Source organism: Equus asinus, chromosome 14 (genome assembly GCF_041296235.1).
Source record: "Equus asinus isolate D_3611 breed Donkey chromosome 14, EquAss-T2T_v2, whole genome shotgun sequence".
NCBI classification, from domain to species: Eukaryota; Metazoa; Chordata; class Mammalia; order Perissodactyla; family Equidae; genus Equus; species Equus asinus.
In genome coordinates this window covers 34,266,019-34,408,547 of record NC_091803.1, presented here as the reverse complement: position 1 = coordinate 34,408,547, position 142,529 = coordinate 34,266,019, and the positions used below count along the sequence as shown (strand labels likewise).

General features: G+C 46.1%; 4 protein-coding genes across 12 annotated transcripts; 1 reads left to right on the top strand and 3 right to left on the bottom strand.

The window, feature by feature from the left end:
- Positions 1-31,172: 31,172 nt before the first annotated feature.
- On the bottom strand, positions 31,173-47,364 carry GP2 (glycoprotein 2). Of its 2 annotated transcripts, XM_014853440.3 has the most exons (12): positions 47,215-47,260; positions 46,788-46,903; positions 45,998-46,127; positions 43,640-44,071; positions 42,684-42,785; positions 40,357-40,568; positions 39,716-39,864; positions 38,298-38,543; positions 37,231-37,393; positions 36,232-36,316; positions 34,963-35,007; positions 31,173-31,692 (listed from the first exon to the last, which is right to left on the bottom strand). In XM_014853440.3, exons 3-12 carry the CDS (start codon positions 46,068-46,070, stop codon positions 31,634-31,636), a joined length of 1,566 nt encoding a protein of 521 aa, XP_014708926.3. In that variant the 5' UTR covers positions 46,071-46,127; positions 46,788-46,903; positions 47,215-47,260; the 3' UTR covers positions 31,173-31,633. The 2 variants fall into 2 exon arrangements, with proteins under 2 accessions (XP_014708926.3, XP_014708925.3); XM_014853439.3 differs by lacking the exon at positions 46,788-46,903 and having other exon boundaries at positions 47,215-47,364.
- A 4,770-nt stretch (positions 47,365-52,134) lies between these two features.
- On the bottom strand, positions 52,135-66,853 carry UMOD (uromodulin). 6 transcript variants are annotated; one of them, XM_014853437.3, is made up of 11 exons: positions 66,608-66,853; positions 64,952-65,142; positions 63,012-63,788; positions 62,804-62,911; positions 61,505-61,713; positions 60,381-60,529; positions 58,273-58,518; positions 55,404-55,566; positions 54,742-54,823; positions 53,607-53,651; positions 52,135-52,465 (listed from the first exon to the last, which is right to left on the bottom strand). In XM_014853437.3, the coding sequence occupies exons 2-11, from the start codon at positions 65,043-65,045 to the stop codon at positions 52,404-52,406; spliced, it is 1,935 nt and encodes a 644-aa protein (XP_014708923.1). In that variant the 5' UTR covers positions 65,046-65,142; positions 66,608-66,853; the 3' UTR covers positions 52,135-52,403. The 6 variants fall into 6 exon arrangements, with proteins under 6 accessions (XP_014708923.1, XP_014708924.1, XP_070340920.1 ...); XM_014853438.3 differs by having other exon boundaries at positions 53,607-53,648; positions 66,608-66,812; XM_070484819.1 differs by having other exon boundaries at positions 66,439-66,615.
- Positions 66,854-72,603: 5,750 nt separating this feature from the next.
- PDILT (protein disulfide isomerase like, testis expressed) lies at positions 72,604-101,052 on the bottom strand. The gene is given in 13 exon segments (XM_044747483.2): positions 72,604-72,900; positions 73,907-73,996; positions 74,412-74,590; positions 76,823-76,943; positions 80,048-80,245; positions 82,803-82,928; positions 83,011-83,121; positions 86,060-86,088; positions 86,091-86,196; positions 87,074-87,213; positions 93,284-93,490; positions 98,676-98,873; positions 101,025-101,052. Coding segments are annotated over 13 exon segments (1,767 nt in total). The 3' UTR covers positions 72,604-72,666.
- Positions 101,053-104,096: 3,044 nt separating this feature from the next.
- On the top strand, positions 104,097-140,061 carry LOC139040209 (acyl-coenzyme A synthetase ACSM5, mitochondrial). 3 transcript variants are annotated; one of them, XM_070484816.1, is made up of 15 exons: positions 104,097-104,160; positions 104,762-105,091; positions 106,664-106,882; positions 110,526-110,736; positions 113,311-113,518; positions 115,460-115,603; positions 117,836-117,989; positions 118,161-118,240; positions 119,684-119,807; positions 120,489-120,569; positions 120,713-120,814; positions 136,394-136,521; positions 136,607-136,706; positions 138,557-138,676; positions 139,078-140,061. In XM_070484816.1, the coding sequence occupies exons 3-15, from the start codon at positions 106,679-106,681 to the stop codon at positions 139,159-139,161; spliced, it is 1,740 nt and encodes a 579-aa protein (XP_070340917.1). In that variant the 5' UTR covers positions 104,097-104,160; positions 104,762-105,091; positions 106,664-106,678; the 3' UTR covers positions 139,162-140,061. The 3 variants fall into 3 exon arrangements, 2 of the variants coding, with proteins under 2 accessions (XP_070340917.1, XP_070340918.1); XM_070484817.1 differs by lacking the exons at positions 104,097-104,160; positions 106,664-106,882 and having other exon boundaries at positions 104,943-105,091; XR_011494272.1 differs by lacking the exons at positions 136,607-136,706; positions 138,557-138,676; positions 139,078-140,061 and adding an exon at positions 121,121-121,266 and having other exon boundaries at positions 120,489-120,814.
- The last annotated feature ends 2,468 nt before the right edge of the window (positions 140,062-142,529 follow it).

Here is a 142,529-nt window from a genome sequence, read left to right as displayed (position 1 = left end):
AAGTGGGAGCACACGTGGCATGTTTGAGAAACTTCAAGAAGGCCAGTGATGGGAAGCCTGTAGTGGAAGCAGAGGGCAGAGGGGTGTGTAGGAACTAGAGAGTGTAGAACCTTATAGGCTATGGTAAGACACACAGTGGGCGCTCCATAGGTGTTTGTTGAATGACTGACTAACCAACGGACTGAAGTGACTGAATGCAGTGATTTACCTGGGGTTGTACACATATTTGATGGTTATGAGGAAACTTGAACTTGAGATGCAGTCTCGGGCCTTTCAGTAAAATCACAGTAATCCCTAGTGGATTGGAAGTAGTAGATTTTGGTACGATAAACATAAGATTTTACATTTGTTGAGTCCTATATTCCCACACGTTTGGCTTTCCCATATCTCTGTAGATAACTATTATCCTTTTTTTTTATAGATGAGAAAACTGAGGCTCAGAGAGTTTGAGCCACTGACCTAAGTGATCACCAGCAGAGAATGGTTAATGGATTGGTGATCTCCTGATAGACAATACTTATTTTACTCATTGCTGTATTCCCAGCTCTCGGCACAGGACCCGATAAATAGCAACCACTCACATTTTGTTAAATGAACAAATAAATCTGTATTTTAATGGAAATGAAATCATATTATACAATTTGCTTCTGAACATACTTTTTCTCACTGTAATTATTTTTCACCATGAGTCAAAGTCTGCATTGTCATTTTTAACGACTGCATTGTATATCCTTGTCTAGATGTATCTCTATTTATTTTACCAATCCCCTATTATTGGATATTTGGTTGTTTACATATTTTTACTGTTGCAAACATTTCTGCCAGCAAAAAAAATCCTTGATCTGACATCTTTACACATCTGTCTGATTTTGTTCTCGAGGTAGACCCCCTGAAGTGGAAATGCAGGATGAAACAGACGCCTATTTTAGAAGCTTTGGAGATGCAAACGCGAATGCCCTTTGGAAAGGCTGGGTCCATTTCAGCATGTTCTGTTTGGGATGCTACCCTTGAGGGGCGTGGAAAAACTGCTGTGTGTTCAGAAGGCAGGACTGGAAAGCAGCTTGGTTATGTGAGTAAAGAGAAAGAGAGAGAAATCCCATTTAGGCTGGGAGAGAAGCAGTTTGGGGCAGGGGGAGCCCCAAAAGCCGTCTTCAAAGATCTGGAAGCCTGAGAGTCTGACTGCAGAAGCCGAAGCACACAAAGCTTCATGAGCAGTGGTCAGTGTCAAGCTTAAACAGCAGTGGCTCTCGGAGAGTGGCCTGGGAGCACTCAGGCAAGGAGGCATTCATGCAGAAGAAAAGTCCTCCTGGAAGCAGCCGTCAGCTGGAAACACTTGTCACTCGAGTAGTTTCAGTGAATTGACTTTGTGGGTTTTTTTTCCCACTTCCCTTTGTTTCTCTGGGAAGCAAACTGGGTGTGTAGGATGAGAGTGGTCTTTGGGCCTGACCTGGGTTTGAATCCAGACTCTGTTTACTCGCTGTGTGGCCTTGGGTGATTTCCAAACATTTCTGAACCTCAGTTTTCACATCTGTTCATTGGAGATAAAAACACCTGCCCCACAGGATGTCTAGAGAATTAGATGAGATTGTTTCCATGTGTATAATCCAGATGGTGAGAACATGAGGGCCCACCACGTTAAGCCCCTTACATCCCAATGTGTCTCTTCAATTATTTCTGGGAGCTTCTTTGGGGACCCTTCTGAACCGGCAGTGTTTCTATCCCCGTCTCCTCCTCAGGCCGCCACAGTTCTGCCTCCTTGGCAAAGTCTTTTGGGGGTCAACACTCTGGTGACCAGAGCTGTCTTCTGCTGATGGCCCCATGTGAGTCTGGCCTCAGGGGTGGGACATTGTTCTCATTCATTCATTCAACACACAGCTATTGAGCACCTATGTGCCAGGTACTGTACTAGGTGCTGGATATTGAGGAGCCAGAAAAACTGGACGTGGTTCCTGCCCTTGTAGTACTTACAGTCTAGTGGGGGAGAAGATACTGATCTAACAATCCCATGAATAAATATATAATTACAAACCGTGACTATGATAATTAGGGGAGTTATGAGAGAGCATCAGGAAGAACCTACTGAGTCTGGGGGGTGAGGGTCAGGAGAGTCTGGGAGGGTTATCTTGAGGAAGTGACATTCTAGATGATAGCTCCAGGTAAGGAGTGTACAGGTGGGGTGGTGGGGGCAGTCATTCCAGGCAGAGAGACAGTGTGTGCAAAGGCCCTGAGGCAGGAAGGAATGTGGCTATTTGAGGAATTGAAGGAAGGCTAGAGTGGCAGGTGTACTTCATCCTAACTGTGGGGCAGGCGCTTTGCCTTCATTCCTGACATTAGAACAGAGACCAAGATGTAACTGTTAACAAGCTTTTATGGACAATTTGGGACTAGTTAAAAAGAAGCAAGATAAAGAATACTTTACAATGACCAAACAGGTCCAGATGTGTCCTCAGCTTCCCTTAACTGCCTGGTTTTGTGTCTCTCTCTCAGCCTGCTTCTCTGTAGCTGGGCCCGAGTTTCTTTTTTCCCTCACCAGAAATCCTCAGGCATCGCTATGCTGTGGCGTCCAGGCCCAGCGGGCCCCCAGATCAGAGAGAGGAGATGCTTTTCCATCCCTCTCCTATAAGGTCTATTTTCAGAATCCTTACTTCCTGCTCCAGGATTGACTGCCCTCTGGGAGGCTTGACTGTGGGAACATCCCTTCTCTTCAGGAGAAACCCCACCCCCACCCACAGGGGTGTGATCTGTCCCTGTCACATGGATAGCCTAATCCCACATCCCGTCTTTTGGGTTATTTCATATTAAGTAAAGTTGGACATGAGGCATGGACATCCCAGTCCAGGTGAGGCTGTACCTCTCTGAGAACATTTCACTTTCAGCCTCTTCTTATCACAGGTTCAAAACTCTTGGGCCCAGCCTCATTTCGGATCACCTTGTATGGCACATATTGCTGGTGGTGCCCCTCTATCCATTACCCTCTTCTTCTATAGTAATAGAACCTCTGATTTCTAACTGGGTCCATGCCACCTGGACTAAAAACTACAATTCCCAGCCTCCCTTGCAGGGGGCATAGTTATTGACTAAGTTCTGGCTAATGGGAAATGAGTAAGCTGTGCCATCTATAAGTTCATGTCTTTAAAAGAAAGGGGCATTCTTCTTCTCCATTCCTCTTCTTAGCTGGCTGGAATGTAGCAATGCGCCATCTTGGACAAGGCAAATGAGGGCAACACCTAAAGATGGCAGAGAAACAAGATAGAAGGAACCTGGGATTTCTGACATCCTGGAGCCCTCATACCAACCCTGGACAGCTTACTCCTAGACTGTTAAATGAGAGAAAAATAAAATTTAATGTCATTTAACCATTGAAATTTGGGGGCCTCTGCTTTAGTAATCAAACTTATATCCTGAATACTATAATTTATCATTGTGTAAGATCCATGGCACACAGTAGGTGCTTACTAAATTGTAGCTATCACTTATTTCTAGAGTTCTCCAGCTGACAGTGGTGATTGAAACTGCAGGCACTTAGGGATTGTTCTTATAAGGATAACCTTTAAAGGAGGTGCCTTAATGGAGATGGAGCAATACTGGATTAAGATAAATCTTTATGGAAAAAAAATAAATGCAAAAGACAATAATACATTTGGTAAATCTGTGCAGATGCACAAGACGTATTTTCTGACGTTATGGGGATTTAAATGTGAATTTCAGCTCAAGTAAAATGAAAGCATTGATTCTCTTCAAGGAGAATGGGGCTGGGAGGGAGGAAATTGTGGAGACTGGAGGCTGTTTAACTTGAAGGTGACCAGCATCCTTTGTGCTGCATCTGATGTCATAGCCCAGAGCACGTCCTACTTTCCCCCAACAATAAGTCTTGAAGCTACGAAGCCATGTTTCTGTTTGACCTCTTTATCAGTCTGGCAAACAGGCATGGCAAGAGCTAAGATTTGTCTTATAGGCTCATTGTCCCTCAGAGAAGGAGAGAGGGAGGGAATTGGGGCAGCCTTTGAGATTTTCATTGGTTTCCCAAGGAGCCAAGCACATCAAGATGGCACTGAACCTCTAGAATGGCTGAGCCATCACCCCACATTGTAGCCCTCTGTCCTGGAGGCCTTCCTGTGGGGGAGGAACCCCAAACTTCCAACAGGACCACTGCATCGCAGACAAAGCTGCTTAACTCCACTCTCAGCAGATAAGTGCGTGGGTTTTGGATTTAGAAAGACCTGAGCTTGCATTTGCACTCTGCAACTTCCCTAACAGGTGTGTGAATTTGGACATGTAAATTCACATTTTTGAGGCTAAGTTTCTTCGTTTGTAATATAGGACCGATATCTTCTTTGGATCACTGGCGTTGGTGCTTATTATTAACCTCCAGCTTGGCTTGGAAAAATCGAGTCCCGAGATGAATTGATCAGCTCATTGAAAATAAATATGCAAGCTTCATAGAAGATATGAAATTCAAGTACACAGCAAAATCCATCATTGATCTGCCCCGTGGGAAATCAGGAGGGAACGGGCGCTCGACCTCGCAGAGGGAACGGTTTCCAGCACTGATGCTATTGCTGACTTGATGTTTGATATTGACTGTGTCCTTCCTATCCTGAGGACCTCTGTTTCCTCATCTCTTAAACCCCTTCCATAATCTCCGTGGTCCAGCAAAAGCTGGGGGTCAATGGCATGACTTGGTCATGGTCCCAGAGAGAATCTGAAAAGGCCAAGCCCAGAATCCTGGTCTGGAGCTTTTTCCAGTACGTGTAACAACATCTCACAAACACCAACTTAGCACTCACTCCATGCTGGGTGTGGTGGCAGGTGTTACGGGTACAAAGATGGAAGAGCAAGGTCCCTGCCCTCAAAGGGCCGACAATTAGCTGGTGTGACACAGACACAAATGAGGTCATTTGCCAATGCCCCAGAAATTCTTCTCCTACTCATCCTCACTCCACTTGTAAGGAGAAGCCCTGTGATCCCAGGACAGGCCTGTGGTTCCCAGAGCAGCTGCAATCTCATGCCTTGCCTCCTGCTGATCCCTGCAGCTCTGCTCTCTCTCCACCTCTGGGCCTTTGCACGTGCTGTTCTGGCACATGGGACCCTCTTCTTCCTTACCTGCTCCCTTGGCTCACTAATATTTATTGGGTACTGTACTACGTTAGGTGCTTTATTTTAACCATCTCTTTAAAGCCTAACAAATACCTTATGAAATATGGACTGTTATTTTTATTCCCATGGGGCAGTTGAGGAAACTGAGGCACAGAGAAATTTCATTAACTCACTCAAAATACAGTTAGGAAGTGGCAGATCTGGGATTTGAACCCAGCGAGTGTGGATGGCTGTGCTCTCAGCTGCTGAACTATTCAGCAGCTATTTCCTCTGTCTGTGTTTCCATCAGCCTCCTCTTGGGTAACTTGGACACGCCCAGGCCCCCCAACCTGAGTCTAACGAGGTCATTGCTAACAGTGGTAATACCTGTTTCACTGGCTGACACCCCATCTGTGCGATAAAGGCCTTCGGGTTCTCCCCATTCTAGCAAAGTCTCACCCAGGTTTTGTTGCGAGGTCCAAGGGGGTTTCACATGAGCTCTCAAATGATTCTTTCAGGATGTGTCTGCTCCAGGCCCCTTAACAGGGGTCACCTCTCACCAGCTTCTGCCGGAACCACCTTGATGATGTTGATATATATGTCAGAGTGGAGTCACCCAGCAGTTGCTCGAAGCTGGAAATCCATAACAATGACAACATCAAAACACAGCCAACATTTAGCAAACACTTTCTATATACCCAGATAAGCACTCTCCATGTAGCAGCTCATTTACTCCTCACAGCAAACTTAGGAGGTAGGCATTATTCATATACCCATTTTACAAAGAGAAAACCGAGGCCAGACAGGGGGAGCGACTTGCCCAAAGTCAGCTGGAAAGAAGCAGAGACGGGATTTGAACCCAGGTGGTCTGGCCCAGAGCCTGCAGCCTGCCCCACTGGGTAGTGCTGCATTCCCACCACCTTTCCTGAGTGGAGGCCGCACTGTGTGCTATGGTGAGATGAGTCAAATGCTGCCCTCCTCCTGCACGTGCCCCACGTTGTCCTCTGGCCTCCAAAGCTGTATTCTCAGGGCCCCTTGAGTCTCACGGACGCTCTTCCAGTGTCTCTCTCCTCAGGGCTCAGACCCCCGCCTTTTTCTCCTACCTGCACCCGTGTCAGTCAACTCTTACGTTTGGATCACCTTGATGCTGCTGGCCTCTGCACCCATCAGACCCGCAAGATAGCCCGAATTTTCTTTCTCTGATAGAACCCCTGTTACATCAAGCCAACAGACAGACAAACAACAACAAAAACTCTTACAGGATCTGCCCTCTTGACTGATCATTTTCCCAGTGTCCTCTCTCTTTGCATGGAGGCTGGAGCCCGCCGGAGAGACTATTTATTTACCCAAAGCTCTGAGAACCTTGCCTTCAGTCTGCTTTTTTTCCTCTTTCAAACGGGCATTGTTCAACCAGATAAATCAGAGATTGACTTTCGAAGCTAAAATTATATCCTAGGACCAACTCTGATTTTATGCTACAAAAGATCTCCAAGGAGAGCGGTGGCGAGCATTTCATTTTCTCCTGGGGTACGAGGGGGACAGGGGCCGAGAGGGTCTAGCCCTGAGGTTTTCACTTGAAGGTCAACTCTGTCACTCGGGAAAGTCTTTGAAACGAAAGCAAAGCTGAGCAAAGTGCGGCGTCGTGGCAAGGCAGGAGATGAAGTCCTGGAAGCTTTCTGTAAATGCTCCTGACCTGCAGCCCAAGCAAACGTCGACTCACCATGATCCTCAACACCGTGATAACGAAATTTAGAACCCGAAACGAGGGTTTGTCAGGAGACACCTGGCAGGATCTAGATGCTGGGCTCTGGAGCTCAGGTTTCGAGGCCCCGGCAGCTGGGAATGGTGGTAGGGTTCCAGGACACTTGGCGGGGGCCGCAGTTTCACAGGGGGCCAGGGACGCTTCTGCACGATTGCGCTCACTTCACCTTTCTCCTGCACTTCCAGTGGTAAAGAATGTGTTACTTCTTCCCACACCATTTTGCCACAATCAATTTCATCAACTGTTCCCCGCTCAAACCTCTGCCAAGAAGAAACTACTTTAGAATCATTGGGTGAAAAATTAAGCTCAGTTGTTAGTCTGAAGGCTGGCAAATTTCACCGTCTCCCCGCAGACAATACATCAAACACAGCTACAAATGGGCTTCAAACACAGGCATAATGAATCAGCCACGCACTGAGGACTTGGAGCCGAGACTGCAGCTCAAACTGAGTTTTACACGCATTTTCCTCTGCCCTGTTTGGGGCATTTTCTAACAAGCCTTGCTGGAGACTCTAGAAGTGAGCTGTGTCTTAGGGCATCAAAATCTTCTGGACTCTCAAATGTTTATCGTATGACCAAGCAATTCCACTCCTGGTTAATTACCCCAGACATTTGGAGACGTATGTCCATGCCCAAACCTGTGTGTGAAAATCATGGCAACATTCTTCATAATAGCCTAAAACTGGAAACACTACAAACATCCACCAGCTGGCAAATGGTTACACAGAACTTACTGAACCGTACACTTGCAATGGGCAAATTTTATAGTATTTGCGTTATACCTCGCTAAAGAGACAGGGCAATTTAAAAAAATCCTCTGGCCCTCCTTCTCTCTTCCTTCATTCATTCTGTGCTTTCTTCTTTTCTCTCTCTCCCTCTCTCTGTTCCTCTCCAAACATTTGCTAACCCTCAGAAGTGCCCCTGGCCCTATGCTGGGCTCTGCAGTCATTCATGTGTCCATTCATTCAGCACGTATTTATTGGGCATCTACTATGTGCCAGGCACTGGCTTGGGGGTTGGGGAGATAGTAGTGAATAAAATCAAGCCCTTGTCTGTAGGGAGCATACATTGCAGCGTGACGGACAGACAGACAGACAAATATAAACGTCAGGTTAGGAAGCCATGAGTGCTTTGAACAGAGAAGGACTGGAGAGGGATGGTGAGGCTTATTTTGGATAGGGGCCGGCCAGGGAAGGCCCAAGGAGAGCACTTGAGCAGCAGCCTGAATGAAGCCAGGGAGCGAGTGCATGGCTCTCTGGGGGAAGGGCAGACGGAGGGAATGTCAAATAAAGAGACTAGGAGCTAAAACGAGCTAATACTATAGTGGAGGAAACAGAGCTGTAAAGGTAATAGCTATAAGGAACATTTATTGAACATTTACTCTGCTAAACACATTTTTTAATCCTCACTGTAACCACGAGGTAGATGTATGATCGTCACCATTTTACAGATGGGAAAATTGAGGCCCCCCCAAGAGAGATTAAGCCACTTGCCCAAGGTCAAGCGGCATATGATTGTACAAGGCTGGAGCATGGGATCTGGGACACGAGTTTGGAGAGGGAGGTCAAGGTCAGATCCTGGAGGGCTTTGTGTGCCTGGCCAGGGGTTTGGAACATACTAGAAGCCAGTGTTTCCCTAAACCGTGGATGCATGGCGCAGGGGCTGAGCATAATCATTATAGATGAAACACAGGCAAGCACTTTTAGTTAAATGGTTATGGATTTCTTATCTATTTATATTAATGTGTATTAGAAAAATATATGATTAGGCCGTCAAATCTGTGATTTCACAGATATTGCTTAGGCTGGGAGAAAAGTTTTTAAAAACAGTTGATTGAAAGAAAGATGTTATATCATTAATACTATAATTGGAAGATTGTTCATGCTGTATTGTTGGCAATATCAAAAGATTAAGAACCACGTAACATCCATCAACTGCTGGAAGAATGGGGTAACACAGCCTTGAAAAATGGGGAAGCTTTTTATCTTCTGCTATAGAACAAGTTTGAGGGTGTATTGTTAAGCCATAAAAGCAATGGGCAGAACATTAGGTCTGATGTGCTTTCATTTGTGTTTAAAAAGGATGTGTGTGTGTGTGTGTGTGTGTGTGTGTGTGTATTGCTTGTATATGAGTACATTTTGTCTGGAAGGACATACCAGAAACTGCTAGCGGTGGTTGTCTCTGGGAAGGGGAGCTGGGTGACAGGGTGGGTGGAGGAGTTTTTGCTATATACCCTTTCATAGCTTTGCATTTTGAACGACATAAAATGCATTCAAAGTAAAGTTCAATTATTCAATATTAATGAGTGTAGGTCACATAGTGACGATCATCATGGCGGGACATGCAAGTCTGGTGTCTGAGACCCATGTGGTGGGCAACGGGGAGTCGGAAGAGCTGAGCAGGCGAGGGGAGTTTCATGATGGGTTTTACTGAGTTGATCAGTTGTCTGCGGTACTTGGCATCATTTCTTTCCTTCCACCCTCTTTCACATCTGTGTTCTCATTTTATTTTCATAAGAATCCTATGGGATGGGACCCCTCGGCAAAAGTGAGACTGTTAATCAGAATGTGTACCTGTGATTCAGGCCTGAGCCACCCCCGCTGTGTGAGAATGGTCTGAGCTGGCTGGCTGCAGTGACCATGACACTGCAGTGCCAGACCTGGGCCGCCTCTTACTTCCTGGACAAGCCTAGTCAAGAGATTTGCTTCCCTCTCTTGACCCTCAGTTTCTTCATCTGTAGAATTGAGATGACAGCACTACCTCTGTCCCAGGGTTATCGTGTGAATGAAATGAAGCAACACACGTAAAGCTCTCAGCAGAGTTCACGGAAGAGATTAAGGACGCGACAGATCTCAGCCATGGGGTCACGGCAAGCCACAAAAATTTCCTCTGAATCAAGAAACATTCGAAGACTTACTGGAGGTGCAATGGGGGGGACAGAAAAGAGGCTTTATCCTTGAGGGTTTTGCAGTTTGGTTAGAAATTCCTAACATCCTCCTGAAAACAAAACGTGAAACATACAAACCAAAAAATATGCAGTGCTGTGTACCATTAGCCAGACAGGAGGTTAATTGGGAGCCTGTGGACAACTGGTGAATCACAGAGGAGTGCCCACGTGTCCCCTCCCATGTCTTCTTTGGTCTTTCTGATGTGTCAAGGAGGAAGTCTCGGTGAGTGCTCATATGGCTTCAGTGCCCTTCCAACATCAGCCCATCTCCCTTTACAACAAAGGGAGAGACATAGTAGTTATTTTTTATTTACCTTTTATTTATGGCAGGTACCTTTTCTCTAGGGCACATTTAAAGCATTATGTATTTATGGTTTTCTTATAATGGTATTAGATAAAAGTGTCCTTTTAAAATACACTTATAGAAATAAAAATGGAAGAAGGTGATGAAGTCAACTCAAGTGTTGGTCTTCCCCGGCTATGGAAAACATCACAGAGGTGGGCCACAAAGGACAGAAAGTGAGAGGGATCAGTGGTTCCAGCAGGTGCAGGCAGAACGAGACGCAGAAGTTCAGAGGATGGCCAGAGTGGTCAGACTTGGCCAGGAAATGTTTCCTGGAGGGGGCTGGGCTTGATCCAGGGGTTAAATAGAGGCCTGAGACAGAGTTCCAGGCAGGGAAGCCAGAGTGAGCACAGACGTGGCATGCTGTCTCCAGATGTCCCGGGAACACCCTCCTCACCCTTGTCCCCAGGTCTGGGTTCCAATGTCACTTCCTTGGAGAAGCCTTTCCTGACCTCACTCTCTGGCTGTCATATCCTCTTAGACCTCCTTTTGCTTCTTTTTGCTCATATGCATCCCAGTTTGTAATTCTGTATCTCTTTGTGTGATAATTGGATTAATGTTGGAGACTGCCAACCATCCCCATCACACTATGGGGCTGCCGTCTAAACGTCCCGAATGCAAGGAGAACACGTCTCTGAGCCTTTTCTTTTCTCTGAGCAGGTGGTATTCTGTGCCATAACCTATCTGTTTACTTGTTCTAATAGCTATGCTTTCAATTAGTCATTGATGAAATAATTTAATGTTTCTCCCCCTAAAACACCTTCGGGTATACTGACCTTCCAGGAAGACACACCATCCTCACTCTGTGCCCCCCGCCCCGCCCCCACCGTGTGCCCCTCTTGAGCAGCATGTCGCTGGAAGCTTTCACATTTCTTAGCAGATTTCGCAGCTGTGATGCCAATGCACCCAGGGACAAGGGCGAGGCTGCCTCTTGATTCTTTGTGTCTTTTCTCCGATTTCTCTTTGTTTTCCCAATTTCACTCATACCTTCTTCTGCTCTCAGTTCTTTCATCCACCTAAAAGCTGTAGGATCTGAGGGCTGAATCCTGTCGCCCAGGGGCCCTCAAACTTGAACCACATCAGAATCACCTGGAGAGGATGGGGCTTATAAACTCAGATTGCTGGCCCCCCCCCCCCTCGGAAGTTTCTGATTCAGTAGGTCCCTGGGGGCCCGAGATTCTGCAGTTCTAACGAGTGCCCAGGTGACGCCGACGTTCTCGGCTCAGGGACTACATTTCAGAACCAGTGTCGTCATCTGAACCCTGGTTGCACATTCAAACACCTGGGGGCTGGAAGAAGCTGGATGTGCAGGCCTCCAGACCGAGTGAATTGGAATCTCTAAATCAGAGGCTGAGTCACTCGTGTGTCTAAAGTTCCCTTGGAAATTCTAATGCTCTAAAGATCTTTAATTCTAATGCCCAGAGAGACTGTGATTTGCTCAAGGTCACACAGCAAGGTGAGGCAGAGGCAAGAGTAGAGCCCAGGGCTCCTGGCTCTTAGAACAGTGTCTTCCCAGTATTCCATTGTGTACCTGCAACTGCTAGGCTCTCTTACACATTAATGTATCTGACCCTCACTTCACGGGTGAGGAAACAGAGGCTCAGAGAGGTGAAGTCCCTTGCATGAGGTGGCAGAGGTGGCACTGGCACCCAGGGCTGCCCGCCTTCTGGTGCTGCCTTCTCTGGGGACAGTATAGGACAGGCCTGGCCTTTGAAAGAAGAAACACTTGGACTTGCATTCTGGTTCCACCACTTGGTGGAACTTGGTGACCAGTGATCTTGGCTAAGTATCAACCCACCTGTAACCCTCAGCTCCTCGCCTGTAAAATGGGGCTAACGGTATGTCACCCTGGGGAAAGGAAACGCTCTGCTCCTACAGGACCCCGTGCCATCCCCATCACCTCACACCCTCGCTTCCTCACAACCCCAGTGATGTGTCCTCCGTAGGTCCCTCAGAGCCCATTCCAGCCCCCGGCCCTGGACCCTGAGATCATAGGAGAAATCCCACGTAGCCCCCTTATGCATCAGAAGTTAGCAGACAGAAGTCGTTTTAAGCTCCCATTCATACATCATCTCATTTAATCCCCACAGCCACACGCCAGGGAAGACATCCCCTCTCCTCATTTTCGGAGGGACACATTGACACTTGGGGGTCGTACAGCTAACAAGGGGCTGGACCAGAGGCAGAACCCGGGATCGCCTGACTGCGGAGCCCACGCTCTCAACAGGCCAAGTGACCCGCGGTCGCAGGCAGATCTGCTCACTTTCAAAGAGCAAAACTTATCCATTTTAAAAGGCATATTCATTTTCCAAACCAAAGCAGACAGCAGAAGGCTGGCACCCCCAGCGCTGCTAGGGAGCAGAGCTCGCTGCCTTCTCCTCGTGCCAGCACCTCCCCAGGCCCCTTCTCCTTCTCTGTGGGGCCAGCTCGCACCCACAGCCTCTCAGACACTGACGGCGCCAGTCTGGATACAGGGAGCCTCGCCAGGCATTTGGCGCTTGGAGTTTCTCGAAATCCCCTGGCTGCGCATGCGCGGGGCACCTGTGTGGTTCATGCTGCCCTCCCCTCCCCCTCCCTCCTGGAAAGTCCCACTCCCTGTGTCAACTTCTTGCTTTGCTCTGAAATGCTTCGCCCCCGCCCTACCTCTGCACTCGGAGGGGTCAGAATTTGAGAGAAGGTGGAGGTGACTGGGTGGGGACCTCTCGATTGCACAGGTGGGACCTTTGGTGAAATCCGGTGGCTTCTGGACTAAAGAAAGAAGTTCATTACTTTGGAGCCGGGATTTTTTGCTTGCCATTCCTTTCTTCCCTCCTCCCTCCCTGTCTCCCCCTTCCCCTCCCCCTCCTTCCTTCCTGAACTGAAATCCTGACAGACTGCTCACCCTGATGCATCCCCTTCAACTTGGACTTACTGGGAAGTTCTGCTGGGACCCCCACAGGGGAGGTGGGTAAAATCAAACTCCAGGCGCTCACTGACCTGCTCCTCATTGCCTTTCTTGCCAAAACCTCTTATGTCTTTATGCTGAGATGGCCACAAGCCTGGCCCTCCCTGAACAGGAGACTCAGCTCAATAATCACACTTCCGCTGAGGATTCTGGAGTGAGAGAGACCTGAGTTCGAATCCCAGACTGGTCCCTGCCCTTTGGTGTGACCTTGGCAATACACTTAATCTCTCTGAGACTCAGTTTCTTCAACAGAAAAATGGGAATAATATGCCTACCAGAGTTGTTGAGGGGACCAAACGGGATAGTACCTGGCACCCAGTAGGTGCTCAAGGTTCGTTCCTCTGTCACCATGCTCACGAAAACCTCCTCTCCATCTGGGCTGATGGCCATACTCACTCAGTTGTGACTGATGACACTTTAAAATATTTACATAATGATTTCTACTTTTAAATATATTTTTATTTCTATTATCTTATTTAACGCCCACAATAACCCCCTGTATTAATATCCCTCCAAAGTCTGTTTTTCAGAGGAGGAAATTAAGTCTCAGAGAAGTTGCGTAACTTGCCAAGATCAAAAAGCTGGTCAGTGGAGGGCTCAGCATCCCACCCGATGTCTGAGAGCTCCAGAGCCTCTGGCCTGTCCTTTGGTAATGTGCTAACGCATTGTCCTGCCCTGGGGTACTTGCATTTTACAACAAGCTCAAAGAAGTGGTCCTTCTAATGGCAGTTCATACCCTCGTAACCTGTATGGAGGCGGGAAGGGATTCCCTGGGGGTCCTGCAGTCCTAACAGAAGGGAGACCCCGCCTCGGAAAGCTAACAGGAAAAACAGAGTCATGCTTTCAGGTCTGGAAGGAACCTCAGAGAAAATCTATTCCCTGCTACCATCTTCTAGGTGATGAAGCGGGGCCCTAGAAAGGAACTTGAACCCAGGCCTTGTGATCCTTTCTGTGGGTCTCTCTGCATGACTGAGGGGAGAAGGTGACGCTTGGCTTCTGTACCTTGAGCCCAAGTGACAGCAGCCAGGAGGTTCCCTCCGCTCTCGGGGGAACCCCATCCTCCTTCCTTCCCTCATCGTCGAAGGAGCTGGGAGGAAGGCAGAAGGATCCCCTCCTGTCCGCCAGCGGACCCACTCCCTGGGCAGGATGTTCGGGGCTCAGTCAGGGGCTCCGGGGAGTGAGGAATGGTCCCACCCTCCCCCCACACTCACTCACACGCTCCTCACTTCAGGGGAGAGAGATGGGGAGGGAGTTGGCAGCGACTGGGAGCTCCATCTAAAGCCAAGCATCGATCAGGCTCTCTGTGTCGTCATGGTAACAGCTCTTCTGGTGGGGAGAGATCAGCTCACCACCACGAGGAGCCCTTCTTCGGCCCCCTCCCCTTCCCAGGCCGCCCCTCCCTCTCCGCAGCCCCCTGGCTCCCGTCCCCCACAGTCCTGGTCACCTTTCCATCTGCTCTGGACCATTGTCCTGTGCTGTCCCTGCCCCTCTCCCCTCCATCAGGCTCCCTCACCCTTCCCCCTCTCCTCTTGTCCTCCCCATCTCTCCTCTCCCTGCACTTGGCTCAACCCTCATTGGCCAGTCTCTGTACTCTGCCCAGCAGCCATCACCCCTGCAGGTCTTGGGGCCACCTGTCTCCTGGGCACACACAGGCATGCAGAGAATGGGAGAAGATGGAATCTTTCTCTGAACTGGGGCGACTGAGGCAGCCTCTTCCTTCCAGGAGGCTGTTTTCCCCCCTGCTCTCCAGTCTGCAGCCTCCTCCAGGGGAGCACTCAGGGTCACTGGACCACACCGTCTGCCTGAGAGAACCTGGAGGGAAATGAGCTCAGACTTTCTGTCTGACGGACGTGGGTTCACTTCTAGTCCTTGCTCTGCCACTTACTAGCTTTGTCACTTCTGGCAAGTGGCAACTTCTCTGAGACTCATTTTTCTCAGCTAAAAAAGCCAATAAAAGTATAGTAACGTCATCCACCTCAATAGATGGTTGTGAGGATAAAATGAGACGCCAGTGGCAGTTCACGTTTATGGAGCCCTGCTGTGTGCCAGGCACTGTGCTAGGCCCTTCCTGTGTAACTCAGTTCTTTGAGGTAGCACATTCACAGATGAGGAGCTAATGCTTACAGAGATGTCGTGACCCGGCCAAGGTCACCAGCATGGAGTGCTGTAGGCAGTCTGTGATCCCAGGGAGATGGCGGCCATGGTTCTTGGGTTCCAACTCTGTCCTTTCTTGTCCCCAGTGTTGGGAAAGTGGCAAGCAGATGGCTTGGCACACAGTAGGTGGTGGATATATATCATGGCCTACCTGGACAGTTAACTAATTAAATCATTTGTTATGTATCTAACGTGTCCCAGGTGTTAGAAATACAATGGTAAATTGCACATAATCTTTGTCCTTGAAAGGCTTAGAGGCTGGAGCAGGAGACAGATGTGCAGACAGGTCTGGGCAGTGCAGTGTGGGGGCCGAGCCAAGTTCTGGGCAGCTGGGCTTGAGTGAAAAGGTCACCTCCTCAAGGTCCCGGCTGTGCGACCTCAGGCACATCACTGCACCTTTCTGGATCCTTGGCTCCTCATCTATACAATGGGGCTTTCAGTGGAACCTACCTTACAGTGTTGTTGTGAGAAATGAAGAAGAAAATGTACTCACGACCCAGCACAGTGCCCAGGATGGATTAAATACGAGAATTTTTAGTATCAGCCCAGTTACGCTGGAACCTGGGGGAGGAAGTGGGCAGTACTCTTAGGAGGAATCAGGAAAGGCTTCCTGAAGGTGGTGAGGCTCTTGGAGGAATGGCCGTTTGCCAGGTAGTCTGGGAGGGGCTGGTCATTGAAGGCAAAGGATTCAGCTGTGACAGGCAAGTGCGTGAGGAAGAGCACAGTGTGGACAGCATTCATGGGGTGTTTACTGTGTGCCTGGCGCTGCCTGGGGTCAGTGGTTCTCCTCCTGGCTGCGCATTAGACCAACCTGTGGAAGTTTCTGTTATGAATCCTGGGCCCTATCCCCGGAGATTCATATTTAATTGGTCTGGGGTGGCCCAGCCATCAGCAAATTTTAAAAGCTCCTCAGGTGATGCAAATATGGATCCACGATTGCGATGGTCTGGTCTAGGTGTTTTGGAAGTATTAACTCATTCAATCTTTATGACAACTCTATGAAGTCAGTACCAAGGCTTAGGAAGATTAAATAACCTATCAAAGATCACACAGCTCAAAGTCCTAAAGTTGAATCAAGGCAGATCTGACTCCAGGACTCTCTCTCTTAACCTCTAGGCTGTGGACAGAGAGGAGGGTGTTAAGTGGGAAAGTGAAGCCAGCGAGATGGAGAGGGTGGGGGGGGGATGGGTAGGCAATCGGAGCCATGTGGGCAGCTACTCTGATTGCCAGCTTTGTGTCCCAGCTTTGGTGCCAGGTATGGGTGCCATCTTCCCACAAACATTTCCTGTGTGTGCTTCTCAGGATCGGGACTTAGGCCACCTCATCCCTCGCTCCACTCTTCACTGATTCGGGCACTCAGATATCAATATATGTATGAGGCACGGGGGGATCTTATTAAAATGCAGATTCTGATTCAGTAGGTCTGGGGTGGGGCCTGAGATTCTGCCTTTCCGACAAACTCTCAGGTGAAGCCCGTGCTGCCGATCTGCAGACCACACTCTGAGCAGCCAGTGGACACAAAGGCAGGTATAACGTGCCTCCTCTGTCTGCGGGAGCCCATGTATTCTCGAACCTGGTGAGAGCTCCCTTCTTTCTGCCCTACGGGTGACTTCTGCCCCTCTGCATCCCATACAAGCCTTCGCGGGCTGCAAAAATGACCAGCTTTATTCGTGCCTAAGTGGCACTACAGTATTATCTCAGTAATGGTTCTCAAACCTTAGCGTGCATTAGAATCATCTGGAAGGCTTCTGAAAATGCAGATTGCTGGGCCTCATCCCAGAGTTTCTGGTTCAGTAGGTCTGAGGGGGGCGTGAGAACTTACATTTCTAACAAGTTCCCAGTTGACGTTGACGCTGCTAGTCTGGGGACCACAGTCTGAGAATGGCTGTATTACAGTAATATCTCCAGGACAGTATTTCCTCAACCATACCCATCATGGTTAGATACTCTGGCTTACTTGTTATCCCAATAAAAGAAGCATTCGGTACAGAGTCAGGATCCCTGGTCTCAAGTCCTGCCTGTGCCACCAGCTCCATTAGTGACAATATACATTATGGATTGGCTGCATATAATGCAATACAAAAGACAGATTTATTTTTGGATCATGTGACATAAAATGCAGAAGGAGATGATCCAAGGCTGATGTGGTAGGTCCTGGATGTCATCAATATTCCAGAATCCTAACTTTCTGCCCTACTCTCTTTAACATGTAGCTTCTATCATTAAGGTGGCACAAAATGCCACCTCAGCTCTGGTCTTCATGATTGTGTTCCAGAAGAAGAAAAAGGAAAAAGGCAAAAGGTATGCCTGCTAAGTCAGACCCTCTTTTGAGAAGATTTTCTAGAAGCTGCACCTAACAACTTCCTCCTACATCTCATTGGCCAGACATAGACACATGACCATCCCTCTCTGAGAAGGAGGCTGGGAAATGTAGTTTTTTTTAACCTGGGCATATCACCCCCAACAACAAAATCTGGGTTCTGCTTGTAAGGACAAAGAAGAGAGTGGCTATTGCTCAGTTAACCATCAGTCCCTGGGACAGTGACCCTGGGCGAGTGACTTCCACTCTTGGGCTCTATCTCTCCAACAATAAAATGAAGTTGGACTTAATGATCAAAGGGATCCCATTCAGCTCCAAGGTTATCAGATTCCATGATTCTGTACCTAAATTTGCTTATCAGTGATGCTCAGGGAAAAGGAAAGAGGCCTGGTTATTACTCTCATGCAGGACTCCAAGCGTCCTCAGTCTGATGAAATGTCAGAACATATCCTGTACCTATCTATCCATTCATCCAGATACCTACAGAAAATATTTTCGAGCACCTACTATCTGCTAAAGTACTAAGGATACAGCAGTGAAGAAGACAGATGTGGTCCCCATGCTCCTTGCCCTCTTAGAGCTCACCATTTAGCTTAAGAAGCAGACATTAACAAATACTGCTGCAAATGCTCAACCGAGAGCTCTAATGAAAGTGCATGTACTCCATGAGTGCTATGAAGTGCTATAAAGAAAATGTGGGGATGTGATTTAGATGGGGAGGCAGAGAAAAATCTCCCTAAGAATTTATTCTGAAGCTGAGACCTGAAGGGGAAGGAGCCAGCTATGCACAACATCAGAGGACATGCATTCCGGACACAGAGAACAGCAAGTTCAGACACATGCCCTGAGGCGGGAAAGAGCTGGGCTCATTCTAGGAGATGAAAGATGGCTGTGGTGTCCAAATGTCATTGGTGAGGATGAGGCTGACTTGGAATGAAGATGGAGCCAGAGCAGATAACATACCCACGTAGACCCTGGGTATGAATTTGGATTTTATTCTAAGGGCAGTGAGAAGTCATCAGTGTGTTTTAGGCAGAGGTGGGGCAAGGCTGACATGATCAGATCTTCATCTTTACAGCATTCTTCTGGGTGCATTATGAAAAACAGATTTTAGGGGGTGGAGTAGAGGTGAAGAGCCCTTTAGGAGGCTATTATATCTGTCTGAATAGTAGCTGAACAGGGCTTGGACGGGGTGGTGATGAAAAGAGGTCTCATTGAGAGTTATGTGGTACATTCAGCTATCCATCCACTCATCCATCCGTTCATTCATCCATCCATCCATCCATCCACCTATCTCCCCTTCAACAAACATTTATAAATGTCATTAAATACCAGGTTCTACACTAGATGTCTTGGGTGAATAAGATGGTGCATTCCCTCTAGAGCTCACAAGTTAGAAGGGTAGAGAGAGACACACACACAAATCACCACAGTTCAGCACAGGCCATAACAGCAGTGAATTCCAAGAGGTGTGAGAAGAGACTCTCACCAGTGGTGACCTGTTTGCCTAGTGCCGATGGGAGGTGAAAAGGCACAGTGTGATTCATCACTCTGGCTGCGAGGGTGAGGACTTTTTTGGGCCACAGTGAAATGAACACATTTGAGGGCAACAGCTACGCAAGGGGAAGTTGACAGCCTTGCAAATTAGCTTCGGGATAGACAAAAATCCCAGGGGGTGCTAGGAAATAGACACGTCCAGAACGGATGGAGCTGTGCCATGAACCTATCCTATAGGATCTTTCTGCATGAGTTTGAAGCTTCCTTGTTGAAAGCCCATTGGTAACTTACTGGCTGGACTCTGGTGGCTATCAGTGAGAGCAGGACTGGCCATCTCTGCTCCAGGCACAAAACAAACCCTTCAAACCAGATACCAAGGCACTGGGAGCAGAGAAGTCATGGGACCGGAAGCAGATGGGCTCACACAGGCAGGACACCATGACAGTCAGGGATGCAGATTCCTCAGTCCAACTGGCTGCATTCAAATCTTGCCTCTGCTGCCTGCTAGCTGTGTGACTCAGTTTCCCCTTTTACAGGAGAATACAATTGTACCTTCCTTGGGAGGGCTGAAAGACTTAACATTGCTATGGTGCTCAGAGCAGTGCCTGCAACATGAGAAACACTATATGTGTGTTTGCTAACAAGGTCTGCCCTGTTTAGCTCTTTTGTTCCGATCTATGGACAGACTTTCAGGGGTAGACCATGTGCTCTCTGGCTCCCGGAGGACGGAGACCTGGGAATTGCGTCCCAGGGGTAACCGTAGAATGTGCTGATATCAGAGGTTGTACAGTGTCTGTGGGAAATGTGTCATCTTTCTTCATTAAAGCAAAGTTCCTCGAAATGGTTGCCCCTGTGACCTTACTTCTTGTTCCTAGTAGCTTGTCACTCATTCCTGAGACTGTCCTGCCTGCCCTGTGCTCCAGTAGGTGCAAAGTATACCGTAGCAGAACAAGCTTGGGTTCTGGAGTCAGACTGGTTTCAAACTGCTCGGCTGTGTGCAAGTAATTTAACCTCTCGGAGCCTCAGTTGGTTTAACTTTAAAATGGTAAATAGTGCTGAGCTGGAAAACCCTGGAATAAGGTCACTGAAGCTTAAGTTCATCGTTAGTGGAGCAGACAAACTGAGGGCCAGAAGCAATAAGGATCAGAAAAACACATGATGTAATAGTTGACAGTGTGGGCTCTGGAACCTGACCTCCTGGGCTCAGATCTTCCAATTTTCTCTTCATTTCGGTTCCATTTGGGTCTGGAAAACCGTAAGCCCAAAGTGGTGGCCCCGCAGCTGGGGCAATGCCAATGTGTTCTCCTTTGACCATTGCTCCTGGACCTTCAGGGCATCTTATCAGCTCTGCTCTCCCACAGATGAAGGGTTATCATCCTCCCTTAGATTTCGTAACTGGGGCCCAAAGGACTTAAGAGCTTGGGCCCAGGAGGTCCAGCCAGTGCCATCTGCTGCAACGCCTACTCAACAAAGAGGCCACTCTTCGGAAAGTGTGGAAGTGGATGAATGCTTGTATGTTGAGGTTCACATCCCTTTGTCTGGTTGTTGGTTTTTATTTTGGTGAAGAAGATTGGCCCTGAGCTAACATGTATGCCCATCTTCCTCTACCTTACATGTGGGACACCTCTATAGCACGGCTTGATGAGTGATGTGTGGGTCTGTGCCTGGGATCCGAACCCTTAAACCCTGGGCCAGCGAACTCAACCCTATACCACTGGGCCAGCCCCTGGTTTTTCTTAAATACAAGGTACATATTACAAAGAGAACTAACTCAGAATTTGAGGATCACTGTGAGCCAGAAAGAGGGATGACAGTTGGCCCATTCAAAGTTTATAACCTTAATTTCCACCAGTTTCCTTGATGTTCTGCGCCCTAAGTAACCCTGGGTTCCAATCTCTACTCTGCCTCTTTCTAGCTGTGTTCTCTTGGACAAATTTCTTAACCTTGTCTGTATTTTCTCTTGTCTGTAAATGAGCTTAATTAATAATAAGACCTACCTCCTAGGATTGTGGTGAGGAGCCTTTATCAAAATGCCCAGGCCAGTGCCTCAAACTCAGCAGAAATGCAATAAATGCTGTGTCCTTTCAAACAGCCACAGGTACAACCTCCAGACTTATCTGTTGACAGTGGCAGATGATGAAAATCTTTGTTTAATTCAGTCTCAGATTCTCCTCCTCGCCCCAGGCACATAAGCACATCATATTAATATGACCTCTAGCAGTTTTTAAGCTTTTGCTTGGCTGGGCTGGGGCTGGGGTTGTGGAAAAGCCAAATCACCCTCGGTTATGAGAATCTTATTCAGACAGACCTGCACAGTAAAACATTTCCAAATTCAATTACCAGCCGAGTAGTGAGGGCGTTCCTGGCAGCTGTGTTTAGACCAGTCTGAGTTTGAACACACTTCCTGCCTTCCACTCTGTTCTCGTCTCAACTGCTTCCCCGACGACCTGACTCTTCTCTCCAGAAATGAGTCGTATAAAACGAGCTTTGGGAGTCAGGCAAATCTGAATCTGAATATTGTCCCTGGCACCTACCATCACATCTCACTGAATTTAAGATGACTTTGATTATAAAATACATCGTGATTTTATGTATCACCAAGAATAAAACTCCAAACTATGACATGCCATCAATTATTAAACATGTAACAACTTCAGATATCGTAAAATGTGAAGAAATGTGCTTCTTAGAGTCTTTTTCCCTTTCTAAGGAACAAGGTGAGGAAAGTAACATGTAGTAAGCACTGACCAGATGCCAACCCCTTAAGTCCTGTGCAGTCTCATTTCATCTTCATAGCAGCCCTGCGGGATGTGTATTATCATCACCATGCCCACTTCACAGAATAAGAAACTGAGGCTCAGAAAATTTTCTGAGTTTTCCAAAGTCACATAACTTGTGACTGACCGACCTGGGAATGCCCAGATTTGCTGCCTCTTCTGGGCTGCCTTGTAGTGAGGTCCCCATCACGGAGAGTACTCAAATAAATATGGGAGGATGACTACATGGTGGTGATGTTGGAGAGGAAATCTGATCAACGGTCATCTATAAACTTGTAAAATACAAGGACGAATCTCTATTTTACAAAGGGAGAAACGGCCCCAGAGTTTAAGCGACGAATACAAGGTCTTAACGGTAGTAAGTGGACCAGCTGGGACTTGAACCCAGGTCTGCTCAGCTCCGGAATCCTTCTTTCACTGAGTTCAGAGTCTACCAGGAGGCGGGGAGGAGTTGAAGCAGACAGTAAGTAGACACGTACGTAAATAAGCAAAATGATTATAAACGTAATGACAAGAGCTGTGAAGGAAGTTAACTGGACGCTGTGACAGAGAGGAAATGGGTGGACAGAGATCTCTCTCAGCGTGGTGATCAGGGAGGGACTCTCAGAAGAGAGGGCAAAGCTGAACGCTCAAACCGTTCCTGGTGTGAGGATTAAATCCGGTCATGCGTGCAATGCGCGCAGCGTAATATCTGGCACTTACGAAGTTCCCACTAACTGGAAGCTATTAAGAAAAGTAAAATGCGTTCTTGAATATAGTGTGGAATCAAAGGGGCAGCGTGTGCTTTGCTCTACCTCCAAAGTCTGGATCCTTTCTCTCATGGAACAGCAGGGCGGGAGGGGAAGGTTGGGGGCAGCCGGGGGCCGGGTACAGAGGCGCCCCGGCGGGCGCGGGGCTGCAGCAGCGCGGGCGGCCGCCTCCTTCCGTGCGTGGCAGCTCCCCGGCAGAGCGGAGAACGCCAGAGGGCTCCGAGTCATCGCCGCCCCCACGCGGGAGCTGTGTGACCTTGGGCAAGTCACGTCTACCGTCTGGGCATCTGTTTGCTCATCTGTAAAATGAAGCTTTGAGTCTTCAAAATGAAGATCCCCTCCGGCTCTAACACTCTCTTCCTAATTCTGACCAACGCCTCCTTTCTTCTCCGGCATGTGCCCACAGTGCCCTCTTCTGGCCATCCCGTGGGGACAGGGGCTGCACAATCTCGGGAAGATAGGCGCTTGTTTTTGGGGGCCTGGGGAGACGGGGCCTGCTAACCGCCCCTCTCCTGTGGGGAATTGAGAACACTTGGGGGCAATACGGACCAGCACACCAGGATAAGAGTCAGGAAATCTGACTTGCCAGAATCACAGAATTTTGGACAGGGAAACTTAAAGACTATTTATTGCGACAACAGCAATATTAGCCAGCGTTGGTTTAGTGCTAACCATTTACCAGGCTTGGGCTAGATGCTATGTGTCCAGCGGTGAGTATATCAGGCATAGGGCCTGCTTGAAAGAGGCAGCATCTGCATTGAGGCTGAAAGGGTGAGCACTCGCCCATCCTTCAGTTGGAAAGATTACCATAGGCAAAGAGCATAACGTGTGCAAAGGCCCTGAGGGAGGAAAAGACTTTGGTGTGCTCAGGGGACCAAGGAAGCAGAGTCAAGTGGAGTTACTAGATAGTAGAGACTAAAGAATCCTGGAATATTAAGACCATATGTCTGGTGTAAGTACAGCCATCTTGGAAAACTGCTTTGCAGTATCTCCTGAAGCTGAATATACACACTTCACCAGAAATGGGTACCTGTACTCACCAAAAGGCATGTCTGAGAAAGCAGCTTCACAATAGCCAAAAACTGGAATCAACATACAAGCCCATCAATAATAGAAAGGATCAATAAATTAGGTTGTATTCTTCTAATAGAATAATGTCAACAAGTAGAATGATCAAACTATAATTAAAACAACAACATGGATCAAGTTCATGAAGATAACATTTAACGTAAGAAGCGGGGCTCAAAAGATCGGTATTGTATGATTACTCTTATATAAAGTTAAAAAACTGACAGAACTGCTTTGTGGTGCTAGAAGCTGGGATGGTGGTTGCCTTTGGGAGGTGTAGTAACTGGAGGGGCAAGAAGGAGGTTTCTGGGGAGTGGGTTCTATTCTATTTCTTGAACTGGGTACTGGTTGCATGGAAAGGTTCATTTTGTTAAAATTCATCAAGTTGTATTCATGAGATATGTGCATGATATGTGTATTATACACCAACAAAATATAGTAAAAGCCTTATGTGGCTACAAAGTGACGTCAGCTTTTTCGTCACAGTCGCATTACCGTCATCACCAGCAGGAGCAACTCAGCCATGACTATTTTGAGGACAAGGCCTTAAGTGATCCTTTCTGCCTGAGAGGTTCCAACTGGCGGGGAACATTTGACAAAGTAAACCAGTTTCACTGAGTCTCTTAAGAGCAAAGAATGACTGACAAGGAGCTGGCTGACCAGGCTCTTCAGAAAGAGCTTCCAGGAATCAAGGGAGAAAGAGTTTCCTCCCAAATCATCCCCTAGTCCTGTTATTTCAGGACCAGAGAGGGGCTCTCCCAGGTTGTGAGCCATTGGAGTGTTCTGAGGCCGAGTTAACCGATGGGGATCTGTCTTGAGACAGCCCGAGGCTGGATAAAAGTGTGCCCTGCTGGGGCAGAAGATTTGACAGCCACAGCCTGTCACTGACAGAGTCATAGATCATTAAGTATAGTGGAGGGGGTGTCATTATCTTAATTTACAGATGGCCCGAGGGCAGCTAAGTGGCATACTTGAACTCGCACATCAGCAGAAGTCAGACTGAGATACTGATTTCTTGATTCCTGGTCCAGTGCACCCTGGGTGCTGGTTTTCTTGTGGATGCAAAGAGGCGGTTGGATTCGATCACCTGTGAATCTCCTCTGGGTCTCCCAGTTCAGATGACTCTTCTGAGTTTGTGCTGAGCAGGAAGGGATCTTGAGGATATATCAGGAAGCGTGGTTTTCATATCACTTAGCCTTGCCATAGTTAGCTGGTGGTGGCCAACACCCACACGTGGACACACACACACACGAGTAAGCATGTATCACGTGCACATATGTGTGCATACGTGCACAGATACACACATGAACACATCTTTTCACAATTCTGAGACAGGTTTTTCACTGTCACTGCAGATCATCAAGGGTCACTCAAGGAGGCAGTGTGGCATAGAAGAAAGAACACCGTCAGCCCTGATGGTCTAGTGGTCAAGAGAGAGCACGAATTTTGCATGTAAGCAAACCTGAGTTCCAGTCTTGGAACTCAGCTTCCTCATCTGTGAAATGTGAAATCAGAGGTGCTGACCTACCTATAGGCACTAAATAAATGATAGGTGTGTGCCATCTGTATAATGTTGAGGAATTCCTTAAACCTCTCTGTGACTCAGTTTCTTCCTCCATGAATGGGAATAACAGCACTGTGGGGGATCAGAATTTGCCACCCTGAAATGTGTCTCTTTGGTTTGGTTATTTTTGAAAAAAAAAAAAAAAAAAGGACTGAAAGAAACTTTGACCTTCGCCCTAACTGCCTAAAAGAATTTAAAATAGAAGGCCTATTTCAGGAAGGAGCTATCACCATAGAGAACTATAGTGTGATATGAACTAGGTGTGGTAGACAGAGAGGAACCTAGAAAGACCCATTTGACCAAAGTCCTCCCCATGTCTCATTGTCTCTGCAAGGCATGACAAACGTTTGTTTACTGAACTTTTGCTTTTCCACCTCCATGTGAACTCTACCCTCTAGGTCCTTCTGGCTAGTCTAAGAATTAAATTGATGAGACAGAATAACAGAAGAAAAGCAAACAAAGTTTAATAACATATACACATGGGAGAAACCCAGGAAATCTGAGTAACTCGCCAAAATGGCTGAAGCCACCACCTTAAATACCATCTTTAGCTAAAGACAAAGGAGGATGTTGGAGGTAGTGGTTTGGGACTTCAGAAGGGAATGTAACTGTGGGACCTCCAGGACCAGTTTACCTGACCCCATCTTTTACCAACAGAATGATTAAGAATTGTCTTTCAGAAAATTTGTAAAGTCACGTAGCCAGAGCATGTGCAGAAGAAGAAATCTGGACTTGAAATGACCTTTGGAACCAAGGATTCTGCTCATGATGGAGCCAAAGGATCAAGATATGACTGGACCTTAAAAGTCAGACTCTTACTGGAAATGAGGGGTTCATCATTCAGGAAGTTCCAGTATTAAAATTCCTTCCCCACCCTACCATAAATGTTTAGAACCTCACCATAAATGTTTAGAACATTACCACAAATTCTTGCAGTCCACCAATCAAAAGCTGCCCCACCAGGGTTTCCATGTACTGGCCTGTTCTCCCTAACCTCTTAAATTTTGCCCCAAATCCTGAATCGAGGAGACAGACCTCAGGGCACACACCCCCTGTCTCCCTGCAGATCCATCTCACAGAATAAAACTGATTTATTTTCCCAAAAGCTGATGCTGTAATTAATTGGCTTTTTAAATGCACATTGGGCAAAGGAACCCCAATTTTGTGTGGTAACAAGAGGAAGGCAATTTACATGGAGATGGAAAAGCAAATGTGTGATAAACAAATGCTGACCACGTCTCGTAAGACATGAGAGACAGAGAGGACTTTGATCAAATGGCCCTTGCTAGGTTGCTCCCTGTCTACCACGCCTAGTTCATATTACTCTGTAGTTCTCTATGGTGATAGCTCCTTCCGGAAACAGGCCTTCTATCTTAAATTCTTTTAGACAGCTAGGGGAAAGGTCAAAGTTTCTTTCTGAGTCTTTTGTTTTCAAAAATAACCAAACCAAAGAGACACATTTTGGGGTGACATCTTCTGATCCCCCACAGTGGTAATCACTCTTCAGCTCTCTCAATTTGCTCTCTACCAATTACCACTCTATTAGTTCCATTATAGCCCTCCTTAATGAAAAAAAAACACTTAAATCTCTAATCAACCTCCCTGAAGCCGCAGAAGTTGGGAACTAAGAAGGAAAGTGACTCTCTGCGAGATCAACTGACAAGGGGTTGGAGTGAGCATCTGGGATGGAGCCCAGAATTCCTGTCTCACATTCTGCTTTGGCTCTTTCACCATAATTATCCAAGGGAGAAAGTCTCCTTTATTTCTGATATTAAGCTGTTTCTTTACCTTCTAGTAGATGACAGCGTGATTTAGGAAGTAAAGGAATAAAGAAGAAAGGATGTAGCCTGTGTCTTCCTTCATTCATCCAATAATGTTTGAAGATGGCAAAGCCCCTGTCTTTAAGGAACTAACAGTCTAGGGTGGGGGTTGGGGGACAGATGTAAAAATAGATCATTTCAGGTGCAGATGATATATGTGATTATAAGGTTCTGTGGAGACGGGGTCAGAAAGAGGAGCGTGATCAGCTCTAGACAGGATGGGAGGGGCTGGACAGCTTCACAGGAGAAATGACCCTAAAGCTGATTAGAGTCTGCATCCCCAGACAGGGAAGGGCCTTCCAGGCAGCAAAGACTGCACGGGCAAAGGCAGAGCAGGGTACAATGGAACAGGTCAGGGGGCTGTGGGAAATTCAGAGCAGCCACGATGTGGGCTATGAAGGGGAAAGTACAAGATCTAAGGCTGAGGAGACGTGCAGGGCTTGGATGCTGGAGGACGTCGTCTGCCAGCTCGCAGGCCGGCCTCATCCCATAGAAAGTGAAGAGCCGCTGGAGGGATTTCAAGAGAGAAGTGAGTTTGCCTTAAAGGCTCCCCAGCTACAGAGTGGAGAACGGATTGGGAGGGATGAGACTGGAGGAAGACCAGATGGGAAGCTACTCTGGGTCCAAGTAAGAGAGGACAGTAGCTTTGAGAAGACCAGAGGCAATGGGGTGAAACAAAAGTGGATGGATTTAGTAGAGTTTTAGAGGGTAGAATCTGCTATGATAAGAAGGAAAATAAGAGGGGAATTTCCAGCCCTTTATAGGAGAAAGAGATTGGAGAAGAAAGGTGGGGGAGGAGAAATTACACAACGTGTTTGGTTGGGTGGAACTTATCCTCTGGGGTCCCCATTCCAAATTTCCTTCAGGTGACCAGCTTTCAGAGGATCTGCTTTCTCTCTGGCCCGTCATGCCCAGTTGGTAACAACACATCTTATAGGATGCCTTATAGGATTAACAATGGACATGCCGCTTCTCTTTTCTGGACCTCAGCTTCCACTTGTAAAATGAAGGGACTAAACTCCCCAGAACAGACGGAATCCTTCCCTCTTTTCCCAGGCCGAGCTGAGTTCTCCCTTCTCTGCATCTTGCAGCAGTGTCTGTCTCAGTCTTACACTGCTTGGCTTTGGCTGCCTGCAATCTGCATGCCCTGCTTTCCCAAGTAGATTCTAAGCTTCTGCAGGGCAGGGCTACCCAACTCTCTTTGCATCCTCCGCCTGCTGTTTCTAGATGCTCCCTCAGGACAGAGACACCAGTTTTCCTGAATGCAGGTTAGGTTCCTTCTCACTGGCTCCACCATCCTTCCACTCCTGAAGTTCCAGACGCTGGGTACAGAGCCCATTTTCACGGTGCCCCCTGGGTTGGACTTCTTGCCCCCGGGGCTCAGCTGGGCAGGACTGGGGGATGGAGGAGCAGAAATCTAATGGGAGAGGAGACATGGCTGGAGTCCTGGCCTTGGGGAGTTGGATCTTGTAGGTATATATGCATATGTTTATGTATCTAGGAGTGTGTGTGCATAGCGTAGGATGTGAATGTCCCTGTGTTTTTCAGTACTAAGGTGTGTGTGTCTGTATCTAAATGATCATGCATCAGCAGTGTGCATCTTAGCATCTGTGCGTCCATTAAAGTCAAAGCCTGTGTATGTGTGAGGGCCTCTGTGTTGGCAAATGTGTGTGTCTGTCCATATATGAGTGTCAGTGCACATGTATATGTTCCCATGTGCCTGTATGTGAGTGGGTGCATGTATATATGGTGGCACATGTGTGAATATATGAGTGCCTCTGTGTGTGGGGGCATGGGTGTGTGCTTTGTGTATAAACAGGGACAGAATACAGTGCCTAGTTTAGAGGATATGCCCCAAATTCAGGTCATCTGGGCTCAAGCCCTTAATTCAGCATTTAAAAGCTATAGGCCCTTGGGTGAGTAACTACTTTCTTTAAGCCTTGGTTTACTCATCTCAAAACTTAGAATAATAGTAGTACCTACCTTCAATATCTAATGTGAGGCTGGAATGATACAATGCCCATAATACACTTAGAATAATGCCTGGTGCATAGGACATGTTAAAAACGTTGGCTGTTACTAAGTTATTCATGGCAATAAATACGTAAGCGACTGGCTTGAGGGCCCAGGTGAGGCTCTCTGCCTGTGGGAATGTGTCTCTGGGCACGTGAGGTTGATAATGTACATCCGTTAGAATGTTTGTGCTGGTGTGGGTATATGAGTTCTGCATCTGAGGGTCAATGGGTACCTGTGTTTGAGTGTGATCTGCCTGTAAGTGTCTCTGTGTGTGTTTGTGTTCCACCAGATTTGAATCTCTAAGGGCAGGGACTGTGTTTCATGCGCTATTTTACCCAGGCCCTTGGACCTGGGACAGTAGATTAGTGTTGATCGAATGGATGAAGTAGACCGGACACTCAGAGATTGTTACTCACATAGCGTGTCCATTTGTAGAGAACAAAAAGCTGTAACTAGCTAGCTAGCTGATAGATACACATGTAGAGAGAGAGAGTAGGACATAGATAGACAGATAGATAGTCAGACAGACAGACAGTGAGACAGCTGAGCTTGGCTCTGGTTAAGTAGAATCCCATTATTTTACACTGGGAGAGATATTAGAGGTTGCATGTCCCAGGGGTTCCCAAAACTTTGCCCTTGGTAACCCAAGGCAAAGTGGGTTATCACTTTAACTCACTTAAAGTGGGTTATCATGGACTTTTTTTGAGGGGCTGAGGAGCAGAGAATCACAGAATGGGAGAGCTAGTACCCTACCTGACACCAGCAAGAGCCTATTTGCTTTAAATCTCTATGTGTCGGATGTTCATGTAGAACCGTATTTAAAGAAAGGGTTCCACCATAAATGTCTGAGAATCTTGCTCTGGCCCATCCCTTTATTCTACAGAAGGGAGAAGCTGAGCTTCAGAGAGGGGAGAGAGTTGGGACCTCCTGACTGCCCTTTCAGGTCCATTCCTAGCACATCACCTCCCCTGGAATGTAGTAGGTCCGAATCCTCTAACTTTCTGGGAAACAGGAAGCAATTCCTCCCTGGTACCTGTCTTCTAAAGAAGCCACTATCACAGTGGCCTTTTGGGGTGTCTGTCCAAGAAACACCCTCATTTGTTGGAGACATGCCCCCTCAGGTAGGCCAGTTGGCTGTGTTTGTGCTAGATGAGCCCGCTCATCTGGCCTTAGACGATGGGACCAAGGGCAGCCCTGGGACCCAAGTAGGGATGTGAGATCCCCCTGGTGCAGTTAGGATGTGGGATTGTGAGATGCCAGCCTGTCTCTAAATTAAGAAGTGATGCGAAGCTGCCATGTCTATATTTAAGCAAGGGATGATGAATGAACAGAAAAAGCTAGTTTCGAACAGAAGGGGGAAAATGACGGAGAGAGACAAAGATAAGCAGATGTAAAGGCTGTGTGGTTTCAGAGGAGAGACAGATGGAAAGATAGACAGGCCTTGGATGCTGGTGGTTTTCCTTGTGTAGCCAGGTTGTCTCTTCTGTTCTCGGACTTTGTGCTCCTACATGCTTATAATTAATTCCCCTTTTGCCTGAGTTAATTGGAGAGGGTTTCTGTTTCTTGCAACCACATGATCTCTAAATAAGGCAGCACGTTGGAAAGTCTCCTTCTGGCAGATAAGCAGGCTCCACCCCCATGGTGTGGCCCTGATCCTGTCATTTCCCCTCAGGCCAGTTTGGAGGGGCCTCTTGTACAGCTGTGGGAAGGGGAAGCATTCTCTATTGGTGGCGTTTTGTGGAGTGCTTTGTGAGGGTCCATTAAAGGTTTCCAGAAAAGAACGTCACCCATCACCCAGGTTCTGCGGCTACCATGACAGGACTGATGCATCATCTTCTGCTGGGATTGCCCGCCTAACCCTTCAGAGCAAGCTCACCACTATTTACAGCGGGAGGTGCGCTCTGGGGTGACAGCGTCTCTGCACCCAAATCGAGCAGTTCCTCCAGCATCCCGGTCCCAGGGGTTGGAGTTTGTGTAGTTCTGGACACATCAAAGCATGTCTGCAATGTGGTGGGGGCCAGGGGAGCAATGGAGACCACTCTCCCCTGGAGCAGGGTCTCTGAAGATGGTCCCTTTAAAAGATGTCCCCACAGCGATGGTTGAGATGGCGATGGAAATAATGAGACAAAGCCGGGTGAAAGCAAGAGTCGATCTGTTTGGTTTGTCAGCAGTCACAACATGGGGTGCTCGGGAAGGAGCCGTGGGAGGAGTCTCTTTCACGAGCTCATCCTCCTTCCCCCCTTCCCCCCAGTGACATGACCCCTCTTCCCCGTAGTTACAAACACATGCTACATTCTGGTAAAGGCTGGAGCCACAGGGGCCCCTAGCAAGTTTGCCTTCAAGATCCTGCTTATGAATGAGGAAGTGGGCCAGGCCAACAGGGCCATCACCGTGAGAAACAGAGAAAAGCAAAGGCACTGAGAGCGTTAGACGAGGGAAAGCTCTTCCCTTTTCCCAGAACCTGCCGGCCTGGAGTCTACTAACACCGAGACTATCTGTGCGATTTGGAGAGAGAACCAGCAGAGCCGAAGGGTGGCTGGAAACCATCGTCAGACAGTAGAGCATGAGCTTCAAGGCCGGATGCCCAGCTGAGCTCTCAGAACAGCCCAGCCAGGAGGACAGGCAGGAGGACCATGAGCCAGGCCACCAGGAACCCTGAAATGCAAGAGAGATGACTGTCAGATGTTAGGCTTTGGGCCTCAGCAGCCAAAGCGAGCTAGCTTCCCTATCTTCTGCCTTATAGGGATGACTAAGACAGAGTGTCCTTAATATGTGGTCTGGGTTACAGCTCCCGGGAGGTGGCAAAGGGGTTGTGTGGTAGAGGCAAAGCTGTTTAATCGCTGAACACTTTTTCGTGTTCCTCTGGGCACACTGGGAGGCACTTTGCCCCAGCTTTCTTTGCAGGTAGGTGCGACGCATGGCTGAATCCAGCCAGAGGAATTGGGTAGAAGTCATATATGCCATTTCTAGGCCTGGTCCTTAAAATCCGCTACATGATTCTCCATGGTCTCTCATCCACCATCTAGCGGCCAGACGCAGAGGATCCAGGAGAGGACAGGCAGGGGATAGTGGAGGTGCTGGAAGTTCTCAGAAGGTTGCAGCCTGAGTTCCTAATGACTGCAAGGCACAGAACTGCATCCTCCAGTGACTGAGTGGGAAATAAACGACCGTGTAAAGGCAGAGAAAGTTGGGGACTGTTTGTCACAGAAGCTAGCATTACTTTCTCTGACTAATACCGAAGAGGCAGAAAGACACAGAGGTTAAAAAGCACTGCCTCTGAGGCCTGACTACTTAGCTCAGAATCCCAATTCTGTAACTAGCTGTGCAGGCCCATGCAAGTTATTGAACCTCTCTGTGCCTGAGTTTCCCTGTATGCAAAATAGAAATATTACTAGCAGCTATTCCCTTATGGGGATAGCTTATGGGATCCCTTATGGGATTTTTCTAAGGCTTAAGTGAGTAAATTCATATCAAGCATTTAGAACAGTGCCTGGCACATGGTTAACACCATGTTAAGTGTTGGTTTTGAAAATTAGACCCTGAGATCTGGGAGGGTCGGGATCTCATCTCTTCTGCACATCATGGATCCTGGATTATTGTTGCCTTGTGCTGGGGGGCCTGGGAGAGGCATGTATACCCCTTCCCATCGTACTACCAGATTGTAACTCTCCCCATCCCTCAAATTTCAAAGTAACTTGCTGATGTCCTAGAAGGGAGAGAGAGAGAAGAATATCATAATTTTCAGAAACATATTAGTGTATAACAACCAGTTTATAAGTATACAATCTAAGTTGATGTTCAACTAACTCTAAAACATCAAACACGAAAATCGTAAGAGCCCTGTTGTGTGGGTCTGCTAACACATCAGATTGATCTCCTCTTTCAGGAGGCTCCAGAATGTACCGCCCACCCTGGAAGTTAGTCAATTGGGCAAACTCTCCCGGGAAGCCAGGCTGTTCCAGGCTCTGTGATAACCTGAAACATTGGAAGAAGTACCTGAGACTGAGGTCTCTCTCTCAAGGTGCTTTTAGTCTGAGTTCTAACCACCTCTCTGATGAGCACCACCTTTCCGACCCTTGTCTGATTGTTTGCACTGAGCATGGAGACGCTATCTTGAGCTTATCTGGAAACTTTTAGACTGTTATCTACTTGGGGATTTGAGGATGGAAAGAACATTTTCATGTCTGAGTTCACCAATATAGGTCATTTTGGGGGTAGTAAAATCTTAATAGCATTGCTTTCCCTTTGGTCCAAAATGCATTTCTTGATTTTGTCTGCTTGTTGAACTCCAATTCATGCAATAAAACCCCGTTCAGATGTGACCACCTGCTGAAAGTCTTTCCTGAACTTATCCAATACAGTTAATTACTCTTCTATGTGCTCCTTCTGCGCTATCTACTTGCTTGTCATTTATTTGCTTATATGACTGTCTCATTTTTGGAAGTGTTGTTCCATCTGCCTCTAGGCCCTAATATTTGCACAGCCAGCTCCTTTTCTGATTTGGTTTAATGTCACCTCCTCTAAAAATTTTTTCTGACCACTTATCCATTCCGATATTCATTCTTCCTTCCTTTCTTGTTAATAGAGCCATCAAACTTTGGTTGGGTACATGGCTGCCCAGAATAAAGACTACATTTCCCAGCTTCTTTTGCAGCCAGATATGACCATGTGACTAAGCATTGGCCAATGAGATGTAAGTGGAAGTATAAGGTATCAGCTTCCAGGAACTTTCCTTAACACTCAGTGACTTCTTCCATGTTTCTGCCATCCTGCTGCCTAGATATGAAGATTGGAGCTCCAGCTGCCACCACGGACCATGAAGATGATGGGCAAACCCTAAGGATGGTGGAGGGGTGAACTGGAAGGAGCCTAAATTCTTTTTTCTTTAAGAATCCAATCTCAACTGATATGTGTAGCATGAGTAGTTCCGGTTACAAGGTGGCAAACTAATTGCTAAAAATTTCACCAGTAATGACTTGAGAGAATATTTCTGTTGAGGGGGAATTCTCTGGCCAGTGCAATAATTCAGGCCTGATTCCAGGGGAAATGGAATTGGTTAATTATTACTATATTGTAGTGATGCCCTACTGCAGAAGGATGAGAAACTGAGTTTTAATTGTTAGGGCCAAGAGAGAGAGCCAGAGGGTCTCCTTGGTAGCTAGGTTGTAAGAAGCCCTTATCTCCTGCAATAGGAGAGTGGATACAACTGAGGAGCAAATTCAGGATCTAAAAGAATAGCCAAGCTTAAAGGATGGTTGCATGCTCTGTCAAGGCAGGTCTGCTACAATGTCAGAGCCCTGGTTGGAAAAACCTGGGGACTGTGAAACATGGGACGTCTGGGTAGACTCTCCTAAGGATTGCAATTCTTCAGATAGCCCTGAACCCATGCCTTCATAGCCTACCTCTCTTCATTACCAGCTAGCTTTCCCCATGCATGAAGGGAGCCTGGATTCTTGAAGACTTCATGGTACCTCTCTACTTGCCCTGGAATCTTGCTTCTAGCTTCATTCATGTATGAGAGAAATAAACTTCTAAGGCATTATTACCCATGCCAGTAACTTTGTATCACATCATCCTCTTTTCTTTTTAAATTACCTTGTTAACTATTTATTGTCTATTTCTCAACTGGAACATAAGCTCCATGAGGGCAGGCACCTGGCCTGTGTTGTTTACCATTATATCTTCCGTGCCTAGAGCAATGCCTGGCACACAGTAGGCACTCAATAAATATTTGTTGTTAAATGGCTGGCTCCCCTGCTGGGCTGTGGGCATCTTAAGAGCCAGTCTTGGGTCTGATTCATTTCATTGTCCACAGGTCCCAGCCCTGGGCACACAAAAGGGGCTGAATGACCATGCACCAACTTGAATAGAGGAAGGAGAGAATTGAGAGGGAGGGCTGTAGGAAAGGCAGCAGAAATGATGCACCTGCAGTGGTGGGGGCTCCGCTCATGACAGGTTCAGACGAGGCACCTGGAGACAAGAGCAGAAGGTGAGAGTTTCCTCAGTCATTTTCCTGTGACTGTGGAACTGTGGCCACAGCTCCTCTAAGTCCTCCTGGACCTGATGATCACGGCCACTGACAACCCACACGGTGGAGGCATCTGTTATTTGGCAGGTAACTTTCTAAATACTTTTCATGCATTTGAAACTTAGTCCTCCTAACAGATTTGTCAGGCAAGTATTCTCATTCCCATTTAACAGATGAGGAGACTGAGCCCCAGCGATGTTAAGGTACTTGCCAAGTTGACCTTGTTAGCAAGTAGCAGAGCAGGGATTAGAATCGCTGTCTATCTGATTCCAGAGTGGAAGTTCCTAAGCCCCCAGCTACCCTGTGACAACACGAGGCTTCAAGTTGAAGGCTCAGTAAATGGACAGGACAACTCAGGGCAGAGCCTTCTTTACAAGACAGCCTCAGTTTACTCATCTGGAGAATGGAAGTGGAATTGTGCTTACCTCCTTAGGCTAGTGTGAGCATTCCATGTCACAATGCATATACATTTGTTTGGCCCAGTGCCAGGCATAAAGTAGTATTATTATGACTATTGCTATTATTAACATTACTGCATTCTAGTTTCTCTAAGACAGAAAAAGAGCTTTCATTCTTCTGAGTTTCTTGGCTCCTGCATTCTGATGGGCATAAAAACCATGACAGTCCTGCTACCCATGGGTAGGATGGATGACAATTTGAGGAGCAGTTGGAAGGCTTCCCCTATAGCATGCTCCAGAATACTGTCACTGGCTTTTGAAAAACACATTCACCAGAAAACAAAGTTAGTTACACTCAGACTTCACTCAACAGAGACTGAATTATGGGGACCTGCAAGGAGGAATACAGAAAAGACACATGCTATGGAATCGGACCCAGCTGGGTTCAAGTCTAACTCCAGCTGCTCGAGAGCTGGGCGACCTTGGGTGAGTCGCTTAATCTCTCCGAGCTTCCAGCTTCTCACCTGACAAGTGGATGAAATCAGGGGAGGATTAAACAAGTCGATGGATACTGAGAGCTTAGCCTCATTTCTTTGGCAAATGCTACTATTATTACCCAAAGCACCTCACGGAAAGATAGACTCACTGGTGGGAGCTACACTTAGGAGGCAGAAGAGGTTCTCAGTTGTTAGGTTGGTGACCCCAGGCATCTGCAGTTAACTGTTGGTACTTGCCCACTGGCCTTGTCATCAGGACTTAGCCACTTACGTTTCTGAGTGATGGGTCCCAAATCGAGGACCTGAGCTGAGTTGATAACCACTTCTGTACTGTGGAGTTGATTTCCTGAGCAAGACTGTGGGGATGGAGAATTCTCATTATATCAAAATTCAAACACACAGTTCCTATCCAGACTGTTCCTGCAATGGGCAGCTTTGGCCCAAGAATGGGGCCCCACCTCATATGGCCCTAACTGATGCTGTGGTTTTCTCAATCTAGAGGATTCTTACTGTCATGTCAAACAAACCTGGGTTTGAATCTCATCTCTACTCTCATTTAGCTGTCTAATTTGGGACAAATGACTTCACCTCTCTACTATTCTTAAATAGCCTTCCTTGTTGTGAAAGTTAAATGCAACACACAGACATATAGTAAGCACTCAGTGAGTGCCAACTATTAGCAGGCAGTGCTAAAAAGGGGCTAAGAGCATGGACACTGGAGTCACATGGCAGCTGATACTTTCTAGCTATGTGCTCCTTGGGCAAGGGACTTCTCTGAGCCTCAGTTTCCTCATCTGTACAATGGGGTGGATGAAAGAAGCTACTTAAAGGGTTGTTGTGAGAATTAAATTAGATAAGGCATATGAAAGTTTTAGTACAGTTCTTGACACTAGACAAGTCAACTATTATTATAATCATTTAAAATATGCCTTATGCCGAGGAGACCTAGTGGACAGGCTCCTTCAACTGATCTGTCTCCTAGGGACACAATAATTGCTTACACTCAGGCTTTTAGGAGGCTTAAAATCCATCAATTCATCCTTCTTCCTTCCCTCTCTTCCTTTTTCCCTTCCTCCCTCCCATCCATCTACCCATCCCTCCATTTTTCCATACCTTCCTTCTTTCCTCCCTCCTCACCCCTTCCTTCCTTCCTTCCTTCCTTCCTTCCTTTCTTCTTCCATCCATCCATAATTCCAACAAATATATACGGAGAGCCTATCATGTACCAAGCTGCCAGGCTCTGAATAGTCCAGTCCAAAGAGATACTCACCGGCTTGCACTTTTCATTAAGGGGATCGCAGAGATGAACCTCACAATGCAGGTAAACCTGGTCATGATCTCCAGCAAACTTGAACAGCTGAACTGAGAACTGGCTTTCTGAGGATACTCCATTCTTCTCCACGTGGACAGTGGAATCTTCTTGATTTGGGCAGCTGGGAGGGTGACAGGGGCAAGGGTCTGACTCTAGAAAAGCTCAGGGGCCTGAGGCCCTTGGCTGCATCTTTAATCTGTGACCAGTATAAAAAGAGCATCAGAGAGAATTAGGGAGCCCCCAGGTTTCCTCCATCCTGATGACATAGACTTTCTATTGCTTTAGGTTGGAGTAAACCATGGAGGTTTCCACCAAGATGTTATCCATAAGCCCACATGGTTTAAGTTTTTTGGGGGTCCAGTCTCTGGAGTGAGACAGATTGGTTTCAAATCCAGCCAACCTACTTTCCAGCTAAGTGACCTTGAGCAGATTACTTAACCTTACTGAGTCTCGCTTTCCTTCTGTGGAGTGGAGACAGGAATATGCACTTCCTAGGGTTGATGAGAGCATTTATAATCCATGCGTACTGCTTAGCGCAGTGCTTGGCATGTAGCTAAACTCAATGATCAATACTAGCTGGTGTTAGTACTATGGTTTGTATCATGATCATTAGATATGCATTTTCCATTTGTTTTTGCCAGTTAACGATATTCAATGTTTTGTCCCGTAACACGTCATGCCGTTTTCATATTGATCAGTCAGTATTAACATCTGTATAATAGTCCATCACTACCTAATAGACCCCCTATTTTTGAATTATGAACCTATTTCCAAAGTTATAAAAAATACTGAAATGAAAAGTAATTGGCATTTCTTTACCCTGCCCACCTACTTTGTATTAATGCTTTAGGCTAAAATTTCAGGAATGATATTCCTTGGTCAAGGGGTATGCTCATGACATGTAATACCAAATTATTTTCCAAAAGAGGTAGGCCAGTTTACACAACTGCCAGGCAGGGATGAGGTGATCATTTCCCCCCAAAATCTCATTCAGGCCAAAAGATAACCCCAGAGTTGTCCCATACCCGTGTTTGATGATGAAGTATTTCAGAGCGTCAGTCCTGTTTTCAGTGGGCGTGGCATAGCAGTGCCTCAACAGCAGGTTAAACTGAGAGGTGTCCCCGCTCTCCAAGATGGCACCCACGTAGAGCATGGAGTCAACGTTCAGCACAACTTCATCCCCTTCGTAAGGCAAGGTGTAGCCCTGGTCTTGGAAGAGGGCCATCTTGACAATGAACTCTCCCTCCCCGCCCACACTGATGGTCAGGTTGCTGAGAATAGGAAGACCACAGGGTGGAACCATCAGGTTTTGACCAGTGAGAACAAAATAGATCCAGCCCATGCTTGCATAAGGTCATGAAGGCAAAGGCATATCTTTGATCTCTGAATGAATTACTCATGTAAATCAAGCATTTACTATCTTCTGGGCACTAAACTTGACGGACAAGTCTGTTTCAAGGATTTCCACCAATCCTCTTTGCATCACAGATGACACGTCTCCCTTTCACCCACAGAATAACTGGAAGTGCCCGCCTCCATCTTGTCACCTGTAGAATGGGCTTGGGGCCAGTTCTGTGGGTTCACAATTTTTAGCAGCAGATCTCTTCCCTCCACCCCACAATCTTCAGTGAAACACCAATTTTAACAAGATAAATGGCTTTTATTTTTTTATGAACCTTGTTGGGGAACACAAGGCAGTGTGAAAAACATTGAACTAGAAAATTTCTCATCTTTCTAATCCTGCCGTTCTGTGAGCCCAGGAGGCCATGAGGGAACAGGAAGGGCACCTTGGATTTCTGACACCCCAGAAAGGCCTCTGGCAAGTCTAGGAATGCTGAGGAATTCATTCAACAGGGCCCCTTTCCAGGCACAGTGGATGTAGCAAAAGCCCCTGCCCAATGGAATTCCATCCAAATTGCCACTGGGCGGGCAGTGAGGGTGCTGTTTATCCGATCAAAGCTGATGTCAGCTTAAATCCCACATCTGCAGGGAGGCCTTCCTGCTCCCACCTTCCCCCCCAACCAAGATCAGGTCAGGGACCCTTGCTCCCTGATCCCACAGCACCCCGTGTGCTTCTCCCACAGCGCATTCATCTCACTTGTAAATAATTACTGATATAATTAGTTGTTTAATGCCTTTCTTCCTCAAGATAAATGAAACTGTCATGCGTTTTTGTTCCTTAGCATACTTAATTAGCACTGTTTCGTGTCCCTGCATTGCTTCATAATAATAATCTTTAATATCCACAAAACAGTCTATGTCTGCCTTGTTCATGCTCAACATTAATATACGATCAACAAACATTTGTGGAATGAACAATACAATGATTGGGAGCTCCAGAAGGAGGGAGGGAGCATTCTGTGGACATCATAAACTGTGCGTGAAGTGAGTGTGACCGATGTCAGCGTTACAGGTCAAAGGGCTGTACCTTACAATGCCGTACCTTACAACGGGCCGCAGGACAGTTTGGAGGCCGACATTCATGTCTAGTGGGTAGGCGCACTGGAAGTTGATGTTGAAGATGTTGTCTCTGATGATGAAATCATTGGCCACGAAGAGAGTGTTTTTATAGATGGCATGGGTTTCATTTCTCTTTGGTGTGAAAAAAAGACCACATATATGTTTATGTGGACGTGGGCATAGGGGTACCTGGAACTCAGGTCTGTGTAACTCCTCAGTCAATGCTCTCAGTCCTGCTGCCACCCTGCCTTCTGATCTCAAGAAGGCAAAATGGGCCTCTGCCCCCAGTGGCACTGACACTTCATGGGAAGGGGAGTGAGGACCCCAGATCAAAAACTAGAGCAATCGTTGACCCTTGGGATGAGTCAGGAACCAGCATGCTTGCTCCTCCGTGAGCCCCTCCCACATGATCCCTAATTTAAAAATCATAATCACAGCTTACATTTATGGAGCTCAAGCATCAGACCTGTTCTAAACTCTTTACATGGACCAACATGTATAATCTCACATATGCCTAGAGGCCCAGAGAGGCAAATTGACTTGCCCAAGGTCTTGCAGCTACTGAGATGGCCCCCACTGGCCCAACTCCCACCCTCTGGCAGCAGTGGTATGAACACTCCTCACCTCCAGAATGTTTCCACAGGCACCAGCCTGAGTAGGGCTGGTCACAGACATGGAGCTCTTCTCTCCTATTTGCATGATGCTATTGCAGTTATGGTCCCGCAGGTAGGCTCTGACCTTGTCCTCAAAACCCAGGCGTTCCAGCAGACACTTGTCCAGTGTCAGCGTGATCTCCTTGGCCCCACAGTCCAGCTGAGGCTGCAAACACTGGTCATCTGGAAAGTCAAGAGGGAGCAGGTGGAGTGGATAGGAGTCTGGAAGCAGTGAGCAGAGACCACATTCTCTACCCTTTGGAAAAGCCACACTGCCCACCAGGACTTTGGGTAGACTAGAGGGGATCTGGGACCCAGGTGGGATTCACGCCTGGGCTTGCAGTAGGCGAGTTTGGCGAAGAAGCCCTTGGTCCAAGATTTCCAAGCATCCTACGTGCAGGTTTGGTGAGGGCTTTCGTGTCTGAGTCCTCTTGGGGACTGGGTCTCTGGGGAAGTAGGACTGCCCCACATTCTAGACTAACTAATCAAAACTAGCTCCATACTACTCCCACTTCCTGGCTTTGTGAAGCCAGCACATCTGATGAGGTTCAGAGCCATTGTTCATTCATTCATTCATTCATCCAACACTCATTCAACAAATACTTCTTGAGCATCCACTATCTGCCAGGCACTGTTCTAGGCACTGGGGATACAATGTTTATCAAAACTGACAAAATTTCCCCGCTTCCAGAGGTAATATTCTGATAGGGGAGATAGATAGGAAATTAAGAGAAATAACATTTCCATCGTATTCATGAATGCATTGATTCAACATATATTTACTAACCACCTTTTCTATGTGCTAGGCGCATTCAACACAGAAATAAAGAAAATACGGATCTGGCTCATGAGGATTCCTTCATCTTGTGTAAAAAACCACCATGCCAACAGCTTATTATAATGCAATATGATGAAAGTACTAACAGAAGTACGTTCTAGGTGCAGAGGGGACACACAAGAGGGTATATCTAAGTCTGTTGGTTAAGACAGGGTAGGATTCATAGAGGGCTAGAACTTGATGGGGGGGGGTGGTTAGGAGTTTTGTCGGTGAATAAGCAGGTGAGGGTATCCCAGGCTAAGGGACCAGCAGAGGCAAAAGCATGGCGATGGGAGAGAGAGGATGGCGTGTTTACGGGAGAGCAGAGTTCAGACGTATAGGAACTTAGAATGGGGGGGGGGGGGTGGAACTGTGGGAGACAGAGAAGCAAGCAAAAGCCAGATCGTGAAAGGATTGTGTCAGAAGCAATGAGGACCCACTGAATAGCCCCCAGTGGAGACATGAGGCAAGCCACCTGCTCACTCACTCAGCCAAGGATGCCCTTGGAGCCCATCCAAGTACAGGGAGGGTGTCTCCAAAACCCAATGTCTGATTCAGTGATGCCCCAAAACCCAGGAAAGAGCCCTGACCCAATGAGCACCCACTGAGCAGAGAGAGCCTTCAAGGAGAGCAGAGTCATTCCCCTCCTGCTCCCACCCCTCATCCCCACGCGCCTCCTGCCAGGCGCACACAGGCACCTCATCCACACTCCAGCCCAGTTTTCCAAACATATGCTCGTTCTTGTCCCTCTTCCCAGACACTCTCTCTTCCACAAGGACTGAGAGTGTGCTCAGAGGAAGGCATGCTTGTACCAAGGGCAAGAGTCAGAGTCCTAGGAGGGGAGGAAATAATCTTAATGGGAAGCTCATCCAACCCCCTTCCAGGGCTTAGGGCTCATCTATAGCATCCCTACCCATGGGTCATCTGCCTCTGCTTGCTTACCTCCTGGGATGAGAAATCATCACCTCCCGAGCCCCCATTTGGACTGCTCTGATTTAATCCTCATAAAAGCCCTGTATGGTGGGTATTTTTGTTATTCTCTCATCCCCATTTTACAGATGAGGACATTAAGGCTCAGAGAGGGTAGGTGACTTGTCCCAGGCCTGAAGGCCACTACAATGGCAAATCCAGGACTAGCACAGGAGTCTGCCCTTCTCCTGATATTTGAACGCAGCTCTCACACGTGCAGGGCTCTCATCCTCAGTTCCTTTGTCCCTCCTGGGTGAAGCCCACTCATACCAGAGCTGTTTCCTGAGGCTGGGGTCCAGCGGCTGACCTGGAAATTTGTCCCATCCCTGCCTTCTCATCCTTGTAAATCCACTGGCTTTGAGAACCCACATTCCCTGACCTCAGTTCCATCCCCACTGACTCTGGTCCACACCCCATCCTGACCCTCTGAAGCTCCTTCCATGCTGCCCTGTTCACTCAGGCCAGCCTCCACCAGCACCGTCCCAACTGCCTGGCCCCCCTAAGCCACTCACCAGAGCTGTTGCAGACTTTTCTGCAGACACAGTTCCAGGTGCCGTTGACAAAATCCTCCGGGTAATGGTCCTTCCCACAATTGGGCTCCTCAGTGGTGGGGTCTAGGAGGTGAGGCATGGAGGCAGAGGATGAGGATGCACAACAGGGAGGACCCGAGGCCACCAGGGCCAACCTGTCATTCTACCAGGGCACAGAACTCCCGCCTGAGGTTGTGCGATACTTAGTGGAAGGGTCAAACCACAGGCTCAGATTCCCTGACTCCCAGCCCAGGGAAGTGAGGGCCCAGAAGCTGCCATCTTAATGCTTCTGAGTACCTTCCATGCGTTAGTTCATTCAGTTCTCATGGTAACTGAATGAGACAGGGTGGCAGAGCAGTTAAGCACATGGATCATGGAGCTAGAGTACCTGGGTTCAAATTCCACCTTCCAGCTTTGTAACTTTGGGAGAGCTGCTTGACCTCTCTGTGCCCTCCGAGCCCTCATCTGGGGTAGTTAGATAGTACCTATCTCAGGAAGCTGGTGAGAGGATTAAATGAGATAATACTCTAAAGTGCGTAGGTTAGGAGCAGGGACACTGTAAGCTCTATGCATTAGCTGTTATTTTTGCCATTATCCATTTTTTTCAGACCAGAAAACTGAAGCTCAGAGAGAGAAATTAAACTGCCCGAATGGAACCTAAATATGAAGGAGCCTCAGTTCTCAGTATTGTGCTACACATCTGGGTCCATCAGGAGCCTTCACCCTGGAAAACGAATCTCTGGCTTTCCTTGGCGTGTTGGAAGACCTGGTAACCCCGGGCGGGATTGACGCTGGGCAGTAACTGGCAGGAGCTGGGTCGAGGCTGTTCTGCTTAGTCTCTTCCTGACCTGCTCCACTCTCTCTGCTGACCACCCCCCGGGCGTTTCACTGGGCAGCCCCCCTGCCGGCAGCTGCACTCCAGGGTCCCTGCCACTCACCTGTGCAATAGCTCAGCGCACACGCTGGGGTGCCCTCCAACCGGTACACGTGGTACCCACCCGGGCAGGCCTTCACCTCCACCTCGGTCTTCCAGAGGCAGCAGTTGCCGCTCCACTGGGCACAAGCAGTGCGCTTGACGATGCCCTGCTCGAGGGTGGGGTGGGTCCCCTCCAGCCACATGGGGGCGTCCGTGTGGCATCGGTACACTGGGACGCAGGTCTCTGGCATCCTCACTCCTCCTTTTCCCACAAAACGGTACCAGCCCCTCAGGTTGCTGTCACATATCTGCCCTCTTTCTGTGTTCTCTGAGCTTCGGGAAGATTCATTCAGGAAGGTGTAATTCTTGCAGGGGTCAAAACAGCCTTGGGCCTCTGTCGTGCCGGGAGCTCCACACTCCAAGTCGGGTCCATAGGAGTTGCTGCTGGTGGAAACTGGAATGCAACAGCGTGCTCAGGTTTACTGAGCAACCCCAGGGCCTACAGGATTTTTATCCCCCGACACACGTTGTTTTGGATGTGCTAAGGACCCTAATGAGGACAAGAGGCACACAATCTGTTAACTAAATATCAGCCTTCATCACCTTGGGGTCAGAACAATAATGAGGCCTGTGTGCAGTACTTCACAGGCATTAAGAACATCAGAGTCTCCACCCTGCACAACCCCAGGGGGCATCGTTCACATTGAGCTCAGTGGCTCTCTCCCCTGGAGTTGTGCAGTGCTCCCCTGTGCAACCATACACAGTGACCGATATTTGTTTTTCTCACTATGAATGTAATATGGGCTCACTGGAAAAACCTCAAACATCATTAAAATAAAGTAGAAATGAAAGTTGTCATAAGCCCATTCCATCCCCAGAAGTAATCATAAATGTGTTGCATAGTCTTCAGACCCTTTCTATGCATATATTTAAAATAGAGGATTTTTAAAAGTAAAAATGTGTTTAATGCTGTACAGCTTCTTTTATGTCCACTTGAATTTTTTGCTTACTATATCACAGACATTTTTCCAGTATCAGTAGATACAGATCTAACACAAGATTCCTTAACCTCAGCGCTATGGGTGTTCGGGGCGGGATCATTGTGTGTTGTGGGGCTGTCCGTTCCCTCGTAGGATGGCTAACAGCATCCCTGTGCTCTTCTCACTAGATGCCAGGAGTACCCCCCAGCTCCACACCTGCTGGCAGGTGCTTCAACTCCCCTGAGACTCATTTGCAAGACAACACCTGTGAGCAAGGGGTCCCCAAACTCCATCTATTCCCACGCCTTAGTCACACCTTTTGTTGCACCTGTGTCTGCCTGTCCTCTTATGTACTTAACACTTTTCTTTCAATGACTCTCTTTATAAATTTGTTTCATCCTAAGGAATAATATCTGTGATACCATAGGTATGATGTACAAGTTATATTTTTTTAAGACACATGAAAAAAATACGGAGAGCCATCAAAAAATTCCTTAAGAATTTGCCATGCACCCCCACCGTCATCCTGGTGTATGTAAGCTCCGTTTTGGAAATTAAAGCTCTAAAGGATTATTAGAGGATTAAATGAGATAGTAGGTGTAAAATGCCAAGCATTTGGGTCCCTGGAGTTCAAGGCAGCTCTGTCCCCTAGTCCTGACTTGTTGAATAGTGTGAGTGCCTGGGTGACGAACTATGTGCACGCACGGGGTCACATTCTCATAACACACATTAGAGGGACTTTTCAGAGAAAGAGATTTTTGAGCCCTGTTTGCGTATGTACTTGTTTTAAGGAAAGGAGTGGCTGCGCTTGCTATTCTTGGATTATTCTCCTGCACAAACTGTCTTTTCCCAAGGGAGGCCATGAGCTGGGTCCCTGCCCCCCCAGTCCCCTCCATAGGTGACAGGGGCAGAAATTCTCATCTTGGTGTTGAGCCTGAGAACCCTTCCCACAAGCATTGAAGATGCCCAATCCACAGATCTTTGGAAGAACACGGAGAGATCACTAAATCCAGTCTTTTCATTTTACAGATGAGCAAACGGATATGGAGGGAGGGGAAGGCGCTTGTCAAAACAAGGGCACAGGGTGACTGGGTGATCCACGTCCCATGAACCTGGCTCTCTGCCTCCCCCATATGTGGGCCTGGGAAATTACGTGAACTGGCTCCCACGGGGCCTTTCGGGGGAATTTCCGATCTGGTTCTTCGAGAGATGGGGACTCAGTTTCGGTTTCTCTCATCTTGTTCCCTTTGACTTCTAGTTTCTGGGTCTTTCCTTTAAACACGCCCCTTCTCCTCCTGCGGACTCTGAAAGGATTTCTCTGAACTGCCTTCTCTGCACTGCCCTGCTCACTGTCCAGGTAGTGCTGGGTGTCTGAGGTGCCAGGTGAACAGAGCACTCACTTTGCTGCTGTGTAGATGCCAGGGTCAGAATGCAGGAGGCCAAGGCCAGCCACAGGACGCAAGAGCTCGCCATCCTTTCCAAGGGCTGAGACACGCTGGTCACTCTGCAGCGTGCAGACTCTTCATGTACCTAGGGGAAAGGAAAGACCCAGACTCAATCAGGGCAATGGAGGTCATTCCTCTGGATGCAAGGATAAGAGGAAACTCACGTCAGTTCAGCACCGTGACTTGGACTAAGCCTGTTGCATACCTTAGCCCATTTAAGGCTCCGAACCACCCTCCTTGCAAGGTACTATGATTTTGCCCCCATTTTACAGATGAAGAAGCTGAGACACAGAGGACATTAACCCCAGAATTATTTACTGAGCTCCTCTATGTGCAATCACTGTTCTAGAAGTTAAATAGATTGCTGAAGGCCCGAGGCCCATGTTCTCAGAAACTGATGATGACTTCTTCACAGAGGGCTGCATGTTTAAAGCAGGCATGACATGCAGAAAGGAGATGGGGTAATCGGACTAGGAGACTTGCCAAGGGGATAACATTGTGCTGTGTGCCAGTCTCAGCCGATCAATAACCAATGTGAATGGCTGCCCTTCCCTAGTTCTGTGTGTCAGGCACTGGGCTAAGAGACCCCCCGAGTGTCCTCTATGTGTGTAGACTTCATGTCAGCCTGAGACCCACATGCTTGCTCCTAGTGGTGTCTGGCACACAGGGTGCTCAGTCAAGGTTTGAGGGATGAATGAATAGATAAATTGGGGGCTGTAGGAACAAAGAGCTGTGAAGAGCCTACCGACACTCGAATAAATAATATTTCCTCTTCTGGGAAGCTCTTCCCTTGAATGGGCAAAACTTTGGATGGCTTCTTATAGCCTCCGGAAGACTTCAGTTGAAGATAGAGATCTATTTCTGGAAGGGATCATGAGTATGTTATGAGAGAGCACCCAGGACTGGTAATTCTTAGAGATGAGACATCAAGTAGAGGTCTAGCTTCCTGGTGGGTGTCCAGGGACAGGGGGGAGGGGGCAGGTGGCTGGATTCATGGTTGAGCTGGACATAGAGTGATATCTGGGGCACTGGACAAAGGCCAGGGTCCAAACTCTTTGTGGGATTCTGAAAATTTCCAGAAACAAAAATCCCTAGCAAGTCCAATGTGTCAAGGGTCAGGGGAAGCCCCAAAGGATCAGGAGAAAGCCCGCTGGGCTTGAAGCAGGACTTACCTCGGTGAGAACAGCGTCCTCCTCCTCTGACCAGCCGTAGGAATGCAAGCCTGCTGTGGACCGTCCTTTTATTGCAATTTCTCACCCAGGTGGCTCCCTGCAATTGGGGATGAGGTGTCCCTGGATTCAATCTCCCAGGCACGTGCTAAACTTGAGGGATGGAGAGAAGATAAACAATTAACCACAAAGGAGGGCCACCTCCCCTCCCTATTGTAAACCTTTCCAGCAGTCTCCCTTTCACACAAATCCTTCTTCGTAAACAATAGGAGTGGGTACTGAACACCCAGGGCACGCTGAGTGCTGCTCACCCATTTCTTCTCACGCTGAATCACCACAATAAACCAATGAAGCTAGTGCCGTGTCTATTACCAGAAAGCAAGCACTAATCCAGAGGAAGCTTAACACCCAAATGGGAGTGGAGAGAAATCAGACAGGCACTTGTTCGCATAGTGCACTTCTGATTTTACCTGGTGTTCCTAGCTAATCCCCTTAGAACACTTCTGCCTCTGTCCGGATGCCACTCAGCTTGGAGCCAGTTATAGGGAACAAATCAGGAAGAGGGGATGGGTGTTTCCCATTGTAGGCCCATAGCATGTACCCGACTTTGGATACTCAACGTTGAGGAGTCTGAAAGAGCCAATTGGGTGATGGTGAATCATCGAATAGCAACAGAGAGACAAGACCCCTGGACAAAATAAGCATCAGAACAGCCTCTCCTCCCATCCCTCTGATACGTGGGCTACTCCAGAGATTGGACAGTATGGAACTGAGGTTGTACCTCTTGGACTTTTAAACCCCAGGCTTGGACCTGGCTTTCGTCGCATGGTAGATATCACGGAGTTGATAAGAGTCAAGCTTTTGCAGAACAAGTAGCCATTGATTCTTCTGTGTTACTCTGGGATTCTTTCAGAAGCCATGGCTACTAGGGGCAGGGAGCATAGGGTTCCTGGCATTGGTAACACCTTCCAGCAAAATCTCAACCCGGACAAAGAAAACGTGCTACAAGCCACTCTCTCTATTCCTAGTGCATTTGGAGAAAAATCCCCTAAATGTGGAGCTTACAACAATCACAAATGCAGGATTCTGAAATCCATCTGGGCCCACCAAATAGCCCACTGATCCACTAATTTTGGCCAGGTGCTCGTTCTAATCTCCCCAGTGGCCGCTCTCAACCTTCCCCATCCTTTCAAACAGTCTCTGCAGCCATCACTCCCCACTTACTCCCTCCCTCACCCCATTCTCAGCAGGTGTCTTGCATCCTACTTCAAGAAAATTTATGTCACCACACCTGACCTCATTCACCTTTGTGTCTCCTTCCCTTATAGACATATAAATGCCCACTTCCTCCCCCAACTTCTGATAAGGTGATCTTCCTCCTTTTCAGAGTCAGTTCCTCCATCCCTGTTATGACTTCTCCATTCCATTCGGAACCACATGGCTAAAACTGCCCTGCTAAGGTCATCGCATAGGCAAGTCCACTGGGCATTTCTTCTGTTCTCTTGTCCATGGATTTTTTTTCGCTTTTTCCTCTGGGCACACTGCATTTCCTTGACTCCCCTGTACGCTCTTGTCTTGATTTTCTTGGATACCTGTGATTTATCACTCTCATGCTCAGGCTCCTCTTCCTCCAGCTGTCCTTGAGAGTGCTGATAAGTCCCATTTTTCTTTTCACTCCATACATTCTCCCTGGGAGGTGTCAAGTTATCCCACGATTTCGAGTGCCATCCCCAGAATGCTGAGTTTCAGATCTGTGTCTCTACTCCTAACGACTCCCTTGAACTTCAGGTCCATTTACCCAGTTGCCTGCTGGACCTCTCTGCTGGGGCTGAGATGCTCGAGGCACCTGTCTCAGCAGGTCCGAATCTGAACTCGCCAATCCGTCTAAATCTCTCCCTCCTCATTGCATCATCTATCTTAATCAATGGCCCCCAAGCTGGAAACCTGGTTCCTTCCTTTGTCCCTCAGCCTCGCGTTTCCAATAATCACCAAATCTTGCCACTCAACCTTTCAAGTATTTCTTGAATGTATCCTTCCTTCCTCATCCCTGTTTCAACACCCCTAATTCAGGCAGCCATCATCTCTTACGAGAGCGATTTTAACAGCTGCCTAATGGGTCTCCCTGCTTTCATTCTTGTCCCCTTTGATTCTGTTCTCTCCCCTGAAGCCAGATGCCACAGTATCATCTCTCAGGATTATCCCCCATTCCCGGCACTCTATGCTTCCTGGGATCTGACCCCCGTCCACAGCTCCTATCTCATCTACAGCTTCTCTCTCACACATTCTATGCTCCACCCAATGTGTGGTTCTCTGAACTCTTCTCCACCTCCAAACCTTTGCATATGCTTTTTCCTCTGCCTGGATCATACGATGCCCAGCCTCTTACTACTTATCGTTTAGGTTCACCTCTTCTAGGAAGCCTTTCCTAAACACCATAGGCTGGCTTGTCCTTCTCTTCTCTGCTTCTATGCCTCTCTGGGCTGATTACAATCACACTCAATTACCTGCCAACTTATCTGTCTCCCTCTGAAGGCTGTAAGATCTTTGTGGACAGGGATCCTGTCTTTGCAGTTTTAATGAGCACTTAGTAAGTACTTGTTGAGTAAACAAATGGAAAAAAAATCACAATATATGTGTTCCAGACTCTCTCTTATGAGTAATGCCTCAAACGTATAGCTGTCCAAGACTTAATCAAACCTTTGTGGAAAGACCCAAGATCCTGCCTCAGGGCCTTTGCACTTGCTGTTCCCACTGCCTGTAATGTACTGCCTCAGATATCCCCCTGGTTCATTCTCTTACTTTTCTCAGCCTCTGCTTATCAGAGAGAACTTCCTTGACCATCCTGTGTAGAAAAACACCCCCATAGCTCTATTCTCCTTTCCTTTTTTCCCCCCCAAAGTGCTGGCCACTACCTGACATATCACATAGTTGCTGTTTAAATGTATCCTCCTTTTAAACACAACCTCTTTACCAGCAAGGGCTCTGTTTGGGTTACTTGCTGTTTCTTTGGCACCTGTAAAAGTGCCTGGCATTAAATTTATACTCCAAATGTCTATTGAATATTGAGCTGAAAAACTAACCCAGAGAAAACAAGAAAGGAAAGGAGAAACATAAGGAACAGAGGGACAGAAGAATCCATTCTCATGTGCCTTCTTTTCCATGGCTTTTGTTTTTATCCTTCTTTATGTTCCGTTGTACCTGCATCAAAGTACAGATGAATCTGCACACAGTCCAGCTAGCCTCAACTGACCAGGGCCTGGCCACGGACGGGGCCGGGCTCAGCACCGCGGTCCTCCTATGGAAAGCTCTTACATAAAGGCAGCAGACATGGGGATTTGGTGCGTGTCTGCCTGTGAGAAGAGGTCCCTTGACTCAAGACACGCTGCCCCCAGCCCCCGTTTGCTGATGCCCACGTGTGCCTTCCCCCGGGGGCAGGAGGCTCTAATCACATGACAGGGCTTTGACGCTCCTGGAAAGCCACAGCTGGAGTCCAGGGAGGCAGCTGGCGTCAGCGCAGACACTTCCCTCAGCATCAGCTACCTTTGGTCCACTTGGCAAAGAAGTCCAGACACCCTTGGGTATCTGGGTCTCCTGGGCCCAGCCACTTCTTGGTCTCTGGTTGTGTCTCCAAGGAGCCCCCTGGCGGGGCCCCTTGCAAAACTTCCCCTCCCAATGGGGGTCATAGGTCTGCCCCCGCCGCTGCTGCTGCAGCTCTGTCAACAGGTCGACATCTTCTGCACTGGCAGGGAGAAGGGCATGGGAGGGAGGGGGTCCCTAGGATGCGCCAGGTCCACCCCCTCTAAGGGCTGTGAGACTCCTGAAGGCAAGGACTGCGTCTGCTGATTCACTAGTCTTTCCCCAGCACCTGGCACAGTGCCTGGCACATACTGGGTGCTCAAAGAAATGTTTCTGGAAAACTGAATGAACCCTGCAAGGGTGTCCTTATTATCCCCTTTATACAGAAGCAGCAGCCCCATTATCCCCTCCGTTTCTGCAGTGCCTGACACCCTTGTAATCACTCTTTCAGGTCCTCCCTCCCCCCAGACCATAAGCTCCAGGAGGGCAGGGATTGTGTCTGACTTGTTCGCGGCTAAATCCCCAGCAGCTAGCACAGTGCTTGGCCACAGTAGGTGCTCAGAAAAAATACATTCTTTTCTTTTCTTTTTTTTCTTAAGATTGGCACCTGGGCTAACAACTGTTGCCAATCTTCCTTTTTTTTTCTGCTTTATCTCCCCAAACACCCCCTGTACACAGTTGTATATCTTAGTTGCAGGTCCTTCTAGTTGTGGGATGTGGGACGCCGCCTCAACGTGGCCTGATGAGCAGTGCCATGTCCACACCCAGGATCCGAACCCTGGGCCGCCACAGCAGAGCGTGTGAACTTAACCACTCCGCCACAGAGCCGGCCCCAAAATATATTTTTTTCAAGGGAAGATTTGCCCTAAGCTAAAATCTGTTGCCAGTCTTCCTCTTTTTTCTTCCTTTTTCTCTCCCAAAACCCCAGTACATAGTTGTGTGGTTGTAAATTCTTCTACGTGAGCCACTACCACAGTATGGCTACTGACAGATGAGTGATGTGGATCCATGCGAGGGAACCGAACCCAGGCTGCCAAAGTGGACCATGCCGAACTTTAACTGCTAGGCCATCAGGGCTGGCTCAGAAAATATCTCTTGAGTGAATGAATGAGTGGATAAATGAATAAATGGATGGGTGGATGAAGCTCAGAGACATTGTGTATTTTATCTAAGGTCACACAGCAGAACCAGAGTTGAACCCAGTCTCTCTGACCCGACTGTGAACTCCATGAGGGCTGGCATGGAGTCTGGTTTGTCTCACCTCAGAATCCTCAGCACCATGGACAGTGCCTATATATAGTAGATGCTCAATAAACACTTGTTGAATAAATAAATGACTTCAAAGACTGAGCTTTTAAGATTATTATTATTTTGCCACACTCTTTAAGGAGACAGGGGCCTCATACACAGACACATCATAAGTCCCATTTGGAGAGCAGGCAGCATTTAGAGACACAGGCTGTTTTTTGATAGCAAAGATTAAAGGAGAGAAAACAGGAGCAGGCTGACTGAAGTGTGTGCTCCCTTTCCTGAGGCTGGAGCACCAGCCTGCATCGCCTCTGCAGCCAGCAGGAAGTGAGGTGGTAGCCACAGAGCTCGGGGTTTCCCACAGATGATCACTGGGACATCAGGGTCAAGATGGCAGACAGAAACAGAGGCAGCCAGACCTTCAGAAGCCCTGAAAGAAACGCAATTACGGGGCTGCTACTGGCACTGATGAGCCTTTGTGCAAAATTATCAGAAGATGCCTCCTCTAGACTGACCTATTAGGAAAGGATACCCTCTCAGGGTTGATCAGTTAGAAAAAGGAGGTTTTCTCTTTATCTGCTCTGAAAACCAATTAGAAAAAGGTGCTCACTTTGGATGGAAAAACAGAAAAAGTTTCCTTGCTTGGTGGGCCAATTTGAAAAAGGCAGCCCTTCCTCAAGCATTAGGCTTGGTATCCCCTCAAAAGGAAACTCTTGTGCAGTGCCCAACCTATTCAACCATCCTTGGCAATCTTGGGGGATATTCACAGAGGGCAAGCCTCTTAGGAACAACTTGACTCTCTGGCTCCAAGCTCACTGGTACTGGGTTGAACTAGCTCAGGTCAAACATGAGGTTGGTTCAAAAATCCCATCAGATCTAGGTGCCAAGAGCCAAGAAGGGTAACAGTTACATGGATTCACTTTTCATCCAAATTTTCAGGAAATTTCGGTGGCCATGCAAATCAAGGGCCATAAAAATGCTGCTAGTTCCTGGCCTTTATGGTCAGAGGAGCAGAGGAGCAGAGAAATAGAGTTTAGTGCTTGTCTGTTGTGTTCATCCTGGCACTAAGCATGGTGCACACAGCAGCATTCAACATGTACTTGTACCCTGTTGAATGAATCCTGCAAAAGGTGTTAGAGATGAGCCACGAAGCTTCAGGAACTTCCCAAGGTGCAGGTCTAGAGTGTGTGATTGTCTGTTGTATGTGGGTTTGTAACAAATGTGTGTGTCTGTACATACGGGCAACTCCAGCTGTCTGGGCATCCGCGTGTGCAGATATGAATGCACGCACGTGACCTGCTGTGTGTGTGCAAATGTGTCTGGATGATGTCCATTCTTGCGTGCGTGTCCATGTGTGCCTGCATCTGTGTGCACGCATGCACTGTCGTGAGACAGCACAGGTAGACATGCATATGTACAGCCCAAGGTCTGCGCGTTTCCGCAGATGCAGTCGCCCCTTCAGAGCTCAGGGCCAGCAGGCCCAGTGCTCCAGCATACCCCGGGCCCATGGAATAAAAGCCCCAGAGGAAGGTTCTGGTGCAGGCTCCTCTGCAAAGAGGACTTGAACTTACCCAAGCTGCTGGAAGCAGCCTTCGAGACTGCGGCCTGGACAGCTGCTGAAGGAAAGAGAAGGGTCAGCGTGCAGTTGGAAAGGAGCCTGGGAGAAGCCCCTCCTATCTGCTCTTCTCCTTGCAGCCAGAGTGGTCTCTTTGAAACCCCAGTCTGACCCTGTCACTCCCCTGCTGTGGACTCTTCAGGGGCTCCCAGTGCTTTCAGGAGAAAGGGCCAGAACCTTAGCAGGAACTATATGTCAATTGTATCTCAGTTCAAATAAAAAAGAACTATAGGGCCTCACGTGGTCTGGCCCCGCCTGTATCAGCTCACCCCACACTGACCTCCTCCTTCTCCTTCCAGCCTGCCGGGCCTTCTCTCAGTTCCTCTAACAGGCTGGGCTTCACCCACCACAGGCCCTTTGCCCATGCTGTACCGTCTGCCTGGGATTCCCTCCCCGTTCCCACCTTTCCCTGACTCCTCTTAGTTAGTCCCACCTCAATTTCCAAATCTCAGCTCCATTCTTCTCCAATCCTCCAGACTGGGCCTATGCCCCCGGTGTAAGGGCTCAGAGATCCTAATACATTTTCTTGATTGCATTTATCCCAGTTGCAGTTACATATACACACACACACACACATACAGTCATGCGCTGCATAATGACATTTCGGTCAACAACAGACTGCATTTATGACGGTGGTCCCCAGGAGATCAGTACCATATAGTCTAGATGTGCAGTAGCTATGCCATCTAGGTTTGTGTAAGTGCACTCTATGATGTTTGCACAATTCCAAAATCGCCTAACGGTGCATTTCTCAGAACGTATCCCCACCATTAAGTAATGCATGATTAGATATAATTATTTGAATGATGTCTTCTCCACTGGTCCATAAGCTTCGTGTGACCCTGACCTGTATTGGTTTTTGCTCATCATTACATCCCCAACCACTAGCACCAGGCCTGGCACACAGTAGGCACAAGAACATAATGAGAACTGGCAAAAGGAAGGCAGCTTATAATCCACTTTGCCCCAGAGAATTCACTTGCTCCAGTTCTTCAGATCCCAGTAAGATCTCAAATGCCAGGTTCTGTCACCCTCCTCATCTCCAGAGAGCATTCCTCGCAGGAACGTGCAGGAGGGAGTGGCCCTTTTACCTTTCCGTGAGATGGGACCCAGGTTCAGGACACGGCTTTGGTCTATGCTGCCCCCAGTGCGGACTCTGGTCCCGGAGCAGGTCTGCAGGGAGAAGGCGACAAAGAAACCCTTCCATGAGGGAAACTGAATGTGGTCCTGCCATGGGGAGCGGGCCAGCTGGGGCTTGAGGACGATGGAGGCAGGAGTTGTCAGGAGATCTGTATACCCGGGTTCATGTCCCCGCTCACCATTTGCTAGATGTATGATCTTAGGAAAGCCATTTAAGTTCTCTGAACTTCTCTCCCCATAAAGATAAAGAGGCTAGTTAAATATCTCCCTTAGGGAGCTGCTGTGAAGCATTAAACGTTAGCACATGTAAGTTGCACATAGTGCTTACAAACGTCAGCTTCTATTGTCATAACACAGGCTTGCAGATAAGCCGGAGCGTTTAGCAGTCTGCTGCCCTGCCCTGGTCCACCTGATTTCCCAGCAGCTCAGGGCTGCTGCCTGGCCACGCACACCTCGTCTTACTGCTCATTCTGTCCTTGCGCTAAAGAAGAAACACAGCAGAAATATTTGTGTTTTTTTTTCTTATATAGCTTGTGGCCAAATGTCTTTGGCGTGGGGAGAGGGGCGAGGGGGAGGGTGGGGCCAGCAGGCTGAGGGAAGGGAGGCGACTTACCGGCTTGCAGTTTTCATTGATGTTGTCGCAGAGATACACCTCACAGTGCAGGTAGACCAGGTCGTAGTTTCCGGCAAAACGGAACATCTGGACGGAAAATCGGCCCTGTGGGGACTCCCCGTTCTCCACCACTTGGATGGTTGAGTCCTCGGTGCGTGGACAGCTGTGAGGGTTACATCACATAATGCTGTTGGTTAGGCAAACACTCTGGAGCCAGACTCCCCCGGTTCAAGTCTCACTCCACTACCTATTAACTGTGCGACCCTGGGCAACTTACTTAATCTCTCTGTTCCTCAGCTTCCCTCTCTGTATACAAGGAATAATAATTGTAAACCACATCACAAGATAGTTGCCATGATTAAACAAGTTAAATGTTCAAAGTGCTTATTAAAGTATATGGCACACAGTAGGTGCTACATACATATGATGCCAAAGTAAAAATGCCATCAGCACAGAGTCGAAATTACCCTCAAGTTAGCACTTGCTGATTTCCCAGGAAACGGCATTCAGGAATCATTAGCTGACATTTGTTGGCACTCCACTATGTGCCTGGCACTAATTTCAACAACGGAAACTTCTGAGCACTGAGGGCCACAGACCAGACTGGAGTGTGTGCATCCACCTGCACGCACACACAACTGTACCCCAAAACACTTATGAATGAAACTCAAAATTGCACCTGTACAGACTCTCACGTGTGCTGGGCTGGATCAGCACACGGGCACTCTGGGCAGGCAAATTGGGCACCCTCTCTGCTATTTCACACTACTCTCGCAGAATTCACTCGGATTTAGAAAAAGGGTTGAATGCTGATGCGTAGAAGAAGAACCGAGAAGGGATCTTCTGTGGGTGGTGTTCACGCTCTGCTCTCTGTCCCCAACAATTCAGATCTGACTCCAGAAGTGCAAACTACACTTGGCAAAATAAAACCCGTGAGGTGAAGCAGGCCCACCTCATGAGAGGCAGAGCGAGTGGCATCCAGCCTGCTCCTTCGTGGCCTGGTGCACTCAGCCCCAGCAGGGCATCCGTGTCTGCTCTGGCCACTCCAAGGGTCTCCCCAACTTGTCCCCTCCTTTCACATCCTGCAATATTCTGGCACCTTCGTAGACTGGTGGTCCACAACCCCGCTCCCACACATGCCCGGACAGAAAAACACAGGCACACCCACCATTTCTTCCTGCTTCTTTTTCAAAACTTTCCAAGCTTTCCACTATGTACATGCTATACTTTTACACTCGGAAAAAAAAAAAAAAAGCTTAAAAATCCCTCACAGCAGGTATTATTTATGCCTATTTCACATATGAGAAGATGAATATCCAGAAAGATGAGCTGACTTGTTTCTCAGAACTAAAAACGACCGAAGTTAAGATTTGAACCCAAATTTCCACGATGCCCCAATCAAGGTCACGCCAATGTTTCCCAAATTTTCCAGTTCTTTTTTTCGTTAACTAGTAACCACCTTCCTGAATGTTTTCCTGTGTTTCCCAACATCTGTATTTTGATTATTTATTTGCTATTTTTCTTTAAATCTACTTACATTTTTACTGAACTACATCTATTTTGAGAAGAATCTTCAGCTCATGACCACAAACAGCAAACCAGTATCACTTGCCGTAAATAAAACATGACCAGACAAATAAATACAAAGTAGAACAGTACTATTAAATTTTAGTTAGACACAGTTTACTGTAAAAGCCCCTAAAACAGACTTCTGTTTTCTTTTTGTTGCAAAAAGACGTTAGCAAATAACAGAGAGGTGCGAAGCTCAGATAGGCACCCAGCCGAGACTTTCCCCTGGCGGAACCTCGCGGATTCCAAGAGAACTGAGAAAGGAGTTGGTCACCGTCTCTCGGGGATGCTTTCTCCGACTGCGCTACCAGAATGTGGATGCCACTCTCCTTTCCCCGCTTCCGGGTTTTTCTATGGCCTCTGTACCGCTAACATGCTACTGATTTCACTTTTGTCTGTCAGTCTCCTCCTCTAGAACAACAGCTGTCTGAGGGCAGGGATTTCTGTCCCTTCTGTTCACTGTGTTATTCACAAGCCTGGCACACAGTAAGCTTCCAAAAGACCTGTTCCATTCGTGAATGAAAATGTGAACTCCTTGCTCACAGTGTGGCTCACCATTCTCGAACGCCTGGAGTCAAAAGCCACACACTCATGCCCTCAGTGTTTCATCTGGCCCTGGCCGACTGTGCCTCCCCTTCACTCCTCTCAGCCAGGTGCCAGCCTTCCTCCGGCCCTGTGCATGCCTTTCCATCAGGCTTATGACACTTTTCTGAGTCTCAGACCCCCCTGGGTCATCTGGTAAAGCCCATGCATTCCACCCCAAAAATAAGGTTTTAAATGCATGAAACTTTTTAAAAACATTGTAACTGTGTGGTGACAGATGTTTAACTAGACTTATTGCAATCATTTCACAATATATACAAATATCAAATATTATGTTGTACATCTGAAACTAACATAGCATGTCAGTTATATGAAAAATTGAATGCATAAGATAAAATATGTAAGATTATAAAGGAAACCAATTAAATTGAAACACGGTCCTTAAAATAATAAAAAAACATTTGATATAGGCATTATATATTTCATATCTATTATATATAAATATATGTGCTTACAAGTATATATATTCGATAATGCATTAAATAATAAGATCTAGTAGAAATTCCAATACCGTAGTAACTAAAAAGTACTGATGAGGGTAAATGCCTTCATGTGCCCCGCTAATAATTCTGTGGTTTGGTGCCTGTATTTATAATGGATGGCAATGCTAATTTCACCTAGAGGATAATGAACATAAAGATGTACTCTTCCCCGATCCAAGTCCAAGGGCTCCCCGAATTCCATCCATAGGCCTTACTTGTCCTGGATGATGAAGTACTTCAAGGGGTCTGTGGCATTGCTGCTGGGTGTGGCATAGCAGTTGGTCATCAGCAGTGCGAATCGGGACACGTCGCCCCCATCCAGGATGGTGCCCACGTAGAGAAAGGCGTCGGTAGACAGGGTCACCGAGGAGCCCTGGTAAGGCTGCGTGAAGGTGGGGTTCTGGAAGAGGGCCATCCGCACGGTGAACATGCCCGTCCCGCCCACGCTGATGTTTAGGGAGCTGCGGACGGAGAGGGACCAGTGAGAGAACCAGAGCTGAAAACAGCAACAGATGGACCACCCTTTGCGGTCTGCATTCCTGGGAAGTCCCTGACAGTTCTCGCATTTTTATCCAGCGGTAGGACTGGAAACCACCAACCATTGCTTTGCAAACTACAATGAGCACACACACGGGTCACCTCGGGATCTTGTTGAAACTCAGGTTCTGGTTCGGTAGGTTTGGGGTGTGGCTCAAAGTTCTGTATTTCTAACAAGCTCCCAGGTGATGCTGCTGCTGCTGATTCATAGACCACCTTTTTTATAACATGTCCACCCCCTCCCTCGGTTGCCTTTGCCTTCAAGAAGTGCAGCAAACAAATTCTCAAGGCACTCACCTAGATTCCTTCTTTGGTCTCAGCCTGGACCAGTTAAGAGGGATGAACTACGAGTTCTACTGGCCCGAGTCAGAGTCTGGCCCCACTTACAGCAGAAGATTGGCGTTTTAAAAACGGGTTATTTTTAACCACACTGGAAACAGCCACACTGATGGAGACGTCACGGGATGATCCAGTAAAAGACACCGTAAGACTGATGCCCCCGGAAATCAGGTGCGTGAGAAATATTTAGTAACATGGAAGTCCATTTTATGGGTGATAACTGGGTTATCAGTTTGGACTCAGAATTGAACTGAGGCAAGATTTCTAGCTCAAACCAGAGAGAGATTTGCACACAAATACGTTGCTCCTGGAGTCTACCAGGCCTGGGACATGGCCACATTGCTCCAGGGCACTGCTTGGCCAGGTGACGCTCCAGCCAAAGGAAGACAACAAGCAGCCTTCTTCCCCCAAGTCAGCCATGCGCCCTCATCAGTGCCTAGTGCCCTTCCCAAGGTTGGTTGGCCCAGAGAAGATGGAACCATGGGAAAGCTTCAAGGTGAAGGTCATGGTCAAGTGAGGGCTCTGGGCCTCATGGCCTGGGTTTGACTCCCAGCTCGGCCACTTACTAGACTCTCTAACTTTGGGCAAGTTATTCAACCTTCTCTGAGCCTCTATTTCCACATCTGTATAATGAGAATAATAATAATACCTACACTTCCTAGGGCACTCTACAATTTCAATGAGACGTTCCATGTAGAACACCGAGCACAATGCCTGATGTATACTCAGCCCTTGATAAATGCTTGTTATAATTACAACTATAATTTTTTCCAACAACAGCATCATTGGTGATTCATCCTATTCAGAGATTTTCACTTTTATTTAGCAAAGACCCTTTTCCTTTTTTAAACAATCAAACCTCACATGGCACACAGTATGGATGGAACTTCTCTGGTTCACCCCTCAGACACTCCCAAGGCACCCCTTAAAGACCCTCAAACTCCAAGAAGCGTAATTTGTAAACCCCTCTTTAATCAAACTCCTTCTATTTACAGAGAGGGAAGGAAACTGAAGCCCAAATATGGCATACGATTTGCCCCAAATCCCATAGCAGATCTAGACTGAGAGCCCTCCCACCTTCCCTCTGGTCCAGCCACCCTCCAGTAAGCCAGAGACACTAATATTTGATTCGCATCTGCAGAGCACTGCTGTGCCTCTAAGAAAGGCAGTACAAAGATTGCTAAACCCATTCCACAGATGAGAAGACTGACACCCAGAGTGGGGCTATCAACTTCTCAAAGCCATCTGGCTAGGACGTGATGGTGCCTGGATTTGAATCCAGGCTCCAGACTTCCTAGCTGGGCTCCTCCATTGTGCAACACTGCTCCCCAGTCCCCCCCACCCAGCTCCTTATGGGTGACAGGTGACAGGGAAGCCGAGGGCCTGGTGGTTGAGGGGGTGTGAGGTGGAGCCGGCCAGGGGCGCTGGGGACCCTCTCTGGCCGCACCTGACTATTGGATGCAGGGAGGTCTTCAGGCTGACTTTCATGTCCAGCGGGTAGGAGCAGGCGAAGTTGATTTTGATGTTGACGTCGCGGATGATGATCTCATCGGCCAGGAAGAGCGTGTTGCTGTACGTGGCATGGGTTTCATTCGTCTGTGTTGAGGGGAGAGGAGAAAGGGGCATGAGAACCTGAGTAGCACTCAAAACCAAAGGAGCCTTCTCTAGCCACCCATGGGCTGCCCTTCTGGTAGCCACAATCAAAAGTTACAACAACAGTGGCCATTTCTGAGCACGCGCCACGTGCTGGGCTCTGAGCTAGACATTCCTCCTGCATCACTGCATTAGTCCCTTCAATGACCCTGAGAGGCAGGGTACCACCCCCTGCCTGGTGATGAGGAGCAAACCAAGGAACTCTGAGTGACTCGCCCACAGGATGTGGCATCTAGTAAGCCTGGGCTCTTCCCATGACCCAGCGCTTCCTCTCTCAAACACTAAAAAGACTAAAAACCACGTGCAGATTCATCATTGATGGTGGAATTCCAAACGCTGTGCTGAGCAAATGACAATGAATTTCTTTCTTCCTTTCTTATGTCTTCCTCCCTTTTCTTTTTTTGGGGGCTGAGGGAGGTGCGAGGAAGCCGTGCTCCACTCACACAAACACTGACCCCTGGGTCCCTTTTGAGCAGGTTTCTGTAGGCGAGGTTCTGATTCTGTGAACACCAGTGATGCTGACCCTGCCTCCCAGGACCGCCAGAGACAAACAGACGTGCTTCTCAACCCAGTGTTGACACCTACTGGCTTAGAACCATCCCTGCTCTGTCTGGCCCAACTTTTCGCATCTGTAAAATGGGGAACCATCACCACAGGAGGTCCTCTTTATTTGAAGCTAATGTTTATTGAACACTTCCTATGCGTCAGTCACTGTCCTGACCACTTCACGCACAGTAACTCATTTAAGTGTCTTGACAACGTGACAAAGTAGCTACTATTATTACTCCATTTTACAGTGCAAGAAACAGGCATGGCCAGGCTGAACAACTCACCAAAGCTCACACAGCTAGTAAATGGGGGAGCCTGGGCTTGAACCAGGCAGTGCTCTGACCCCGTCCCACACTGCCCAGGACGTACCGTCAGCACTGTCCCACAGGGGCCATCCCTGGTTGGGGTCACCACAGACACCCAGTCCCGGTCGCCCCTCTCAGCGAAGCCCGAGCACTGGCTGTCAAGCAGGTACATGTAAACCTTCTCAAAACCCAGGCTCTTCAGCTGGCACTTGCCCAGGGACATCTTGATGTCGTTGATCCCACACTCCAGCTTGCGCTCCAGGTGGGAGAGATCTGAAATGGGCAGGGAAGGCAGGATTGGAAATCTGTGACCACAATTCGGGGGCCCAGCACATCCCCAGGGCTCAGGCCCAGCTGGTCAGGCTGGCCACAAGCTGGGGATACTCAGTGTAGCCTCAGTCTGATCTCTCTGTGGTCTCTCCTCTCAGAGTGATGGAGGCTCAAGATTGGACTCCAAGCATCACTGGATGGATCCCAGTGGCCGGGCATCAGCCCCATGTTACCCTAAGTGTGGGCTGTATACAAAAAACAGTATTATTTTTGGGTCGTTCACGGCCCCAGCATTAAATAACATTGAATCCCAGTAAAACAAAACAAAACAACAAACAAACAAAAAAAGCTAGTAGGTTAACTGCAATTTCTTTCCACCCTTTCTTTACCAAGGAGATGGTCCTGTTCATGTTTTTAATGTCATACACTGCTAACTTCCCTTTTAAAACAATGTGCAGACCTCAACCTGCTAAAATTTAATAATTTGATTTCATTGTATTCACTTTTGCTTTACCTTCTATCTAAGGCAAGTGTTACTTGCCACAGATAGATGCAGTAGTGACCATCAATGTCCCAAGTTTACCTGAAAGAAGGATTCAAGGAATTTGAAGAAAAACAAGTTAGTGAAAATTGCAGGATGGATACAATTTGGATAAAGCAAAATTGTCAAATTGGTACTTGGACGTGACCAAAATCATGACTGAAGCTTGAGAAATGCTAGTCTGCATCAATCATTTGTACATATGGGGAAACTGAGGCTTAGTGATGTCCGGGGCCCCGCTCAGGTCCTCAGCTGGTCAGTGGAGGACCCAGCCCAAGAAACCACACCTGGCGGCCAGTCCTGTGTTCTTGTGCTGCAGGAAGATGGCTCTGGTAGCCTTTGGCCTATGGGCAGCAGCCACCTGTGTATCCATTGTGGTGTGGAGGCCTCAGAAAGAAGGCTGGGGGTCAGGAGGTCCCCGACTCTCTGGGAGCCTTGGAGTCAACTAAGGAGAGACTCCCCACATGCCCCCAACTCACACACAGGAATGTGGCCCTCTCTCAGCAGCTGACGCTTCTCAACACCTCGCCTCCCCACCCCCACCGGCCTCACCAGTGATGTTGAAGTCCTGTTTGCACTGGCAGTGCCATTTGCCATTAACCGATTTGCATTCCTCGTCTACGCTGCACTCATCACACGTGCCCTCCACCGACCTGGGATCTGCAGGGTCACAGACACAGACAGTCAGCAAGGATGCGCCCCAGGCACCCCACGGTGCCCTTCTAGACCTGGAGTGGGGTGGGGGGACACGCCCACTCACCTGTGCAGTACGCCAGATGGCACTCGGGGGGCGCCCTCAGGTTGTAGACATAGTAGCCCCCGGGACAGGCCTTCACCTGGACGGGCGCGTCCCACAGGCAGCAGTTGCCGCTCCAGTGCGCGCAGGCTGTGCGGCTCACGATCCCCTCGTCGCTGGATGGGTGCGTGCCGTTGAGCCACATGGGCGCGGCCGTGTTGCAGCGCAGGGTGGGCACGCAGGTCTCGGCCATGCGCACGCCGCCCTGCCCCATGAAGCGGTACCAGCCGCTCAGATGGGAGTCGCAGGCGTAGCCCGTCCCGTAGTCGCTGCTGCGCCAGTACTCGTCCAGGATGCTGTGCGCCTGGCACGGATCGACGCACACGTGCGCAGCGCCCTCCCGCACACAGTCCAGCCCCTGCCCGCAGGAGCCTGGGGAGCACTCACAGTGCCGCCCGTCCCCCAAGTAGCCCGCGGGGCACACGCACGAGTAGCTGCCCTTGCTGTTGACACAGGTGGCCAGGGCGTGGCAGCCACTGAGCCCCGGCTCAGCGCACTCGTCCACGTCGATGCAGCCGAGCCCAGGTGTCTGGCGGAAGCCGTTGAGGCAGACGCACGTATAGGAGCCCAGTGTGTTCACGCAGCTGCTGTTGGCGGAGCAGTTGTGGGCCCCAGGAGTGGCACATTCGTTCAGGTCCACGCACACTAAGCCGTCGCCAGTGAAGCCGTCCTGGCAGGAGCACGTTGTGGCCGCCCCATCCTCCAAGCAGGTGGCATTGCTGTGACAGTCAATGCAGCTTCCTGTGGACAGAAAAGCCCAGCATCAGAACGGGGGCAGCTGGGCCAATGGTCACCCAGAAACTCCTTCCATGTCCCTTAGGGTACCCATATTCTTTAAGACTTAGTCCCTAGCAGACCCCCACCAAAACAAATAAAGAGAACTCCCCTGATGATGTCTAACTCCCACCATTCATTCTTGTGTGTTAAGCATTGTCTTCAAGCTGTGTCTTCTTTTAAAATATCTACATTCCCACATCCAGAGGAATAATGCAGAGTTCTTGACAGTTTGGGTAGGATTCAGGTGAACCTGTGTCCGCTTCCCCTTCTTGGCACATTTTGTGCCTTTTGCTCAGATCTCCTGCCCTGCCTCCTCTCTAAAAATTTCCCCAGCTCTACCTCGCAGTGGCAGCCACCTTTCGTGTGTTCCTTTGTGACAATAATGGTAAAGATAATGAGCTGTCGTTTAATAAGCTCTCACTACATGTCAGACACTGGGATATGCACTTTTCCTTCATTATCTTGTTGAATCGTCCAGGGGCCCTGTGGGATCACTTTCGTATTTACCCTTATTTTAAAGATAGGGAAACTGAGCTTCAGAAGATGTAAGCCGCTAGCTCCATTGGTGAATGCCAAAGCTAGGACACAAACCCAGGTGGCAGGACCACAGAGTGTGTACTTTTAACTATTCACTGTGTGCGGAGGCATGCCAGCTCAGGGGAGGCGCTCAGCTCCCTTCTCCAGGAGGAAGCTGAAAGCAGAATGAGGGCAGCGTGCAACCCAATGGAACCAGCTCTTAAGTGTGCAAGGGCAAGCATTTGGGAGGCACCTGGGTGTTTTCAAATCTCCTGTGTGGTTCAGTATGTTCCTGACCTTCTAGTGAAGTGCCAGGGAGCTTTAGTGATGTTCTAGACTCTTGTCTATCCATGTGTGGTCCAAGGACAAGAGCACCAGCGTGATCCAGGAGCTTGTTAGAAATGCAGAGCATCAGCCCCCACTCCAGACTTATTGAACCAGAACCTGTTTTAGCAAGATTCTCAGGGGAGTCCTGTGTTCATTGAAGTGTAAGAAATGGATTTAGAATAAAGACTATGAAAATCCCACGCATGATAGGAGGGGGATCAGAACTTCCCTGCCAGGGGCTGTATTGCTACACACACATACACACGTGCACACACACCACTTACTTGCTTCCGAGGTGTCAGTGTTTGCAGCTATGATGACCCAATAGGTCACCACTGTCACCATCCGCATCGAGGTCAGAGAGCTAAGCCAGCCCATCCTTTCCGCTCTTCACAGCTACTTCTGGGCTGGGGAAGTCTTGCCCAAAGACAAGGACAGGTGGGCCCCTCGGAGTTTCCTCCTAGTCCCTGAAGTCCTGTTAACAGAGATGGATGGGATAAATGCGTGATCTAACTCTCCTCCACATGCTTGGGGGGAGAGCCTTGGTTGTGCACTGCACAACACCGGGAGATGCCATTTATATGAACCACAAAAAGTGTGCAGTGCTGTGGCCCTTGCTTTGGTGGAATTTTCCCCTCTGTGGCCACACCCTTACTCCCACCCACGTCCCAGCCTCGGCTCCCCAAGTCTCCTCGCATTTGGAAGAAGTGAGTCTCTCATTTGGAGCAGGAAGCAGGAGGATGGAGTTGTGTTCTGGACTCGCCACCTTGTTGGAGACAGCTTTGGGTTTTAACAGCCAAATCCTGATCTCCTGCTGGGAAACCTTCAGCTTGCCCAGATCCATTTATTCATTCGACAAACATTTATTGAGTAACTACCATATGCCAAACAGAGTGCTACGCACCACGGAAAATGATGAACAAGACAGACAAGGCCCCTGAGTTCATGCAACTCGCATATTGTAAAGAAGCGGCTTTGACATAAGCAACCCAAGAGTCGATTAACCTTCTCAGTGCATTTTAATGTTTCCAGGGTGATCACTTATATTTCACCCAGTTGTTGAATATCACCCAAATTTTTACAGCAGCAAAATAGGGCAGCACGGCTGTTAAGTGTGTGGGACCTGGAGCCTGCAACCAGGATTCAAAGTCCAAGTCACACTAACAGTGTGACATGGTATTTCAACTTGGTAAGACTCAGTTCCTTAGCTATGATATAAGGGTCTTTGCTTCCACAAATTGAATGCCTACAATGTGCCACCTCAGTCTGAAGTCCCTCTGATCCAACTTGTGTTCTAGAGCAGCGTTGTCCAAGCCTTTGTGGTTTAGATCCGCTATGAGAAAAGTATTTTATGCCCTAGCCTAGGACATGCATAGCACTTGCGTACGCACACGCGCACACACACACGAAATAAAAATTTTATAAACAATTATTATCGTTATTGTCCGCATTGCTTGCTGATGTATTCTATTGTATTTCATTAAAAGAAAATTCTAGATGTAATCCACAAATGATTTCATGATCCACTAACGGGTTGTGACCTACAGTTTGAAAAACAGTACGGTGGGTGATAGCTAACTGCATATTGTTGTCACGGGGATTAATTAAGATGTTATATGCAAAACAGGGCCCAGAGCATAGCAAATGCTCTGGTTCACTGCCCTATCCCCAGTGCCTGGTACGCAGTAACTAGTGTTTGTTGAATGAGTGATAAAGTAATGGTCATCGTTATTAGGAAAGTGCAGGCTAACAGACAGCAAGGTTGACTTACCAAAGATCACGAAGCCAATAGTCAGCAGAGTAATGACTCAGTCTAGGTCTGAGCCAAGTGTCCAATCTCTTAATTTCCTCTCCCCTCTCCCTCAAACAGAATGAGAATCAGGAGAAGACCAGACAGGGGAGAAGTGGTGAGGAGAAGAGAGAGCAGAAGATATCCTTACCTGAAGCCGGAAAGGTGGAATTAATCTGCTTACAAGTGTGGCCTCCTATATATACGTCTGCCCCTGGCTGGCAAACTCTCCTCGAATTATTCTTGGTTCTGTTTCTTGAGATCGAATCCTTGGGGGGTGGAATATTTTCCCCTGTTGGCACAGTGTTCTAGGCTGTGAGTTCTTGTTGTTCTTTTTCTTAATAGGTAGAGACCCCGAATGATTGACATTGGGGGTCACACTTGTGCCCACACATACAGGGCCTCTGTTTTGCACCTCTTGGCATCAAGAGATTCCTTAGTTAGAAATTAACTGGGAAAGCAGTGCCAAGGTCCTGGGCTTTTTCTTGGTTATTGGCAAGGACATCATGGACCCAAGGAGCCAGGTACAGGCCAGTATCTGAAGCCAGGCTACTCTAGGATATAAGGGATGTTCATGGCCCCCACTGGGACGTGTACCTGTGGCCATCAGGTTCCCCATCCTGGAGTGCACGGGCTCGGCCAGCTCCCCTGGGGTCCAGACATGAGCAGGAGAGGAGTGGAGAATGGTTGAAGGTCAGAGCTAGAAGATAATTCAGACGTCATTGGACCAGATCCACTCTATGAAACAAGAAATCTGAGTTCCCACGAGGGATGCTCTTTCGGAAGGTAGATAACTTCAGGATTGAATAGACTGACTTTGGAGTCGGCCCATCTGAATCATGTCAGTAGGCTCAGCTCTTAACCTTCCTGAGGTCATTTTCCTCGTCTATAAAGTGAGGATACCCATCTCCCAGCATTGTTATGGTGGTTGAAGGAGATGACGCAAGGAAAGACATGTAGTCATGATTCTATCCATGCAAATCACTGCCAATGCTGCGTTGCTGGTGTACAGTCATAGGGGTAGAAAATGACAGAGCCTGGATTCAACTCCTCGTCTCTTGAGCCAGTCCCATGTAGGTGGCAATCCCACGTTGAGTAGAATCAAATCTATGTGAACGTGGGCTGAGCAGGAAATGGAACAGGAACCTGTTTTTGCTCCCTCTGCATTTACTTCCTGAGGCCCTTTCTCACGCTGTCTCATTTAGTGGGGGGTCACTATTGGCACAGGGGCAATCACCTCCTGAGGATAATTCTGTAGGAGGGAAATTTCTGGGTCAAGGAGGCGACATAGTTTTAAGAATTTTGATGCCTCATCCTAAACAGCACCCCAGAGAGATTTTTAAAAAGTAGTTTACAATCCGACCACAGTACTCACTGACCTAGAGCTTTGTTCACTTTCTTTCATCTTTGTCAAAAAGATAAGCGAGAAATATCTCATTGTTGCTTACTTTTGCAATTCTTCCATGAAAAGGAAAATTGTCATCTCTTCATTTGTTTACTATTTATTCTTCTATTCTGAACTGGCTGTTTGTGTCCTTTACCCTTCTTTTTCCCCCATGGGAATATGTCCCTTTTTTTTTCCTATTACTTAAGAAGGAAATAAGAGTTCTTAATATTCTTTTTCTCCATCCTGGATGGTGAATATCAATTTTGGTTGGTGCACGGCAGGCCCTGTCTAACCCGGGATCGGGGTGTCCTTAAAGGGTTAAAGTCGGAGGCTCCAGGTGGCTTGTGGAGCTGTCTGGGCAAAGGCCCCAGGTAGGAAAATGGGGAGTTTGGGCAGGAGACTATTGGTAAGTCTAATAACCACATCATTCTAGTTTCTGTATTTGATGCTTTAGTCTTGGGACTTTGTTCTTCCTGGAAGGGTTGCCCCTTCCTGGGCTCACTAATTTCTAGAGATAGCAAACAACTGGCCTGAGAACATGCCTTTCATATGCAAACTGGCCAAACCAGAGTCCCTCCTCAAGCCCTCCTTTATGGGGCTTTCATGCTCAGGGCCACTATCCCCCTACCCTAATCACCCCAGGGACAGATACCAGACAACTAGGGCACAATTCCAGAGCCTGCTGAAACTATTCGCACTGGCCAATCTGAAGCCCGCTTACCTTGCCTTTCCCATTTCATCCCTTAGAAACCGCAATGAAGGCTTGTGCCCATGTTTCCCCCTGTCCATCTGCCTCCTGGCCAACCCTGCTGCTTCCTTGTGTGGCCCTCCATTTCATGGTGTGCCCCTATCTCTTGGGATCTGTGAGTCTAATAAACCATCTTATCAATGGCAGCCATCTCCTGATCTGCCGGCCTTGTTGTACCTGAACAGTAGTAATAAAACCCACACTTTAAAACAATAAGCATCACCTTCGCTCAACACAGCTGGATCATCCTGCGCTATTTCTCTAGTTTGCCATTTCCCCACTCTTTCTTCAAACCTCCTACCCTCTCCTCAGGCTTGCAAACTGAATGACGTCATTGACGACCAAGCAATGCCTCCCTCATGTTGTGGTCTACCTGCTTGTGGACCCATCTTCATCATCTCCTCTCCTGTTAGGATGGAGGCAGGATCCTTCTTCCTGTGTTCTGACGACCTTTCCTTCCCACCTTCCCTTCCCCCTTCCTCCTGTACCTTCACTTTTCTCTTATCCATTGGGGTATTCTCGTCTACGAGTCCCTTCCACGGAAACCATCCTTTGACCCCACAGCTCCTCTAGCCGCCATCCTATTTTCCATCCTTTCATAGTCAAAATTCTCAAAAGACTGATCTGCCCTCTTTCCACCTCAGTCCACACCGATACACTTTCTGAACTGCCAGCTCCATTAACGTAGCTCCTCGAGATCACTAAAAATGTCCATGTTGCCAAATTCAATCACTATTTTCCTCTTTATCTTACTTCCAGAGAAGTGCTCAAAAAATATTTGTTTTCGTATGAACCTTACTCAATCTCTCAGCCATTCCTCCTTTTTTGAAACCATCTTCTTGCTTAGCTTTTAGACACTGACAGGAGACTTGATCTTAAGAATCCTGACAGCTGTGACTTATTGGGTGTCTCCTGGTTCAGACACTGCTGAATGCTTTTACATGCATTGTCTCACATAATGAGACAGAGCAACCCATGCCGCACAGAAGAAGAACTGTAGTTCAGAGAGGTTGATTCAATTCCCCAAGATTACACAACTAGCTAGTGCTAAGTCCATACTAAAGCCCAAATCTCACTCAAATTTACCCCCATGATGTACAGCACTCTTTGGAGTAGAGAGCATTTCATACTCAGCACGGGAGAGCCTTAAAGGGGTAAGTGGTTTTACATCTTGAGACAGTGAAACTAACATGTGAAAAGTGTTGAAAAGTTGATCAAACAGAGTGCATGGGATTAGAATGAGGGTGGTCTGTATTGGGAGGGGGCAGAAAATGAGCCAAGGGGGAAGACCCTCTCAAGAGAGAGGCATCGCCTGCCGCACCGCCTATACTGCTTAGTCCAATCTGAGCCCCAGATTACACCCAGGGGAGCTGCAGGTAGCACACCCATTCTCTGGCTTGTGGCCAGTCAGGGGCTCTGTTCCATGTGATTTAGTCCTAGCAGCCCCTCTGGACCCGTCCTTTGACCGGCAGCCACGTGGCCTTAAGGCTGAGGCAGGTGAGCCTTGCATCGTGTCCTGAATACTAACACCTGCCCCTGTTGGGGCATCTGGCTCCAGTGAGTTCCATGGCTTCAGGCTGTTCCCTGCTTCATCTGGACGTGGGCAGGTTTGGGGTAGGGGGGAGTTGTGGGAACTGGCTCTGGAGGCCCAGAAAAGCACAAATAGCTGTCGCCTTACATGATGGATGGAAAGCAGAGAGGTCCAGATAGCTTGTGGAGACCTTGGTCCCTAAAATAATGTCCCCCTCCTTTTCCCAAGAGAGCATCTATCATCACCTGGCTGAAATGAACATCACAAATCAACAGCGTGAGTCTGTTGTCAACCAAATAATGACCCCCAGTGCGTCCGTGTTCCAATCCCCAGAACCTGCGAATGTTACCTTACGTGACAAGAGGGACTTTGTGTGTACGATTAAGTCCAGGATCTTGAGGTGGAGAGGTTTTCCGGATAGGCCCGATGCAATCACCACGATGCTTATAAGAGAGATGCATGAAAAATTAGAATCAGAGGAAGTAAGAGATGTGAGGAGGACACAAGAAGTCAGAGTGAGTCAAGGAAGGAACCAAGAGCCTAGGAATGCAGGCAAGCCTCCAGCAGCTAAAAAGAGCAAGTCAAGGAATTCTTCCCGAGGGGACCAACCCTGATCACAACTTGACTTTAGCCGAGTGAAACTGATTTCTGGCCTCCAGAGCTATAAGAGTATAAAGTTTTGTTATTTTTATCCACCAAATTTGTCAGAACAGTAATAGGAGACTAATACAGAATCTAATTTGGGTCTTGGGGCAACACTGTCAGCATCTCTCCCTTTTGGGATGACTATGAAATCATGTATCTCAGAGATGGGATGCTGCCTGATATGGAATTTCATTTAATCCATGGATACTCATTTACTGAGCATCTGCTGTGTCAAAGCAGAATTCTAGGTGTTGGGAATACGGTGAGGAAGAAAATAGATATGTCTGCTCTCCTGGGGCTAACACACAGTGGCAGAAGAAGGTAATAAATGAGTGCATGGCAAAATCATAAGATGCTTTCAAATTTGCTATCTAGGAAGGCCTTTTTGAGGTGATGACATTTGAGCTGAGATTTGAAGGATGAAAAGGATACAGCTACGTGAAGACCTGGAAGAACGCACTTTGTGTACATTTAGGCAGAAGGAACAGCCACGATGAGAGAGAAAGAGAGAGAGAGAAAGGGAGAATTATTCAGAAAATAAGAAGTGTGACTTGAGCCTAGAAAATGAGAGGGAGAGGAAAGAAGAAGAGATCTGCAGGGTCTGAACTTTCTGGGCCTCGAAGGCATGGTAAGCAGACTGGATTTTATTCTAAAAGTAATAAAGATGCCATTAGAGAGTTAAAACGAGGTAGTGTTGTAAGCCCTCATGACCATGGTTCTTTAAAAGATCACCTCATCAGCTTTACCAAATATGAATTTTGGAGGATGGAGAGTTACAAAGTGACAGCCGAGAGCCCAATCAGAAGACTTCTGCAGCTGAGAAATGGTGGATAATTGTCAGTGGAGATGGAGGGAAGTGGGTGGAGTCAGTGGAAGGAAGTGGGTGAAGTCACACAGAGTGGAGGAGGGTTTATTTTATTTTATTTTATTTTTTTATTGCAGTAACATTGGATTATAGCATTATATAACCTTCAGGCATACATCATAACATATTTTGAATTCTGTGTAGATTACATCATGTTCATCACCTAAAGACTAATGACAATCCATGACCACGCAATTACCACACACGTGTGCCCTGTCACCCCTTTCACTCTCCTCCCTCCCTGCTTCCCTTCTGGTAACCACTAATCCAATCTCTGTTGCTATGCGTTTGTTTGTCATTGTTTCTATCTTCTGCTTATGAGTGAGATCCTCTGGTATTTGATTTTCTTACCCTGACTTATTTCACTTCTCATAATACAAGAGGAATTACTTTTATGGTAGTAAAAGGATCATCCTTGTCCATTGCTGCTTGAGAGCGACGTCTCACTTATCAACATGGGGAAGACGGGAGACTGGCTTGGAGTTTGGTCTCTTTTTTACTGTACAAAAATACGGCATAAACAAATCAATACACCTCATTTGAAGGTTTTACTCAAACTCCGGAGACCCCAAAATGGGGAGGGGTGTCCATAATGGTTAAATGCAGTCTCCGGAGTGAGATCGCCTGGGATTATTTCTCAAGGGCTTTCTAGCTGTGTGATCCTGACTGGTTGCTTAACCTCTCTTTGCCTCACTTTCCTCATCTGTAAAATGGGGATAATGAAACCTAGCTCCCAGTGATGTTGTGAGAACTAGATGAATGCACAGCCTATTGTAAACACTCATCAGATGTGCCTATTATGGCTTCCCTTGTAGCTGTGTCTGAATTCCAGGCCAAACAGCTCTTCTAAGGCAGCACCAACCAGCAAAAAGTGGGAATCAATGAATAAAACAGAGCCAAAGACACTTAGGGGCTTTTATTATCCAGCCCCACCCACCCACCACAATGATATATAATTTTGTTAGAGTAGATCCATTCAGAAAATGATACCAGGACCTGGAAAATGGGCACCTTCCCTCCCGGCTTTGGAGAAACTACAGTTCTTCCTTGACTCGTGGTTTCTTTTCTTGTCTTGGAGGTCCTTTTGGCTTAGCCACCTTTTCCTCCTTCTGAGCTGTTTCCTTCTGCCTGGCTGGCTCTTCCAGCTTGGTCCCGTTCTCCAGCTCAGGCAGCTTCTGCTCAGGTAACTCTTTCTGCATAAAAGGTACCTCTTCTTCCTCAGCTAATACCTCCTCTTCTATCACTTCACTTTTTTCAATAGACAATAGCTGTTCAAGAAAAGAAGGGAGGGAGGGAAGGAAGACGGAAGATAAAGAAAGAGGCAAGAAAGATGTGATAATCATGATTGTAATTGCCTAGGCCACTTTTTCTGGAAGTGCCCAGAGAGAGGCACCTGAGTGATCCTCTTAGATGCAAAGGTCCATTTGGCTTGGGTGGGGACATTCTCAACTGTGACTTTTCCCCTCCAATAATAGGACCTTTGGGGAACCACCCTTCTTCCACTCTTAAGTCCACAGGTGTGGCTGCCCACATGCCTAACTCGAGAGCTGGGCATGTGATCAGGCCTCGCTAATGAGATCCCTGTCCAGGACATTTGCTATTACTAAGAAGTAGGTGCTTTCTTTCTAAGCTGTGAGGATATTAGTTTAGAGCTGTGGGGCAATCTTTGACCCTCCATGAGGAAGTGACTGCATTGGAATGAAGCCAACATAGAGGAAAACAGAGATGGGGAGACAGAAAATGAATTTGAGCTTCTGGATCCACCCATGCCTGAAGTTCTACCAGTTATATAGGATAAATTCCCATTGTTGCTTAACCCCAAGAGTAGTGTTTCTGACGTTGGCAACTGAAAGGGTCCTAACTAATACAGATGGCGCCTTCCAGCAGATGGCCTCACTGAGGCATGAACAGGATTAGGAGAGAATGGGGATTGTCATTCCATCCATCAGGAGAATAATGCCACAGGGCAGTATGCCATCAAGACATCTGGTTACCAACTCAGGAACAGTGGACCCAGGGAAGCAGCCTTGGGAGCTGTGTGAGACCTCAGAGCCTTTGCCCCTCCGAGTGTTTCTAAAGCCTGCCATTTCTGCTTCCTTGTAGTAAGTGCCTTTGAAATAAAATCATCCAAACTGGATGGTTGCTCAGCCATCTTCAAGTATCTCCTGAGTGCACAAGAATAATGGAACTCCTGGCACACTCTTTCCTAGTCCATCGAGGTCTTGATGATTCTGTTTGGGAAAGAATAAGTCAGGGTGCTGCTGTTTGCCTTACCTCACCTTCATCTTCAAGCCTGGTCTTGATTTGACTTTCCAGGAAGTCTGAAAAGCCCTTCATGGTGTGTTCTCCCTTATACGGTACAGCCTAGGAAGGAAACAGAACAGGGTCAAAATGGTAGCCTCTTCCTGCAGAATATTCAGGGGCTGTTCCATAGGTGAATCCAGAGTCCCATTCCTAACCACCCAAGTACAGTGGGCAGGTTCCTTAACCTCTCTGAGCCTCTATTACCATGGCTCTAAGAGAAGGATAATAAAAATTCCTCCATCCACAATGATTGGGTCAGAGATGAGCGACTGACCTAAGCTGGACCCAATTTGAGTCTTGAGACCTTTGTGGAAGCTAAAGGAAAACACTCTTTAACATGAACATGAGAGGGTAATAGGAGCTGGAGCTGAGAACGAAGCTGATTTGGTAGAAGGCAGAGCTGCAGATAGGGAGAAACTGAGTCTGCGCTAATGACACAACATTTCCAGTTATGTGAGCCCCAAGAGCCCCTCACTTGTTGAGAGTCGGTGGGGAAGAGCCTGAAGAAGGGGTACCGGTCCAGGTTCATCAGCTGAATATCATTTGCCGTGATGTCAATCTTGGCGATGGTGACTGTGGGGTGGTTTTGATATTTTCTGCCCAACTCCTCCAACATTGGGAACAGCGCCCTGCACTTTTCAGACCAGGGTGCATCTGGAAGAGAGGGGCCATTGCGCAGGCTCACACTAATAAGGACTCTGAAAGCCAACACTGCCCATAAACACCATCACTGTGTTCTACTAACGGTTCTGCTGCTTTGCAAATGGCACTCCTTGTGTCTTTTAATTATATATTAGGTTATTTTACATTTCAAACATAGTACCTGATCATTATTAAATAAATCAGGAAAATATTAATCTACTCTCCTTTCACCAAGATACTAACTGTTTTAGCATGTTGGGACATTTTCTTCTATTCTTTGTTTTTGCTTTAACACAGCTTTCCATTCCAGTTGAAGAAGAAAACCAAGAAAAATATTTACACTAGATGCTTCCTCGTGTTCTGCCAGGAAGCGCTCGTGTGTGTGTGTGTGTGTGTGTGTGTGTGTGAGAGACAGCACAAGTTTTCAAACAGAGGTTAAACTTGTAGCCTAAGGTCACCCAGTGAGTTAAGCAGAGGAAGGGGGATTTGAAGACAGGTTGCTTTGACTTGTGACCATTATATCACACTGCCTTTCAGTCTGGTGGAGAGAATGCACCCAAGAAGTGAACAGGAGGTTGTGACAGGTACCACCATGTGCGCAAAGGGGACACTGGACTTCTTGCGGTCAGTTCTTTGAGCTTTGATTTTGGCCCAGGCACCCAGCCCTCTGGAGAGAAATCAGGGACCAGCTCCAATACGGAAGGGAAATAGAACCTTGCCTGCTGGTCGTTCCGTTATTTTCTGGCTGTGTGGGAGGAGTGGCCTCAGAGGCCCTGGACACTCCACATTTGGATGATCACCCCTCCATTTACAAACCAAGTGCCTCCAGGACCACCTGCTCTCCCAGCAGTGGCCCCCCAGCTCCCTTGGAGCCCGATGGGCCCTGAGTTGGAGCAGGAGGGAGCATAATGGCTGCAGTCCCAGGGGGTCGATGTGATAGTCCTGCTTCCAAGAAAATGAGGCTGCTTTTGCCTTTCCCCAGAACCAAGTGGGCACTCGCATAACTCCAGGTGTCAGGTAAGTACAGAAAGGGCCACCGCAGCCTCTCACTTAAAGGCAGCAGATCATGGTTATTTAGCCACACAGACCTTAAACACCGCACCCTGTGGATGAGAGTCCATTTCAGTGAGATTTAAAAGGCCTGCATGATGCGATCCAGCCCTCCTTTCAGCCTCCAGGAAGTGATGGGATCAGAGCTCGAATTGAACTTTTTGCCTTGCAGCTTACTTACAGTGTGGCCTGGGGTAAGGCAGTTAACCTCTGTAAGGCTGGGTTCCCTGATCTGTATTGTGGAGCAATTCGCTGGCCCTTCCTAAGAGGCTTTTTTTGAGGAGGCAATGAGAGCAGGTGTGTAAACAGCAAACTCATGTCTGGCTCATGGTACGTGCTCAATAAATGGTAACTGCGTGTTAAATAAAAGAGACGTCTGAAGCAGCTTCATTGTCACCCTTCTCTTCGTCTCAGGGTGGGAGACAGGGTCCCTGGCTTTGGCTCTCACATGCAAATCAGAAACTGGGGAAGGGGCCAGAGTCCTTAGGTGAGCACTGGAAATAATTATAACAATAGGAATAATAATACCAATGATAGCTGTCATTTATCAAGTGCTTACAACATGCCAGACACTGTACTAAGTCCTTTACCTGCATGATTCGGGTCCCCAGTTTGGCCACACCAGCTCAGGTAGGTTAAATACAACACATTTGGTAAGTCACATAAAGCCAGAAGCAGGGGGATTCAGTCCAGCCATTACCAGCATACGCACTGGAGTCAGGCTGCTTAGGTTTCAATGCCACTTCAAGCACTTACTAGCTGTGTGACTTTGGAAAAGTTTCTTCTCCTCCCTGGACTCTGTTTAGTCGTCTGTAAAGTGGGAACAACAATAGTAGCTACTTTCAAAAGTATGTTGTGAGGATTAAATGAGATGGTGTAGAGAATGGCTCAGCACAAGGCCTGGTGTACCATGGCATTCAGTCAGTGTTAGCCATCAGCTTTATTATTGTTATAAATAGTCACAGGCCTGGATTAAGTGGAAGGTATTTTACCCATTCCCAGAATTCGATTTTCGAGGAGGGTTGCACTGTAGTTGATTAGCATCTTGATCCAAACTCTTTGGATGTCTGAAGACCATTTGTGGCATGGTGCTTTGATAGAATTTGGAGATTTGGGTGCCCAAGAATTCAGGAACCATGCTTGTAAAGTAATGTCAGGACCGTTGCCTCCCGTGGCCTCTGTGGAAGTACTTACAGAACATCACAAATACATCCCTCTCCTTGTCAAAGACGACGACATTGAAGTTCTTCCCAACAAGCTGCTTAACTGGCCCCTGGTCCCAATATTTTGGAATCTCTTCACTGGATTGATGGTTCTGGGAAGCAAATTTGAGAGGTCTGAGAGTCTCTGGAAAGGGGTTGGCAGTTGGGGCTCCCAGCCCTGACTGGAAACAATGGAAAGTTTTCTCTTGTTCTTACAAGAGACTTGGGAAAGAGCTTGAAATGCTGAGATCATGACTTGATGTCAAGCCTGGATTGTCCAGGGCCAGTTGGGATCAGACAACTGAGGAGGAGGCAGGGCTCCAACGTGGGACAGGTTCTAGCATTTCAAAGACACGATTCTTGGAATTCTTAGATGAGAGTGGGGTTCATGTCTTTAACATCTTACTTTGTTTGTTCTGCCCACAAAAAATTAGCTGTCCCCAATTACTCTGATCATCAAAACCAAGATAATTTACATGACCTATAAGATCTTTATCACACTTTGCTTCCTGCTAACCTCTCTAAACTCCTCACCATTCTCCTGCTTTCTTTAGCTACACTGGTTTTCTGTAACCCAAAGGGCTAGCCTTCCTCCCACCTCAGGCCTTTGCTTAGGCTGTTCCTCTGCCTGGAGGGCCTTCCCACCTTGTTCCTACATTCCCTTCTCCATCTGGTTAACTCAGATTTATCATTTAGAATGACCTCAAGGGAGGACTTCCCTGACTATCATCCAGACGAGGTCAGATCCTGCTCCCATATGTTCTCATAACACTTGGTACCTGTCCTTGTATCACTTATACAGGTGTATCATTTATATTTCTTTTCATGGTTATTTGATTAATGTGTCTTTACCACACTAGACAGAATGTCACAAGGGACTTTTCTTCCCTCATCATTGAGTATCCCCTTCCTGGTACACACCAGGACCTTGATAAATATTTTGTGAATGAATCAATGAAAGAATGAACCAAGCTCTTGCTTCTCTTTGAATGAAGTGGCATAAATTTCAGAATCTATATTTTTCTCTGCAACCATTGCTTCCTGACTATCTCTTGAGTCCACACCCCTCTCTCTGTCTGCACTGCTACTACCCTAGTCCAGGAAGCCTTCCTCTCTCATCTAGATCATGGGAATAGCCTCTTAGTGTTCTTTCTGCATCACCTCCTAATCCTCTGCATGCCTTTATTCTCCTATAGGCAGGGGTCTGCTTTCACCGTGCGAATGTAGCTTCCCATTGCTCTTAGGATACCAAACCCTTAATATGCTTACATGTCCTTGTTGTCAGGTCTGCTCAGCTCACCAGCCTTATATCCCACATTGCCTTCCCTCATTCCCACCCCAGCCTCTGGAAAGGACTTGAAGATTCTTTCCAAGGGGGCATACAGGGGAGTGGGGGCTGGGCATGGGAGATGGGAAACGGTGAACACGGTGGAGAATTAGGAATGGGCCAGATCAGGCAGACCTCATCACTCATGTGAAGGATGCTCTTCTTTATTCCAAGAGCAGAAGAGGACCTCTTGGTCTTGGACAGGGAGACAGACACCTTCTGAGGTATAACCAGGGGGAAGAGAGAGAGAGAGAGGATGGGTAGAGCTCCAGGTACATTTGTTGATGGGGGATGGAAAGTGAAGGGTCCCCTGCGTGAAGCCTTCTATTTTATTAGTGATACACGAGTCAAGTACTCAGCTGAGACTGAAAGTAGGAATGGGGTATGAAGAGAAATAGATTCAGAGATTAAGAGAAGGAACCACTAAGAGAAACTTACAAAGAGATGTTAGGACGTTTCTAAGAGCCCATGGGAGGTTTGGTCTGTGATTCCATGAAGCCAGCCTGCCTCACAGTGATGTTCTTTTTCTCCAGGATAGGCCTGGAAGCAGTAGGGAAGGTAAATGCGTTCAACTGGGGTTGTGACTTTGCTTGGTAAATACTACAGGATGTAGAGGAGGTAGGAGGAGGAGGGGATACGGGAGCTAAGGGGGTCATGACCAGAGTGATGAACGATGGAATCCAAGTTCACGAAGAAGTGCACCAAAGAGATTGTGAAATGAGATCAGGAGGTTGGAGGCCATGAAAAGTGTAAGGAATTGTAGCCATGTGACAACTAGAGAAGGGATCTAAGAGGATGGGAAGCTTGAAACCAGGCTTTCAGAGGGGCTGCCATCTCTAGAGTGTGGTCATGAGAGCAGGAGGATGAGATGGCATGGACACACCAATTGTGGGAGAAAAGACCCGGGTTTTGGATTTCCACATCCCTGGAAACGATGGCAGAGTAGGGATGAAGGGCCGCTGAGGAGCCGAAGCCCTCAGAGGGTGAGAGGGAGGTGATCAGAGAACAGCAACAGTGAGTGGGATCAGGTGATCAAAAGTCCAAAGGCATGGGCTCCCAAGGGTCTGGAGTTGTTGAGGGTAGGAGGAAGACAAATGGTTTGGAAGCGGAGACCAACCTCACCACTTGGCCTGTGATAATGTGCATCGGAGAAACAAAAGCTTTCACTTGAGAAGGCTGCAGGGGAGGCAGTGTCTGTGGGGGAGCAGACAGAAGGTAATGAGAGCCCTCAGAGGTAAGGTTCTGGTACATTGTGGTTTGTCCCAAGAGTCTCAATTTATTTCTGGTGTTCCAGAAATACTTTTAAAGAATGCTCCGTTACTCTCAAAAGTGTCCCCATTTAGAAAATAAAAAATCTGGTCACCTAAATTGGGAGGGTGTTTGGGGATACAGCAATTCCTCAATAAACAGCAGGTGATGTTGTATTATGTAGCCATCTGTTTGTAGCCTCTCCTCCCTTTTAGCAAAATAGGCTCCCTTCTAACCCCTCAAAGAAAAGGTCCCTGAAGGCTTTGATGTTGAATACTGATTGCTGAATACATTCTACCCCAATTTCTCCCCAAAGCAAACATCTACCCTTGGGCCAAGTGAATCTTTCACATTAGAGTCTGAAAAGAGAGTAAGAGCCTCCTTTTGGAGGATGTTAGCTCTGGGAGCATCTTCATTTCAATCGGAAATGCCTTCACTTTAAGAATAAAGAATGGTGGAGTTATAGAGTCAAGAGGTGGAAAGTTGAACAAGTTTGAAGCGGGAGATGGAGGTATTTCCCTACGTTGAACCACGAGGTTGACCTTTATCTTGTTTCCCCATTCAGATGACTAAAGCCAGCAGAATTACCAAAAAGGGACAATTTTGAGATTCTGGATAAACCTTGTCAAAGAACAAACTTACCTTGGCACTTTTATTCAGGAAGCTGTGGCCGAATTTCTTGAGGTTTTTGTAGGTTATCTCCTCAGAGGGCATTTTGTACCTTGCATCAGAGCTTAAGTTTAGGATCTGAACAGACGGGATGTTGACCTCTGCGATCCGGAAGTGTTTGAAGACATGTCTGTTTCTGGGTTCATCTGCATCCACAAGGATGAAAAGGATCTGCCAAATCAAGTGAAACCTGTGTCTCTCTGGATTCGAGGCCATGAAAAAGGTAAAGAATTGAAATTGGGTAAGGAATCCCTTACCAAGGGAGAGAAAGTGTTGGGAAGTTGTAGGAGGAGACTAATGGAATGCAAGCAGCATGGTCTATGCAGCGCATCTGAAAAGACTTGACAAAGGCTCCCTTCCATCAGGCAGGTGCGGCTCTGTGCCCCAGTGCAGAGATGGGCATCGGCCTTCAGCCTGGTGTCGCCATCCTTGTGCAGGGCACCAGCCACACAACCATAGCAAGTCAGGAGGTCCTGAGCTTTCATCTCTCAGTTCCTTGGGCAAAACAGTAACTTCCCCTCTCTGTGCCTCAGTTTCCTTATCTGTAAAGTGGTGATTATAATGGTACCCCCCCCTTACAGGGCTGCTAGAAATTGAACAGGGCAATGTATGTAAAGGCTTAGTTCAGGGACTGGGAGGTAAAAAATGTTCAATACATGTCAACTCATCATTATTCTAAATTATTCTTCTATCAAGGAAATTCATGACTTTAATCACTCACTCATTCCACAGGTATTTTTGGAGTACTTACTATGCATTTTGCTCAGTGCTTGGGGTACAACACTGCCCAAGGCAGACAAAATCTGTGCCCTCATGAAGCTTATGATCTCGTGGAGAACACAGACAAAAATGTGTAAACAAATTAATAAATTCAGATAGCGATGAGTGCCAACTAGACCATAAAACAGGGTACTGTGATAGAGTGACTGCACAGACGGGGTGAGGTAGGGGCTCAGTATTAGGTAGGAAGGTCAGGAGGAGTATCTGAGGAGGTGATATTTTAGCTGGGACCTGGGAGATGAGTAACAAATCAGGGGAACCTTGATTCAGGCAGTGGAAACTGTGAGCACAAAGGCCTAGGGAGTGTTGAGGGGGAGTTTAGAGTGTTCTAGAATAGAAAGGAAAGGCCCATGTGGCTTCAGCACCATGAGGGAGAGAGTCATGGGAGACAAAGTCAGAGATGTGTCAGAGGTGAGGTCAGAACTCCAGCACAGAGCTTGGGTTTTGTCTGAACAAGATAGGAGGCCACTGAAGTATAGGAAGCTGGAGAGTGACATGATAATTTTTAAAAGATTATTCTGGTTGCAGAGAAGAAACAAGAGTGGAAGCAGGGAGACCAGTTAGAGGCCGCAGCAGACGCCTGACATCAGACACTCTCAGGTCATTCACTGATCAAAATATGAAGGAGCCTACTATGTGCCAGGCACTCTTCTAGGGGGTAGGGAGACTGTGAAAAACAAAGCAGAGCTATGAAAACCATCCTTGTATACTTTCAACAAATACTGTTAGAAGTGAATAAGATAAGATATGGGGGATATGACCTGTTGGAATAATATTCATCCAATCCTTTATCTTTGGGTTTAAAATGGATCCCAAATAATAAATAGCATTTGGGAGGCTTGCTAATAGGGGTAAATGCAATTTAGAACTTCTTCTCGTAATATATACCAAAAATGAATTCTTTCTAGATGAAAGGAGTTAAATTAAAAAAATGTCTAGAAGAAAATATGGCTGAATATTGACTATAATAAAATAGGAGAAATAGAGGAGAAGCAATCAGATTGTGATCAATTTAATTACGTCAAAAATCTTAAAGTTTAAAATTGAATAAACCAGGAGATATGTTCACCAGAAGTATTTCTGTAATTGCAGCAACTTTCCTGGAGGACAATGTGGTGGGAGATAGCATGAAAATTAAGTATATTCGGGCTCTGGTGGCTTTACTCCTTGCTTATTTTAGGTTACTGTACTTCTTATAAAATTAAAGAGTAGAATGAAGTAAATAGCCCCCATATTCCAGGTGGTGGTAACTACATAAATTTGGGTATAATGTTTAGGAAAAGTAGATTTATTTCTAATGATGATAACGATAGCAATCAGAAGAAGCACTGTGTATTATACTTTTGCTCACTGCTGTGCATATAGCGCTTCCAATCCTACCACAACTCTTCGTTTTACACATGAAGTGATTCAGACTGAGAGGTTAAGAAACTCACCTAAGACAGAATTGCTTATAAGAGGAGGAGAGTTTGAACCCAGGTCTGTGTGATGCTAAAGCCCAGAATCTCAGCAATTACTTGTCAGATCATCTGTGCTGTGTCACACCTTCAGGCTTTTCACACTCCCTGACCTCAGGCAGGAGGGATCTTTCATGCCCCTCACTTCCAGGCCAAATGCTACCCACACTGCAGTCACCCACGCTTAGTCCATCAAAAAAGCAGCTGAACCATCATGTTCCCGTAGTAGACTTATCAAAAAGATGAAAGAAGGAGGAGCATGCACTTGGCAAGAAAGAAAGACACACTGGACAAGAAGAAGGGAGGGGGCTGGTTTAAAAGTAAATAGTGGATAATATGTAGCATCTATATGCAAATCAGGAAATTGGTATGCAAATACAAATCCTTCCTGGGTTAATTTATAATCAGTAGGGCAGGCAAATGGCATCAGAGTCTAGAGGTGTTGGATCCCCATCTAAGAGCCCCAAAGAGCAATGGCACCTTCCACAAACCTTGTTTTGGAATTCCTTCAATGCCAACTTACAATGCTGCATTATCGTATCAAATGACTTGGAGCTTTTGGAGATGAAGAGCAGCATGTGGTTCAGGATGTTCAATTCGTAAATCAGATCCTTATTCTGAAATTACAAGGAAAAGAGGTCATGCTATGCATACAGCTGCCCCAGCTCCCCTTCTCCCAGGGAACCTGTGCTCACTCACCTCCATGTTGTATTCAATAACAAAATCTGTGAGGTGCTCTTTTATGACTTGACTGAGGACTTGTTTGTTGGTACTGTCATAAATAAGCTCCTGGCGTTTCGCAATTTTTCCCTTGGACAAAAGAAGAAAAACATTGGAGGGTGGTAGCTTCCATAATGTAGGCACTTAGTAAATATGAATAACACAAATTTCCCCTTGGATAAAAGGAACACACCAAGGTGACAAGTATAATCCATCATCTAGGTACTTAATAAATATGGATGACTGGGTAGATTAGCCTGTGGGTAGGATATGGGAATGTGGCAGCCATGAAAATCTCCTATCCACAAAGACAGGGAGTGTGACTGACAGCTGCGGCTGCCTTGCTCTGAAATCCATCAACATATTCATGCTGATGCTGAGCAGTTTCTCACACACTGCTCCTAACAAATAACTGAACGTGTCAGGGATACTATTTCTGAGAGACGCAGGACTTGTCTGATGATGACTTTGACAAACTTTCTAAGAACTTCACTGCAGTCGAAGACTCTTTCACTCAACCTTCTTTCCTTTTGAAGGGTCAGACCTACATCCTGGTCTGATGGCTCTCCGAGTCTCCCTCAGCATCCTCTCTGTTTTCCTTCACGGGCATTTTCCCTAATAAATCTTTGCATGTCTGATCCTATTTGGTGACTGCTTCTTGGAAAGACCTGAGGACTAACACAGGGAATGATATAACTCTCTGTAGCCCAGGATCAAAGTTTTGGGGGAAGGAGAAAGAAGCAGCTGTCTGCTAATTTCCCTCTACTCTATCTCCTTCTCTTCATCTCCACCAATCCCATCCTGTAGTCCAAACCTCTTCCTGGACTCCTGCAAAAGTCTCCTGATGGTCTTCCAACTTCTCCCCTTGTTTCTCTCCAATCCATCCCGCACACTTCAACCAGATTGATGATATTAGAATGCAAATCTGATCCTGTCATTCTCTTGCTTAAACACTTCATAGCCCCCATTGTCCTCTGGATAAAGTCCAAACTTTTTCTGGTCATAACAATAGTCTAATAATACTAATTAGACTTATTGAGAGCTCATGTTGTACCAGCCACAGTTATAAAAGTGTTATATGCATGAACTCATTTAATCCTCATAACATTTTCTTGAGCTATGTAGTATTATTTCCCTCATTTTAAAGTTGAGGAAATTGAGGCACAGAGAAGTGAAGTGACTTGCCCAAGGCTGCTAAGCTCATAAGAGATGGAGTCAAGATTCCAACCCAGACAGTCTGATCTAATGCTCATGCTTTTAACCATTAAGATGGACCAAGTCTCCCCCATGTGCCTGGTCTAAGTTTGCTGTTTGGCTTTTGATTTTGTGATGGGGTTTATGCTGCAGAACTTTTAATTTTTTTGTGGCCCAAATTTATCAGTATTTCTTTTCATAGTTTCTAAGGCTTCTGTCATGCCTTACGAAGGGGCTTTCCCATTCCAAGTTTAGAAAGCAAACTCTCCCATGGCATCTTCTAGTTTTTCCACAGTCTCATCATTATATTTTTAAATCAGGGATCAATCTGGAATTTAATTTGATAGAAGGAGTGATATATGGATTTAGCTTTAGTTAGTGTTTTCTTTTTCCAAATGGCTGCCCAGTTCTCTCAACATCAGTCATTCAATAATACAAATTTTCCCTACTGATCTAAATATCATCTTTGTCATATACTAAATTTCCAGATGTTTTTGGATCTATTTCTAGATTCCACGTTGTTCCATTCAAATACACAAATCAGGTTATTCTCCAACTTAAAACCTTTCAGTGATTTCCATGGGCCCAAGTAAAAATGTAGTGGCTCACTGTCTTCTCTGAATGTCAAGCAGATCTGGATGTCACTCCATCTGCCTCCTGTGTGGCCTTGAGCAAGTAACCTAAGCTCTCTGAGCCATATCTATTAGTAACATGGTTATCATAAGGATTTGGCTTTGTGTGGGGAGGGAGTAAGGCATGTTCCAGGAACCAGACCACAGTATCTAGACTAGTACTGTTCAACAGAACTTTCTGTGATGATGGAAACGCTCTGTAAATCTATGCTGTCCAACCCAGTAACCACTATCCACATGTAGCTAGTTTGATCAAGGAATTAAAATTTTAATTTAATAAATCTTGATGTAAATGGTCACATGTAACTAGCAGCTGCCATATCGGACAGCTCAGATCTAGAATCCAGAGAGGGAGAGGAGGAAGGTGTGTAATAGAGGCTAGACTGTGGAAGGCCTTGTGGGCCTCTTTAGGGACTTGAGTCTTTATCCTAAGAGTAACAGGAAACCATTAAAGATTTTCAGTGATAAGGAGGAAAGTGACCATCAGATTTGAATTTTAGAAAGTTTACTCCTTAGAAGACAAGAGAGAATGTCGCAAATCAGTTGGGAGGATGTTGCATTAGGTGTGGGAGATGATGACCACTTGACCTAGGATGGTAGCAGTAGACACAAATGGATAGATTTAAGGGATATTTTGGATTTAAAATCAGCAGGATTGGGGTGGTGGATTGGTTGTGAGGGGTGGAGAAGAGGGAGGTGTTAGAATGATGCCTGGGTGTTCTGACTTTGCTCAGATGGGAGATGGGAGACATGGTGGCACCATTCATTGAGACAGAAAAAACACTGGAAGAGGATTTGGAGTGGAGATTATGACTTTAGGCTTGGCCGTGTTGAGACATCTGGTGATGCATATAAAGGTCTGGAGATTAAAGAAGTCTGGCTGGAGGTAGAGATTTGTAAGTCACGGGTGTGTGGATGGTAATTGCTGATGCAGGGTGTGAAGGGGGAGCATGGAGCAGAATAATACACAGGGCGGAGGACTGAGCCTTAATGAATGACATTTACTAGTTAAGCAAAGGAGGATGAGCTTATAATGGAGAATGGTTGGAAAGCCCAGAGAAACACTGGTACACTGTGATTTTGCAGAAGCCACTTAGCTCACAAGTGACAGAACCAGAATTGGTACCCAAGCCCTTCCATACGTACATAGTCCACTGTTTTGAGCAAGAGACCGCTCACCAGCAGTAGGATCAAAGTCCTACCTTTTTGAACACCAGAACACTGTCCAGGGGACGTGGAAACGCCCAATGGCATTGCTAATTGATGTCACTCCAAATGTTAGCTCTGGGAAGTCTTTGATCACATCGTAGAACAACTCCGCTACTTCTTCCTCTAAATCCTGTTTGTGGAAGGATGTTTGGTGAGGCTTCGGTAGGAAGCAGAATGCCTGGCTTTTTTAAGGTCAAGGCAGAAATGGTGACCAATTCATCTCCCCTCCTTTCCAAGTTCCGGCACTTTGCTGGGTCACCTAAATCTCCTTTTATGGATATTTTAGACCTAGAATGCTTCTCTGGCTATGACTGAGGCCAAAATAGGCTAATTCACAGAGAAGAATAGAAAGAATTGATAAACTTGACCTTTTCTGAGTAGAACAGTGAAGGCTGTTGTAACACGGGTTGAGACTTTTTAACATTTATTCTATTATTGCTTTCAGAAGAGGCAATCGATTTGACCACATGTGGTACCAAATATGAACTTGGTATGAAGATATGGCTGTAGTTTCAGTCTTCACTCATTAGCTTGAAAGAAAATTGGGGGCAATACCATCAAAAAGTGGGGTGGGAGACAAAGAGTCACACATTCTCCCCATGTATAAATATAACACCAAAGTTCTAACTTTTACTGGGAGAAGGGGTGGAGTCATCACATTACAGAAAATGAGTTAAGACATTTAAGAAACTCATTCTCCAAAAGGAAAAACAATTTGCAAATTATTATTCAGTGATGTTCTAAACGGACCCCAAAAAGTTCAGTTATGCTATGAAAACTAATTCAACGAATATGTCAGTCTCCTCTCCTCTCTCTCCATTCCTCTCCACCTTCTAGTTAGCTTCTCCTACCACTTCAGGTTCCATTTTTTTCCTTTCTTCATTTTAACCTTTCAGAAAACCGCTCATTGGAAAAGGAAGAATGGACAGGCAGTTAACCCAAGTGAAGACCTCTCCTCCCTCCACCCTCCTCCCAGACACGGGGCTCCTCACCAGTCAAAAAGGCACCTCCCACCTCTTGAACCCAATACCTGAAAGAAGCCTGGATTTCACAAACTCCACCACCTGCTGGGTGTCAGTGAACAAAAATGCTTTCTGGCTAATTTGTCTTCTCAACCAAACGACCAAGGCAGTAGACTCAACCACTCCTGGAGAGAGATACAGTTAAAAGGAAGTTTCCTCTTGAACTGGAGCAAGGCCTGTCTTCCCCAAGTTTAATGAGCAGAAGCATCTTGTCTTGGGCTCCCACCCCTGGAAGGCCAAGTTCAGTTCTTCCACTCTCCCCTCCCCCATGCTCAAGCTCCATGGCATGAACATTAACAGCAGCAGCTAAACTGTATTGAGTGCTTATCAAGGACCAGGCACGGTGCTGAGAGTTTTGCATGTATCCCATCCCCAGAGCAACTCCACAGGATAGATATTCTTACTCTCCTCATTTTGAAGGTGAGGCTATTGAGGCTCAACTTGCCAGTGGCCACCCCTCCAGCAAACCTGGGAATCAAACCCAGGAGGAAACATGCCCAGCCTTCTTTTCTTATCTGCTCTCCAATGTGACAGGAAGATGGATGTATTTTTTAAAATATATAAATAATTAAAATGTAAATTAAAAGACTAGCTAGCTCTGTGACCTAGGGAAAATTCCATTATCTCCTTGTGCCTCCAATTCCTCAGCTGAGACACAAATGTCTGCTAAGGTCCCGACTTCCGTTTCGCAGCTATCATATGGGAGTTGCCAAGCACACAAAAGTCTTAGCTTCTGAAATTGGGGCACATATAGCATATCTGGGGAGACATAATGGTGGGCCAGAATGTGCACAAGACTACAGATGGACTGTGTTTGCCAGGATCCTCAATTTCACATGATGGCAGGTAATGTAAAATGTTATTTTATATTAAAGCCTGCTGTAGAATAGAATGGAACATTTGAAATTAGTTTATGAGATAAAGCAATGTGTGTTGTGAGGAGATTTGGACCACACGTGCAGGCCTTTACTCCTGCACTCAGTCATTCATTCCTTCACTCGTTCGTTCATTTGACAAATGTGCATTGAGGGCCTATTATGTTATCAGGTGCTGTGCCACTGTTTTGCAGCTCTCATTCTGTTAAGGAGGACAACCATCATATAATTACACAACACGTGTATAATTACACCCAAAGGAAGTATTCAAAAGCAAAGTCCTATGAGCCTGTAGCAAAGACACATGACCTAGATTGTGAAGTCAAAGAGGGCTTCCTGGAGGAAATCACTTATGAGTTGAAACCTGGAGGATGCATAGGACTTAATCAGGAGGCAATAAGGAAAGGGGGAGGCTGCCAAGCAGTGCAAATAGCCTGTGCAAAGGCCCTGGAGCAGGACAAATTTCTGCATGGGGCTTGGCGAGTGCACACTGAGTTGGTAAATCAGCTGGGAAGGACTCTATTTTCAATGTCTTCGCTTATACCTCCTAAGAACATTAGGCCATTTTTAAAATTCATAATGAAGTACATTTACATACAGAAAGGTGCACAAATTATAATGTATATCTGACGAATTTTCACAAAATTAACACATCAGAGTGTTGACGTGTTCAAAATGAACACTACCACCCGGATCAAGAAATGGAACGTTATCAGTCCCCCAGAAGTCCCAGCTGGGCCCCCTCCCAGCCCAGCCCACCTCACCTAGGGGTAACCAATATCCTGACCTCTAATGGCATGCGTTAGTCAGCCCGCTCTTGCACTTCATGTAAATGGGATCCTACAGTGTGTGTTTTGGGGTCTGGCTTTGTTATGTTTGTGAGCGTCATCCATGTTGTTGCGTGTCCTCGTAGATTCTTTCCCACTGCTGTGTAGCATTCCATTGTGTGAACATTCCACAATTTATTTATCCATTCTCTGCTGATGGGCATTTGGGTTGTTTCCAGTTTGGGGAGATTAAGAATTAATTCCTGTGCATGTCTCTGGGGCCACGTTGTACCCACTTCTGTTGGGCACATGCCCAGGAGTGGAATTTCTGGTCATAGGAGATGCTGCATTCAGCTTTGGTAGATACAGATTAGTCCATTGTAAAAGCCACAGTGAGTCAGGCCTATAGAAGTTCATTGAAGGAGGATGTGATGGCCTCAAGGGACACAGAGGGCTGGCGAGGCTTCATGCCACCCTCAGACCATGCCCCTCCACCCCACTGCAGTCACCCCCTCCAAGTGGACTCCAGACCCCAGGTTGAGTTTCTATTTTCACGGTGTTCCGAGCCAACTTTCAGGAAGAAACAGGCACAGATCATCGAAACAAACTTTCTCTTAGAGGCTTTTGTCTGAAAAAGTTATGTTGTAAGTGCCCTGAGAGGAATTAGTTTAAAAATTCTGAAAATATCAAAAAGGGTGAACAAAACCCCTCCAAACAGGTTAGAATTGCAGGTCATCAGAACCATCACTCTGCTCTCACTTCGAACCACTCTCTCCCTGTCCGAGCTCCCGCCACACCCTTACCCTCCAGCACACCAGGCTCTGGCACCCACCAGTCCCTCCGCCTGGGCTGCCCTTTCCTCAGCTCTCAAGGGCATCTCCTCCTCCTTATTCAGTTCTCAGTTCAGTCTTAACACCCTTCCTATCATTCTCTATTTTACGACCTGTTGTATCTTTTTTCGTTGAGTCTGTCTCTTTCTGAAATTACGATTTTTGGCTAACTTGCTCAGTAGCTCCTGTAATGTCTGGCCCATACTAGGTGCCCAAGAAATAATTATTGGATGAATGGATGGGTTGAATGAATCATTAGAGAAGCCAGCCTGAAGGAACTTGATCTTGGGCTCCCTTCTCTGGGATGCTTGACTTCTGTTTGCCCCACTGGACCCCATGGGACTGAGGTAGCTGTCAACTTGGCATATAGTTTGTCCCTGAGCACCTGCAAATTGAGAACTGCCCCTGTTGGGCAGGTGCCTCTCCTGGCACTTGGCTCTGAGCCAGAGGACACGGTGACAACTGAAGTGTGAACGCAATGTCAATGATTAACTGGGGCTGTCGCTCTGCTGCATATTTCCAGGCACAAGCTGTGAATGCGTCATTAGCTGAGGACCTGGAGGCCACCTGATTCTCCCTCCCACCAGGGAGATGGCCAAGGCCAAGCTACCACCATCAATCCACGGAGGTTAGAGGACGGGGACTGGGGCTTTGACCCAGCAAGGACTAAACTCCACCTGCCTCCTAGGGAAGTTTTCATAAAAGTCACAGTGCAGGAAACCAGTAAAGCACTGTCGTCCCTCTCAGCTCAGGGAAGCCCTGTCAAGTCCGCCGAACTGGCACTGTTCGTCCTGCTTAGAAAATGAGAAATTGGAAGGCTGGCTCAAGTTCTCACAGCTAGTGCTTGTGCTGAATTCCAGGCCCTGGCTCCTCCCAGCATCCCGCTGTCTCTTTCCCTGGTGGGTGGTAACACTGAGGAAGAAGGGGGATGGGCAAGCCCAGCAGAAATATGGGCTGGCTTCTTACCCCATGCCTGCCTGCAGTGGGTCCCTGCAATTCCATCCCATTTAAACTCAAAAACCATTCCTTAAGAACCTAAGCGTTCCAGGCACTGGACCAGGGTCAGGAAACTAATAGTTGATGATAATAATAACCATATCTGCCATTTCCCTAGAGTGCAGCGCAATGTAGAACAGGGGTCAGCCAAGTGCAGCTCATGGGCTAAATCTGGCCTGTCAAGTGATTGTCTAATAAAGTTTTATTGGAACACAGCCACGCCCATTTGCCTCCGTGTGGCTGCTTTCACACCACATCAGCAGAGTTAAGTAGTTGCGACAGAGGTTGTCTGGTCCATAACCCTTAAAATATTACCTGGCCCTTTACAGAAAAGATTTATGGATCCCACTGCTTATTAGCTGGGGAGACTTGAGGAAGTTATTCCACTCCTCCATGCCTCAGTTTCCCCAGCTGTAAAAGCACCTCCTACAGTGGGTTGTTGTGACATGTGAGAAGGGACTAGAACAGTGCCTGGAATAGAGTAAATGCTTCTGATATGTGTCGGAAATACATATGCTTGTGCTTTCCAAACTTATTTCATCTTCCCAGTAACCCTAGGAGGTAGATGCTTTCACCATCCTCACGTTACAGATGAGGACATCGAAATTTGACAAGAAGAAGTGGTTGTTCCTCTTGGAACAGTGGTACACACTGTACAAGTGGTACTTAGTAAGGATTTGAAGCCAGGGAGCATCTGCCAGTTCTGGCAGGCTCTTCGGAGGACCCAGGAAAGGAAGTGAGATCCTTGCCCTTGTTGTGCTCTCAGGCAGGTAGACGATGAGGAACAGACGCAATTCTGTGAGGTGAGGGCATTGATGGAGGAAGCTCAGGTGCTGTGGGACCAAGAAGAGGGGCAGGCACTCCGACCCGGGCAGTCAGAGAGGCTTCTTGGAGGGGGTGATACTGAAGCTCCCTCCATGGCAGAGGAGGTTCCAGGCACTAATTCACACCGCAAAGCGGGCTCAGACAGTCTGGAAGTTGCCACATTGTCACCTTGTTGCCTCTAACTCTCACCTGTCCTTCAGGAGGTGAGGGCATCGCGGAACCTGAGCCACTTCATGAGCAGATGTGGACTCTACCAAAGTGACCTGGGGCTTCTCGTTTCTTCTCAGCCCTCCTCAAAGCCAACACTAAGGGCTCCTTGCTTGGGCTCAGTGGTTCACCATCATTGAGGGTGGTCACTCAGCATCCATCGGAAGCAGCAGTCTCTGTCCCTTCTCTCACTGCTCCTGCCCTCTCTCCCATCCCTTCTCTTACCCCCTGCACACGCCACCCTCGCACAAACCTACTGGGAGCCACAGCACTGCCCAGCCCTTTATGTAACCTGCCCTGAGGTTGGCCCTTTTGCAGCACTGTCTTCTGTAAATCTGGCCTGTGTGTCTCATGTCCCCTTGTGTCCATCCTGAGAACTGCAAGGCATGGAGCAGCCCCTGCAGGAGATGGCACTCCCCACTCCCACCCCTTTGGTTCCTGCAGTAACACTCAAACAGGTTCTTACAAGCCTGCTAAATACTAGAGCCGCAAAAGGCAAACTCAGTTTCCTGAGATTCAATCATTCAGCGCGTATATAATGGGAACATCCTAGTCATGAGCCATGTGATGACATTTCAGTCAACGATGGACCACATACACAATGGTGGCCCCATAAGATTAGTACCATACAGCCTAGGTGTGTAGTAGGCTATACTGTCTAGGTTTGTGTAAGTGCCCTCGATGATGTTCGCACAACTAATGGTGCATTTCTCAGAGCATATCCCCATTGTTAAGTGACGCATGACTATACTAGCATAGTAGGGGCTGTGCTGGGCACTTCTGTGTTCATCAGCTTTGTTCCATCCATCCATTCGTTAATTATGCATACATTATGCATTCATGTATTTAGCATTTAAAAAGTTAGGACCTACCATGTGCCACACTGAGGCACTTAATCCTTCAAGCATCCTCGGCATCAAGACAGGGCTTGACACATGGTAGGTTCTCAATAAAATTGTGTTAAATTAGTGAATGAATGAGTTAATGAATGAAATGGATGATGACAGAAGCTAAAGTGTTTGGTAGTCACCCTGCCCCAAACCCATCTTGTTCCATCATCTCCCAGTCTCCCTTTAGGTTTGCCAGTGTTTCCTTGGCCTAGGACCCTGCCAAAATCATTCTAAAGTAGAAGATTGGGGCAGGAGGTGGGAGCTGGAGTTAGGGGCTTACTTTCTGGTCTCTGGTAGTTTCTAAGCCATGCACCTCACTCTCCCACTTCTAGGGCCCACCAGCTGAGATGCAAGCTGTGATGAAGGCAGCTACATGTTCACCAAAATCTATTTTCTTTTCCTTGTGGACACAGAGCAGCATCATATTTCTCAGTTTTCAGTTGGGTGGGCCCATGTAACAGAATTTTGGTCAATGGAATGAGAAGTGAAGTGATATTTTCCACTTCAAGCCTGGGCCATGAACACCACCAGTGGCGATATTCTGTCTCCTTGTCCCCACTACTGGCTGGATACAGAGGAAACAGCAGGGGGCTCAGAGGCTGTAGGGGAGGGCAGAGCCACAAGCTGGAAGGAGCCTGGGTCCATGAAAGACTGTGTGGAGCAGAGCCCTCACCTCCACCCTCTGGCTGCCATCTGGGCTTTGTGTGGCAAGAAATAAGTGTGTAATGTGTTAAGCCACTGAAATGCTGGTGTTTGTGTGTTTCCTTGGCTAGCATTACCTTGACTGATGCCCGTGTACCATTGCCTTTGCAGCTGATGGGCTCTGATCTGTTGCCCTCAAAAAACAGCTTCAAATCTGGGGTCTTCTTAATGTCAAACTCCTTCTGAAGTTCTTTCTCGATGGTGATGTCCACTTTGCCAAAGCCGACCCCGTTCTTGCCTTTGCCCATGATCTCCGCAGCTTTGCCCAGCTCCTCAGCCATGTTCCTGGATTGCTTCGAGGATGGGATGTCTGAAAGCGCCAGTGTGAAGACAGAACTCACTAGAGCCTCACCCCCTCCCCATCTCCCAAGGAGGAGGCTTTGTTTGGTCTGCTTAGCTCCTGGGCCTTTCTCGTGCTCTGCTGCTAATGGGTAAATTTTCAGAAGAGTGACAGGATGTGAGACACGAGGTTCATGGAATTGGCCAATTTGGAAGACACACATCAGGGTCCTTTGGGTTCAGCAACACTGGGCAACTTTGGGCAACTCGCTCAATCTCTCTAAGCTCCACGTTCATCACAGGTAAAATGAGGAAAATAATAGTGGCTATTTCATGGAGTTGTCAGAGTCGAATGAGATGTATTTAACAACGAGTGATACAGTGCTTATGATTTTCTAAGAGCTTTGCGTGGATTAAGTCACTTAGTCCTCCCAGTCCTCCTATGGGGTGGGTGGTGGTGTTATTATCTCAACTTCCTAGATGAGGAAACTGATGCACAATGAAATGACCTGCTCACCTGAGGCCATGTGGCAGTAAGGGGTATAGCCAGGATCCAGACCTGCTCAGCTCTCTAACCTCACTGTGTCTGTAAAACCCTTAGCATAATGCTTGGCACGTAGTAAATACACAATACATTATTATTACTACAGACATTATTATTGTAAATGTTCCATGGTCAGAAATTGTATGGGGGGGTGGGGGGGGGGGCCGGCGAGAGAGAACAATAGAGCATGGGTGCCATCTGGTGGAAAGTTCTGGAGCTAACAGGCCAAACTGGGCCCCGCCAGTTGCCCTGTAGCTGCATATAATGTCAGGTGACCCTCAAGTAGGGAAGGCCAGGTGTGGGAATGGTTGAGGTGGGGGAGGTTATGATGCCCCTTACCCTCTCTGAGCCCATCCCCTTGAGGAGAGCATTGAAGAGACCTTGACATTTGCGATTAAGATTCCTTCACCCCTTACATTGCTGAGCCAAGTGGGGTGGGGGTAAGAAGGGGGAGCCCTTTTCTGGAAACAGCCTCAGGGAGCTGGCTCTTGATCCTGGCAGCGGGAGAGGCCTTCCTGGTCTAAATGGGAGGGGACCAAATGGCTCTCAAGTTTGCCTGCTTTCGCCGGATAACACTGTGAGTCTGCAGGTCCCTCCGCTGGCCCCGGATGTCTGCCGCACGTGGACCAAGCCAGGGTGAGGGGTCAGATTCCCTTTCAAGCCAGAACACTTTATCTTTTTCAAGCCCCCTTGTCCATCTGGAGCACTTGGAGAAAGTACAGAAGACCACCACTGCCATGGACAAGTTCCAAGTCCAACAGAGAGGTCTTTTGTAAAGGAAAACCAGAAAGCTAGCCCCAGCAGGCACAGGCCCCATTGCCAGTCAGCACACCTGCTCCTGTGACAGAATCCGAAAGTGAAGGATCATTTTCGTTAAACCCTTGATCAATGGACAGGAAGAGGGACTTTTCACAGATCGATGCCTCTCCACTGCCTGCTCTGTCACCCTCATTGCCTTCGATAGCCACCATCCATCACTCCAGCAGGGGCTGTCCTGTGGCTGGCCACCAGCTCTGGCCCTCGGGGCTCTCCCTGGCTTCCTTGTGGATTCAGTCATGCCCTGCTCAGGGTTGCTGATTGACAAAGCATCCAAATCTGAGTTTCTAAGGGAAGAACCTCAGAGCAAGACAAACACTTGGAGTGATTGTCCAAATGGTGGGGCTTTCAGAGGTGCCACACCTAGCCCTGAGCTCCTGGGTGTCCGAAATGGAAGTGAGAGAAAGGTATGACAGCTGGAATGCTGGGACCTGAGAGCTAAATGGATGGGACCTAGCACTAATAGTAATAAGGATTCATTCATTCATTCATTCATTCAACAAATCTTTTTTAGGATCCACCATGCGCCAAGCACTATGCTAGGTGCTGGGGATTTAACAATGAACAGATTGATAAAAATCCTGTTCTCACTGGAGAAGGCAGAAAGTATACAAAATAAGGAAGTAGAATCTATGCCACGTTAGATGCTAAGTGATGATGTTATAGATGCTCTAGAGAAAGAAGCAGCAGAGCTGCAGGTTGGGAGTGTCAGGGGAACTGTGAGAGCAAGTAGGGAGGCCAAAGGAGGCCTCACTGGGAAGGAACGTTTTAAGAAAGACTGAAGGAGGTGAGGGAGGAAGCTATGCGGAAATCTGGAGGGAGAACATTTCAGGCAGAGGAACTGTAAGTGCAAAGGCCCTGAGGTGGGAGTGTGGGGGACATGTTTGAGGAATGACAAAAAGTCCTTTGGGCCTGGAGCAGAGTGAGCTGGGGTGGGGGTCTATAGTATAAGCCCTGATAGTTGGGGATTTTTTTCTTTTTTATAATGCAAGTGCCTGACTTAAGCTTTGATTGCCAAGGCATTCATTTCAAAGAGGCATCCACTGCAAGAGGACTATCTGGAATAAACACATTGCCTGCCACACACTAGGTAAAGAACCAGGCTGCCTCCCCACTGAGGCCCCTTGATTTAGAGATCTTGGTTGATTTCAATTATTGAGGATTTTTAATTAGGGAGTAACCCAATCAGATTTGCATTTTAGAAAAAAACTCTCTCTGGGAATACTGTAGAGACAGTGCTGGAGGGGAAGGGAGACCATCTAGGCAGATGCTGCAGTGGGTCAGATGGGGAATGATGAGGCCAGAACTAAGGCAGTGGCTGGGGGAAGGGGGAAAACTGGAGATTGCAGAGGGCTTTGAAGGCGGTATCAGCAGGACTTGGTGGCTGGTTAGAGGTGCGAACAGAGAGGAGTCAAGAGGGACCTTGAGATTTCTGACTTTGACATTGGGTGGATAGTGGTGCTGTCAGGTAAGGCAGGATGTAAACAGAAGCAGGTTGTTGGGAGTGAATCAAAGACGCCGAGATGTTTTTGACACATGTGGCCTTTGAGACAAGTGGGGGACATCCAAGAGGCAAGGTCCTGCTGACCATTGGCTCTTGAGCCTGGAATCCTCAGAGAGATAAGAAACTGGGCAGCAGCTAAGGATCTGAGAGTTACCCGGGCAGTATTTCCCTGAGGACAAGATTTGAAAAATCCTTTCTGTAAAGAGCCAATCTTTCCTGGGAAAAAAGCTTTTATAATGCTTTCCCCAAGTGATTAGTTTTTGCAAAGGTCACTCTGGAAGGCCTGCCAGTTTTTGAGAACTCATTTTGATTTAAACTATGTATTGGAAGGAATCAAATATTCAAAAGTAATGAGTTTGAGTGTCTCTTCTAGATAACAAAAACGCTGTGGGTGTTCACTGCTTTGAAATACCCTCCGGTTGGAATGCTTTAAGTTCAGAGAATTCAAATGGGTGGTTATCAAATGCAATTAAAGAATGTAGAATTGAGAGGCTCCCTGTGCAGCCCCAGGTTCAATCAGCATCAATCCCTAACCTATAAGACGTCAGGTAAAGCCCCAAAGAGCCAGGAACTTGCCCTTCTGCCCGGATTAAAACAGAGTAATCATTGGACAGTCTCGCATTCTCATGCAGACGGGACAGGTTCCCAGTCTTGTCCACCTGCTGTGCCATTTTTGGAAGGTAAATGTGTGTGGAGACGTGGGTTGTGTTGTGCAAAGTGTGTGGTTCTAAATCCTTCAACACCCGCATTGGGTCCAGGATTCAGAGATTAGGGCTGCGGCAAAAACAAGCAGCTGGCTTAGATGTCTGACCTGTGCACATCCTTAGCTTACAATTCCACCGCAGGCGGAGGAGGGCTGCAGGGTTCTCACTTCTTCCCTGAGAAGAGAGCCATGAAGCAGATGCTCAGGTGGTGGCCCGAGTCCTGGTGTGGAGGGGGGCTGTGGGGAACCAGCTGGAGGAGTTGTTCAGCAAAGCAGAATGCCTGCCCTTCTCACAGACTCGCGTAAAGAAAATGGCCCAAACTGGATCATTCCTGCAAGGTCTTGCTCCATGGGCTTGAAGTAAAACTGAGCACATCCCCTGGCACTTAGGGCAAAGGAAACCATGAACAGCCTGGGCTAGACAGAGGTCAGAGGCTTGCAACCATTTTGATGGAACTTTATGCAGTAGGCACGCTCCATGTTGGATGGAGGCAAAAATGAGCTGATCACATTTTCCCTTCTGGGAGCTGTCGAGGTTAAAGGCACAAAGAGAATGTTTTTGTTCTCTCTTGGTATGAAGTGGCTGTGCAAGCCCGCTGAGGAGGCAGTGAGACCCAGGGCAAGCTGATGCTGTCACATCCTCAACTCCCCCATTGCAGTGGCATCGCTCAGAGAGAAGGTAACAAATGAGAAGAGATAAGAGTCGAGGAAGGAGCGGGGAGGCCTGAATTTCAGGCAGTGGACACAAACTCGAATGTGCTGGGATGCGGCAGGGGTGTGCTGTGTGGGGGTGGCTGGATAGGGAAACTGACAAGCGTGTTTTCTGACCAAGAGGGGACATCATTACTCAGCTCCAGCCAATTATCGTGTGGCAGGGATGTGAGCCAATGCTTCCTGATCTTTTTTTTTAAGAGCAGATGTACATTCAACTTTAATTGTGACATGTCCCCAAATAGGGACATGAATAGTGCCACCACACTGGGTTGTTGTGAGGATTCAATGACTTCACATTTAATGAGCCCCCAAGGACAGCGCCCCGCACACAGTGAGGGCTCGCTGTGTGAGAGCTGTTATGAAAATCCCTCCCACCCTGTGCCAAGGCCAGGTCTGTGCCAACGCCTCAGGAAAAAGAAGCCTGTTCTTGCTGCCAAAGTGTCTGCTGAGGCAAAGAGCATCCGTCCAAAGAATGAAAGTGGGCATGCAAAACTCAGACGATAAAGGTGGTGGTCTAAAAATCTTTTCTCAAGAGCTTGCCCATAGCTGCCATCGTTTATTGCGCTCTATTGTGTTCCAGCAACTTATCATATGGTCTCATTTAATCTTCACAATAACTCAGTGTGGGCATTGTGTTCATGCCCACTTTACAGAGGAGGGAACTGAGGTTCCGAAGGGTGAAAGACACCTGAGGGCAAAGCCTGGCTCCTTGCCTTCAGTGGGACAGAGGACCCACACAAATCGAGACTAAATGACAATGTAGATCTTGCAAATTGCTTGACCTCCCCGGACCTCAGTACTCTCTCTGGAAATAGGGATGATAAGATATTAACCATACGTGTTGAAGCCAGATATGAAACTCCTCTGGCCCCGGGAGCAAGGAGGTAGGTCTCAGCCCACCCCTCACCACCGCCTAGTGGGTGGGGGACACTCACAGAAAAGCACCATGAGGAAGCGGGTCTGGTTCAGCCTGTGGGTCAGGCCGGCGGGTGTGAGCACCAGCAGGTTGCATTCCACCAGGATGTGCAAGGGCTGGGATGTGTTGATGCTGGCCTCCTTGACGTCCACCTCTCGTGAGCCCTGGACAGTGGAGGTACAAGAGGCCACCAGCAGCAGAGACATCCAGAGCTGTCCTGCAGGGGCAGGAGGAGGAACAGGAGTCCTTATCAACACAGGTGGCGGGCCCCCATGTCTTCACTCCCTCCCCATCTCCTTCCCTGGCCAGTCCATGAATGGAGAACAGGGCCTGAGCATGGCCACTGCCTCCCTAGCAGTGCCCACAGCTCAGCAGCGGCGCTGGAGCAGAGGCAAAGTGTTAAGTTAACTTCAGGGTCCATGGAAACTACACAGGGGTAGTTCAGGCGGCAGGGCCCCACTCAGAGCAGCAGGAAGCGGAATCACACGCTGGCCACTTGAGCCCACTGGCCACCCAGACACCAGCTAAAAATTTTTCAAAGATGAGTCCCACTCAGAGTCCTAGGGTGAGCCTCTGGATCTCAGAGATGACCGGTCCAATCCCCCACCACAGTCTCTGCTTCATGCTCCTCCAACTTCTGCTTGAATGCCCCTTATGATGGGAAGCTCACTACCTCACAGTGTACCCCTTTTGATTTTTGAACAAATTTTCTCCTCAAGTGTAAATATTTCTCTTGAAAGTCATCACCATAATATATACTTCTGAAAATTCCAAACAATACAATAAAAATGTGTTAAGTAGAAAATAAAATCTCTTCCTTAATCCTACCGCTGAGAAAGCTACTGTTAGCAGTTTGGAATGAATCCTTACAGACGATTACAAATGCCTGTATGAATACACTTGTGAATGTACACATTGAACATAAATGGAATCAGGTATGTGTATCATTCAGTGTTCCAATTTTCTTACGGAATCTTGTGAAATATGGCCTAGATTCCTTCCCATAAGATACATATCAGATCTATAACATGATTTCCTTCCTCTCTTTTCCTTGGCCTTTATTTATCTATTTGACCATTCTTCACTGTTCGAATGGTCTGGTCAGCAGCTGCCTTCCTGTGAGTTCCACTCTCTCTAATAACATATGTCTTTCCCAGCAAGTTAGAGCATAGAATCAGCTCCTCAGCTCTTGGCATGTTCTCCTCAAGCCTAGAGCCGTTTCCCCGTGTAGCATGCAGCCTACATGAGTGTCTCAAATAAGAAGACGGACAGCAGGTGTGCTCTAGGTCCCTCCTTCAGACAACTTGATAAGGACCTTAGCTTCTTTGCTGACTGCTGCATTTCTAGCACCTGGCATTTTGGCAGGAAAATCAACATGAATGCATGAATGAATGGATACTTGATATTTACCTGGGAAATATGTTTGGCAAATTGTGTGAGGATTTTTTTAAAATAGATCTTCTAATGTAATTTTTTGGCCTAATATATAGAGAATTGTGACCAATTCTCAGTGCTAAATTTTATAAACACCTGTAGCTAAACATACTTGTCATGTACCAGACACTTCTAGTGCTTTCTGTGTCATCACCTCTCTTATGACAATCCTATGAGGTAGGTGTGGTACTATTATAATCCCCATTTAGTGAGCATAAAATGAGGCATAGAGAGGTTAAGTAATTTGCCCAAGGTCACACAGCTAACAGATGACAGAGTCGGGATTTTAACCCAGGCAATCTAGCTACAAAATCCATGCTCTTAACCGCAATGACGTACCGCCTCTCTAGTGCCCCGCTGCAGAATGGATGCAGGGAACAATGTTTTGAGACATTAACTGAGGCTCCCATCCTCCCACCCTGGTATCCTTTAACCTCTCTCCACCATTCAACGTGGCATTCTGTCCTGCCTCAGAAGGGGAGGGCTGAGTCTGGCAATAGAGAATAAAATCAGATTTTTGGTTTTTGGTTGTAAAGCAGGCCTTTAAAAGTCATAGCAGGGACAAGGCACTTGTAAGCCAGGGCTCAGATTGCAAGAACTGGGCAAAAGAAAGAAAGATGTTTTTGCTGTAAACTCTGGGTTTGGAAGAGCATGTTGTCAGAAGGAGCGGTTACCTGCCCCAAAGGAGATAAAGGCTTGCCTTCCCGTCAGGAGGAGGAGGATGGGGAAGAGGGGAGAGCCCTGATGCTGCCGGGGTCCTGAGAAAGGGGTCCCGCCCTCTGTCCCTTCTCCGGGCTGAAACCCCAGCCCCCTCTCTCTTCGCTCCCCATGGCAGCCCCAGTTCCCAGGGCCGGGCCTGCCCACAGTAATAAATAAGTGACTGTGTATTAGGCCAGTATTGGAGCTTTACTCTCACCGTCCCATTAATCCTCACGGTGCAGCTGTGAGGTGGGTACAGTCATGGTGCCCACTTCACAAAGGTGGAGAGCCACCCAAGATCACCCAGCTGGTGGATGAAGGAGCACGACCTGGGCTCAGGTATATCTAAGCCCAATGCCCATGTCTACACCGGGGGTCAGCAAACTATGACCTGCTGCCTGTCCTTGTAAAGACTGTTATCGGATCACAGCCACGCCCACTCCTTTACTATTGTCTGTGGCTGCTTTTACTACAATTCCCAGTTAAGTAGTTGCCACAGAGACCGTGTGTGGCCAGCAAAGCCAAAAATATCGATCATCTGGCCCTCTACAGGGAAAGCTTGCTGACCTCGGGTCTAAGTCACCAGACCATGCTGCCCTCACACCCGCACCTCAGATCCTGGACTTTGGCGATGTTCACAGATCCTCAGACTTGCAAAGCCCACCGTCAGAGTGTAGCGTCCCCATCTGTAGAATGGGTGAATAGTCCCTGCATCCAGGGTCGTTGTGAGGACGTCATGATGAGCACTTCTTACACCTGGAGGCACATGAAAATTCTCTGGGGAGCTTTTAAGACAATACTGATGCTCGGTCTGACCCCAGACCAGTTAATTCAGAATTGCTCAAGGTGGGGTCCAGATATCTGTATGCTCTAAAAGCTCCTCAGAGGATTCTTTTTTTTTTTTTCTCTTTTTTAACTTTCTGTTTGGTTTTTCTCTTGGCTTTCCCCAATTCATTCCCCACACAACAGTTAGCAATTTCCTTTTCAAACATAACTTAGATCACATTGCTGTCTTGTTAAGGGGTCCATGACTTGTCATCACAGGCAATCCTACCCTGTGCTGTGTTCTATCAGGCCCCACTGGCCAGCTCTGCACCCCATTGTCCTATTCACAGCGCACCAGCCATGCTGGTCTCCTTCTCTCTCCTCAAGCACACCTGCCACAGGGCCTTTGCCTGTGCCTGGAACACCCTTACCCTGCTCTTCAGCCTTTTCTGGTCATTCAGGTTCCAGTGCAAACACCAGCAACTCAGAGGGGTCTTCCCAGGCTGCTCTGTCTTCCCCTGCCTCTGCTTCCAGCGCTCTCGGCCCCATGACCCCTGTTTGCTTCAAATCGTGTATTGTGTTTGAGTGTACCTTGTTTCTGTTTCTAACCTTTTTAATGTAAGTGCCTTTGTTCGTGGCTGTTTCCTGCCTCCTAGGACAATGCCTGGCCCAGATTTGGAGCTCAATTAATGTTTCTTGAATTAATTAATGAATAAATGACCTAATTTAATTCTCACACAAACTCCACAGTCCATTTCAGTGCTTCTCAACCACGACTGGTATTAGAATCTCTCAGGGAGCTTTAAAAAATTACTGATGCTCAAGCCCAAACCCGATGGATTCAGTTTCATTGGTCTGGGGTGGGGTGAGTCTGGGCATCTTTTTTTCTTTAACCCCCTAGGTGATCCTAATGTGTAGCCATTTAGGCTGAAATCCACACTTAAATCTGTGACTCCCTTGGCAGAAGGACAGCTGCCGGGGCGTCAGTCAGAATTGCCACTTCACTCAAGCTCATACTTGCAGGAAGCCTGGTTACTCTCAGGCCCACTGGGGCCCTACCAGGGCTGGGCCAGTAAACTCTGGGGCACTTGAGGAAGGAAGTCGTGGCCTGAAGAACAGGCTCCTGGTTCCCTTTGTGACCTGAGCAGGACCCGCAGGCAGCTGGGTGTTCTAAAGAAATCCAGAGGCAGAAATGGAGTCCCTTCCTGGACACGCTGAGGCCACAGCAGCCTCAGCCACAGTGTTCTGAGTTCCAGGGAGCTGGAGGCCCAGGGGTGGCCCTGGGGAAGAATGAGTAGGAGGGGCCTTGCCCTGCCCTTGCTGAGAGGAGCTTGCCCATGGACAAAGCAGGGGGCTGGGGTCACATGGAGGGCCAGAAACAAAACACCCTGGGGCACTGGGTGTGGCATTGAAGGTTCCTGAACTCAGGCATATAGATTGGAATTTGAATCCCAGCTCTTTTTTTTTCTTTTACTGAAGTAGCATTGGTTTATAAAACTATATAAATTTCAGCTCTGAGTATCATACTTCAACTTCTGAATACATTACATCATGTTCCTCACCAAAAGTCTGGTTGCCATCCATCAGCATAGACACGTGCCCCCTTACCCCTTTCACCTCCCCCCACCTCCCTTCCCCCGGTAGGCACCAAGCTGTTCTCTGTATCTCTGTGTTTGTTTGTTGTTATTATTTTATCTTTCTCATATGAGTGAAGTCATATTTGTCTTTCTCTGTCTGACTTGTTTCACTTCATGAGATACCCTCAAGGTCCATCCATGTTGTCACAAATGGCAAGATTCCGTCTTTTTTGTGGCTGAGTAGTATTCCATTGTGCATATATGTACCACATCTTTATCCATTCATCATCAGTGGGCACTTTGGTTCTTTCCAAGTCTTGGCTATTGTGATAATGCTGCGGTGAACATGGGGGTGCAGATATCTTTTTGGAATTAGTGTTTTCGTGTTCTTTGGATAAATACCCAGAAGTGGACCAGCTCTGTCCCTAAGCAGCTGTGTGGCCTCGTGTGTGTCACTTATGCTTTCCGAGGTTCAGTTTCCTCACCTGTAAGATGGATACAACTCACTGGGGTGTTGAAAGAGTTAAAGGAGATGATTCGTGCCAAGTGAGCTGCTCAGCACCTGGAAGGCAGAAGCCCTGCCTGGCCTCACCCCTAGTGATAGTCATCTACAGCGTACACACATGTCATCATCACATTGTACACCGTAAATATATACAAGTTCATTTGTCCACAGACCTCAATAAAGCTGGAAAAAATAAAAATAAAGTGTGTTTAAAAAATATATTGAACATTAGAAAGTGATACATCTTGAGGAGGAACGTCAAGCAGGGAAGGGAGAGTGGGAAGTGTCAGACGGGAGAGGCATCCGATCTTGGTTAGGGAGCTCGCTGAAGGCTCGCTGAGCTGAGACCTGGGAGTGGCGAGGCAGTGACCCCTGTGGGAGGAGCGTCCTGGCAGAGAAACCAACGAGCACAAAGGCATGAAGAGCGCTGCCTGGAGTCAGCTAGCAGGGCCACGCGAGAGGCTTAAGATTCAGGAACTTCGCAAGCTGGCTGTTAAAACTTTGGTAGCTTGAGATTGGCCACGGTGAGAAGATTTAATCACAGATGCTGGTGAACACTATAAGTGGGGACACTTTTGCTGTTGTTCACAGAGAGCCAGTTTACCAGCAGCTCAGCTGCAGGCCAGAATTTCAAAGAACAGGCAGCAGGGAGACCACTGTGGCTGGATCAGATTGGGCAAGGGGGTGAGAGACGAGTAAGAGCCGTGCCATCGAGTGGGATCCTGCAACCGGCTCTCAGGACTTTGGTGTTGACTCTGAGTGAGATAGGGAGCCGTAGGAGGAGGGTTCGTTAAAAAATAGCTTTATTTCAATATAATTTAATATCATAAAATCCACTCACTGTAAGTGTGCAATAACTATTATTATTGCTATTTAGTAAATTTACAAAGTTGTGCAGCCATGACCATAATCAAAATTTAGAACATTTCCATCACCTCCAAGAGCTCCCTCGTGCCCATCTGCAGTCATCTCCCGTTCACGTGCACAACCAGAGGCAACCACCGATCTACTGTCTGTCTCTGTACTAGAGGGCTTGGAGCAGAAAAGGGACAGGGTGGAACTTACATTATTGTCACGATTGCATCCTTCCTGTACAATATTATAAAGTTTCTGTTCCCTTTTCAGGTGAGATGGTGGCCTGAATTTTCAGGGAAAACCTCTACCAGGTCCAGGACACTCACCAGGCACTGGAGCTGGAATTTAATCTCCCAGCCACTGTGAGCTGTGAGCAAAGCTTGGCTCACTGGCTCAAAGTGTGCCGGCCAGTTGAAGCCAGTGTGTCCTCCGCTGGCTTCTGGCTCCGCCCACTCTTGGCTGCCTTTGGGGCCAAAGTTCCCCGTGGAGGCAGAGTCAGCAAATTGCCTTCCCCAGCAGGAACATTTACAGGCCTTAAGGCCTGTGTTCAGCTGAAGCAGAGCCTAGAAGTCGTCTGCGTTTCCTGGGTTCAAGAACAAGGTAATGCGGAGAGAAATCCTTCAGTGACATGTGTCAGCTGCTCCTGAGGCCCTTGCTGATTAAGCCAAGAAGGGGGCACGACTGAAATGGCCTTACTGGAGAAGAAGGCCTGGGGATTCTAATTATCAGCTGTGAAGGGGCCAGGGCATCCAGGGTGGGAGGTGGAGGAAAAGGCTGGGGCAGAATTCCAGAGAGGTGAGGAATGGGGAAGGAGAGGCCAGGGGCGGGGAGTCTGAGGCCACAGGCCCCAGAGCTGGTGGCCAAGCAGAGGCTGAGGCCTAGCACTTTTTGGGAGGTGAGACCTGGAAGTCACTTGTCCTCTCCAAGCCTCACTTTCTTTATCTGTAAAGTGGGGAAAATAACACATCATAGAGTTGCTATAAGGATTTAAGGAAATAACGTTTATAAAGCACTTTCTAAATGTTTGGTATGTGTTAAGCTTTCCGTAAGTGGCAGTTATCATTGTTGTGATAACATTCTTATTGTTGGTTATTGCGTTAGTCCGTTTGGGCGGCTGTAACAAAAGTACCATATACCAGGTGGTTTAAACAACATTTATTTCTCCCGGTTCTGGAGGCTGGGCAGTCCAGGATCCCGGTGCTGCAGGTGGATTTGGTGTCTGCTGAGAGCCCACTTCCTGGTTCATAGACAGCTGTCTTTTCATTGTATCCTCACCAGGCAGAAGCAGCAAGGCAGCTCTCTGGGGTCCCCTTTATGAGGGCTCCACGCTCAGGACCTAGTCACCTCCCAAAGGCCCCACCTCCTGATGCCATCACATTGGGGGTTAGGACTTCACGTATGAATTTTGGGGGAACACAAACATTGAGTCTCTGGCAGTTATCATTATCATTTCTGCTGTTATTATTATTACCAAGAGGAACTTGGCGGAAGGAAACTGAACCTGGGGTTGCAGCCCCTAGGCCTCAGCTTCTCAAACTTTAATGTGCACACAGCGCCCCTAGGGTTCCTGTTACAGCTCAGAGGCTAATTCCACACATGTCTGGGGTGGGGTCTGAGGTTCTGCAGGTGATGCTGGTCCATAGACCACACTTTCAGTGGCGAGACCCTAAAACTGCACCGTCCAATGCAATAGCCACTAGCCACTTGTAGCTGTTGAGCACTTGAAACATGGCTAATCCAAACTGAAGTGTGCTTGTGAGTGTAAAGTGTGCTTGTAAGTGTAAAACTGAAAGTGAAAATAGGATTTTCAGGACTAAGTACAAAAAAAAAGAATGTAAAAAATATCTCTTCAACAGTTTCTTTTTATATTGATTATGCATTAAAATTATAGTCTTCATCTTCATATAGTCTTGGGAAATGGGCTTTGAGTCACTGACCTCAGACCCACAGAGATCCACAGGCAGTGAGAGATGGAAGGATGGACTTCAGGCTCAGAGAGGAGAAATGACCAAAATCCCACACAGAACTAAGACTCCAGCCCAAGACTGTGTTCTACGAGTCAATATGTACTATAGTCTCCATCAGGGCTGACCACAGGCTTCTTTCCCACCTCAGTTTCTCCCCAGAGCCCAGAATTCAGGACCATGTGCTCTCTCCTCTCTTTGGTGACAGGCAGGAGGCAACGACATGAGGCTGTGGCTAAGAGGCCTGGTCCTCCAGGCTCTGAGGAGCACCCGGGGAGTCTGTGGGTCTCGTGGGCAGCCACCACCTCTGCCTGTCCCTCAGAAGATTGTGGCCACCTGGGAAGCCATCAACCTGGGGAGGCAGCCAGTGCCTGAGTACTTCAACTTTGCCCGTGACGTGCTGGACGTGTGGACTCAGCTGGAAAAGGTGAAGCCCACAGTGTCCTAGTGTCCATCTTGGGCATTGGAGGCTGCCCTGGGTACCCCAAAGAGACTCAAGGCTCCAAGTCACATTGATCTGGACATTTTGACCCAGGAATTTTACAAGTCATAAAATTGAAACTGTTAGCATTTAAGCCTTAGAAAAAATTATGACCAAGTTATGCGAGCCTTAGACACCCTTGCCCAGTCCCTCATGTGCCTCATATTCCTGAGCCCAAATCACACAGTGAGATAGTTGCATCCCTTTTGATTCATTTCCCATCATTCTGATCAAGTGAAGAAGAGAGTTCTTACTGCTGCTACTCTATCCTTAACCTCTCTCTCATTGTCATGCACTTCCCTTTTAAATAAGGAGAGACCTCAGCTCTGGCTCAAAGCTTTTCATAATTCACAGCAGGTACATACGTAGAATTGAACTAAGTTTATCTTGATCTCATTGTGTCTCTGTACATATGCTTCCTTCTTTATTTCTCCTTCCTTATATATCTGTTATGTCTCTCTATTTTATAGTCACCTTTTACTTATGTTAAAGATGCTAACTTTTTTTATAGTAGGGGGATATAAACTGTATTTCAAAGGCATTTATTTATGCTAATTTTAAAGAAAAAATATGGGGCGGGCCACGTGCCCGAGAGGTTAAGTTCATGCACTCCACTTCGGTGGCCCAGGGTTTCTCTGGTTCAGATCCTGGGCGCGGACATGGCACCGCTCATCAGGTCATGTTGAGGCGGCGTCCCAAATAGCACAACCAGAAGCACTCACAACTAGAATATACAACTATGTACTGGGGGGCGGGGTGCTCTGGGGAGAAGAAGAAGAAAAGCAAAAGATTGGCAACAGATGTTAGCTCAGGTGCCAATCTTTAGGGAAAAAAAATTGCCTAAAAAAAAGAAAAAATATGAAATGAGTAATACTGTTAGTAAATATAGTGTCAGTGGATATGGTAAAATTTATGAAGGTGGGTGAGAATGACTGAGACATAAAAGCAGGCTTTGCAGTCAGGTAGACACGGTTCGTCCACTTGAAGTGTGACCTTGGACAAATGCCTAAGTTCTTTGGATCTCAGTTTTCTCGTCTATAAAGTGTGAGTCTTACCTATGCCGCTTGGAGTTGTCATGAGAATTAAATGACGCGTGTATGTAAGAGATGGAGCCAGGGTGCTCCATTCTTGCATACAAAGTCTAAGCTCTTTTCACCACACCAGGATCATCCTTAGAAGACCTCCCCTAACGGTAAAAACAAACAAACAAAGTTAAGTCAGCAAAAATGAAGGAATAAGGACTTTCTAAAATTTTCTCCACTTTAAAAGCAACAACAACCAGAAGAACAAAAATCTTGGGAAAATTGTCAGAATCAACTTTTCAGAACTCTAGAAACTAACCAGAGGCTGGAGTAACTCAGGGAGTGTTTATTAAAGATTTGAGTGAATCTCAGTAAAAATGCCCCTGAGATACTATCTCCTATAACCCAAAATAGCAAATACCATTACCAAAAATAACGTAGTCTTCGTGACTATTTTGACAAAAGTTTAAAGCGCATCTGATGAAGTTCAACTTTCAGGAACCAAGAACTGCCAGAAAACAGTTAGCCTCTACATTATGCATACATTTAGAAGTTTACCTGAAATCTGCCTTTCATTCATGGTATGGATAAGTTGAACTTTACTTTTTAAAAACTTGATTGCCATTAAAGCAGAAATTGTAAGGTTGCAAAAAAAAAAAAGAACACTACATCTCAAATTGATCTGCATACTCAATGTAGGCTTTATCAAAATCCCAGTAGACTTCTTTTCAGAAATAGAAAATCTTGTCCAAAAATTCATACAGAAATGCAAGGGACCCATAATAACCAAAACAATCTTGAAATGGAAACACAAAACTGGAGGACTCACATTTCTCTATTTTAAAACCTACTAGAAAGTTACAATAATCAAGATTGTGCGGGGGGGGGAAGTTACAGTGTGGCACTGGCACGAAGGTAGACGCAGATAAATGGGATAGAATTAAGAGTCCAGAAATAAACCCATAAATCTGTGGTCAACTGATTTTCAACAAAGGTGACAAGAAAATTCAATGGGGAAAGAGTTGTCTTTCCAACTAGTGGTGCTGGGACACCCGGATAGTCACATGCAAAGAATGAATCTGGTCCCCTAACTCAGACAACAGAAAAAAATTAACTCAAAAATGGGTCAAAGACCTAATGAAGGAGTAAAAACTACGAAATTCTTAGAAGAAAACACAGGTGTATCCTGGATTAGGCAATGGTTTCTAAAGTACAAGCAACAAAAGAAAAAATAGACAAATTGGACTTCATGAAAATTAATGACATTTGTATACCAAAGTGAAAAGTTAGCCCACAGAATGGGAGAAAATATTTGCAAATCATGTATCTGATGAGGACGTACTATCCACAATATATAAAGAATGCAAACTCAACAATAAGAAGACAACTCAATTAAAATATGAGCTAAGGATTTGGATAGATGTTTCTCTAAAGAATATAAACAAATGGTCAATAGACACGTGGACAATACTCACCATCTTTATTCATTAGGGAAATGCAATCTCAGCGATAATGCACATAGAGGATCATGGCTAATACCAAAATCAAAAACAAAAAGAAAAGTACAATAAAAAGTGCTAACAAAGATGTAGAGAAATTGGAACCCTCAGACGTTGCTGGTGGGAATGTAAAATGGTGCAGGTGCTGTGGAAAAGTTTGGCAGTTCCTCAAAAAGTTACACATAGAGTTGTCATATGATCCAGCAATTACACTCTTAGGTATATATCCAAGAGAATAGAAACATATGTCCACACAAAAACTTGTACACGTATGTTCATGGCAACATTATTCATAACAGCCAAGAAGTGAAAGCAATCCTGACGTCCATCAAGTGATGAAGAGACAGATAAAACGATGGTACCATCCATACAGTGGAATACGATTCAGTCATTAAAAGTAATGTAGCACTGATGCATGCTACAACATAGATAAACCTTGAAAACCTTATGCTAGGTGAAAGAAATCAGACACAAAAGGCCACATACTGTCTGATTCCATTCATTTGAAAGATCCAGAATCAGCAAATCCATAGAGACAGAAAGGATTAGTGGTTGCCAGGGGCTGAGAAAGGAGAGAATAGAGTCTGTACAGTATTTCTTTTTAGCATGAAGATGTTTGGGAATTAGATAGTGGTGATCGTTACACAACTTTGTGAATATACTAGAAACACTTGAATTGTGCACTTTAAAATGGTGAAGTTTATGGTGTGAGAATTATGTCTCATAAAAAAGGGGAAGGACATGGAACATTGTAAATTGTACGCTACTTTTGCATTAAAAATGTGGTATGGAAAAAAATACCTATGTCTGCCTAAAGAAGCACTGGAAGGATATGCAAGAAACTGATAATATTGGTGATTCATTGAGGCTGGTGAAGTGGGAACAGGGTAGAGAGGGACAGGATGAGGACGAGACTTCTCAACGCATAGCTTTTTGTATTGTTTTCATTTTTGAATCCCGTGACTGTGATAACTATAGTAAAAATAAAATTAAATAAATAATAACAACAAGCAAACAAAAGTCCTCAACAAATGTTTTCTATTTTTTTCTGCCTACACTGCTATCTAGGCTGGGCACCGGCCCCCGAACCCTGCATTCTGGTGGGTCGATGGCATGGGAGCAGAGGTCAAGTGGAGCTTTGAGGAGCTGGGGGTGCAGTCCAGAAAGGCGGCTAACGTGCTAGGGGGCGTGTGCGGTCTGCAGCCTGGGGACAGAATGATGCTGGTGCTCCCGCGGCTCCCAGAATGGTGGCTGGTCAGCGTGGCTTGTATGCGCACAGGTCAGTGGGCAAAGCTGAGATTTCCATCTGGGGCCGACACTCCCTGCTGGGGCTTTGCAGTGTTCACAAGGTTTGGGAGATGAAGCAAAATATACCCTATGTGGAGTTTTGTTTACTTTCACTCTGCCCAACAGTCACAAACTTGATTGTACACAGGGGCCAGACAGCAATATAATTGACTAAAGCAGGCAAGCGTGAGGCAGTAGGGAGCGCTGAGGACTGAGGTGAGCTGGAGATCACATACCTCATCAAACGGGGAACTGCTTCTCAACTCCAACGAAATGTTTCCATGTGTGAATGAGGACCAGTGTTTCCAGATATTCAAATTTTGTAACAGAAGACTCTGGATGTTTATGAAAAAACTTCCAGTCGTCTAATGTTGACAACTAAATATTTATTTAAAAAATTCTGAGTGGGACAAACCAAGCATATTTTCTGCTGGTTGTGGTTTGAGAGCCGCCAGTGTGTGGATAGTAATACAGTTATGGATGAGAGACCTATACAAGCAATCTACACAAGTTTCGCTCTTAGACTTCATGGCTCTCATCACTGGAGCATCTTCCAGCTCCCAAGGGAAGGAAGAGAAGGACAAAATAATCAAAGCAATGAGATTATCCCTGAGGGTTCCTCTTCCTGCTGTCATGAATGTCCAGGACAGAGGACCGTTGGTCTTCTTGGCATGGTTCTTCCAGCAGAGGAGCAGAGGTTGCAAAAGGACACAGCACATAGAGCCCAGAGAGCCTCTGCTGACCCCGTCCAACGAGCTTATTGAAAGGGCTGAGTTTATATGCTGATTTTACAAAAGCAAGACAACTGCTTTTGGTGGAGAGCTGGTTTCTCCATCCTCTGGGAAGTTTCCACCACTTGGAATGTTGTCCACCCCCTTCCAATCACGTCCATAGAACAATCTGCCTAAAATACAGATTTTACAAATAAGGCTTGCAAAACAGGAAGATACAAACTCACACCAGAGAAGTAGCTTTGTATATGAATGAGCTTTATTCAACCATTTTGTGAACGGATTGTCTAAAAAATAAGAGGCAGGAACTCTAATTTTAGTTTTACATGTTTTTGCACAATACATAAAAGTGAGCACCATCATGGTGTATCTAGCTCGAGGAAAAGAAATAGGCACACAGATTGGGGAGCTCTCCATATTCTTCCATGACATTTGAGGTCCATTTAAATGAGGGCCATTTAAAGGGTTTCCCAAATAAGGAAACCTCTGCAGTTTCTTGAGGACCTACTATGTGCCAGGCACTGTGTTGGGCACTTTGCACGATCAGAACTCCCCTTTGGGACATTATTATCGTTACTTTTCCTGTTGCCTAAACATCTCCAGTTCTCCTAATTATACAGATTTACCATTTCTTTGCTATCCAAACAAAATAACTCAAGACCACGTCCCACACTGCCATGTCAAGTCTAGCATCTTCCCATTTAGAGAGTACTCAAGCTGGATGTCCTTGCGTTCTCACATTCCCACACTCTCCTAAGATGCACTTGTCACTTTCCTTCAAGTCTGTGATGTTGGACTCATTTCTCTTGCTGATAGCTCCAGCTGTCTACTATCTGCCTGGGCCCCCAAAGCACCACAGACAACTCCAGGGGGAACAGACTTCTGGAAATAGCTAAAACAGAGAGATGGAGTGAAAAAACACACCATTCACCTCCAAAAGTGTTCACGCTGGCGTTTAAACCCTGTAGAAGTTTAGGAGATAGAGTGAAGGGCAATGAGAACTTTGGTTTGGTCCCACACTATTTGGGATTGGCCCTTCCTCTGTCTTCTGTCCTCACTCATTGGCTGTGGCAGGATGACTCATTCTTTCAGGATGTCGTTCTTCTTGTCTGTGAAATGGGAGTGCTGGACTCAATGGAGTATTTACAACCTGCATTCTGAGATACTCAAGTGGTTTTTTTCAAGCGTTTAATTAAAGTTTTCCCCTGCTTTCTGCTTCCTCATCCCCTATCCTTGGGGAGAGAGGAACTCAGCTGCCCTCAGAGTGGTTTTGGTTGAAATTATGTGGGGTCCTGGAGCCCCCACCTGCTACACCTACCCACCTGCCCCAAGCATCCCACACCCAACACTGGGATCCATTGTGGTCTTTTGTTTGAAAGGCATGGAAAACCCCTGGGCTAGGTAATCTCTAAGACAATATAACACAATGCTCCGGATCACGGACTCTCAGGTTTACTGCTGCCTGGGTTCACAATTCCAGCTCTACAACACATTAGCTGGGTGATCTTGGGCCAGTTATTTCACTTAATTAAGGCATAAAGGCCTAAGTCTTAATTTTTTTAAATCTGCAAAATGGGTATAATAATAGCATTTGCTCTCCAGGCTTGTGAGAATTAAATGAAATAATGCATGCAAAGTTCTTAGCACATGTACATGCTCCATAAATACATTCTGGATTTCATTACTATCAGTATTGCTACTTTTTCCAGTTCAGGCATTCCAACCCTGTCCAGCCTCTTCCTGCTCCTGTCTCTTATGGGGACATCCAGTCTGGACCTCTTCACAGGGGTCTTCCCCTGCTGCCCAGTCAACATCCCTTGTCTGTGTGGTTTCAGGGGCCATCATGATTCCAGGTGTCTCTCAGCTGACGGAGAAGGACCTCAAGTATCGGCTGCAGGCGTCCAGGGCCAAGTCCATTATCACCAGTGACTCCCTGGCTCCGAGGGTAGATGCCATTAGCGCCGACTGCCCCTCCCTCCAGACCAAGCTGCTGGTGTCAGACAGCAGTCGGCCAGGCTGGATGAACTTTAGGGAGCTTCTCCGGTAAGTTGGGGCTCTCCAGAGGACAGCATGAAAATGAGACCCAGGAATCTCTCCTTTAAGCAAGAGGAGATGGAATGCATTGGTGATTGCACACGAGGAGAGGGCATCAGAAAGGAACGCTCACTTTGGAAGCAAGACAAACCCGAGACCTAATCCTGGTGACCACTTTAAGATCCTTCAGTCACTTAGTCAATACTGGAACTGTCACCAGCTTTCTGTGCTTCATGTGCCTCTATAACGATGAGAGTGGTTACAGAGCCATTAGCTGGAGTAAATGAGTAATCTGTGTGAGGCATTTGGTACATAGTAGGTGGTCAGTTAGTAATATAATAATCGAGTGCTTAGTGTCTGCTAGGCATTGTGCTAGGTAAGCGTTCACCTACATTCATTCATGGGACAAAGATTTAATGCACATCCGTTTTGCAACAAGCATAGTGTTTTGGTGCTCAGAACACAATAATGAATCAGACGTCATCTTATTTAATCCTTGAAAAATACTCTGTGAAGCGCACTTTAACCCAATTGTACAGATGAGGAAACTGAGACTTGGCAAAGTAGTGACCTGCTCAACACGCTGACAAGTAGTCAAGTCAAGGTTGGGGCAGAACCAAAGCCACTAGCCTTTGAGCAAGACCCCGGTGCAAACCTCGGTGGGAGTTTGAGACTTTGTCCTGATGGAGGGAGAACCAAAAAGGGGTCCTCTCCGGGGCCTGCAAAGATAAGGCACAAACGCCCACCCCACACACCAGCTGCTTCAGATTCACCCGGGGGCTGTTCTTTTATTTTTTTTTTTGACTAATATCAACATTTGTCTCTTGTCCCTAGCTTTATTTAAGAAAGAACTATGGGTCACATTCATTTAAAAGTGTTATAATTTTTAGGATTATAAGACCCACAGGCACGCATTGTAAATAATATATCCTGTATTTTCCAAAATATTATATTTCCAGCATATGGTATTTTTCTACACTACATTTTCATTATGTTATATTTCAATATAATGATTAGTAGCCAACACTTAAACAGAAAATATTCAACATGTTTAAGTAGTAAAGTTAAGCACAAAAGACGTATTTAAAAGTTTGAGGATATGGTAAATACTTTTTAGATTGTTCTTTCCTACACTAGAATATAAACTTTCTACCCTAAAATTATGGGAATTTATTTGTTCATTTTGGGATGCTTTTTTAAATACAGATTCCAAGGCCCCACATCTGATCTACTTAACCAGACATATCTGAGCAAGGGCCCCAGGAAACTGTATTTTAAGAGATCTGCCCAGGTAATTTTGATGAGCTGTGGGATTGGTCCAGATCAGCGGTTCTCCATTGTGGCTGTCATTAGAATTACCTGAGGAGGCTTTTAAAAAAATACCAACGCCAGGCCCATCTTCAAAGATTCTGATTTCATTTTCTCCAGGGTGCTGCCCAGGCAATGGCACTTCTTTTAAAAACTTATAGGTGATCCTAAGCTCAGCCGGGGTCGAGAACCAATGAGTTAGAAGATTCTCCAGATCACAGAACTTTAGGAATCACCCAGAATTCTAAACTTCAAACTTAGGGAACCCTTTAGAAAACAGCCCTAAGTCACCAGGAATTGAGGTGGGGGTGGGGCTGGGCTCAAACCTGCAGAAGTGTGGCCGTGGATCTGCGTGCGTTCCACCAGAAAGTCCTCATGCCACGGTAAAAGAGCCCAGGCTCCTTTGAGTGAGCCTTTTAGCTATTTTGAGCCTCAATTTCTTTCTCTGCAGAGGGTTATGGTGAGAGTTCCCACCCTGTGGGGCGACTGTAGGGGTCAGAGATAATGCAAGCTGGAGCTCCAGTACAGTGCCTCACGCTTGGTGATTATTGAGACAATGGCCAGTAGTGTCGTTACAGATATCGTTAACCATGACTGTTTTTTACTATTGGTAGTACCACCCAGTATTTTTGTATTTTACAGGGAGGCATCCACAGAGCATGACTGCGTGAGGACCAAAGCTCAAGACCCACTAGCCATCTACTTCACAAGTGGCACTACCGGGGCCCCCAAGATGGTGGAGCACTCCCAGGCCAGCTATGGTCTGGGTTTCGTGGCCAGTGGAAGGTACGGCGGACAGCTTGTCTGACGGGTCCAAGGAACCAAAAGGAGGCGAGTGAGCTGGAGGGGTGTGAGTGAGGGGGAAAGGGGCAGGAGTTGAGGTCAGAGAGCTAAAAGGGGTCAGAGCAGGTAGGATATAAAGGCTTTGGGCTTTACTCTGAGAGAGGTGAGAAACCATCGGAGGGTTTTCTTTTTTTTAATTGTGGTAAAATAGACACAACATAAAATTTACCCTTTTAAACATTTTTAAGTGTAGAGTTCAGTGGCGTTAAGTACACTCACGTGGTTGTGCCATCATCTCCACCATCCGTCTCCAGAACTTTTTCCTCTAGCAAATCAGAAACTGTACCCCTTACACAATAATTCCCCATTCTCTCCTCCCCCGAGGCCCTGGCAACCACCATTCTATTTTCTGTCTCTAGGAATTTGACTCCTCTGGGAGCCTCGTATAAGTGGAATCATACAATATTTTTCCTTTTGTGTCTGGCTTATTTCACCTAGCATAATGTGTTCAAGTTTTATCCATGTTTTAGCATGTATCAGAATTTATGTTTTAAGGCTAAATAGTATTCCAGTGCATGTATATACCAATTTTGTTTATCCATTCATCCATTGATGGACACTTGGGCTGCTGCCACTTTTTGGCTATTGTGAATAGTCCTACTATTAATACAGGTGTACAAATATCTGTACAAAACCTTGCTTTTAATTCTTTTGGGAATATGCACTGAAGTGGAATTGCTGGATCATATGGTGATTCTATGTTTACTTTTTTGAGGAACATTGGAGTATTCTGAACAGAAGAGAGACATGATCTGATTTGTTTTTTTGTTATTTGTTTTTTTAAGATCTTATTTTTTCCTTTTTCTCCCCAAAGCCCCCCGGTACATGGTTGCATATTCTCCACTGTGGGTTCATTTATTTTTTTAAAGGATCACTCAAGATATTGAGAATAAACTGTAGGGGGCAAGGAATGAGGCAGAGGACCAATTAAGAGGCCAGTGCATTCAGAGGTAAGGGTGGAGCCTTGCCCAGTGGAGTAGCAGTGTGAAGGAATGACAGGAGGCGAGATTCTGAACGTATTTTGAATGTGGGCCTAATAAGATTTCCTGACAGACTTGATGTGAGGTGAGACAGAAAGGGAAGAGTCAAGGATGACACTGAGTTTGATGACCTGGACAACCAGAAGCGTTAACTGAAGGGGGAAGACTGTGGGATGAGCTGTCTGGCGGGAGGAAATGGAGGAGATCGTTTCTGGCATTGAGGTGCTTATTGGACATCTCTATTCCCTGAGTTAAAAGTGGAGATGTTGACTAGGCAGTTGGGTGTTCGTGTCTAGAGTTAATGAGAAAGATTCATGCTGGAGTTATCAGCATAAAGATGGTATTTAATGCCAGGAGATTGGGTGAGATCAGCAAAGAGTAATAAATATGGAAAAGAAAAGAGATCTCAGAACTGAAGGCTTGAGGCATTTCCACAATGAAGAGGGGAAGCGAGGAGAACTCAGCAGAGGAGACTGAGAAGGAGCAGCCAATGAGTCGAATGAGGGCCAGGAGAGCGTGCGACCCAGAATCCAAGCGTAGAACATGATGATGTCTCTGTCTTCCATGCTTGCAGGCACTGTTTGCCATCCGAAGATGTTCTTCTTTCTCTGCCTCACCTTTGTAATTCCTACGTATTGTTTACGTCTAGCTCAGGTGTCAACTCCTCTATGGGAGTGTTTCTCAGACCCCACATCCGTCCTTTCTCTGGGTTAGGTGTCCATTGTCTGTAATTGCATAAGGCTCTGTGTTTAATTCTATTAAAGCATACTCTCCAGGGGCTTCCTAGATCTTTATACTTACTAAACCATAAGCCCCTCAAAGCAAGACTCATCATTCATTTCTACATCCCTAATGCTAAGTTCAGAAATAAATGTTGGCTGAATAAAGTGCCCTTGTCACATGGTATTGAAATTATTTGTTCCCTTACATATCACTCCCACTGAACTGCAAGCTCTTGAAAGCATGGGATCTGTCCTTTTAATTCTGTATCCTCAGCCCAGGGCATAGGTGCATAGGAGATGCTCATAAATGCTTGTTGAGACAAAGGTTGACTTTATGGTACTTGTACAGATTTGACAAGCGTACGTGAGTACCCACTGTGGGCAGGGCTCCAAATAAGGTAATATAGATAATGTAATCCTTTTTAAAGGTATAAGCATTGCTGAAGGTCCTGACTTTCTCTGATTTTTGGCAGGCAGTGGGTGGCCTTGACCGAATCAGACATCTTCTGGAACACGACTGACACTGCTTGGGTGAAGGCAGCCTGGACCCTCTTTTCCGCCTGGCCTAATGGATCTTGCATTTTTGTGCATGAACTTCCCCGAGTTGATGCCAAGGTTATCCTGAAGGTAAGAGCCAAAAACAGCTCTTACGTGTCGTGTGTAAATGAGATGAGTGGAATATAGGTTTTGAGTTTGTGGGAGAAAGGGCTCAAATAAGGGGCCAGTTCACCTGCTCCATCTCCATGAAGTCCAACCCCAGAATTTTCAGAAGATCTTCTACTCTTTGTTTTTCTTTAGACTCTCTCCAGGCTCCCAATCACCACCCTCTGCTGTGTCCCCACCCTCTTCCGGCTGCTTGTTCAAGAGGATCTGACCAGGTACAGCCCATTTGTTTAGTGTTTTGGGGGCCTAAGTATATGAATAGACAGCAGAATATATACACATGCACACCCACCCTCTCATTCTAACTGTCTCTCTCTCTGTCTCTCTTTGTATGTCTTTCTCTCTCACACACTCAAGCATACACACCGATATCCTTGGCAGACAGCCCTCAACAGTGAACTCCTGGCCCCTAGGAATTTGCATCCAGGTGGAACTGAATAGATATGAGACAGTCTGAAATTTCAGCGCTTGAGGTGGGCTGTCCTCCTGCCATACGTCCATAGGCCATTGCCTTAACAATGTCTACTACTTCTAGAAGATGTAGAGAAATTGTTGGATAATTGTTGGCCACATGTAGAATGCGATTTGTGGCCAACGCCTTAGGTCTGGTGGGACTAGCAAGCTCACCACAGTAGATGTTCCGTCTCTCAGCCCCAGACTAACTCCAGCCAGCCATTCTCTGAGTGAATGCCACTGAACACTCAACAGAAGGGGACAAGACACTGTGGATGGCTTCCATTCTGGGTGAATCCAAAGGAACATCTTCTGGCAGGACAAGTGTAGTTGCTGGCGTATGTGGAGAGAGACCTGACACCCTTGAGAATCCTACCTGGTAGGATGGACCCTGGTCTATGACTCCTTCTTCTGTCCTCTCCCAAGTCTTGGGGAGTTGTCCCTGCCCTCCCCTCATCTTCCCCAATCCCATGTATCTGGCCAAGAAGTGTCTAAGAGAATGTGATCTTACAGGATTGTCTCAAGGTGAATTTTTCTATAATATGAGAATTTATCCATTCACTGATCTGTTGTGTGTATCTCCACATCATGACTTTGAACAAGAGCAGACTCTGAATGATTTGTTCAAGAACCATTTGGTTGAAAGATACTAGTAATATGAAGTAACAGTCAAACCTATTTGATCTTAAGAGAAAAATTGTTGACAATGTATTTGCAATCTCTGATTTTTCACATTTTGGATCATTTGTTGAACAGAGGGGTGGTTTGACAACATATGTAATATCTGTAGGAATTTTAAGCCCATTTGTCAGAATTTTTGGGTTTCAAGAGGGCTACTTTCTATCTTTTAAATTTTTAACCGATTTATCTTTTTCAACCAGGTGGTTGTCCCAACCAATTTATTATCAATCAATTTGTTTCCAACTAGATTATTTTGGCCAATTCACCTGGAATTCAGCACATTATGCCAAAACCTACTATATGAGGTTCTGATTTAGTTCTAAACTCAGGACTGATTTTAATAAAATTGCCTGTCCATGAGGAACACGCCTGCAAGCCAGAGGATGGGGCTCTTGGAGCAGATCATAGAACCCAGGAGTTTACTCCCTAGTGCCTCTCGGTATCTGGACCTGGGCAGCAGTGCTGGAGGGCGAGGTGGGGATGGGATCCTGACATAGACGGCCTTGTGTTCTTGGCGGAGAAAGGTACCAGTTCCAGAGCCTGAGGCATTGTTTGACTGGAGGAGAGGCCCTGAATCCTGATGTGAGGGAGAAATGGAAGAGCCAGACGGGCCTGGAGCTGCATGAAGGTTACGGCCAGTCTGAGACAGTGAGTTCTACTGGGGCTGGGGTCCCTGTCCCAGGTCACCTCCACCCGAGCTCTCAGCCAGCCAGTGGCAGAGCCTCCTGCCTTTCTAGCTGTCCTCTCTGTGACACCTGTCAGGAACTGCCCTGCCTGCAGGGAGAAACTGATAACAAATCTCCATCAGCTTCTCTTCCCTTATCAGTTTAAACTAATTTCGCAATCACGCCGCCAGCAAACTAACTCTCACGGCTGTGGGTGGTGTTTGCCTCCACCAGGACAGCCCATGTCTGTCTGCATTCAGAGCCCACGATCTTAAACAGTATTCTCTACAGCCATCTGGGCAGAGATTTTGGCATCAGCTGAGTCTTTTGTGAGACACGTTAAGTTCTTTGTGTGTGAGTGCCCACTAGAGTGTTCAATACATGTTTGATGATTATGGAAAGAAGAGAAGAAAGAAAAGAAGATGAGGAGGAAGGAAGGGGAGAAGGGAGGAAGGAAGAGGGAAAAAGAAGAAAGAAGAAAGAAAGAGAGAAAGAAAGACAGGAAGGGAGGGAGGGAAGGAGAAAGGAAGGGAAGAAAGGAAGAGAGGGTAGTGGAAGAAAGGGAGGGAGAAAGAGTTGGAAGGCTGAGTGAGAGGAAAGGCATAGACCAGGAAGGAAACTAAGGGGATAAATCCCCTCCTTACTGATACTGGTTTCTCTCCAGGTTGTAATCTGTGCCAATCCAAAAGGCACGAAAATCAAGTCAGGATCTATGGGGAAAGCATCCCCACCTTATGACGTGCAGGTAGGCAGCCTCGCCCAGCTGTTGGTGAGGCTTGGTTCGAAGAGGAGAGCAAAATCCACGTCCAGGTTAGCAACACCAGGCTCGGCTGGCAGGGTGGCCTGGCTGTGCGGGCATCAGATACTGTCCTGTGATCTCTCTGCCAGATTGTGGATGATGAGGGCAACATCCTGCCTCCAGGAGCAGAGGGGAATGTTGCTGTCCGTGTCAGACCCGCCAGACCCTTCTGTTTCTTCAATTGCTATTTGGTAAGTGGTGTGGAATGACCATTTTCACAGTAATTGTTGTGTGCCAAGCATCGTGCTCCACACTTTATAAACATCTATTTGTTGAACCCTTGTGATAACGGTGTGAGGTAGATTGGTACTATTACTGATAAGGTGCTATTATTGGTAAGGGTGGTGGTCTAGTGGTTAAGATTCAGCACTCTCACCACCATAGCCTGAGTTCATTTCCCGGTCAGAGAACCATACCCTGTCTGTCGGTTGTCATCCTGTGGCAGCTGTGTGTTGCTGTGATGCTGAAAGCTATGCCACTGGTATTTCAAATACCAGCAGGTTCACCCATGGCGAACAGATTTCAGCAGAGCTTCCAGACTAAGACAGACTAGGAAGAGGAACCTGGCCACCAGCTTCTGAAAAAATTGGCCATGAAAACCCTATGAACAGCAGCAGAGCATTGCCTGATATAGCGCCGGAAGGTGAGAGAATGGCACAGAAAGACTGGGCAGGGTTCCACTCTGTTGTATACAGGGTCCTAGGAGTCAGAATTAACTCCACAGCACTAAAAAATTGATAAGGAAGCTGGAAAGATGAGAAGCTTATCCAATGTCAATCAACTGGTATGTGCAGGACATGGGATTCACACATGGGTGTGTCTGAGAGTGCAAACTTATAATATAAAGGCAACCCCATCATTTTAATGGTGAGAAAATCAAGGTTCAGAGAAGAAAAGGGACTTATCAAAGGTCGAACTGAAATTTCCGGTCAGAGCCTGGTTTTCAGGATTCTTTTTGTTAGTCTTGTGTAAATAGGGGTTTGCTGGCAGGGCTGTGTCCATTAATTCCAACCCAAGTTTCTGCAGTAATCCAGTGATTACCTCTCCCTTATATGCACCTTGGCTGGTGTTGATGACGGGCTTTCTTTTCTCCCAACTCTTCTCTGTAAATTTCTGCTGACGTAGTTCTCAACCCTGGCTGCACATTAGAAACACCTTGGAAGCTTCAAACATTTCTGACACTCAAGCCCCGCCTCAATGAGGTCAACCTTTCTGATGGGGTGGATCAGCTCTCCAGGGGATTCAAATGTGCACCCAAGGTTGAGGACCATGGCTTTACAGGAATTCCATCTGGTGTGTGTATGAAGCCAGCAGTCAGCTACAGTATTGGAAAGAGCCAATAAAAGTCAGTCCATTTGTTTTTTGGAATGTTGTATATGTATTTTAGTGGCTTCTCTGTGACCACAAGAGAAATAGTCTTTCACAGTATTTTATTTAAAGTCACAGAAACTTACAAAACAACATAGTAATTACCCCAAGCAGAGATACTGTTAAAATTTGAAAGTGTTTCCTTCTAATCACTTTCGTAAGCAATAGTAAGTCCTTGAATTTCCAGAAGAATTTATTCATTCATTATTTTTTGAGTGTCTCCTTCGTGTCACTAAGTATACAGCAGTGGACAGGAGACAGTACACTGGTCCTCACAGACTTACATACACAGCCTCTCTGGGTCCGTGATCATCCCATTGAGAGAGTAAAGTAATTTGAAACTTATTTTCTGGATAGGAACCTTCACTTTCTTCAACTTTTTCTTTCCATCACCAACACCAGCAGTTAGTTTTCTTTCTGGGTCATTTTTAACTAAGAAGAAATATAAATCCCTGCATGAGAATCATGGAGCATTTGAACATTAATAGAGAACGTCAGCCCAGAGCTCTCTGTGAGTGATGGGTGGCCAGCAGGACTGACCGGGTAAGCTCACCCTCCCTCATCTGCAAGCATATTTCAAATTCACACTGACCGCCTCAAAGAGCTCAAATTGCACATGTCAATTAAATTAATATGCCCATCTCCATTTTATATCCAGTATAAAGAATATACTTATTTTCCTAGGGAAACAAACTGTCAAATGCACAGATGTTCATAACAGTGTTGTTTATAACAAACGACAAAGGTGGAGGAAAGCTCTACGTTTCTAACAGCAGGAAATTACTTATGTAAATGATATTACAGCATTGCATATAAAAGCAAAAAATGAAAAAGACTAGAGAAAGAAAGAAAAAAGGACTAAAAAGAAAAAGAACTCAAATTTCTAACAACAGGAAATTGTTTAAATAAATAAGATTGATATCGAACCTGAAGTGAGTTCGCTCACCCACTGCGCAGCAAGCCGATCTCTGACACTGGGTGTGGTGAAGAAAGTAGGAATTTTATTTTTGCACAGTGGTGAGCAAGGAGAGAGGGCAGCTAATGCTGAAATCCCAAACAGAAACAATCAAGGGGAAACAGAGCTAAAATAGTAAAAAGAAAAGAAAAGCCTTTATATAACCTTTTTATCAAGAGTAGATTAAAAATTTAGGAAAATTATCCTTTTAAGAAAGAGGAAATCAAGTTTTAATTTTGTACCAGTTTACATTTTACATATAAATTTATTTACCTAATTGGATTTACTTTAATCCTGGACAACTTGACCATACATAAATCTCTTTAGGGCTTTACTTTTGCAAAGCTTTGGTTACTTTTTTACATTCAGAATTTGTCCTAGCACTTTAGGACAAATTTATCTTTTCCAACTCAAGAAACGAAAATATTCCCATTCTTTATATCTTTTTACTGAAAACATATATTTTACTTTTCTTGTATACAGATCTTTTAGAAATACATGTTTTCTCACAGAAAATTTCTCAGCATATATAAAACATGTTTATCAATAAACCTAAGCACTTTTCAGTCTCTTTGATATAAGATACCAAAGGCAGACAAATATATGCTTAGTAGTTAATCTTTAATATTTTATCTTATGTGGAAATGACCTAGATACCCAATAAACTGCTATTATTTAACTTCACTTAATAAAGCTATAAAATTTAAGTTTCCAAAAAGATTTTAGAAGCTGTGTTTTTTTAAAACTTTTTTCCTTTTTCTCCCCAAAGCCCCCCCAGTTCATAGTTGTATATTCTTCGTTGTGGGTCCTTCTAGTTGTGGCATGTGGGACGCTGCCTCAGCGTGGTTTGATGAGCAGTGCCATGTCCGCGCCCAGGATTCGAACCAACGAAACACTGGGTCGCCTGCAGCGGAGCACGTGAACTTAACCACTCGGCCACGGGGCCAGCCCCTAGAAGCTGTTTTTTTAAGTATGCAGACTATAAAACATAATTATTGTACTTAAAACTCTTACTCAGTTTTAACAATTACTCTTAAAAACTTCATGTGACATTACAGCAGTTAACTATTATCCTCAGTTGTTTTGAGTACATATATCATAATATAATTATTATATATATGATTATATATATAATTATTGTTAAAAAGTTTTTCCAAAAACTTTTATCTTTTTACATTTATTTAGTTTACCTGTTATTAACAATTATATTTAGATTGTCTACAAAAACTCCATGAGACATTAAACAAAATTAGCTATTATACTGAGGTATGAGTTTTGCAGATAAATTTTGTAACGGAGATGACATGAGCTCACTTGACTAGTAAACCCAGGCTGTATGTCTGTATTATAGCCAATGCTGATAACTTTGATGACATGTTTATTTTAAATGAAACCAGCAAACTCAAACAGGCTTTCATTCATCAAAGATCACTTTATATCATGTTAAATAACTTTGTCTCTTAGAAGTGTTTGCATATTCATTAAAGACTGCATTCCATCATGAGACATTTTGAATCCTCTTCTGAAACAAGTTTTCAGAATGACCATTACAATTCCAAATTATCTCAGAAGCTTACTTATTTTCACTTGTTCAATTTTAGATCAGGAATTTTGGGGGGGTTCAAGCGAAGCGAAGCTTGCTGGGAAGCCTAGCAAGAGAGGAGACAAAAGCAGCAGATTTGGGTTTGGCTGCTGGCATGTTTAATTATTTAATTATTTTCTCTTAAAGAGGCAGTAAAGTATTTCTAATTGTATTTAGAAGCCTCAAAAAAGATTAAAACAGGCTCCCATGGTTGCAGCTGGCTTTCCCACTTGCATACATCAGTTTGGGTGAAGTGAAATTGGCCCGTTTAAGTATATCAATTTTTACAAAACTTTATCTTAGCTTTGCTAAGACTTATACTTTTAATTATAACTTACATTAGAATTCTATTAACAAGTTTTGGTATTACAATACGGTTCAGGGGAAGCATTCCCAGTTAGACATAACATTTATTCCCGAAGAAATCATCCAGGCAAAGTTGACATAACCGCTTCATATAATATTAGCTTAAATATTTTAATCTCTATAGTCTTATTAATCTTATTAGCCTAACTGTTGCCCCAAACAATTGTTGGTCCGGTTTCTCACTCTGATTTTGCCTCTTGACCTTTTACATTTTTCAAACTGGGGTAAATAGAATAGGTTTGTCTGATGTCCTTTAATGTTGGGGAGCCAATAGCGGGGTCCCTTTCGCCCATCCAACCTTAGGCAGTGTTTTATTAAAACCTTTATTTTAACTTCATTCACATCTGTTCCATTTATCCCATTGGGATGAGTCCTGTGACTCTTCCCTTTCTTATTTTTCTTTGTTAACTTAACATTTCCATTCGCATATGTAAGACTACGAAAAGCTGAGACCCCAAGTTTGATTAAGTTCTTAAGACTAGTCATTATAGTTTCCTCTTAATTTGGCCTTTTCATAGGTACCAATAAAACAGTTGTTTATCATGAGAGCTCTCTAAAAAGTTTCCCAACTTAAGGATCCATTGGTTGGCCATTTTTTTTCTCTCCAGAGTCTAAAGAATATTGTGGCCACGTGGTGTTACAAAAGAAAATCACCCCTCTTTAGACATTGCCTTATAGCTATAGGTCGACCATCAGCCAAAGTTTCTCCCAAGGGGATCTTAGGTGGAATAGATGTGGCACCTCCCATGTTAACACTTTTAAAAGGACAGACAAACAGACAAACAACAACAAATACCAAAGAAGCACACTTTCCCAAAAACCCTCGGCCACAAATGGAAGCCAAAACAAGGACCAAAACCAAAAATCAAAGTGCTTCCAGTCCCAGCTTAGTCCGTGTCCTACACTCGGTGGGCGCCCAACAAATGAAGATCCGCTATGCAGATCTTCCCAAATGAGCAAGGACAAGGGACCTCGGTTGTCCACACCTGGGGGACTTATGAAAATTTGGCTGGGGCGTCGCGGCAACTTCAAAACAAACGGAGCCCAGAGGGCTGCCAAGGTACCCATTATTTCCAGGCGGTCCTGTTGGAAAAGGTTAACACAAAGACAAAAACAAAAACTACCAGCTACTTACAAGAGACGTCTTCCTAAGTCCTAAACCTAGTTTCTTCCAACACCAAAGCAAAAGCGCTGTGGGCCAACAACATCTGGTTAGCAGCCAGTCACTTGGGGCTGTCCCTGAGACAAGGGGTTCAGGCAGCTGCAGGACAGCTTCCAAGAGAGGCCTTTAGCCAGAGGCCGGTGTGCCTCAGGTGAGACATCCACCTGGGACATTGTCTCATCTGGGTCACCAAATTGTTACCAAACCTGACGTAAGTTCACTCACCTGTTGTGCAGCAAGCTGATCTCTGACACTGGGTGTGGTGGAAGAAAGTAGGAATTTTATTTTTGCATAGTGCTGAGCAAGGAGAGAGGGCAGCTAATGCTGAAATTCCAAACTCCCCGAAAAACTAAAAGGAAGTGTTTTTATTTGGGGTTTTAGGTAGGGGAGGGGGAGCATATGGCCTTGCTGGTTGGAGCTTTCCCACCAGCCTGTCTTTGGCCTCGAGACTACTTGCAGAGAGGAGGGAGCCCATGATCTTGCTGGTCAGCAGCTTTCCCACCAGCCTGGATCTCTTTGCGGGGAGGAGATAATCCAGGTGCTTGTCCTTGATGGTGTCTGTCTCCACGGAGGATAGTAGAATCTGGAGCCAGGAAGCCAGAGAGTAAGCAGGGAATGAGCGTTTTGGTTTTAACCCCATATATGCTGGGTTTAATGTGGGGAAACTGATGTTAGGGTCGGTATCAAGATTACAGCCACACAGTGCAATATTATGGAACCATTTAATATGATATTGCATAGGACTTTTATTCTCATGAAGAGACATCTATGATATATTGTTAACTGAATTAAAATTGCATTATAAAACGTGTATACTGTATTCTATATGCATACAAGTATGTATATGCATAAAGTCACATACAGGCAATGAAAAGGTCCTATAAATGAGATCGAATTTCTAGTCTTGGTTATCTAACGGGACTGCTCTTTTGTCATCCTTCATCTTTCTTTTTTTTCTTTTTCTTTTTTTTTTTAATACTTTTTGGTGAGGAAGTTTGGCCCTGAGCTAACATCTGCTGCCAATCTCCCCCCTTCCTTTTTTTTTTCCACCCAAAGCCCAGTACATAGTTGTATATCCTAATTGCAAGTCACTCTAGTTCTTCTATGTGGGATGCCACCACAGCATGGCTTCATGCGTGGTGTGTAGATCCGCGCCCAGGATCGGAACCTGCAAACCACGGGGCTGCCAAAATGGAGAGGGAACACTTAACCACTCGGCCACGAGGCCAGCCCCTCTTTTATTTTTTAAAGTCTGTCTTCTTGGAGAAACAGGCAAAGTGTGACACTTTGTATGTATGTTTGTTTGCATTGGTGAGGAAGACTAGCTGCCAAGCTAAGATCTATGCCAATCTTCCTCTCCATCTTTATTTTCTACTTATTCTATATGAGATTTGTAACTGTATAATACAGAACTAATAAAAATGTTTTTAATGAAATCTATGCAAGCAAAGAGCCCCCAGCATGTATTTTCGTACATAAATTGCACCATACCACAAATTCAGCTTTGTACTATGCACTTTTTTTTATTGAGATCGTATTGGTTTTAACATTGTGCAATTTCAGGTGTACATTATTATGTATCAGTTTCTGTATAGACTGCGTGGTGCTCACCACCAATAGTCTAGTTTCCATCCATCACCACATATATGTGCCCCCTTCGCCCTGTCTACCACCCTCCCCTTCCCCTCTGGTAACCATTGATCTGTTCTCCTTATCCATGCATTTGTTTATCTTCCACATATGAGAAAAGCCATATAGTGTTTGTCCATCTCTGTCTGGCTTATTCTCTTAACATCATACCCTCGAGGTCCATCCATGTTGCTGCAAATGGGACGATTTTGTTCTTTTTTATGGATGAGTAGTATTCCAGTGTGTATATATACCATATCTTTTTTATCCATTCATCAGTTGATAGGCACTTGGGTTACCTCTGCATCTTGCCTATTGTGAGTAATGCTGGAATGAACATAGGGGTGCATAAATCTCTTTGAATTGTTGAGTTCATGTTTTTTGGATATCTAGCAGTGGGATAGCTGGATTGTATGATATTTCTTTTTTCTTTCTTTCTTTCTTTCTTTCTTTCCTTTTTTTTTTTTTTTTTGCTGAGGAAGATTCACCCTGAGCTAACCTCTGTTCCCAATCCTCCTCTTTTTGCTTGAGGAATATTTGACCTGAGCTAATATCTGTGCCAATCTTCCTCTATTTTGTATGTGAGTCACAACCGCAGCCTGGCTGCTGACGAGTGGTGTGGGTGTGCACCTGGGAACCGAACCCAGGCTGCTGAAACGGAGTGCACCAAAATTAACCACTAGGCCATGGGGCCAGCCCCAATATTTCTGTTTTTAATTTCTGAGAGATCTCCATACTATTTTCCATGGTGGCTGCACGAGTTTGCATTCCCACCAGTAGTGTATGACGGTTCTCTTTTCTCCACATCCTCTCCAACATTTGTTATTTTTTTGTCTGGTTAATTATAACCATTATAATGGGTGCAAGGTGAAAAGTGATATCTCATTGTAGTTTTGATTTGCATTTCCCTAATAATTAGTGACGTTGAACATCTTTTCATGTGCCTGTTGGCCATCTGTATATCTTCTTTGGAAAAATGATGTTCATATCCTCTGCCCATTTTTTGATTGGATTGTTTGTTTTTTCTTGTTGAGTGGTATGAGTTCCTTGTATATTTTAAATATTAACCCCTTGTTGGATCTGTGATTTGCAAATATTTTCTCCCAGTTGGGGGGTTGTCTTTTCATTTCGTTCATGGTTTTCTTTGCCTTGCAGAAGCTTTTTAGTCTGATGTAGTCCCATTTTTAAATTTTTTTCTTTTGTCTCCCTTGCCTGAGGAGACATATTCAAAAAGATACTGCTAAGATCAATGTAAAAGAGTATACTGCCTATATTTTCTTCTAGGGCTTGTATGGTTTAATGTCTTACCTTCAGATCTGTGATCCATTTTGAGTTGATTTTTTTTGTATGGTGTAAGATAATGGTCTACTTTCATTCTTTGCGTGTAGCTGTCAAGTTTTCCCAACACCATTTGTTGAAGAGACTTTCCTGTCTCCATTGTATGTTCTTGGCTCCTTTCTTGAAAATTAGCCATGCATGGATGTGTGGTTTTATTTCTGGGCTTTCTATTCTGTTCCATTTATCTGTGTGTCTGTTTTTGCACAAGTACCATGCTGTCTTGGTTACTATAGCTTTGTAGTGTATTTTGTATGTTTTGAAGTCAGGGATTGTGATGCCTGCAGCTTTGTTCTTTTTTCTCAGGATTGCTTTGGCTGTTTGGGGTCATTTGTTGTTCCACGTAAATTTTTGGATTCTTTGTTCTATTTCCATGAAGAATGTAATTGGTATTCATATTGAGATTGCATTGAATGTTTAGATTGCTTTAGGTAATATGGACATTTTAACTATGTTTATTCTTCCAATCCAAGAGCATGGAATATATTTCCATTTCTTTAGGTCTTCTTTGATTTCTTTCAATAATGTTTTATAGTTTTCAGTGTATAGGTCTTTCACCACTTTGGTTAAATTTGTTCCTAGATATGTTATTCTTTTTGTTGCCATTTTAAATGGGATTGTATTCTTGACTTCTCTTTCTGCTAGTTCATTATTATTATGTTGAAATGCAACTGATTTTTGTAAGTTGATTTTGTACCCTGCAACTTTGCTGTAGTTGTTGATTATTTCTAGTAGTTTTATGGTGGAATTTTTAAGGTTTTCTATTTACATAATCCTGTCATCCACGAACAGGGAGAGTTTTACTTCTTCCTTTCTAATTTGGATACCTTTCACTTCTTTTTCTTGCCTAATTGCTCTGGCTAAAACCTCCAGTATTATCTTGAATAGCAGTGGTGAGTGTGGACACTCTTGTCTTGATCTTGTTCTCAGAGGGATGATTTTCAGTTTTTCATCATTAAGTATGTTGGCTGTGGGTTTGTCATATATGGCCTTTATTATGTTGAGGTACTTCCCTTCTATACTCATTTCATTGAGAGTTTTTATCATAAATGGATGTTGGATCTTGTCAAATGTTTTCTCTGTGTCTAATGAGATGACCTTGCCATTTGTATTCCTCATTGTGTTAATGTGGTGTATCACATTGATTGGTTTGCAGATGTTGAACCATCCCTGCATCCCTGGTATAAGTCCAACTTCATCATGGTGTATGATCCTTTTAATGTATTGCTGTATTCAATTTGCTAATATTTTGTTGAGGATTTTTGCATCTATGTTCATCAGCAATATTGGCGTTTAATTTTCCTTCTTTTTTGTTATTCTTGTCTGGTTTTGGTATCAGGGTGATGTTGGCCTCATAGAATGAGTTAGGAAGTGTTCCATCTTCTTCCGTTTTTGGAATAGCTTGAGAGGGAGAGGTATTAAATCTTTTTTGAATGTTTGGTAGAATTCTCCAGAGAAGCCATCTGGTTCTGGACTTTTGTTCTTTGGGAAGTTTTTGATTACCGTTTCAATCTCTTTACTTGTGATTGGTCTATTCAGAGTCTCTATTTCTTCTTGATTCAGTTTGGGAAGGTGTGTGAGTCTAAGAATTTATCCATTTCTTCTAGGTTGTCCAATTTGTTGGCATATAGTTTTGCATAGTATTCTTTTATAATCCTTTGTATTTCTGTGGTATCCATTGTAATTTCTCCTCTTTCATTTTTAATTTTATTTATTTGAGCCTTCTCTCTTTTTTTCTTAATGAGTCTGGCTAAGGGTTTATCAATTTTGTTTATCTTTTCAAAGAACCAGCTTTTAGTTTCATTGACCCTTTGTATTTTTTTTTCAGTCTCTATTTCACTTATTTCTGCTCTAATTTTTATTATTTCCCTTCCTCTGCTGTCTTTGGGCTTTGTTTGTTCCTCTTTTTCTACTTCTGTTAGGTATAGTTTGAGATGACTTATTTGAGAATTTTCTTGTTTGTTGAGGTGGTTCTGTATTGCTATAAATTTCCCTCTTAGTACTGCTTTTGCGGCATCCCATAAGAGTTGGTATGTTGTATTTTCATTTTAATTTGTCTCCAGCTATTTTTTTTATTTCTCCTTTGATTTCTTCATTGATTCTATGGTTGTTCAGCAACATGTTTTTAAACTCCATATATTTATGACTTTCCCAGCTTTTTTCTTATAGTTGATTTCTAGTTTCATAGCATTGTGGTCAGAAAACACACTTGATATGATTTCAACCTTCTTAAATTTATCGAGGCTTGCCTTATTTCCCAACATATGATCTATCTTTGAGGATGTTCCATGTGAACTTGAGAAGAATGGGTATTCTGCTGTTTGGGGCTGGAATGTTCTCTATATATCTATTAAGTGCATCTAGTCTAGTGTTTCATTTAAGGCCACTGTTTCCTTGTTGACTTTCTCTCTGAATGATTTATCCATTGATGTAAGTGAGATGTTGAGCTCCCTTATTATTATTATGTTGCTGTCAGTTTATCCATTTAGGTCTGATAATAGTTGCATTATATACTTTGGTGCTCCTGTGTTAGGTCCGTATATATTCAGAAGTGTTATGTCCTCTTGGTGGAATGTCCCTATTATCATTATATACTGCCCCTCTTTGTCTCTCATTGTCTTTTTTATCTTGAAGTTTGCTTTGTCTGATATAAGTATAATTACACCCACTTTATTTTGTTGCCATTTGCTTGGAGTATCATCTTCCATCCCTTCACTCTGAGCCTATATTTGTCTTCAGAACTGAGGTGTGTCTCCTGGAGGCAGCATATTATTGGATCTTGTTTTTTAACCCATTTAGCCACTCTGTGTCTTTTGATTGGAGAATTCAATCCATTTACATTTAGAGTGATTATTAATATAGGAGGGCTTTTGTCTCTTGTTTTCTGGTTGTTCTATATTTCCATTGTTTCTTTTCCCTTATATTTCTGACTGCCATTTCAGTTTGGTGGTTTTCTGTGATGATTTTATGGTTTTCTTTTTATTTATGATTTGTGGCTATGCTCTGATTTTTTGTTTAGTGGTTACCATGTAGTTGATATAAAAGATCTCATAGATGAGATGGCCCATTTTCGATAGCCTCTTATCTCCTAAGCAGGTTCCATCCCTTTTGTCTTACCCTACTAAGCATTGCTATCACAAATTATTCTTTCTTGTGTTGTGAGTTTGTGACTAAATTGAAGTGTTTATAGTTATTTTTTGTGCTTTCCTTCCCTTTATGTTTTATCCCCAAAGCCCTCATTTATCTCCCAAAGCCCCCTGGTACATAGTTGTACATTTTTAGTTGTGGGTCCTTCTAGTTGTGGTGTGTGGGACGCAGCCTCAGCATGGCCCAGTGAGTGGTGCCATGTCCATGCCCAGGATTTGAACCAGTGGAACCCCAGGCCACTGAAGCAGAGTGCATGAACTCAACCACTCAGCCATGGGGCCAGCCCCAGAATTTCTTCATTTTAAAAAAAATCTTAGTTCTCGCTCCTCCTCCACCTGAAGCATTTCTATATTTCTATCCTCTAATAGACTAATTCTGTCCTCTATAATGTCAGCTCTATTTTTTTTTTTTGTTTCTAGATTATTTTTAATCTTATTAGTTGTGTTCTTCATATCAAAATTTCTGCATAGTTTATTTAAGGGCTTCAATATTTTTGGTGAAGTATTTCTTCTGCTCATCAATTTTATTCCTGAGCTCATTGAACTGTCTTTCTGAATTTTCTTGTAACTTATTGAGTTTCTTTATGACAACTGTTTTGAATTCTCTGTCTGTCATTTAGATTGTAATCTTCTGTGACTTCAGGATTGGTTTCTGGAGACTTGTCATTTTCCTTTGGCTCTGCAGTGTTACTGTAGTTATTCATGGTGTTTGATGAATTAATCCTCTGCCAGCACATTTGTGATTGTATCAGGTCACAGATTCCACCTGCCATCACTGGTTGGTGGGGCGGGGTGGGCAAGAGCTGTGTTTTCTAATCTCACCCTGGCTGCTGATTGTTGTGTTGGTAGCACCACTCTGCATTTGTGCAGACTGGCCACAGCTGCTCAGCAGGTCATGCTTCCATGGGAGAGGCTTCTGCACTCGGTGAGGCTGGTGGCTGTCATGCAGGTGGGGCTGCTGCACTAGGCAGGGGACTGGCCAAGCTGCTTTGCTAGGTGGGAGGGTCACTTTCTTTCACTCAAGCTGGTGCTGTACTCACAAGATGGTTCAACTGAGCTGCCGTGCATGGTGGGTGGGGCACCTTACTTGGGGCTGAGTTGCTGCCTCTTGGTAGGGAATTTCCCATAGGCTGGACCGCTTTGGTAGGTGGGTGCTCCTGTGGGTTGGGCTAGCACTCTGAAAGCATTCATGCCTATAGGCTTGGCTGCCCCTGCCTCCACTTACAGTCGTGGCAGTGTGAGGATCCACTACCTGGATCACTGCCACTGGGGAAGGGGAGGGGCCCACTCATCTAGTTCCACTGCTTCCTGGGGGCCCAGTCCACCCGCCCTCAGGTATACGGCTGCATGGATCTCTCTGGTTTCCTGTTGTGTTGTGTAGGGAATCTTCTGTTGGTTGATGAATGTCCATTTAGTTGTAACTTAGAGGAGAGAGACAAAGGGAACAACTCACCCTGCCATGATGCTGATGTCACTCTCCTAGAACTCTATACTATATACTTTTAAAAATTAAGTTGTGTCATAAGCCATTTTTGTGGCATTCAGTGTTTTGGGAAATTTTCCTTCTCTATGGAAGCTTAATGTTCCTCCAATTTTTGGTGAATGTGATAATTATGCTTTCCCTCCTGTGGGTGTTGGCTCTGCCGGGGGTGCGTTGAATCCATTCCCCTGTGCCTGGCCTCACGATATGCACCATTACCCTGAGAAAGTTAATCCCTCTGTCCATGGTCTTCTTCTCTAGAATGCTGCTCATATGTGAAGGTAGATTACTCTCACCAAGATGTCTTTTTTCCCCAAGAGTTCTTTTTTTGTTTGTTTGTTTATAACTATACCTGCCATACATATGTATTGTGTGAATAAGTCACTTTATTTATTTATCCATTCTCCCATGTATGGTCATTTGGCTTGTTTTCAGACATTTACTGGAAAACTGTGCTGCTGTAAACACATTTGTCCATGTCTCTGGTACATGCCTGCTAAAGTTGATATTCGGAATATATGTAGGTGTGGAATTGTTAGATCATGGGATGTGGGGATGTTCAACTTTACAAAAAAGTGTTTAATTTTGCAAAAGTGATTGTACCAATTTACATTCCCATGAGAATCCTAAAGGCAGGTCACCAGGGTCTCCAGATACTTATGATCCCATTCACCACCAGTAGGAGTGTAACGGCTTGGCCCTTTTGGTAAAATAACTTGATATTTGGGACTATAAAACTGGTCATATCCTTTGGCTCAAGAACTCCATCTTTAGGAATAACTACAAAGAAAAGAACTCAAAATGCAAGAAAATATTCGGCACACAAAGATGTTCACTGCAGCATTGTCTATAACTGAAAAACGCAGGAGAAACTCAGAATTGAAGAAATGTTCAGTAAAGTGTGTAGATTGACAGTCTACTAGATGTAAAATGTTAGCTGATGATATTCTTTGTTTCCATTTCCCTGGTTACTGGTGAAGTTGAATATCTCTTCATAAGTTTATTAGCCACTTATATTTTCTGTTTTTGAAATGCCTGTGCATGCCTTTTACCAACTTTTATTGTTTGTTTTCTAATTGATTTATAAGAGTTCTTAATATATTCTTAATACTGATCTTATTTTGTTGTATCAGTTGCAAACATCTTCTCCCAGCTTGTAGCTTATCTTTTCACTTCTTTTAAGGCATTTTTGTTAGACAGAAGTTTTCATTTTTCATGTAGTCAAATCAGTAAGTTTTTTCTTTTATGGTTAGCAATTTTAGTGTCTTATTTACTAGGTCATTTTCTACCCTGAGGTAGGAAATATATATTCACTTACATTTTCTTCCAATAGTTTTAAAGTTTTGCTTTGGACATGTAAGTTTTTAACCATCCATGGTTGATTTATGTATGGTGTGAGAGAGGGATATATTTTATTTTTTCCACGTGGATAGCCAGTTTGTTGAACAACGTTCCTTTCCCCAATGATCTGTCAAGTCAACTTGGTCAGATATAAAAGTTGGGTATATCCATAGATAGGTAAGTTTTGGCAGTTTCTTCTACTTAATTGTCACTTGTTTTATTCCTGTGCTGATACCAGAGAGCCTGTCTACAACAACACTCTCATAAGTCTTGATATCTAGTAAAGCAGGTCTCTCCTTTTTCTCAACTTCTGTTTTCCCTATTCTTGGCCCTCTGCTCTTTCATATACATTTAGAATCAACTTGTCAAGTTCTATGGAAAATGTTTGTTAGCGTTTTAATTGGAGTTGCACTAAGTCTATAGTTCCATTTTGGGAGAATTAACATCTTTATGACATTGAGTCTTACTATCTTTCCATTTATTTATATCTTCTCTAATGCTCTGTGGAGTTTTAAGTTTTCTGTGTCCATTTCTTACAGATTTTGTGGTAGACTTATTTTTAACTATTGATAGCTTAGCTTTTTTTCTTTTGTCTCAGAATGCATTTTTCAAGTTGAGGCATAATTTACATACAATAAAATGAACCTGTGTTAAAGGCACAGGTCAATGGGTTTGGCAAATGTGTACACCTGTGTAACCACCACCGCAAACAAAATATAGAACATTTTTATCACCCCAGAATGTTCCTTGTGTCCCTTTGCAGCCAATCCTCAAGCACCAGGAAATTTCTAAATTATTTGCTGTCACTATAGAGTAATTTTGCCTTTTTCTTCAAGAAAAGAACCTCATATAAATGGAATAATGAAGTATTAAATTGTATGTGTTTGGTTTCTTTTACTCAGCATAATGTTTTTGAGATCCGTCTGTGCTGTTGCATTTATCAGTAGTTTATTTCTTTTTCTCACTGAGTGGTAGCTTTTTCTCAAATCTTTGAGAATCAGAGTTTAACTTTTTTTCCGTCTTTCCTCTACTCGTGATTTTTGGCCAGCCCCTCACTTTCTACCTTCAGCGATTCCTGATTGCAGAGAATCAGTGTGTTTTTTATCCTAAAAACTGAGCCTTGTGCCCTCCCTCCTACATTCAACTAGGCTTCCTAGGACCCTTCTAAGGATGGTAGTGGGTGGCCATCCTGAATCATTTCCTCACAGCTTCCTTCCAATTAAAAGAGGGAAACCCCACAAATTCACAGGTCCTTGTCCAGTGGGGAATTCTGGCCAGCTTGGGCTCTGGAGACAGCTGGACTTCCTGTTGACGTGTCCGCAACTTCCTGCATGGGTTGCTCAGGCCATAGCCAGCCTGAGTGGCTGTGCCCAGATGGTCTTTCATGGGCTCTCTTTGTCTTTCAGGACAATCCTGAGAAGACGGCCGCATCAGAACAAGGGGACTTTTACATCACGGGGGACCGAGCCCGCATGGACAAGGATGGTTACTTTTGGTTCATGGGAAGAAATGATGATGTGATCAATTCTGCAAGGTCAAGCTGTGTGCTCTTTTCTTCTCCCTTTGAAGCTTCATGGGGGAGGGGAGGTCACATGGAAGAGTCTGTTTTTCTTTTCCAGCTACCGGATCGGGCCCGTCGAAGTGGAAAGTGCCCTTGCCGAGCACCCAGCTGTCCTGGAGTCTGCTGTGGTCAGCAGCCCAGACCCCATCAGAGGAGAGGTAACCAGTCCAGTCAAGAACATTGCCTCCTGGTTCTGTGCCTATTAGCACCCGGAAGAAGAAGCTGGAAGGCCCAGATTCCCTCATATCTTTCCCCTATTCAGCTACCATAAAGTCTGAAATGCCACCATCAGACACACATTCCTTTTGGTTGAGCATTTTCCTCATGTCTTTAGAGATATAAATACTCTCTAGAGGGACACCAGGGGAAGATATCAACACTTTGGTGTCAACTGGAGACAGAACTGGGTCCAAAAGAGGCTGACTGTTGGGTGGGAGATCTTAGTGGTAGGTGCAGGCTTTTCATCTATCCTGTCCCATAAAAAGTCCCTTTGCATTTGCCGATGAGGACATAGCACGTGCACCAGGAATGGCTGCTGGTGGCTCTAACCTGGGGGGACCAGCCAGCTTGAGGGGTGACAGAATAAGTGTCCAAAGTGACCTTGATCTATCGGAAAGATGGGCCAAATTTGATAAACTAGGCTTTCTCAGGAGAAATGCGAATTCCTTCCCAGGGGCCCCAGAGGAATAGAGAGAATGGGAGGAATAAGCTCATAAGCAGACTTATGTACTTTTCACTGGCTGTAAATCCAACATAATCCCAAAGTTTTATGTAGTTACTTTATGAAAGTTGATGCAACATCAAGCTGCATTCTCAGAAGCATCAGGGCCGGAGGAGTGATTCTCGAAGTCTGGGCCCTGGACTGCTTGCAGCTGCATCACCTGCGGCTCTTATGAAGAAGCAGATTTCTAGACCTCAAGTCAGACTTGCTGAATCAGAGTGACTGGGGATGCAGCCCAAAGAAGCTTCATTTTGACTAGAAGCCCCTAGCCAAGTGATTCTGATGCCCACTAAAATTTGAGGCCACTAATGCAGAGTGAGGGAGGTGAGAATCCCATCTATATTCTGGAGAAATGACACCTGGAAAAGTATGCCTAGTTCTGCATGCTGAGAATTAACTGGGGCTGTGACAAATGGCTGTGTGCCCAAAGTTAATCCATGCAAAGCATTCAGAACAGAACCTGGCACACAGGACCTGCTCAATAAATGTTTGGTAGTTTTTAGTAGTGAGAGAAAGCCCTTCCTAAAAACAAGATCTGCCTGAATATGAAATGGTAATGAGATGCCCACTTTTGGAAGTATGCAAGGACAGTGAATCACCGCTTAACAGGATGTTGTTGGTAGAGCTGTATGCTGGTATGAATAAACAACCTTCTGGCCTTTGAACTCTTCCGTTCCTACCAGAAACCATGTCCTGTTCTGCCTGAGTTTGGGACTCTTCCTCTTCCTTGGCAGGAGGCAGCCTGCAAGAAACACATGGGCAGAGAAAGCCAAGGTGCAGAATGTCCTCAGGAGGCCTGCAATAGACGCTGTGCTGCAAAATGTTTACTGATTGCAAACGCTCACACGTGCAGTCTCAGAAAGACCCACCTCCCCTTGAAAGCGCTCTGCATTGTTCCCCAATCCTCCCTGTCCAAACCTACACCTAGCTACCTTCCCAGTCAGGAAAACCTGGACATAATGGGCCCTAAGGAGTATGTGAGGCTTCTCTCTCCAAAGTATTTGCATCTTCAGCAAAGCATGTTGGCTCCTAACGGTGTCATTTCAGGTATGGGGAGTACTTTGGGAAATAGGTAGGAGTCGGAAATCCTTCCACAAAAGCCAATGCTCCTGACAGTTGATCCTGGAAAGGGAGGCAACAGAAAAAAGTTAGTGTCGTCCATTTCACTGGCTAAGCCCAGGGAATTGGTAGAAATTTCTGGTTGGGCTGGTAAAAGGGAGCACTTGCTCACGAGGCTGGGTTAAGGAGAAAAGAGTTGTCCTACAGGCCTGATTGTTTTCTTGGCAGGTGGTAAAGGCATTTATAGTCCTTTCTCCAGCCTACTCCTCGCATGACCCCGAAGAACTAACCCGGGAACTCCAGGAACACGTGAAAAGGGTGACCGCTCCGTACAAGTACCCCAGGAAGGTAAATATCTGGGGGTTCTAAGACATGACGGGCAGAGAATTGAGGGGGCACACGCTACCCGGGCTCCCACTCAGGGCTCAGCACTGGGGAGACAAAGGCACAAACAGGCCCAGCCGCTGCTTCAGCCTTTTCTCCCTGTTGGTCACGAGGCTCTCCCCAAGGACATCTTGTTCCTACTCTAAGAAGTGACTGTAGATCAGATCCTGGGGTTGTGCTGAACCACTGTTAGAAAGATCGCATGCTCCAGGCTCTGGCTGTTTTGATTGTTGCCATTTGGAGAAAACCGTGAATCACAGAGGCTTTCTGATGGAGTGGCTGAGGGTAATGACTCTTTCAGGACAAAAGTCCTTCCGGGAAATGATGATTTCAAAGTGTTTTTGTTTTTGTCTTATGGTCACTAGGTGGCCTTTGTTTCAGAACTGCCAAAGACAGTTTCTGGAAAGATCCAAAGGAGTAAACTGAGAAGCCAAGAGTGGAAGAAATGAGATGCAACCCCAGAAAGTTCCCACAGGCCTCTGAAGCTTCTAAGAGGAATTGGTGGATCAGTGGTTAGTCCCCACTTGGAGCATCATTCCTTCAACCCTATGGCCTCAAAGGCTCTCGGCTTCCAAATGGACATCTCCAGAATCACTGGATGACCCTGGAAGAGAAGAAGAGCATCACTGCTCCAGAGCACATGGCCACTGCCCAGTCTAGCAAATGTTTGGTGGCTCGACTTCCCCCTCTGTCTGGAGGCATCTTCAACAGCTGCCCGCTGGTCTTACTTCCTAGGAGCTTGCAGCTGGCCCTCCGAGGGACAGGTCACCATAGCGTCAGAGCACTTGTGATCTCATTCACTGCCAGTGGGAGCATAACCACTTGACCCTTTTGATAAAGCCATTTGGTAATCACATCCAGGGCCATAAACATTGGTCACACACTTAAGCTCAGAAATTTCATCTTTGGGAATCACTACAAAAGGAAGGGTTCAAAAGATGTTTACTGTAGCATTTTTTACAACCGTAGGGGAAAAAAAGGAAAAAATTCCATGTCTAAACAATAGGGTAATAAGTAACTAAATTGTAGTAGATTAACTCAACCTATTATGTGGCGATCAAAATATGCCTTGGGGAAAACTTAAGCTATCTTACTTTTAAATTGGAATAAAAATAACATATGAATACTGGAGAGTCACAGCTTTGAAAAATAAAGGAAAGACTGCAGAAGGAAAAATGACGGGAAGGAAGTATGCTGAGATGTTAATAGTAATTTTCCTGGATATAGAAAATAATGGATGATAGTGTTTTCCTTTCCTGTGCATTTCTCTATTTTCCAAGTTTTCTCAGTGATTCTATATAACTATTTTAATGAAAAAACTATTTTAAAGAAACAGTCTCCCCAAACCACACTCTGCCTCATGTCTGGTTCTTCCTCCACACCCTAAGACATCCTCCCCAAATGCGAGTGTATTACGTCTTACCCAGGAAAGACATGAGGACCTGAAGCCACGGCCCAGGCCCAGAAACAGAAAGGAGTGACTCCGGGCAGCTGAGACCAGCCAGGCGGAGAAGACACAGATGGAAACTCAGAGTGAGCACAGCGTTGCTTACCCGCCCCCTGCACCTCCATTCACGCACCGGTCATTATTTGTTCAGCACCCACTTGGCGCTGGGCTCTGGGGATAGAACGATAAGGAAAAGCCAACCCAGCCCTCCCTGCCTCAGCCAGCTGGGGCTGCCAACCAAAGTCCCACACACTCGGGGCCTTAACAGCAGGGATTTATTTCCTTGTTCTGGACTTGGCTGGAAGTCCAAGATCGAGGTGTTGGCAGGACTGGTTCCATTCTGAGGCTTCTCCCTGGTTTGTAGATGGCTGTCTTCTCCTGTGTCATCACGTGGCCTGTCCTCTGTGCGTGCCTGTGTCCTCATGTCCTCTTAGGAGAATGCCAGTCATGTGGGGTTAGGCCCACCCTAATGCGCTTGTTTTAACTTAATCACCTCTTTAAGGGCCCCGTCTCTGAATACAGCCACGTTCTGAAGTGCTGGGGCTCAGGACCTCAGCATATGAATCTGGGGGGGCAACATTTCAGCTCATGACACTACCCCTGTGGAGTTTACGGTCTAGTGGGGAGGTTGATATTGTTCATCAAAGGATAATGCAAATAATACCCAACTGTGATAAATGCCATGAGGGAAATAGTACAGTTAAAACATATTTGGGGGACTGATGGAGACTGGGGGGAACCTGGAGTGTTGGGGGGCTTCCATAAGGAAGTCCCCACTGAGCTGGGATTGAAGGAAAGGTGGCAGTAAACTAAGGAACTGGGGCTGAGCTTTCAGAACAAAGGATACCCACTTGCAAAGGCCCTGAGGTGGGAAAGATGGGTTTGATTTCTAAGAACAGCTCAACTCAGCACAAGCTATGTGCAGGCACAGTTCTAAATGTTTTAACTCTCAGCCATCCTGTTGGAGAGGTACTGATAATATCCTTTTTACAGCTGGAACAGAGAGGTTAAGCAATTTGCTGAAGTTCGCACAGCTAGTATCTCACAGAGATAGAATTCAAACTCAGGTGGTCCAGCTCCAGCATCCGCACATGCTCACCTTTCACAACTGATACATGCTGGCCCGGTTTTGGGATTTTGTCTTTCTCCCATGAGGGCAAGGGAACTGACAGGGAAATGATCATCTTAAGGTTTCCTAGCCCTTAAAAGCAAAGTCATGTCAAAGTGACTGACTTATTCTTTTATTTGAATAAATTTGACATGTAACATTGTGTAAGTTTAACGTGTACAGTGTTACTTTGATATATTTATGAATCATAATATTATTGTCAATGTAGCGATATTTATCACATTACATCATTACGGCACAATATTATTGTCTATTTTCGTTGTGCTGTGCATTAGATCTCTGCGGCTTGTTTACTACTCGTTACAGGTTTGTACACTTAAATGCCATCACTCTTATGCCCCATCCCTGGGGAACTACCATTTTACTCTCTGTTTTTTACAGGTTTAACTTTTTTAGATTCCACATATATGTGATGTCATACAGTACTTGTCTTTCTCTTGTTGTTTATGCTGTTCATTTTTATGGCGTTCCTAGTCTGGGCAAATTCTCTTCATTCTAAAGGTGGAAATTCAGAAAGGTGATTTGCTCCAGGTCTAACAGGAGGGGGCGCAAGAGGCGAGGGAAACAGGCAGGTCTGACTCCTCAACGTCACTAGTGCTCTTGGGCTGCGCTTGTAGTCCTGGCATGGGCGGTGCTGGGATTCCTAATGAGCCCCCAAAATGTTACATCCCTGAAAACCGTGGCTTAGGTGGAAATGACACCTGGGCAAAGTGGCACCTGCCATTGCTGTCTCTGTGGTTACACTCTTCTCCTCTCTAAGCCTCAGATGCCTTGTCTGCAGGGCACATGGCGTCTGGATTTCCCTCTACCACCCCTCTGGGATGAACCAGTCTGTTCTTCTCCAGCTGTAATCAGAGCTCTCCACCCAGGGGCCTTGGTTCAGACTTCAATGAGGACAAGCCAAGGATGGTGAAGGTTGGGGAGACCCAGTCACCTTCCCCCAGGTGCCCCACTGACACACCTGTCTCCCAGCCAGCTCTCCCACAGTCACCTCAGCCCAGCTCAGCTCCAAAAGGAAAAAGGCAAAACTCCCAGCTGCAGCTGGACCACACACCACCACCCAACACTCCCCAGCTGCATCCCCAGCCCCAGAAGTGGTCGGTATAAGAGCCGCAAGGACAAGTGCTACCGCCATCCTTTACTGACAATATATTCGATGCCAGGCGTTGTGCTAAATGTTCTGTGGAAATCCTTTAAGTCGGTATTCTCAGTCTTTACTCATTCCCACTCTACCTTCATGA

Coding starts and splice junctions, on each gene's coding strand:
- UMOD (XM_014853437.3), bottom strand. CDS start 65,045: ATGGGCTGGCTTAGCTCTCTGACCTCGATGCGGATGGTGACAGTGGTG. Junction 61,714..62,803: donor ACAGGACTTCAACATCACTG/GTGAGGCCGGTG, acceptor TGCCCATTTCAG/ATCTCTCCCACCTGGAGCGC. Junction 52,466..53,606: donor GGCTGCTTCCAGCAGCTTGG/GTAAGTTCAAGT, acceptor CGTTTCTTTCAG/GGCTTCTGAAGGTCTGGCTG.
- LOC139040209 (XM_070484816.1), top strand. CDS start 106,679: ATGAGGCTGTGGCTAAGAGGCCTGGTCCTCCAGGCTCTGAGGAGCACC. Junction 120,815..136,393: donor GTTTCTTCAATTGCTATTTG/GTAAGTGGTGTG, acceptor TTTGTCTTTCAG/GACAATCCTGAGAAGACGGC. Junction 138,677..139,077: donor CGTACAAGTACCCCAGGAAG/GTAAATATCTGG, acceptor TATGGTCACTAG/GTGGCCTTTGTTTCAGAACT.
- GP2 (XM_014853439.3), bottom strand. CDS start 46,070: ATGGCGAGCTCTTGCGTCCTGTGGCTGGCCTTGGCCTCCTGCATTCTG. Junction 40,569..42,683: donor AAAAGTCTGCAACAGCTCTG/GTGAGTGGCTTA, acceptor TTGACTTTCCAG/ATGACCAGTGTTTGCAGCCT. Junction 37,394..38,297: donor TACTTCATCATCAAACACGG/GTATGGGACAAC, acceptor TCACCCTCCCAG/CTGCCCAAATCAAGAAGATT.